Source organism: Rutilus rutilus (assembly GCF_951802725.1).
Source record: "Rutilus rutilus genome assembly, chromosome: 7".
NCBI classification, from domain to species: Eukaryota; Metazoa; Chordata; class Actinopteri; order Cypriniformes; family Leuciscidae; genus Rutilus; species Rutilus rutilus.
Window position 1 is genome coordinate 20061123 of NC_140221.1, and position 111607 is coordinate 20172729.

At 37.2% G+C, this 111607-nt stretch overlaps 4 protein-coding genes across 5 annotated transcripts; 2 read left to right on the forward strand and 2 right to left on the reverse strand.

Moving 5' to 3' along the window:
- Positions 1 to 6886: 6886 nt before the first annotated feature.
- ssbp2a (single stranded DNA binding protein 2a) lies at positions 6887 to 40459 on the forward strand. Of its 2 annotated transcripts, none has more exons than XM_084413901.1 (17): positions 6887 to 7102; positions 17830 to 17902; positions 20084 to 20145; positions 21096 to 21180; positions 34915 to 34986; positions 36277 to 36336; positions 36429 to 36489; positions 36740 to 36807; positions 36903 to 36970; positions 37097 to 37145; positions 37233 to 37268; positions 37379 to 37433; positions 38991 to 39061; positions 39131 to 39209; positions 39326 to 39354; positions 39467 to 39565; positions 39650 to 40459. In XM_084413901.1, exons 1-17 carry the CDS (start codon positions 7050 to 7052, stop codon positions 39677 to 39679), a joined length of 1050 nt encoding a protein of 349 aa, XP_084270027.1. In that variant the 5' UTR covers positions 6887 to 7049; the 3' UTR covers positions 39680 to 40459. The 2 variants fall into 2 exon arrangements, with proteins under 2 accessions (XP_084270027.1, XP_084270028.1); XM_084413902.1 differs by having other exon boundaries at positions 6894 to 7102; positions 36280 to 36336.
- A 729-nt stretch (positions 40460 to 41188) lies between these two features.
- On the reverse strand, positions 41189 to 46493 carry f2r (coagulation factor II (thrombin) receptor). The gene is made up of 2 exons (XM_084413899.1): positions 46251 to 46493; positions 41189 to 42773 (listed from the first exon to the last, which is right to left on the reverse strand). The coding sequence occupies exons 1-2, from the start codon at positions 46318 to 46320 to the stop codon at positions 41599 to 41601; spliced, it is 1245 nt and encodes a 414-aa protein (XP_084270025.1). The 5' UTR covers positions 46321 to 46493; the 3' UTR covers positions 41189 to 41598.
- Positions 46494 to 46784: 291 nt separating this feature from the next.
- Positions 46785 to 108815, reverse strand: iqgap2 (IQ motif containing GTPase activating protein 2). The gene is made up of 38 exons (XM_084413781.1): positions 108544 to 108815; positions 102599 to 102698; positions 85534 to 85690; positions 84478 to 84555; positions 81181 to 81257; positions 76133 to 76200; positions 74801 to 74914; positions 74491 to 74669; positions 73458 to 73545; positions 72411 to 72574; positions 72232 to 72319; positions 70460 to 70620; positions 70201 to 70367; positions 69966 to 70090; positions 67429 to 67592; positions 64029 to 64119; positions 63019 to 63186; positions 62465 to 62607; positions 62202 to 62372; positions 60717 to 60800; positions 60521 to 60592; positions 60369 to 60438; positions 60066 to 60274; positions 59627 to 59779; positions 59182 to 59345; positions 58772 to 58996; positions 57474 to 57614; positions 57060 to 57144; positions 56603 to 56835; positions 55002 to 55134; positions 52742 to 52844; positions 52382 to 52523; positions 51132 to 51219; positions 50810 to 51022; positions 50348 to 50508; positions 48910 to 49053; positions 48143 to 48251; positions 46785 to 48017 (listed from the first exon to the last, which is right to left on the reverse strand). Exons 1-38 carry the CDS (start codon positions 108623 to 108625, stop codon positions 47904 to 47906), a joined length of 5028 nt encoding a protein of 1675 aa, XP_084269907.1. The 5' UTR covers positions 108626 to 108815; the 3' UTR covers positions 46785 to 47903.
- Positions 65016 to 67845, forward strand: f2rl2 (coagulation factor II (thrombin) receptor-like 2). Its single transcript, XM_084413782.1, has 2 exons — positions 65016 to 65193; positions 66056 to 67845. The coding sequence occupies exons 1-2, from the start codon at positions 65127 to 65129 to the stop codon at positions 67114 to 67116; spliced, it is 1128 nt and encodes a 375-aa protein (XP_084269908.1). The 5' UTR covers positions 65016 to 65126; the 3' UTR covers positions 67117 to 67845.
- Positions 108816 to 111607: the final 2792 nt, after the last annotated feature.

The window sequence follows — 111607 nt, forward strand, 5'->3', positions numbered from 1 at the left end:
TGCATTCAAAAACTAAAATAAAAAATAGCAAAAGATAATGGCATTTTAGGCTTTTATGTTTCAAGAAACACGCTGTCAAGTGTGGTAGTGCAACAGGATTTTCATCATCAGGAGCATCATCTTCATCCAGGGACTCAAAAGAACTGTCACCAGCTACCGGACGGGGTAATAATCCGGATCCTCTATTGGGTCATCAACATCACTTATATCAGCATCAGAATCTTGGGGTTTTCTGGTACAAGGGCCTGAACAGTGCACGTTCTTGTACCATAGAAACTGTTGACATCCATCTAGTAATTGTAAAACAACAACAAACAAATAAATAATAATCTCTTACAATTTTAGTAATGTTAGTACACCAGCATTTGTCATTTAAGAATTGCCTCTGATAATTATGATTTCCACACATTAATTCTATGAATTCATAAAAATATCCAAAAGTGCCAAATAAATACATACTTAAGAAATTATCTCAGTATATTCATGAAGAAATAACAATAGCTGTGTCATATTCGTAGCTATGAATGATCAGAAGTTTATATTTCTCCGCAAATAGTCCATTCAGACTGCAGAAATGGATGATCTGAAAACATTAGCTTAGCTATTCTATGTTTACCATAATGTGACAAATCAACCTTTTGGTTGAGCATGTTTTTGAAAAATTATTAAAAGCATACTAAAGTTTTTCATGGCACCAAGTAACATAATTTTGTAAAGTTATGGCTCTTACAGTGTAATATGTAAAAAAAAAAAAGAAAAAAAAAAAAGCTTACCTTGCAAGATTTCACCAAGAACAGTTCACATGGCAGGAGTGATTTATTTGTTTTTGACATCCATGTTAGAAGAAGTGTTGTGACAAATGCTGTTGATTTACAGTGTGACATCTAGTGGATTTTTTTGGGCATAACATACCTCAACCAGATGGTAGAGATGGTTCAATCAGCTTACTTAAAGGAGCCGTATGTAAGATTGTGGCCAAAACTGGTACTGCAATCACTTTCAAATTACTGTAGAGCGGTGTATCCCCTCCCCCTCCCCCCTGACTTGAGGTTGCCAGATAGGCTGCAGGATCCAGCAGGAACGTAGGCTGCTACGTAGCTGTGGTAACTAGAGCAGAGCTGGCAACCCAGATGCCGAAACACTACTGACTTCGTGATTGGTAGATAGGTGGAGGGTGGCGCTTCAGGCCAAAACACAAGATGACAACACCAACATCAATTGAGGGCTGCAACTTCACTTTTTAAATGACATTATCCTGGCCGGACTACTGTTATCAGTGAAATAAGTATTTGAAATGAACATGATTTCTTAATGTCTAGTGACATATCAGGGCCATTTTATGATTAATTGAAATACATTTCTTACATACAGCTCCTTTAACTTAGGTACTCCTCCCAATAAAATATAGTGACTCAAAATGTGCTCAACCATTTGGTCGAGCAGGCAGTTAAAGGGGTCATATAATGCCATTTTTGTACAAGCTAATATGATTCTTTATGGTCTAAATTAAAAGTTTGCAATATACTTTAATTAAAAATTCTCATTAAGAAAACACTAATTTTACCTGGTCAAAAACAACTCTGTTTTCAGCACGCCGTTTAAGTGCATGTGTCTTTAAATGATAATGAGCTTTGCTCACCCCGCCACTCTATTCTGTGCGTACAGTTTTAATAACACAATAACTATAACGCGTTGTTCATTATAAACGTGGGACATGCCGTAATGTACCCTGAGTGTAAACAGCCACATTCATTGTGAAGCGTGCTAGCAAGCGATTTGCAAAGATTAATATAAATATTTATATAAAGGTTAATAAAACGTTACACTCACTTCTTCTTCTGGAGGTGCAGCAGGAACACGAATAGTCTGTACCGATCCTTTTTTCAGGAGCAGCTTCTAAGCAAAACCAGCTTTATACTGACCCTCGTTTGTAAAGCAGTCTGGTGTGTGAAATGATTCACGCAAACATGAAAGCATTGACGTTGATCATGGGGAATATTCCTTCAAAAACAAACTCAGCCACTGCGTCTTCAGCGGTTCGGATTTAGGAACATTAAAATGACTGCTGTGTTCGTTAATACACCCAAGAACAGAACACCACAATCGCTTAGACGCCATTCTGCTCATAGACAGTGCTCCAGCGTATCAACAATGACCGCGCGGACTATGATGACAGACAGCTGAAAAGAAAATGAACTGGTCTGATATATACTACAGTGTTTGAGAGTAGTTTCAAAGTATACATTGTTCGCAGGCAGCCAAGACCATATGGGGGCATTATGCAAAATTGTTACAAACCAAGGACACTTTGATCTCCACCTCTCGGGACGTCCTGGGTGGTCCAGCTCTACCTCTGTGGATCTAATGGGTGGAGGTATATAGTTATGGGTAGGGTTAGGGCGTGGTTGAACATTCTAGCTTTTGCCCAAATTATGCCCAAATAACATCCAGAGAGGGGGAGCTGGGCTTCACGCTCCACCCATTGGTCTGCAGTGAGCAGCCTCTCTCTTTATTACACACTACATGAAAGGTATCATACATTCAGTCTATGATATTACCTTTAGAAATAAGAAATGTGACTGCTTGGTAAAGTTTGCATTAGAAATCTCAATTCTTATCAATCCTAATTATTCTGAAACTGTATTTAAAATTGTATTTCTGCATAACAATCTTGGTCTGTTTTTTTCTTTCTTTTTAATTGTCCACTAGGTGGCAGCACGCTATGTGAACAAATTTGAATGTCAAATGATACCATTATTTACAAATAAATGTTGCATATAGATTTTTATAACAGTTACTGTAATGGGATCTAAATAAAGAGCCCCTTACATTTACAGAAAAAAAATTAAATGGCAGAATTACTGTGCTCAAAGGAATGAATGTGTGTGTTCCTGCACAAGTTCTTTGACCTGTTAATTTTTTTTTGTCTTTATCTATAAGTTAGTGATTTTAATATGCTATATATGCAGTTTATATAACATTTAGAATGAACATTTTGCCATACAATGAGTAGAGTATACAACAATAAATTTAAAGTGCCTCTATTATGCTATTTTAACGATTCATTTTGTTTCGAATGTCTCCAACAATAGGTTTACATGTAGGACTATCTAAGGTAAAATAAATAAATAAATAAAAAGTACACTTTATTTTTTCTTATTGCTGCATCCCTTCTTTTCTCACAGAAACGGTTCAATCAAGGATCCGCCGGTCTCTCTAAAAGGCTGCGTTCACACTGCAGGGCTTAATGCTCAATTCCGATTTTTTGAAAAAAATCGCTTTTTTTGCAAGGCCGTTCACATTTCCAATTAAATGCGACCTTTTGTGATCTCCTGTGTGACCGTGAAATGACCCAGAAGTTACCCGCATGCGCAAAAGAGTACTCAACGGTCAACGACGTCACTTGTTGTTTGCGGAAGTAGCTAAACTTCAACTAACTGTGATTCACTCACACAACACACGAGCGCGCAGCGACCGTTACAGAAGAGCCAGACAGCAGCCGCTGACCTATCTAATATCAGCACAAATAAGTTAACATAATGTTAGTCTACTCTTATTCACATTGGATATATAATGATGGTGGCCGTGGGCTTTTATTTATTTATTTATTTAATTAACGGGCTCGTCGACGTCGACCCGTTCGGCAGATTTACCTCAGTTTTCAAACCGACGACTACTTCAACGCAGACTGTATCCACTCAGCCCGTACCGCAGCGTCAACGGGGAATGCATGAAAGCTGACTTCTCTGTTATAACGTGACGAAACTGTACATAACGGCACACAACAATGAAGTGCTGAGGCGGTCACCCTCTGAAAGGAAAGTCACCTCTCTTGAATCCTAAAAACACTCATTGTGAAAAATATCGTTGTGGTAATGGAACTCGGTCGCTGTTGTCTCCCGCTCTCGCTGTCATATCAGCGGAAGTACTGGCCCACACACTCAAGTTCGAAACGTCAACGGTCGCCATTTTGTGCACGGAGCGAATAGGGTCGTTTTAGCCTGCAGTGTGAACGTAGCCTAAAACCCTCCTTTTCGTGAGCCTACTCTGCTCTGATTGGTCAGATAGTCCAGTCTGTTGTGATTGGTCTACAGCTTACAGCGCATTTCGGAAACTAAACGACCATTATCATATCTGAATTTCAGCTCCAGGCATACAGTGATGAACAGTCGATGGTGTAATTGTTATTGTAGCAATTCGAGCCAGATTCTTCATCTTTGAGAAGTGCATGCAAAGTGGATTAGCTTTCACAGCACAGAAAACAGCATCTTCTCGACATGTTATATGTTACATATATATATATATATATATATATATATATATATATATATATATAATATGTGTGTGTGTGTGTGTGTGTGTGTGTGTGTGTGTGTGTGTTGCCTGGTAAAGTATCGCACGATTATCATACATTAGCCTACAGTTATTATGCAAAATGTTTAATCTTAATGACTCGGAAACCATATTTAAATGGGTTATATGATGCGATTTCTTGTTTTCCTTTTTCTTTAGTGTGTTATGTAGCTGTTTGTGCATGTATTAGATCTGCAGAGTTACAAAGCTCAAAGTCTCAAACCCAAAGAGATATTCTTTGTAAAAGTTAAGGCTCAGACATGCCTTCCTAAAACGCTTTGTTTAAACGCCCCCACAAATCTACGTCAGTGTGTGGGAACTGTCGGTACACGATCCGTTCCACGCATGCGGGTCTATTTTGATGCTTTTAAATGTAGCTTACGCTATGCATTACGATGTGTTTACCAATCCAAAATAATAAAGGAGTTGTGAGTTGTTACATGAACATACATGATCAGTTTCCTCCATACTCTCCTTTGCGATTCATTGCTGTATGGTATTAGGCTTAACTTACTTAACTTGCCGTGTTTTGGTCTGAGGTCAGTAGTATTGTCAAAGACGGTTTGTGTCGTTTTTTTAATGAAAAGCTGCTAATATTAGTTAACTTTTAAGTTGAGCAATTTTGTATTAGTAGGCCCTATGGGTCTATATAGGCTAATATATATCTATATAATCTAAATGAGGAAAATAATCCCTTCAATGTTGTTTACAGAAGACAATAAGGAACATAATATTCATTTCTGCCTAGAGTAGACGATCTGCATGCGTGAAACGGATCGTGCAGGTGGAACGGATCGTGTACCGAGTCTGACAGTCTATGGTGGGGACAGAGTTTCATAACACCGGCCAAATGTATACGCAAAGAAAGAAGCCTAGGCGTAACTTTTATTCTCGCTGTATTATTATTGTTGCCGCCGGCGCCGCCATGTCATGGAGACACTGTGTTTTTCGTTGCGAAAGCCATGTACTTTGTTTGGCCTTCCAAAAGAGGACACAATTAGAAAACAGCGGTTAAGCTTTATTTACAACATCGTTGCAGAACAGTACAACCAAAATATTCGACTCTGTGCTGCACATTTTTCGGAGGACTGTTTCCAGAACCTGGGAGAGTAACGTTACAAGGCCGGCTGTGCACAAAGGCTGATACTAAAAAGTGGGGCAATTCCATCTTTGCAAGTAACGTAGGCCTACAGTCTGGCGCTTCTGACACAGACACAGCTAGTAAGTATGTTTTCTTTTTTTTAAGAATTGGCCACTGACTATTCAAATGCGAGGTTTCAACAGTATAGAGTAGCGCTTGTTTGTCGTTTCTACGATAACAAATGCAGACATGGTTTTATGTTTACATTGTGCTCTCCCCCATAGCACAGCGCGATGTGAAAAAAGACAGACCCTATAAGTCATTATAATCAGTAATTATGTCCAAAGTTGATCGATCAGCTTGGTCATCTGCATTTTCCGGATCAGATTCGGGCTCGAATTGATAGTACCGAGTACCGACCATAGATATCATATAAAGGCCTTTATATGATATCTATGGTACCGACATTATCACCTGTCATTATTGCTTTAGGAGCTGATGTTCCAAATATGGTAAGGGGAGTGACATTTCCGTCACATGCTTAAGGTGTTCGGGCCAATCAGAATGCACTGGATTGCTGGCCAATCAGAGCACACCGCGCTTTTCAGAAAGATGAGCTGTGTAAAAATCTAGGCGTTTCAGAAAGGCGGGGCATAGAGGAGCAGCAATAATGTACGGTATGTGTAAAATAATCACTTTTTTTAAACCTAAAACCACGTAAACACATTGCATTAAACCAAATAATGTTGTTTTTAGAACCGTCATATGACTCTAGCTTTAAAAGTGTTTCAGCATACTAATCTTGGTCTATATTACTAAAGTGTGGATTGTTTTGTTCACTAGATGGCAGTGTACCATCTAGTTGACTGTCGCTTACAAGTAGTTTGCCCCAAGATCAGTACAGAACCAGTACAGACTGGACAGACAGTCACCAAAACTCAAAAGTCGATGATGATAATGATGATGATGATGATGATGATAATAATAATAATAATATAACTAGTTGCTTATTAGCATGCATATTACTAGGATATTGGCTGTTTATTTGTAGCCTACTTATGAAGCACATTTTAATGCCTTATTCTTCATGACCATTTTCTACATCCTAAATCCAGCCCAGTTCATACCCAAACCTTACTAACTAACTATTAATAAACAGCAATTAGGAGTTAATTGAGGCAAAAGTCGTAGCTACGTAACTACGTACATTGAGGAAGTGTTTAAAAAGCAAAATCACTTGTCACTTAGGAATTAAGACATTTGATGGCTTGTGAGGGGAAATGTCATCAAAATAAATTGGATTGTGTTCAGTCACATACTTTCTTAGTCAGACTTTATGTCATGCTTTGTGGGGTCAGACATCAAATTCACCGGATCACAGGGGGCGTGGCTGCAGTCAGAGCGAAAGAGAGAAAGGTGTTGAGTGGGCGAGGCCATTTAGGTTATTTGCTCAGAAATCGAGAGAGAGAGAGAGAGAGAGAGAGAGAGGGGGCGCCTGTTCTTCACCGCCGTCCATCCAATGGTGAGGAGCAGACTGAGTCGCTATGGTGACGAGATTGTTTCGACGGAGGCTGTGATGGGTTGACAGGTGCGTGACAGTCGCGTCTGTGCAAGCATGTACGCCAAAGGCAAGAACAGCGTGCCATCGGACAGTCAAGCCCGAGAAAAGTAAGTTATATTGAGCAGGCGGTGAAGGAGGAATTCTCGCGGTCACACGAGCAGTCGCACACACACATTTGGACAGAGAAGACATTTAAAAGACAGCAGCTGGCGCATGCACGCTTTGCTCCTCAAGTTACGCGCTTTCTGCATTGTGAAAAAATATTTATATATCATTAAGTGTATCCTGTGGTCATTTATTAGCTTATATGATTGTCAAGAATTATTTAGTTTCCTTCAACGTCCTTGAGCAGTCGATGGCAGAATCTTTCTTATACAGCACGTAACGTTAGTTAACTTACTCGGATAGTTTGCTTCGCTTTTCCTTTGTACTAAAGTGTTTTATGCATTTTGAGTGACCTTTCAGCTGTCCATCTGAATGTCTCTTGGCTGTTTTTCAGTGTTTTAGAAATTTTGACTGATCGTAAACAAATCAGGCTTGGTTGTGTTATGTTATGTTGTTCTTAAAAGGTGCTGTGCAAGGATACTCAAATCATTTCACGTTGACAAATAGCATGGACATTAACTTTTTTATTTTAAACATCAAGATTTTAGGCTTAAATGTTTATACATTTTTACAGGAAATTGTTTTTTTTTTTAGGTGCTTTAACCATTCATTTTGGTTTCAGCATCTGTTTTAAAGGGTTAGTTCACCCAAAAATTATTGGCGGACGCTGGTCATGTGTGTGATGCTGGCCAATAGTGAGCGTTATAGTGTTATACGTACAACCCAGAAGCGCTGCGCTGTTACACTACGTGAACTCACTCAGAGGCCCACACAGAAGAAAGAGTTGAATAAAGTCGTTATTTTTGTTTGTTTTTGCGCACAAAAAGTATTCTTGTCGCTTGATAAACTTACGGTTGAGCCACTGTAGTCACTTGGACCATTTTAAACATTGTCTTCTTTACTAACTTTCTGTGCGGCAAGTTTCAGAAGCCTATGGAGCAGTGAGACAGCTCTCAGATTTAATCAAAAATATCTTAAAAAAAATATTTGTGTTCCGAAAATATGAACAACATGAGGGTGAGTAATTACTGACAGAATTGTCATTTTTTGGGTGAACTAACCCTTTAAGGTTTTCTTATTTTTTGCTGTTCACTTCAATAGTCCAGTGGTGTGATATCCTCCTTTTTTTTTAGTTTTACACATAAAGTGAACATCTCCTCAAATTATGTTCATTCACATGAAGTTATTCTATATAAGTATTAGAAACAGCTTTTTTATATGGACCAACAAGCAGTCCTGACATCACAGTTCCAAACTAAATTCATAGTCAAAGACAACACTAAGGCCTGGTTTCAAAGACATGGCTTAGATTACACCAGGATTAGTTCAATTAGGACATAGCTTTCTAAAATATGCCTTAGAAAACGTTACTGGTGTGCATCTTGAGAAAAACCATGGCACTGACATATTTTAAGATATGTCAATGCAAGTTGCTTTCTGTTAAAACAGCTCAAACATGCATTTTAGAACTATAGGCTTAAGCCTTGTCTGTGAAACCATGGGTTTAGGTGTTATATAAAGTGTGGAAAGTGGTGTCATTGTATTGTATGTTGGGTGTTGTCAATCCCTTAGCAATTTAGGCCGAGGGCCACGCATATATCTGTCAAAACTTTAATTTTAGTTTATCCTCTACATTTGAACAATGACAGTTGAATAACTGGATTAAAACAAATGTATAGTGAAGGTAAAACTTGTAGGCCTAGTCCTATATTGAACAGCAATCTTAAACATCATCTTAACTTAGAAATTGCTCTGATTTTAGACAGCTGTGAAGACCAGCAAATATTTATAAGCTCACCCTGTAGTCAATGGTTTGTAGGCCTATCTCAGTTTGAGGAGTCACATTTGTTCAATCTTCACTATCAGGAACGTGATTAAAACTCCTATAAGTAGCAATTTGACCTAGATAGCCACTGCGGTTAGAGTTAAGTATTCTCAAAACTCTCTATGGTTTTAGGGCTTCACTCTCTATATATAAAAGGTCCCAAATTAACATTTGACAGCTGCTAAAAGTGAGTAAAAATTGGCTTTGGTAAGTAAATAAAATGTCAGCTGGGCTGTATCTTTATTAGAAACTACAACAAAATATGGTTTAAACTCTCACTGATGTAAGTGATCTGAGCCATTCAAATCAAAGACATACAAACCGTCTACTAAAGAAAACGCCTGTCACAACGTGTCTTCCAACAGCTTTTAGCTCAGTGGAAAATGTACCATAGGATGTTTATCTAGAATGCCTGAATTCCTTTCTTCTCAAGAACTCCATTTGTGGAATACACATTTGAGCTGCCACAACAAAAAAGAATGAAACAAAATCAGAATGTGGTTTTTTTTTTTTTTGAGTTTCCATAGATAGGCCTATCCGAAAGGAAAAAGTTTAATAATTCAGCTGTCATTGAGATATAAATGTTTTTTTTTTTTTTTTTTTTTTTTACATTTATGCATCGGCAGATGTTTTTATCCAAAACAATTAACACTGCATTCAAGCATTTTTTTTTTTCATTCATTACCTGGAACTCAAACCCATGACCTTTGTGTTGCATCAGCAGCATCATGCTTTTTGCTGTTTTAGCACCTCAAAAACATTTTTACAGTTTCATTACAGTTGGAGAAATATTTATGACCCATAAATTGTCTTAAACCACTGACCATTGGCAGGTGTGGCCAAAAGTTCATTTTGAATCCTGCATACATATACTTTAAAATTTTGTTTCACTAGTAAATACTTTGATATACTTCTACTATAACGTTCCAGAATGATGCCTTTCAAATATATGGTCTCTTTTTATATTTTCTAATGTGGTGAAAAGTGTAATTTCTCTGTTCTGCAGTTTTGTTCAGTTTGTTAGAGAATGACTGGTTGTCGTTCCTGCTGCTGGAACAGTTTTTCCGCAGAGTGGTTGGCCTCTGATATTTCTCTCCATCATTGATATGCAAGCGGCATCACACCGGCCCTACTGCAAGGTTAAGCAACCGTGACGGCATGGCTTAGAAACCGGCTAGGAGTATTCTCTCTCTGTCTTTAGCCTGTGTGTAATACAGCCTTCCTTTTTTATTCACAAATCACACACAGTCTGTGTGGTCCTATAGTTTTTCCATGCGTCCTTTGACCTATTTGAAATCCAACAGTTTCTCCATTATTGTCGCTTTGGTCCAGTTGTAAACTAGACTAAGATCTTCTGCTAAGATTGTGTTGTAAGTTCTTTTCCAGAGCTGCACATTTTCTCCATGCTTTCATCTGCAAGATAAGCTGGCATTTCCTGTTGTCGTGGAGAAAGGCATTGTTTCTCGAGGTGTTGTACAGCATGCTTTGGTCTAAACCCCTGAACTTCTGGTTTTCATTCAGACTGTACACATTTTTTACCATCTACATGCCTGCTCCAGTCAAACACCATTTAAAAAAAAATATTAAACACATAGGCTACACTTATAAGCTGTGTTGTATTTTATTTTTTATAAAATGATTTCTGTTGACACATTATGATAAAGATGAAAGCAAACCACATTCATATTAACCTAGTAGAGCATCTTAATTAACCCAGAATAGGCTGAGGAATGTAGCATTGTTCTGTCCACACAGGATATGAGTTTCATTCCTTAGACTTACCTAGATGGCCTTTTCCCCTCTGAAATTGTTCTGTTGTTCTTTCATAGCTCCATTTTTTTCCAGCAGTGTTTTTCCAAACAGACAGATTTTTTTTCCAACTGACACCATTTTAAAATTCAGCCACGAACATGATTTGCTTAGAATAAATGTACAAAACTAAATTGAGTTATTAAATTGATCAAATGTGATAGTAAAGACCTTTTCATTGTAACAAAAAAGTTTCTATTTCAAATAAATGCTGTTCTTTTGAACTGGCTGTTCACAAAAATATTAAGCTGCACTATTTTCAACATTTATAATAATAACTGTTTCTTGAGCAGCAAATCAGAATATTAGAATGATTTCTGAAGGATCATGTGACACTGAAGACTGGAGTAATGATGCTGAAACTTTAGCATTGACATTACAGGGTTAAATTACATTTTAAAATAAATCGGTTATAATATAAAATGGTTATAATATATATATCTTTTTTTAAATACTTTTTAACTTTATTTTTGATCAAATAAATGCAGCCTTGGTAAGCATAAGAGACAAAAAAATATTACTGACTAATTTCTTAACGCTGGTGTGTATGTAGCCTATATAATGTATTATACGGTATCTTCTGCAAAAATATGCATCCCTGTATTCCGCCATTGTCTGTTGGCTACACATCAAAGGTCAAAATGACCATAATGTGTAAATGTATAATGTTTCAAATGTTTAGTTAATGACGTCAGATACTGATGTTTCATGCACACTGTTTTGTTAAATAAAAGCGACTTGTAATCTGTCAGCTATTTTACAAACCATGGTTGCGATCATTTTCCACCTTTATCCTCATGTCACTCTCTTTTCTCCTTTTCAGCTCTCACCATTAATCATTTATGAGTTCCTGCTTTCCTGTCTCTCCTCTTCTACCCATCTCTATATTTGTCTTTCTGTGTTCATCCCCTGTTCTCTTTCACTGCAACTACAGTAATGTGTCAATCAAACACATACCCATAGACAGATTTGTCCCAATGATACAAATGCACACAGAGACACCCCGCTCTCTAATGTCTCTTGGGAAATGAATCTGTTTGCATCTAGCGAGTGTATGGCAGTCAATGAAGATGTTGTCAGTTCTGGAGAATGGGAAAGAGCGCTGCGTTGATGGGATGAGGACGCAGCATGAGGTTAATGATGCACTCTTGCCACTGTTCTGTTCTGTCATTATTACCTCTCTTTATATCATTTCTCATATTGATTGTACAGCTAGTGCCTTGAGCTGTGAGGTCATTTTATTTTTTCATTATACATTTATGCATTGTAATTGTATTGCTCTAAATAAGTGCAGATGTAGTGCCCCTATATGCTATTTTAAAGTTTCCTAATGTTGTTTTGGAGTCTCCTACAACAGGTTTACATGCATCAAAGGTAAAAAAACTGTTTCATTTTCTCATAAAATTAATTTGTACATCACTACATTTTCAATGATTCTGAAACGACTCGTCAGATGAATCAATCTCTCTAAAAATCCATCCTTTCCGCGAGCTACTCTGCTCTGATTGGCCAGACAGCTCAGTCTGTTGTAATTTGGTCTACCGCGTACAGCACGCGTCGAAACATAACGTCAGCTCTGCGTGTCCTGAGGCTTCCTACACCGTAAACTAAACACAGTAACGAACAATGACGTCGATTTTACCATATCAATCTGAGAGCGAGTCCGATGATGAAACACTGGAAGAACTATTCATTCAACCCGAACCTCCATCGCAAGATCAACTCGAGCAGGACGTTTCTCAGGGATACGCTACTCAGTTTGAGGCACATTATGAGATGTTGCAACTGTATCAGCATTAAGTGCATGTCCATCAACAAACAGATTATTTTACTTGTACTTATTTATTTACAGAGTCTTTTTCTAATTTATTCCGGTGAACACATGGAAACTGTATCAATAACAGTGCATTAGCTGAGCTCTAGCGTGAATGGCTGATGAAATATAAACGTTGGTAAAACAAGTCTTGCTCCATGCTTAATCTTTCCTCAGTTTTGGGTAATAGTGGCCCACAACTGATTCGCAGAAGTATTTCAGTAAGACAGTAAGAATGTGAGTAACCAGTTAGCAGGAGACCTACAATATAAAACTAAAAACTAAGTATTTTGAACACCATCTTTCAAGCGCAAGCGGTTTGCGATTCCTGCATTGAACTCCGAGATTTGAGAAGTCGTCAGTAAAATAAATGAAACACAGCAAAAGTTTAGGATTATACTGCTGTGGTATCAGGTAAAGATTAACTTTAACCACTGATTCTTCACATGCTCGTCCTTGGGCAGTGGGCATTGTAGAGCACAGCGTCTTCTCGACATGATGCTATCCAGTATCCACAGGAATCAGCTGCAGTGTTTGAGGGCGTTAAAGTTTTCCCTGGTGTCTGCGCGAGCAATAAGTGGGCGGGCAATATGCTAATGTTTCGTCTTGATGTCACAACGAAACGGCTTATGACTCGTTTGAAAAACTATTCATTTCATTGACCCAGAGTCGACTCTTACTTTTGAAAGACAATAACTTTATATACGGTGCACTTTCAGATTTAAAACTTTGCAGGATGTTTTCATTCACGTAGACCTATGTTACACGCTACATGAAAGGTCATTTTCAAAAATCCATGATAGGGGCACTTTAAAGTTATTTATAATTTGATTATGAGTTTGTTAATTAATGTTTTGATCAATGGTCCTTAGTTAGCTATTAAAACTGGCTTAATATCAATCTTGTGCTCATTAATTCTTTTATTTAGGGTTGATTACATGGTTATTTGTATTTTAGTCTTTCTATTGCTTTTCTGTTTTTTTACTCTGTTTTTAATTTTAGATTGTTTGTTGAGTGTTATATTTCTTCGGCCTGTACTAAAAGCTTAAGCAGGGAAAAGTTTATTTATATATATATATATATATATATATATATATATATATATATATACCAGATATATATAGAGCCCCTTGTCTCTGTCAAACAAAAAAATTAAATAAACTAAATTCCTGCTTTTTTATTAATTCAGCTTAAAGCACAACGGAAATTATCTCTGTCTATGTAGGTCAACTCTGTCTAATTGGAGTTTAAGGCAGGCATCATTAATATTGCCCATACTGGAATTAAACTTCATCATGTAACTGACTGCAAGACATGAATAATAGCTCAAATTGTGTGACTTGTGGAGAAGTGCTAATAGTTTCTAAAGCAACTTACATGTGTCTAAAGCTGTGTTTCCACCGAAATTACACGGAATAATTTGTTCCAGGAACTTTTTTTTCCCTGAGACCTGTTGCTTTCCGCGTTTACGCCAAAGTCTAAAGTACAGTGAAGATTAGGCAAATTAGTCCGGTGAAGTAGGACTGCAAGCACCTCAACATATTTTTAAACCAATAAGCATGTTCAGCGCCCAAGTCCCACCCCCGAAAGTTCCTGAACTTTGAGAAAGTACTACCTTGCAAGCAGGGACTTTCTGAGGGGGATTTTTTTCTACCCGGAACTTCATTTAGATCCTGCTCCTGTGGTCGAAACACACCGAGTACCACCCCAAAGTTCCTAGTTCCTGGGGAAAGTTCCTGTGGTGGAAATGCGGGTTAAGTGATATTCACCAGATAATGAAACAAAGTGAAAAAATCTTGTAGACTTTGAGGGAAGATTACTTTTTTACTTTGACCAGTAAGCAACTACTTAGCAACTACTCAGAACCACCAAGCAATGTTCTAGCTACTATTCAGAATACCATAACAACCAATAGCAGTACTGTGGCAATCATACAACACCCAGACCTTATGCTCCAGAGAGGTGCAGCCATATATAAGTTTGTCTTTGAACTTCGGTTATTGCAGTAGTTCTGTATATTTCTATGGCATCGCTGTCGAAGAGTATTTAGCTAGTGAAGTGGATTCACTTGTTGTAGAGTTAACGAAAGTTATCATGAGCATTGTAATGTTTGAAGCAGATGTCATAACAAATGTCTGTAGACCGGGAAGATTTTAAAACTAGCGGTTCGTTCATAAATCCGTAAGATCTTACCTTCCTGCTGTGGAAACACAAACCGGAAAACAGAACACAACCGGCACAGTGCTGAAAAGGTCTAGGCTATTGGAGGAAAATGTTAAAATCTCATCTTAAAGTTGGTGAAGTATGTCTGCGCTCAATATACTTTTATTCTTAAACTCTTGAAGCCTAGTTTCCTTTCTGCTTCAGTTTGAAGATTTTGGATTTTGTTCATTTGGAGAAAGGGGAAGACTGTCGGAAAGATCCTCTCTCTGTCTCTTTTCTATCCTTCGTCATTAGAATATGAAAGTTTGCTGACAGTCTCAGGAGGATTGATTCTCAGGAGCTCAGGACCCCCCGTCATTCCTCCAATCTCCAAATCTCCTCCCTCAATCTCGCTTGTGTGTGATCTTGGTTTGCCAATGTTCCTCTGTCATTATTCCATTAGTACTTTCTTCTCTTGCACAAACACTGTCTTATACATTGTAGTGAATGTTCATCATATTTTTTATTTTTGTTTTGTGTGAGTGTATGCGCATACTCTGAACATTTGGAGGTCGTTCTGTGCATCAAGTGTTGTGTCTGCAGAAACAAGCAGGAGAGAGAATATGTCGTCTGCATACATGTGAAATATTTTTTAATAAGGTGCCACTGGACTCTGCTGACTCAGGTTCCCTCACACATTCATGGAGGATACTAAAAAAAAATCAATATGAAAATCCTCTATACAATGAACTTTCACCAATACAAAAATAACCAATTGTTATCGCAGAGATATGGAACTCTTAAAAATTCCAAATGAGATTGTAAAACTGAAAGTGAAATGGTGAACTGAATAGTAATGAAAGACTGAACTCTCTGTGAACTCAGTGTTTACCGAAAGTTTGTCTTGATTATGATATCCAAACTAGGACTTGAGTTGCCTTATTAAAATCACATATGGGTTGCTTAACCATATGAGATGATACACAGCTAGAAGGTAAAGATATGGGTTCAATTAAAAGCATAGTGTATCCAAAAATATATTCCCTCTTGTTTTCCATATAATGAAAGTGAATCAAAAAGTGGGGCGCCAGAAATAAAAATGACAGATGACAAAAAGAGCACCATAACAACTAGGCTATAGCATTAGTCCGTATGACTACATTCTTCTGAGGTCATATGATAGCTTTGTGTGAGGAACAGAGTGGAATTAAAGTCATTATTCGCTAAAAATCTTTCCCTCTGCTGTAACTCTCAAATCTCGTTTGAGCAATATTGAAAATGGACATTGCCAGGTTCATGGTTTTGTTTAGTGTGGTTTAATTCAGTTCTGTTCTGTCTCCCTGTCATTATTTGATCTGGGCTGCGTTCAGCCCCGACAAAACGTTGCACAACGTTTTTTAAACAGAAACGGTGATGTGTTGAACACACTGTTCTGATGACGCAAGAGTTGCAACTATGGCAGCTGAGAAGGCCATTCTTTGTGTTCTTTGTTTAGAATTTTCGGAGCCTTATAAATATGTGTTTAATACTACAAAATATGCCCAATGTTACAGTTACTGCACTTGCCGCCCAGAACAAAAGAGAACATCCCAATCGAGTGAAGGGATTGCTGAAACTGAAATGGAAGCACACATCTTACCTAATTCAGACTAAAACACATCTATTTAGCCTCACATACTGACTTTATTTGTAGTTCATACTGTTTTAATAGCCTACCCTGTATTTTCTTTCTCATTTTTAGGAAAAGCACTTAATTACCATTGTTTATTTCTATACCAAATGTCATACACTTGCAATGAAGCTAAAAATATAAACAACTACATCATTATGTTGATATCCTATATTTTTACAATAAAACTTACGACAAACATGTCTTCTAATATCCTCAGTTGTTGCGAGCTGCATCGAACACATTTGTAAATTACTTTCCTTGAATCCATTGTGCGAGTTCACTTTAATACCCCGTGTTTTATATACATGTTGCTGCTGATTGGACTGCAGTTCTGACACACCCACCAAACAAGAGAACAACGCTATCTCACGACCAATTCGTACGAATTCGTACGAATGATAAAAAGTTGGCTAATTCGTACGACCTCACTCGTACGAATTTGTACGATTTGTCTAAACCCACGTGATGGGTAGGTTTAGGGGCGGGGTCAGGGGTAGGTCATTCGTATGAATTCATACGAATTGGCCAATTCGTAAAATATGTACGATTTTGCAAAAATCTAATTCGTACGAGTCAGGTCGTATGAATTCGTACGAATAAGCCACCTCGTAGAATTTGTACGTTTTCCCGGAGAAAACGTATCTCAAACCCCGTTGCACACCGGTGCACGCCGTTTCCAGGAAACATGACGTTCAACCCGGAAACCGTAGCAAAACGTTGCGCACCGTTTTGAACTTGAACGTGCCCCTGATTTCCTAGTTTGTCACCTAGGTTACAGTTAATTAATAATTCTGTTCAGCTGGTCTTGATTAGTTCCCTTTGTTTGCTCTTTGTATTTAAAGTTAAACCCCGTGTTTCATTTTGTTCCTGGTCTTTTCTTGCTTAAGTGTAGTTGTCCTGTTTGTTTTTTTCTCCTGGATAATTAAAAAGACTTTCTGCATTCATTTTGAGTCGTGTATTATACTACACGTGACACACATACGATATTGAACATTTTCATATTTGGTGAATTAACACAAATTTCAATCTTTCAGTCTTTTTTCTCACACAGACCTCTCATATGGCTTCAGGGGACTTGAAATGATATTGCATGTGTACTTTTATGTCATTTTTGGAGCTTAATTGCTTTCACTTCCACTGTATGAAAAAGTAGTATTAACACTGCTAAAAATCTCCTTTTGTGTCTCACAAAATAAAGTCAGCCATACGGGTTTGGAACAACATGAAACCGTGTAAATGATGACTGAATTTTCATTTTTGGCTGAACTATCAAGTTAAGTTACTTTGCTATTTCAAAGAGGGCATGATCATTATTTCTAATTATTTTAAGAAACTGAACAATTGAGTTTTATTTAACCATTGGAACAGGACCTAAGATAAAGGCTTCCTGAAGGATCTTATACAGTATATGACATGATGCTTTTAAAGTAGGTTTCCTCAATATCTTCTTAATTTTCTGTCTCGGCAGGTTAGCTCTGTATGTGTACGAATATCTGCTACATGTGGGAGCTCAGAAATCAGCGCAGACCTTTCTGTCAGAGGTAAGTAAACCAGTTATTTGCATTTTTACTAAGACCTTTACCGTGAATAAAGTGGACAATTTAAGATGATGTACTTTTTAGGAGGTAATATTTACATGTAGCCTTACAGCTCCTATGAAACCCTTACTGTTCTCTGATCCCAGCTTAATTTAATTACACTGGATACAAAAGCACACTGGCACTAGAAACTGGGCAGACTGTTTCTGTTTAATGGCACTGTCTCATGGAGATACAGCGGGGGACTGTAAGCTTATTTACACAGATTCTCCTAAGCACTGAGTGTCCACTTGCTCTGCTCTTTAAATGAACATTGTTTATCTTCAACATGAAGTTAATGGCTTGTCATCCTCTGGAACTGCGTTTGGGAAAGAGATGTTTATATCGGTGTCAACGACAGCTCACTTACTGATGACATGATCACTGACAAGATACAATTGATCAGTAAAAGTAAATGCAGATGCAGATGAGTGTTCTAGCTCTGAGTCAAGTAAATATTTGCGAATGACAGCGGATCAGATAAATACTGGAACAGAACAAAGAGAGATGAGGGAAAACGGAATGAGACTGGCACGATGACAGAGGTGAAAACACAAAGGCTGGCCCACCACTCAGACGTGAACATCAACAAGCCAGACAGTGCTGTCGTGACTCAGTCCAGCCTCTGTGACTAAGCCACCCGCCCCGTCCATTGTGGCCGGTTTCCTTTGCGACTCCTGTCTTTTGCCACCCTGCTCATGTAACCAGTTCCCGCTGGACTCGAACCCAAAAATAGCAGTGGCTCTCGCAGCAGTGTATTGAGATAATGTTGGGCACACCCGTGTTGTTTATGGCAGCTGTCGTCAGTGCTTTAATGTCTGTAAACCCGTCTCACATGGTCAGTGACTAAAACTGATGATCTCATCAAGATGGATGGTGTTTTCTGTTCCTGTTTAGTCTTAGAGAAAGAGTTGAGGAGAAAGGAGAAGGATGTGCAGAAGGTCTAAGCCTAAAGTATACTTCAGTTTTTCCCGTATCCGTACAGCCGAACACACAGGCTTTCAAAGTAGGCCTACTTCATTTGAAAGCACTCACAAACACAGGTGTTCGACACATGCACACTAGAAAGTTTCATCCTTGTTCAGTGTCTGCACTATTTCTCTCCAGAAGTTATGAGCTAAAAAGTTTCTTTGTACTTGTTTAAACTAGAGTCAGCATCATGAAATCGCACAGACTCTTTTTAAATTAATTTAATTATAGTTCTGTCATTACAGTTCTCTGAATCTTTGGCATGGTAATGGGTTATGGTAATAATTTTCGAGGCATGCAGTTCAAATCCATTCAAATGACTTTCGAGTCATTGGTCAAAGTCAAGTCATTTTATTCTTTTAGTCATATAGGCCTAAGTCACAAATTTGCTACTCGTGTCAGACGCAAGTCGAGACCCCTACCTCTGGTTGTTGCCGTCTCCAGTAGTTTGTTGTTGTTGCATCTCATTCAGTCTTTTTTTTCAACTGTGAAACAATGGGTGCAAAAAAACCTGTAGGTTCTTTTGTTAGTGGATCGTACATTGTACGTGCCGTTAGAAAAATCTGACTGTGCATGTGCAGTACCTACATACTATGCTGCTGATGAAATTTGGATCACTTGCACTGTGTGCATACCCTTGCATACATGTAAAAACCAAAGTATACTTTAGGCTTTAATGGCTTGATAACTGACCTTCGCCAAATCCAGCCTGTTACTGACCAGTCCTACCTTAGCAACTGTTGTCATTCGCCATGTTTTCAGACAAGTTTTTGCTCTTTTTCTAAATCTGTGGAAGTCCTGTGTGCTTGAATAGTATTATTTAAACAATTAAACACTATTTTCCAGAAATGATACAACAGTATAATAAAAAAACATTGTCACTTCTTTGAAAATGTCCAATTCCTTCCAAGTTAACAACCAAGGAGGATGGAGCTTAGCGAAGTGTCAGTTGGTTAACTGAATTGAATAATGACTGAGTCACACTGAGACTGTTTCAAACAGATGCCAAGCTACAGTTTTATCCCTCAGATTTATTCTAGGCACCATGTTTGACTCCGAGTTCAGCTCTCCATGGCAGAATTTGCCTTTGATTATGTTTAAATCACAAAGGGAGCACAGGTCAACTTGTCACTGAATCTTTATAACTCTTCCTTTGTTCTCTGTTTAACTCGGCAGATCCGATGGGAGAAGAATATAACATTAGGAGAGCCGCCAGGGTTCTTGCACTCATGGTGGTGGTAAGAATATCTGCTATCAGATTTCTTTAGCACTATGTGAATGGGATTAGTGTTCTAAAATACGTTTGAGTTATAATTATTAGAATATGAACGTCTGTAATTTCATGGGATCTCTAGTTGATACTGAGGTGGAGTGTTTATATATGGATGTGGGGATTATGGAGATCATGTTGTCTGGATGTGTGCAACACGAAACCCATTTAAAAAAAAAAAAAAAAATTTAAGTATACAATATATTAATTAAGGGAATTAATTAAGGTAGTGTAGTTTGTGATAAGACTCTCTTTAATGTTTTAATTCTCAGTACTTGACATAAGTTGTATTTTTCATTTTACTTTTACTTACTATGAATGGTGATAGAATGGTTAGATATGGTGATAAAGAAATATTTCTTTCTCAATGTTGAAAATGATAATATTATCAATGTTATTATTATCAATGTTCAGTGTTGTGGTGTGCTTAATTTTTTTCCATGATTCTTTATTGAAAAGAAAGTTCAAAAGAACAGCATTTACTTGAAATCTTTTGTAACGTTATAAATGTCTTTACTGTCAATTTTGATCAATTTAATTCATCCTTACTGAATAAACATACTAATTCCTTTCAAATGCCAAGATGCCAAGTTTCAAATAAAAATCTTACTGATCCCAAAGTTTTGAATGGTAGTGTAAATCACAGACATTCTCACCAATAATCAATTCAATTTCAAATTCGATCCCCAAGTTAGCTGAACAGTATATGCTTTGTAATTTATGCAATGTTGTGCAAGAAAACAGACATATTTAATTCTGACAGGATAAAAAAAATCTCAAAGTACATCTGTGAAACAAACATTTCCTCAGGGAAACCTAGTCCTGTCCAAATAGAGCTTTAATTAACTGAGGATAGTGATTCATTCTCACACTGCAGTATTAGTCTTTTTATATTATATTGTGCATCTTTTGTCGCAGTGTTTTCTGGGACCTCTACTGTGCTGCCTCTGAGAGGAGAGAATCATGTGAACACTCAAGTGAAGCCAAAGCTTTTCATGACTATGTGAGTATAAATGCATTCACCTGCAATGAGGATTAACAGGATGTTGTGCTGTTACCACGGTTTTATTGGCTGCTGCTGCTAACCACTAATAAACCAATTAATACATTTCACTGTTTTGAACTGTAAACAAAACCAGTAGGAATCCACTGACCTATTAGAACAGCACTGAGTGATTTAGAGCTGGTCCCTGAGAAGCCTTGCAGGATAATTGTGAGTGAGTGTACAGCTCATAGAAGGAGAGGTAAGGAGAGCAGGAGGGGAATGAAAAGCGGGAAGGATGATAAATTGGTGGTCCGTGCTGGAGGCATTTGCAATGATGTCATACATTTGCGGTCATCTTGGCTAGAGGGAGGAGGACATCTTGACCTCTGTTCTGAGTGTGAAAGAGAGAAATAGAGATAGCAATAGAGAAAAATATGAAGTGTGATTAGATTAAAGGCTTGTCTATAAGAAATAATGACCCATTTGGGTTATTTCAAAATGAGCATAATAACCTCATTGTTCCTCTAATACCGCTAACACTGACTCCAATTACAAGTCAGGTGCTTGTTTATCTAACACAAATTATATTGACTTCAGGACCAGAATCATCAAGATTAACTACTGACCAGCCACGGCTCATTACAGGAAGAGCCTCCACTTTTAGTTCATGTGTCAATCATGTGAAGTGCCACACTGATCCTCAGTCATGCATGAATTGATAAACACGTCATTAAATCATATAATCCTCTAAAATGAGTCATGGCTACATTAGACATATTTCCAGAAGTGATTTCATCTTAATTAACATATACATATATATATATTAGAGGTGGGAATCTCTAGGCACCGTACGATGCGATTCGATTACGATTCAGAGGGCTGCACTGCTAAAACGATTATCGATGCATCTTTTTTTTTTTTTTGACTACTTGGTACTTTTAAAGCAAAGTATTTATAATGACCCATAAAGAATTTACTTCCAATACTTCCTATATTAATTTTATTAATAAACAAATGGAAGTGATTTGGCAAGTCAACTGTAAGGTTACATTTGCCAGCATATGTCCCAACATAGCAAAGAACCAACAGGAAAATAAATGTGTGCTTGTACTATTAGCATACTTGTAGTAAATGAATACAAACTTCAGCATATTCTGAATCTCTAGCATTTAATAATATAATTTTAACCAACATCTTTCTGTTATGTGCAATGAGCAATATAATCCTTCAGACAAAAAAAAAACAAATAATTATTTTGCTGTAGCAAAATCACAAACAGCTTTCGTTCAAAAATATAGAATTATGTACCAGCAGCTCTCATACAAAAATCATGCTTGTGGACTTACGCATATTCTGAATAATTATTAACATACAAAGCCGCTCTTATAACTTACAACTAAATAATAAAGAGTTATGACTCGAATTTTTTTGCTGTATACCACAATCAAAAACAGCTTACAAAAAAAGTAAATGAACATCTGCAGAGAGTACTGTCAAAATTTAACTTTTTGTGAAATGCACTGATACACACTGTGACTGTGGAGGGCAGTACAGTAAACCTTAGTAACGTATATACTGTATATATATATACATACATATATTAGATAGATGGATGAATGGATGAGAGATAAATAAATTAAATTTTATTTCTTTATTTAATATGAACACACTTTATTTAATTATTTTTTTATTATTATACTTGCATCATTTACATTTATTAATATATTTTAAAAAAAATGTATTATTTTTTTAGCAAAATTGTGGTCTCTATATTTATGTGCTTTTTAGCAATACAACAGTAATGATTTTACATAACACAAATTGTCATATTCTCACTTAATATACAAGTCCAAAATGTAAAGTAACTAAATCCTGATGAACGATCCAGTGACTCAACCCGCATTGATTTCCATTGTTTAACTGCCATTTTTAGCATAGAAATATTACTGCTGTGCTTTAAGTGCTTTTCAGATTATTCTCTCCTGCCTAAACGAGGACATTCCATTTCCCTGGCAATCATAAACGCACTCTATTTTTACCCACTCTCCCACATTGTTTAAAAAAAAGAAAAAAGAAGGCAGACAATGACTGGTACTCTGTTGCCTTTCTGTCGTTTTACACAGATTGAATGAAGCCTGAAACTCTGTTATTTTGACCGAATAGGGCTACACTTTGCATGTGTACACTTTTCCCTCAGTTGCTCAGAGTGGGTCACCTGTCGTAGTGGAATAGTAAACATATTAAATAAATAAATAAATCCAATTCAAATAGTCATACAGATAGTTTTCGAATAGATGAGATGACACACAATTGTATCATTGCATTACATATCGTTAAATATAACATGAAGCTGAATCTTCAGTCTGGTGGTGACTGATCATTGATATTCATTGTTGCCAGTGCTTAAATATATTTTAAAAACCAGCATCCTTTTTTGACTTTAAATGATCTCAATGTTCTTCTCAGTCGAGTAAATCAAATCGTAATACATTTATACAACCGTTAGTGATGAGAGGTCAGACTGTTTAGGCTAAGTACACAAAGTGAAGTAAACTACTAAACCATGTTTTAATACTTACAACATATTCTGGTTAATCACTTATGCAACAGTTGTGTCCATTCATGCCATTCATCTCATAGCCTGAATAGCAGATCATAAGTAACAGATCAGCTACGCTGCTGCTGCATTAATAGACATCAGTGATGCGCGGGTCAATGTATAAACAACCCGCACCCGACCGACGTTTTAAACTAACCCGCCCGCAACTCGGACCGCAAAAAAAAGAAAAAGAAAATATTGTACCCGACCCGCTTCCTGACCCGCATTTTTTAAAAGTAGTAAATGCTCTTCGTTGCGTCGTTGGGAAAAAAAAAAGAATATAGCCTAGGCTATTCTAATTTTGTCAAGAATTATAAAAAATCGTCAATAAGCTCATAATTTGTAAATAGTCTAAATGTTTAGTTTTAACAACAATTTTTAAAAGCTGGCTATGTCTATTTTGATGTTTCTGTGCAAGTTCAGCAGACAGTGAGGTTCGGGTTTGTTCCGAGCTCGTGAGCGGAGAGCTGAACCTATTCCGCTCCGCTCACTCATTCCGCAGGGTCGCTCGCTCAACCCAGAATGGCCTGCTGGTTCGAAAATATGTGGAATAAGGGCTACCTCCGACTTTTTTTTTTTTTTTTTTTTCTAGTCGACTAGTAGTTGTTCATTTAAGCCATTCGTGGACAAATCGCCCCTTTATATTAATTTAATTAGCCTACTTAAATAGGCTATAGCCTATGGATAATAAGCGTTATGACCGCACGCATAAAGCTTGCCACAAAGAACCGGTTAAAGTAATGATTATGAATGTGTCTAAATTATCAAGGAGACATTTAATTTTTTAGTAATAAACTGGTGTTTTCTGTGTCGCTGCAAAGATGAAGTTGACAATTCGGACTCGCCATGAACGCCAGAGAGAAATGCACATTTCATTTGGATTACATAATCAGAGAGTAGCCTATTTATTTTGGTTTGAATATTTTCGTTTAAAAGTAGACAATTGATTGATAAAACATTGATCAAAATTAAGATACAATTTATACAAAACGAAAATCTTTTAAAAAGAGTTTTCAATAAAACAAAACGTCGTCAAAATCATGTTTTACCAAAAACAGCGCCGTTGCTAGGAGGGCGCCAGCGCCTCTGCCTCTCAGCAGCTCTGCCTCGCGAGTGGATGATGAAGACGCCTAGCAATGATAGCCTATACATTAGTGGTAGTCTACCTTTAGTTAAGTTATGCCTTAAGAGTCTTCGTAGCGCGCTAATAGACAATATTTTCGGAAAATGCAGCCCAATGCGTAATGGAGATTCCAAAGCGCTCTTCTTTATTATTATTGGGACATTTTGCCTATGTAATTGCTCTCTTTGATTAATTAGTATGTTTTTATGTTTGGTATGAATTTCTGTACAGCACTTTGTGGCAGTAATGACTGCTTGGAAATGTGCTTTATAAATAAATTTGACCTTGACCTTGACCTTGACCTTCTTTGGTCAGAACCATGGAGAGCGATCAAGGATAGGTCTGTCCTATGCACCGAAACTTTTAACAATGCAACAAAATATTTAAAGAGCATCAAGCTATTCAAATCTATATTATGTATACGCACGCACAGATAATAACAGCTATATTAGTCAATATTTTTTTTATTAAGTTAAGCAGTGATTGGATAACGTTTTTTATTTTTTTATTTAACGTTTTTAATTTAAGGCCCACCCACAATTGGTCTGGCTTATCCAAAACTGAAATCCTGGCGCCGTGCCTGGTTGGTCGTGCCAGTTTTGTGGCTATCAAATGTGTAAATAGCATCGCAAGAAGTACACATGACAAAACCAGCACTTTGGTCATCATCTTTCATTATTTCGGCAAATGTCTCCCACACTCCCACAGCTTCCACTCCCCAGTCTTCACCTTTTCTCTTGCCGCCTCCATCTCTACCTGCAGACTGAGCTCGTGCGTCATCGTACTTCTTGCCAGTTATTCAGCCAATAAAGTGTAGACCTATGTATTTCATTGAAAATAGTGTCTAGTAATATATAAATTACAAAGGTTTAATTGACATCTTTATTTCAAACGACCCGACCGACTGCGACCCGAATATCATAAAAAATATTTTTGGATGACTCGTAACCGCGGGTGACCGCAGGCACCCGCTCATTTCGGATCAACCCGCGCATCACTGATAGACATACATAAATCCCATAGCAGATCTAGGCAGGTGGAGCTGGGGGAGGTGGAGGGTTCTAGAAGAACTCTGTAGTAGGGCTGTGCGATTTTCTTGCAATCTGAGAGATATTGCGATGTTAAGTCAAGCTTCATCTCAATATTCTCAATAGTGTGCAGCACACACTCTAAATTAAAGGAGTACAACATGCCTTTAACTGTAGACTATTCCACTACATTGTAGTCTAGCTAGCAGATGCAGTGTGCCTTTCAATTAGTGTTCATTTTGTCAGCTATGTTTTTTATTTTTATTTAGTCTTAGTCCTGTCAAATGTACTTTTTAGTTTTTATAAGATTTAGTCAACCGTCTCCTGTTTTTGTTTAGTCAAGTTTTAGTCTGAGCACTTTAATCTACTTTTTGTCAGTGCTGCATAATGGTTAAATTGATCATTGTTTTGCTAAAAATTATAATCATAATGATTGTTGTCATTTGAGAAATGTATTTTTATTATTTCATTAGGACAGACTCGCGGCATATTTTTCAAAATTCATCCAGATCGCAGCCTAGTAGAAAGTTTCGAATCGCGGTTGCGATTCGATTTCGATTAATCGTTCAGCCCTACTCTTTAGCATGCTGCAGGACTAGCTTACAGAAAACGATGAACTAGGCTATTTAAATGTTGAGCAAGCAATCTTATTGGCTGCAGGATCAGCAGAGGCCAATCAGCTTGCGCCATGCGGTAATGATGTGATAGCTTGCAGATTGCATGTGAAGGACCTATCAGCCTGCGTTCAGATTCATGACTGAACTAGATATTTTACTGTCAGCCTGGAAACTGAAAATACATGGTGGCATGAGGAACAACTCATTTTGATTGGGATTGAATATAATAAAACATAAATGTAATATGATGCTATAGGGTGTTTTTATTTACTCCCCCCCCCCCCCCCCCCCTTTATTCAGCAAAGCTGTTGTATAGAAATGCAATATTATCCACTACTAAAATCACACTGTGATGTTCCTGACAGTCAGGGGGTGCTCTATTAAATACTGAATATATAAAGAAATTTGTAGATATGTACTGTAGTTTGTAGCTAAAACTACAAGCCGTTTGATTAATCAGCACCATTTAATAAATCAGCAAATCCTGAGCAAATTCTGTGTCAAGTTCTGATAAGCTTTTAACATATTGTCTTTACATTCGCATCCTTCATATTCCCTAGTGATTTTTCTCCTGCCTGGCTTAGGGCTAGTCTCATCTGCACTTTCATTTTCTTTGTGTTCGCACAGAGTAGAACACAAACAGCAGCAAATTAAACATGAGAGGAAAAGGGGAAGCACGACAGCATGAAATAGCTTATAATATTATGCAGCCTATTCAAGCATGTTAATGAAGATTTTCACCCCTGAATGGAGAGGGATATTTCACACAGTGTATCCACGTTCAAGCTTGGATTATTGCTGCTACACTGAATAGTATAGCCTACATGTGCTTTTTTATCTTTGTTTATCTTAAACGGTTATCTCTTGCCAAAGAAAATTGGGGTGCTCTAGATTTAGATTTAGATTTTCACTTTAAAATGTGCAGTTCAATCAATGACTTTCTTAATTCATTGTTCTAATAATATCTGACAAGCATGGCTTAGTGGTCTATTTTTCCTTCCATGTTTTTGAAGCTATTTAACACATTTTAGCTTGACAGAAATGAGAATTATCACTTCTTATGGATGATGATGATGATGATGATAAGGTTATATTTAGAATAATATTGTGAGTAAGTACTCAATAAAAGAATCTAAAAACAAAATATTTATTTAAACAATATTATTCAAGATTACATAATATATCATATCATTATCAAGATATGCTGAGAAATAATAAACGTTCCTAGTCTAAAAAAAAGCATGCCAAGTGCCCTGCTAACAGGACATTGACAATTGACAGGCTATTTTCTCAAAAACAAAACAAAAAAACTTTTACATGTTCTCCATATGTCTCACTGTGTTGTCTGGGCCAGTGTGAAAGGTGATTGGCATGATGGGGTGAATCCTTTTATCATTATTGTGTATTTAATCTCAGTATGTTCTGATGCATAATATGAGCCAGGGTACTTTTACACACAACTGAATTGGTATGCACACACAGATCGCACACACTATTCTCAGACGTTCCTGTAATGTCTGGTTGGCCGTGTTCCAGAGGTAGAGAAGTGGACTCAGGGTGGAGTGAGTTAGCAGCTGGGCAGGGTTGTTCATTGCGGGTTAATTGAAAACACTGTTGTCCTGAAGTAACCCCCTTACACACACAGAAGTAAACACACCGGTTGGTTAAAGTCTGCCATCTGTAAAGCAGAGAATGTTTCCAGCAGAGAGAGAGAGAGAGACAGCAGGAGAGGAGATGTGGTGAGGATGACCTCATCACTGCATTAGATTAGACTGCAGATATTATGGGAAAGGTTGTCTGGTGGGTATAGGACTGCATCATTACCCAGGAGGCTTCTGGCTCCATCCATTATACACACGTTTTCTAAGTAACCATTCTAATGTTGTTCCTTAAGCGGTCGTTTATAAAAATGCAAAACGCAGGGCAGTGGAATGTGAAAACCGTGTTTTTAAAGTCATCATGATACGGAAGTTGGGATCATCTTTTCCTCCCTATCGTGACGTATATCTGAGTGAAACGGCTTCTTGAACAGGAAAAAATATTGAGTGGGGCTTGATTCTGTTTTGGTTCATTGTGGTTTGCTATTGCTCTGATCTCATGTGGGTAACAGGTTGTCCTGCCCTTGCGCCGTAAACGTGTCATCAGAGTAGAGATGTTGTTGCAAGAGGGAGGAGGACTTTGATTAAAGATTATGAGGGCACAGTTGATTTCACGGTGACGTTAAATGCTGAACTTATTTTAACTTGAGCTCCACATTTTTAGAACTCGTATCATGTGCTAGACGTAAGACACAAGGTTTCCAGATACTTTGTTTTTGCTCCAGCATTTAAAATAGTCACAAAGCCACAGCAGAATCAAATGTTGAGCCTCCAAGGAAGCAGTTGCATTCCTGAATGAATCAGTGTTGATGAACGAATTGGTTGAGTGAAAGATTCAATGGCTCACTCATAAAGACAATCGGTGGCTGCGTCATAAATAACATGCTCTCTTGAGTAGGTCCTTATTTTGAATAAGTAATTACTTAAGGTGAAAATCAATTTGTGAAAGTCTATGTTGTGTTTTAATATGCTTTAAGACAAACCATGTGCAAATTGACAAGTCAACACCATTGCTGAGTATGTTTTCCTTAAAACTGCAGTGAACCAAAGACACTCTCAAAAATGAAATCTCTGGTGTTTCTTGCGTCACAAACTACCTTGTAACAAATCACGCCAGTATGCGGGTGGGCTTTAGCATATTATTAACTGCAAGCAGGGGAGTCTCGAGAAGCCAGGTTATCCTGGTATATTTTTCTGTTGATATAAAAAATCAGAGGTGGACAAAGTACACAACTTCCTTACTTGAGTGAAAGTACAGATACTACTGGTCAAATATTACTCCGTTACAAGTAAAAGTTGTAAAGACCGATTTGTACTTAAGTAAAAGTACAGAAGTACTTGTTTTTAAAAGTACTTCAGTATCAAAAGTAAAAAGTAAATGTCAATGCATTATTTTATTGTTGTCGTATGTAATACTTACAGTAGCTTATGCCTCTGAATCTATGCCTGCTTACCTACCCTCATTTCAATATCAAGTTTATTTCTAGAACACAGTTCCAGTAGTGGGATTGAATGTGAGATTGAATAAGTGCACTCAATAACGTCCACAATGGTTTCGGACACCCAAATGGCTGATCTCTCAAATAGTGCCCTATTTAAAGTTGTTTGGCTTTCAGTATGAATATGTTAGCCTCACTGTCATCTATAAGCTAGTGTGCTTCAAAACAATGACAAAATTCGCATTTAGAAGACCAAACCCAATGTTGAAAATGAAAATCAGATTGATGTCAGAATCCAACGCCAGATTGATATAATGTAAATGTACTTTGTTACTGTTAGCAATATAGCAGGTGAATTATGTATATGATGTTTTATTACGATATTATGATGAACTATATGCCTTTCTCCACTGACGTTCTATGATGTTCAAAGCGTTTCTAAGGATGCTGGTTTTTAGAAGGCAGACTGAGATGGTGAACGGAAACATGGTTTGTGTAATATTAGCAACACATTATTAGCTGTTTGATTACATAGTCAAGCTAAAGGCTAATCATATTAATTGCCATTATGTGTGACGTTGTAAAGAGCGATACCATTGTGCAGCGTTTACTACAGTAGCTTGAGTAAAGTTAAGCGAGCGCATCTCTGAGCTGGTAACCTACCAGCGTCAGTTGCGTTGCTTCACTACCATTCACAAATCCTCTTTTGTGTCCTCATGGGATAGTAAAGTGTCCATCGTATGCACACTTCAGAATCTTCCCAGAAGTATTAGGTCATCCGTGTACACTGTTCTATGAGTACTGTGAATTCAGACACCACTTCTTTTGTCACATACTATTTTTCACCTAATATATAGTAGGGAAGTATGCGATTTTGGATGCAGCACCTATTTAGTTAGGCCACTGAATGAATGAGGGTTCTTGATTGAATCGGTTGAATAAATGACTCAATGAGTTGTTTATAAGGACAGTCACTTGTTGCAAACTATAATGGCGCAACAATGTAAATGGAGTCATTGAAAAAACTCACCACTAATCACAACAGACACAGTCAGTAAAATGGCACAAACCGCAAAAGTGCCGAATTCTATTAAGGACATGATGGAAATTATACATTTTATTTTCTACAATAAATCCACATCCAATTTTGGGTTTCAACAGGAAGTGTCGGCATGACAGGGGATGAATGGATGAAGGGGGCGAAAGAGAGATTAATAGAGGACTAGAGACTTTCTTCCTGTCGGTATTATTGAGATATATCCTGTTATTATATTGGTCTGTCTGTATTCTCAGCTGGCTTACTCTTCCCATCCTATACACATGGCTCAGGTCCAACTGTCACTATAATGTATCTCTGTTGTCTCTCAGTGGAGCTTATGTAACAAGTCACATGCTTAAAATAACAGATGTGAGAATTAGAGCAAAAGAGGACAGACACTATAGCGAATAGACATTGTTATTTGATTAAATTTAATTTCCTTATTTATAAATTTTGCTTTATTTAGGATGAATTTCAGTTTGTGAATTTGATGTTTTTGTATTTTGATATATTTCAATATCAATCTCTCTCAAGTTAAAGGTATGGTTCGGAGTAAAATCAACCTAGGGTCCTTTGCACCATGACCTCGAGCCAAACACCCCCCCAGACAGGCTTTTTTTCCCTTGGTCGAACATTATTAAAGTTAGAGCTTATTTAGAGATATCAGCCGAATGGCTTAGTGCAGGCGTTAATGGATCCAAGGATGTATCTAGTAAATTACCCCACTAATAATGCCCAGAATGGAACCAAACTTCTACAGTAGTACAAATAGGTTCTGTACTCATAAAACGAGCCATTGGAAAGTTTGTAAGTGCATCAGGAGTTTATTTAAATAACACTTGCCTGACGGCTTATGCTACCGCTAACCCGGACGTCGAGGTCACTTCCGTGATTTGAGAAAAGCCCGTAAAAGTCCTTTGCAAAACTCACAAGTGTAAATAAAGGCCCTTGCACACTGAAATTCTGAAATTCGCATCCGAAATTTTCGTACTTTAAAAAATAAATACGACCTCACGTTATGTCAATCACGCTTGCAGTGTGCCTCTGAAACTTTCGTCCGTCATAAAATTTTTTGGATCAGGTTCGATTTTCTGCAAGCATTTTGAATGGCGTTTTGACAATTCAGAGCCACCGAATCACGATTACGAAAAAACGCATGTGAAAATTTCGGACTTAGTGTGCAAGGACCTTAAGGGAAAAGCTAGTGAAATTTCGGATGCAAATTTCAGACTCAGTGTGCAAGGGCCTTTATTTACACTTGTGAGTTTTACAAAGGACTTTTACGGGCTTTTCTCAAATCACGGAAGTGATCTTGACGTCCGGGTTAGCGGTAGCATAAGCCGTCAGGCAAGTGTTATTTAAATAAACTCATGATGTACTTACAAACTTTCCAATGCCTCTTTTTATGAGTACGGAACCTATTTGTACTACTGTATAAGTTTGGTACCATTCTGGGCATTATTAGTGGGGTAATTTACTAGATACATCCTTGGATCGGCTGATATCTCTAAATAAGCTCTAACTTTAATAATGTTTGACCAAGGGAATAAAAGCTTCTGGGGGGGTGTTTGGCTCGATGTCATGGTGCAAAGGACCCTTGGTTGAAATTACTCCAAACCATCCCTTTAACTTTGGATTGTTTGGTTAGTTAGTTACATATACAGCCCTCTTTTGTTTGTTTCATTGTAGAATTCTAGTTTTGCTTTATCCCTTTCATCCTCTGTGTAACAGGTCTTATAACCTGGATCAAATGTTTTTTGTTTCTCTAATTTGAGCTGAGTAGATTTATTTCTCTCTCTGAGTGTGAGGACTAGGGATGTTGTCCTGATGCAGCTGATGAGAAAGTCTAGACAAGGGGACTTACAATTCTACCCACGTTTCTCTAATGAGTAGAGAAATGAGTCTCTCTACCCAGCCAGCCACTGAAGGAATCTCTCTCACACACGCACACGCACACGCACGCACACACACACACACACACACACACACACACACACACACACACACACACACACACACACACACACACACACACACACACACACACACACACACACACACACACACACACACACACACACACACACACACACACACACACATGCATGCAGCCTCCTTATTGCAGACAGAAGGAGCAAATCTAATAAATATGGAAATGTACTGCAGGCTTAAACCTTAAGAATCTGGAACATGTCGGCCATGTGTATAGTACAACTGTTTCTTTCACCAAGTAAGAAGTGAGAAAATAAACAAAGAAATTGAATTGCACTTGTATACTAATTGTCACGGTTTAGTCCAGAGGATGATGATGGCATCATCAGATGCAAAAAGATCTTAAATAAAGGAGAACTCCGGTCAATTTTAACATTGAGCTAATTTTTTTGTACATTTGGAGTGCTGTCAGTACAGAGAACAACGACAAAAATCGGTGTTTCCTACACCGAGTTATTCTATTTTTAAAATTTGCACCCTATTGACTTCAATGGGGCAAGTAGTAAGCCTGCTTTTTAGCCTCTTAACATCCTTTAAGTGTCATTACAAGTGCACAGAAAATGTGAGTGATTCCTTCCGAGTGAACACGGGTGGATCTGACTGCAGTAGATGTTAGAGATATTAATAAAAATGAAGTTAATTCAGCCAGCGCTCATACCTTTGTTTACATCCTGTTTTCGGTGGAAGGCCATAGTAATCGATTGTCGAGTTCCTCTGTGTGTTCAACATCTGATTCGGATGAACTATCCATCAGATCTGATATTCTCAGAACACCACACAGCACCGTCATCGGCTGGGCTGACAGTCTGAGTCTCCACTGTTGCTTAGTTACCTATGATCACGCGCGTGAACTCGACAATCGATTACTATGGCCTTCCACCGAAAACAGGATGTAAACAAAGGAATGAGCGCTGGCTGAATTAACTTCATTTTTATTAATATCTCTAACATCTACTGCAGTCAGATCCACTCGTGTTCACTCGGAAGGAATCACTCACATTTTCTGTGCACTTGTAATGACACTTAAAGGATGTTAAGAGGCTAAAAAGCAGGCTTACTACTTGCCCCATTGAAGTCAATAGGGTGCAAATTTTAAAAATAGAATAACTCGGTGTAGGCAACACCGATTTTTGTCGTTGTTCTCTGTATTGACAGCACTCCAAATGTACAAAAAAAATGAGCTCAATGTTAAAATTGACCGGAGTTCTCCTTTAAATAACAAAAAGGGTTTATTTAAAGGGGTGGTTGATTATGATTTCACTTTTTTAACTTTAGTTAGTGTGTAATGTTGCTGTTTGAGCATGAACAACATCTGCAAAGTTACAACGCTCAAAGTTCAAAGCAAAGGGAGATATTTTCTTTTAAAGAAATTGCTTTTTAAGGACTACAACAAACGGCTGGTAGGGACTACACAACATTCCTCTGTTGTAAACATACCTATTATTTTGTATTAAGGCATAAAGCATAAAGGCTTTTTTTTTTTAATACTACCATCATATAAAGATACTTTTCAGTGAATAATATAAATATGAAAATGTGCAGAGTCATAATTTTCCCCCCCAAAAAACGGGATGAAATACAGTAAGACCCAGACACATTCCTGGTCATTTTCATCCTACTGTAATTACTGCTGGGCAGTTGATATGTTGAGGTAACAGCCATCATTGTATTTAGTGGCAAACAGGGAAAAGCAGTTGTTTCTGTTCCATTTCCAGTGAGTAGAAAGTCTAAACTGCCAGTGAAACTGTAGTACACCAACACTAGTGCTTTTAATTATTCAGTGGACAAAATGTGTTTGCCAGGAGGTGCAACTTCTCAGTGTCTATGTCTTCCCACTGTTTCATATTTCCTCCCATTGTTCAACTCTTAGGTTTGTGTGCGTGAGCGTGTCAGTGCTGGAGCACGTGATATCAGATGTGAGGTTTTAAAACTACAGGCTAATAGGGATAGTTCACCCAAAAATAATTTAAAGAAATCTATCATGATTTGCTTATGAATGTTGGTAATTGTAACATTCTTCAAAATATTTTTTATGCTGTGACTTTTGTATCTGATTTTGAAGTGTACAGTAACTTGTCTAATAAGAAAAGAACTGTAAATATTGTACAGCACCAATGCTGAAAAAAAATTTTTTGCTGCTTGTTTATTGCACTGGCTCTTCAAAGAATCCATACATTTTCAGGTTATTTATAGAGTATGTTATTCTCAAAATGATACGTTACATGTGAAATCCTACTCCTCTTCCTCAGTCTTCCTGTGTCATTTATGTGTGGGTATTTCAACTGAGTTTTGTGTTTTGTGTGTGTGTGTCCTGTAGAGTGCAACACAGAGTCCGGTGATTGGAAGTCCTCCTGGGGACGGTATGCCTTTGCCCCCGGGATTTTTCCAGGTACACACATACTGTATTAAAAGTTTTGCACTGAGACACTTCTGATTTGCATCTTTTTGTGCTTACCTTCATTATTTTGAAATATCTTATTAATAAAGGCCATTGGAAGACAGTCTGAAACAGGATTATACCACAATAAACAAACAGCATGTAAAAAAAATTTCATTCAGATAATGGAGGTGTGGAATACTGTATAAAAAGAAATTCATTTCTTCCTCTGTGATTGACAGTTGAGCCGGGGAGACAGTGCTGAGTCAGGAGAGATTATAGTGAATGGGCCATTAAATATTTATTCAGGCCAAGAAAACTATATGTGGATGTCTATAACAGCAGATTATGCAAACATTTCCACACTTTGATTTTTTTAATTGGAAAGAGAAAATGTGTGTCTTTTCAATTATTTGTTTAATTATCTGTTATAATGTGGTATTTCTGAAGGAGGATTTCGAGCGCATAAACACTGGGCTGTGTGTACGTCAGTTAAAATGCACCAGAACGTACATCGATTAACTGTCGGCACGCAGTCTGAGAGCTGCTGTCCTGCCTGATGTGTATTGACAATCGCTCAGATTCCAGAAGAATCCAGCTCTAACAATCCTTTTTTCAGTTCTCCTCTCAAACTCACTCAGTTTGATCTGGTTTTATCTTAACCAACCCTCTGAGATATCTGCTTTGGACATCACAAATATAGCATTGTTTACTACACATCTGTTGAAACAGTACTTTTTCATTTTGAAGTCAATGTGAAATGCTGTTTGCAAGCCATTTGACATCCATTGTTTGATGTATTTACAAGTAAAACAGGATATATGTTCATTGGGATTTGGTGTTATTTTCCAGAATGGCGCCAAACCTGAATGTGAGTTGGGTAAAATAATGCCTAAATAGAATAATGAGCATCAATGAGTCATTCATAATAAGACCAAGAATATGCATTTAAAAAGCAAATAGGCTCGTTTTTGACTTGGAAAGAGATGCTGTACAATCACTCAATTGACTTCTAATTGCATTACTGTTTACATGCTTTTGCTGATTTGCATTGAGGGATAAATTGAAGCCATATATGTTGATGATAAAGTTTAACCCACACAGATTTGACATCAGCATTGAAGTTAAACATCTGTAAGACTAAATAACAGATTTAAAATAGAAATGCAGTGTTGCCATCTGGTGGTGTGATTTATAGTGCCCGTTGCTCTGGTTTGCCTGCAGGGTGAACCATGAAGGATTTGTGTTCAGGTTCTTGAAAATTGAATTGATCAATTGTTCTCTGTCCTTGTGTTTCCTCAGCAGTTTCTGTCTCCTCGATACCCAGGTGGGCCCAGAGGCTCTCTCAGAATACCCAATCAGGTATTTTCACTCATATATTCTGCTTTCGGGAACTAGGTTTTCGTTCCTCGCATTATAATGCCTGACACTTCAATCTGAATGGTTTTGAACAGGCTTTGGGGCCTGGGAACCAGCCTCTCCTTCCCAGTGGGATGGATCCTACCAGACAGCCAGGTATTTAAAATACTAACAACTCTTATGATCAAGTCAACACTTCTACTTTGTGTTTTTATGAAATACTAATTTGAATGTGTGTGCAGCTATCAAATGTTATTATTTAAATCCATTCAACAATTGCCAGATTTCTTTCTATAATTATAGAAATTGTGAAAAAAGTCTGTAGAGTCCCTAAACAGCCATAATAATACATAAAACTATTGGCGTATATGAAGCAACCTCTTTGCGTAATTTGCCCATTTGCAAGGCCATCCCAACATGAGTGGGCCTATGCAGCGGATGACCCCTCGAGGAATGGTTCCTATTGGACCACAGGTGAGTTATCCATGGAAAATTAGGTAAAGGTGTGTAAGCATGTTCACAAACTTGAGTGTATTATAATGCATTATTGGGTATAATTGATGTTCCAGAACTATGGTGGTGGGATGAGACCTCCCCTAAATGCCATATTGGGACCCGGAATGCCTGGGATTAACATGTAATTGTATTCAGATCACAGTTCATCATCATTCCCTAAATACTTCAGCAATCATTAAGTCAGAATCCCTATTGTTGTACTGTATAAATTGTATAAAACTATATATTTGTATGCCGTTGTGTAAAGGGGTCCTGCAGGAGGAAGACCATGGCCCAATCCTCCAAATAACAATTCGGTTAGTTCTCAACATGGCATGATAATTGATCAGAAGTCTTGCATCCTAAACAATATAAATACCAGTACATGTTCTTTCTCCCTGCAGATCCCTTATTCATCTGGGTCTCCAGGCAGTTATTCGGTAGGTAATGTAAAGCTGTCTAAGGATTCTCTGGTACAGTACCTTGTCTGAGATACACTTTGGGTAACACATTCTGGTCATGTGAATAAGCAGAATCAGTGTGTTTGCAGGGTCCCCCAGCAGGAGGCGGACCTCCCGGGACACCCATCATGCCCAGTCCTGCAGGTAATTTTTTTTTATCTTAGGTCTAAGTGTACGTTTACACGACAACGATGTATTTAAAACAGAAAAGTTTTTCCTTTCCTATCCGTGAAAATGATTAAAAACGCCGTATTATTCTTCCAGGCCAGTAGTTGGTGTTGTCACTTTTGTAAAGAAACACTGTCGCGGTGAACGCCCCTTCTCGTCAGCGGTCAGGCGGAACGAATTATCACTCACCTGTGTGCACTCGAGCAGAAAAAGATTTTTGATTGATTCCCGCATTTCCGAATCAATGCGTCAGCTAGAACCGGCAACAACGCCAGTGCAGCGCGACAAAGGAAAGCAGCATTCCCATCAAACTTTCCTGAAGCTGTGCGGAATCTGGTACCAATTCAAAAGACTGAACAGACAGCCGGTTTTTCACTGTCAAGTGTTTTTCTTTTTGATAAGGAGGCACCAATCATGAACATTAAACCTCTTTGTCTGGTCACTAGAAACTGAGGACTGGGTCGCTGGCTCTTGATGATGGACTGAGGCACAGTTGTGGGGGCTCGTCCGGGAAGAAAAACACTTGACAGTGAAAAACCGGCTGTCTGTTTTGTCTTTTGAATTGGTACCAGATTCCGCACAGCTTCAGGAAAGTTTGATGGGAATGCCGCTTTCCTTTGTCGCGCTGCACTGGCGTTGTTGCCGGTTCTAGCTGACGCATTGAATCGGAAATGCGCGCATCTTTTTCTGCTCGAGTGCACACAGGTGAGTGATAATTCGTTTCGCCTGGCCGCTGACGAGAAGGGGCGTTCGCCGGGACAAACACTAAACTAAATATAGACTGAACGCATAATATTTGCACGCATGACATAACAGTTTTCACAAATTCCAGTTTATGTATTTTACATGGAGACGATAACTTGCACTTTGAATCCTGTTGTCGTGTGAATGAACTGCAAAAACACAAAGTTTTCCATTTTTAGTTGAAAACGGTGTCGTGTTCCATCCAGTTGGAGGATATCAAGCATGTTTGATATTTTGAGTTGATTTTAGGACATATTGTTTTCATTCGTCATGCGTCTCCTAGTAATAAGCCACATTTCTGTGGGAGTTTATTTTTGAATGACTTGAAAGTTTGGTAGTGTGTGATCCTCATTAATTTAGTGTATGATGCCCCGTTTTTCTCTGTAACTATTTACAAAGTCAGCAAGTGTGTTTTATACAAAGTGATTTAAAATCTGTTCAGTCTGGTATCCTAAACAATACAATACTGAACAGATTTTAAGATATGACTGTTTAGATTTGAAAAGTCCTGTCATGTATTCCAGCCTTTAGCAACATTTGCTAACAGCATTGCCATCAGCAGTGAGGGTTAATCAGTATTCTTGTGAGTTGCTGCTATGAAGTTACGCAGTGTTTCACATCAGTCAACGTGGTTCTATTTCAGTTAGCATTAGCATAGAAGATAGTAGCAGCCTATGTAGATGCTAGACAGCAGAAAACACACTACATTGTTTACCCATACCAAGTCGGTTCTTTTATCTTTAGCTAATAATGAAAAAACTAATGTGTGATGTACAATATTGATTTTAGAGTCAAACAATTCGAGTGACAACATGTACACCATGATCAGCTCAGTCCCTCCAAATGGAAACAGACCAAATGTGAGTATTTAAAAAAAAAAAGAACATAAGAAGTATACTTTGTTTTCCTTATGGCATTTTTCCTTTCAGTTTCCTTTAGGTTCAGGTGCAGATGGCCCAATAGGCAGCATGGCAGGCATGGAGCCTCATCATATAAATGGTTCATTAGGTGTGACAGATTTACCTGACACAACACAATGCCAAACATAAACATTTTCCATCCATTTGCACATTCTCGCCTTTCATTCAATACTTTAGTCTTTTCCTTTTCCCCCCATTCAACAGGATCTGGTGACATTGAAAGCCTCCCAAAGGTATGGGACATTTCTGTACTGTTTTTCAAAGATATTTAAACTCTGACGTACATTTCTCTGAAATTCAGTGTGGTTGCTGTCCTCAAACTTCTATTTTTTCCACATTCATCAGAGCTCACCAGGAAACCTCAGCATGAATAATCAGCCTGGCACACCAAGAGATGATGGAGAAATGAGTGGCAACTTCCTCAACCCATTTCAAAGTGAAAGTGTATGTATGCAGAAAGATGTTTCCATAGGATCATTAAAGTACAGCAGCAGCTGTCATTTTAAATACCTTCTTGTCTTCTTGCAGTATTCTCCAAACATGACAATGAGTGTGTGAGAGGACAGCACAGGAGTGAAATTACAAGTTTTTACCATGTTAATTGACTAAACAGAATCTTCTCTCCACCGGCTCTTTGGTTTTCTACTCATTTTGTCTTTGGTGAACTATCGTGAATTACAGTGATGTCATCCTACTCCAAATCTAAACAAACTCAAGCAAGCCATGAAAGGAAGCAGAAAGACACCTAGAACAAGCTTTTTTCAACATTTTTTTGTCATTACATGGTTAATGTCTGTGTCTTGTTTGGATTCACACAGACTGTGCATTGACTGTACATGTTTACTTTTTTATATACATTTTTGTTTTCTGTTCTATGCAGTATAGCTGATACCAAGGAAGCCCTCAGTATTCCATACAACAGTTCCCCAATGATAACTTCCACTTTTAGATAAGCATAATTTACAGTTACACACTGTTATGTTTGAACAGCAAATGTTTTTTTTTTTTAGTTGAGCAACTGAGTATGTGGTGGTTTTCCCCAAGATTTTTCAAGGCTTTCATTCAATATATGTTGTTTTCACAAGTTTAAATAAGGTTTTTAGCTTCAATGCAATGAATTTGACCAGACAACCACTACTGGCAAAATCACCTTGTAACAAACACACTGTTTGGGCACAGTTTCGCTTAATTTCTGTTAGGTTGTGGAAAAAGACTAATGTATATCCTGAACTTACATTTTTAGGACTCACCTCAGTTCTTTTCATGTTGGATTTGTTCTTGTAAATACAGCTATCTGTGAAGAATTTGGATATGCTGATATAAAAATCATTTTCACCATTTGTAGTGTTTGTGTATGTGACCTTTCTGGAAAAAAAGAAACTGCACAGGGCACCATGATTATTTATATTGGTCCCACCCTGTTAGTTTATACTGGTGTTGATCTAAAACTACATTTCTCACTGGTCAACTGATGTGCTCTTCCTGGATAAAAAGAAAAAAGAAGTGAGCAGGATTGGTTAAATAGCTTGGAGACAACCCTACAACCAGTTCAAAACACAACATATGTGGTAATTGGTAATTTTAGCAGGGCAAAAATATGTTATGCCTTTATTTACATAATTTGCATTTGCAATTATGTGGATCCGAAAACAGATTGATCGTAATGGTAATATTTATTTATTGGCCAGCGAATCAGTGAAGTGATTGATGTCCTTGTGTTATGTTTGAACTAATATTCCCACCGAGAGACAGCCTAAGTTTTTGCTAAACGTGATATAAGGGGTGAACTGTTTGATTTTTGGGTAACTATTAAACATACTGGAGACGTTAGACATGCTTTTTGCGTAGTTAATTGTACTTATTTTACGGAATTAAGTTTATTCCGTAGCTTAAAGTAGGCCTATTCATTTTCTGACCCCAAACCTAACAGTATAGTGTAGGCCTATATATTGTAACATCTACCTACTCATCAAAGGCAAAAAGAACACACCAGGCAACTTAAGAAAAAAATGTAAAAAACAGCCAGCTGGTCCATTAAGCTAGCATGCAAATTACAGTAATCAGAAATCATGTTAACAAACAATTTTAATCTTTACAAGCATTCGTCTGATTTGTACTGTAAAAATGTTTTCATTAGCTATTTGACATGGTCACAATTCACAAATGATTACAAAAATAAAGCAAGAATATACATTAGCAAAGACGACGTTACAAGAGCACAGAAATGGTTGCCAATAGAGTTATTTGGATACAAAAAAAAAATGCCTTAATAATTAAAGAGTTCCAATGAATGATAATGCAATCAACCCCCACCATTCTACTGAGCTAGACTGGTTAAACGAAATGTGACTGAAAGTCCTTGGAAACCTGCTGCAGCTGGTTTAAGAAAGTCTCTCACTCAGGCCAGCTGCAAAGTTCTCAAACCCCCTCTAGAAGCAGCCATCAGAACAGCCCGGTTTCTTTTTCAGCAGTGCTTTTCATGCCATCAGCTTCCTGTACTGGTTGCTCACGCTGCTTTGAAAAGTCTCGACCTTGCTTGACCTGGTGCTGCTGGTGAACTGTGCGCTCCTCTCCATGCCTGAGACCGCCTGACACTTGAGGAAGGCGAGAACCTGTTTTTGGCACTGAGACGACCCAAAGTAGTAGATGAGGGGGTCCAGACAGCAGCTGACGCTCCCGATGCACGTGGAGACCAGGTACGCGGCGTAGGACGCATCGTTTTGCTTGCGAGCGAACTGCACGTAATGCGCCAACAGGATGACGTTTGTTGGTGTGAAGCATATGACGAAAACGGCAAAAACAGTTACCGCCATAAAAACGGCCCGCGTTTTCTTCGAACGGTTTTCCACGTTGGCTGCGCACAAGGCCTGGATGATGCGCACGTAGCAGACGGTGCTAAAAATGAGCGGAATGAAAAAGAAAAGTGAAGAGATGACGGGGAAGAAGTACAGGTAATACTCGCGGAGATGGTGGATGTCAAGGACGTCGTGACACGTGGTTATGCCCAGGTCAGGTAAGTGAATGGTCTGATTGGAAATCAGCAAAGGCATCGTCCCGCCGATGGACAAAATCCACATGGCGGCGCACACGACGGACGCGGTTTGAGGACTGCGCCAGGTAAGCGAGTCCATCGGGTACACGACAGCCATAAAGCGATCCACACTAATGCACATAATCAGCAGCACTGAGCAGTACATGTTGCAGTAGAAAGCAGCCGTCACGAAACGACACATCCCAGCCCCGTATATCCAGTTATTTCCGTTGTAATTGTAGGCTATTCTAAACGGAAGGACCAGGACGAACAGAAGGTCAGCGCAGGCTAGATTCATCATATAAATCGCAGCCGGTTTCTTTGGTCTCACTTTGCGCACAAACATGACAAGCGCCAGCAGATTTAGAGGAGCGCTGATAAGAAACACTATAATATATATTGTAGGGATGACAGCGGTCACCACGCGGCCTGTGAGGAAGCTGGAGGCCTCTTGAGAGATGTGATAGGTATTTTTAGGCACGTGGTGGTGGTGATCTTTCCTGGGTTTGGATGCTTGGCCCGAACTGGAGCCGCTGCCTTCGTCCTGCACGTCCAGATAATCAAATATTGGCTCATCGGTGACGGTGAGGAAATAACCCGAAAATGTCCGAATTAACGTTCCTGAAAAAACAAACATAAACAAATCGTAACGATTCTCGTTAATGTTGTGCTACACTGTTACACATGGAAGATATGAATAAATAAATTTTAAAACAAATCTTTTTTTGTTTGATGTATTATTCATGTAATCTCCCTTAATTTTATTTATTTAAATATTTTAGATGAATATTTATTTATATATTCAAATATACTAATACTACCCTGCTTAAATAAATAAATAACTATGGTTTGCTGGTTTTAGCTCTCTGCCTGGTCATAGAGCTGCAACAAACGATTAAAATAATAGATTAATCTCGGTTACATAATATATTTACACATTTGGAAGACGCTTTGCGACCTGCATTTCAATGTACACATTTACATTCTTGTCAGTTTTTGCTTTCCCTAGGAATCGAACCCATGACCTTAGCGGTGCAAGCCCCAATGCTCTACTGTTTGAGCTACAGGTTATTAATTTTTATAAATCCGATTAAAAATATAGGCCTATATACATGTAAAATAAAAATTATCTTTTTCAAATTGATAAAAATAAATTGTAATGTACTATTTTAACAATAATATTCCACATCCTGCCCAGTGCTATCCTCCACACAATGTGTAAAATAAAGCCTATGAAACCATATAGTAAATGTAGCCTACATTATAAGCAAAAAATATAAAAAAAATCATTCTAAAAATACATTTTAAAGTAAAAATTAAAACGACAAATTAAAAATAAGAAACAAAATGCTAATGTGTACGAGGTATACCGCAAGAAGAACACACAGATGCACTCCTAAACATAGTAGGCTTTATTTATTACATTAATGGGCTATCTATACCATACCTGTCAACATTTGGGTACCAAAATACGGGAGACCTGGGGGGGGGGTTCAGTTCAACCACATGCGGTTTCATGTCATCTATACATTACACACCCCATCGCCAAATCATAGAAAATTTCAGTTAAGACCGGTGTATTGATCTTAACAATACATAACAAATCCCTGAATTTTTTATTTATTTATTTTTTATATATAAAGCACTTCAATGCTCATTTCTAATGACTTTTGGGAACAGACTGTACTACTTAGTTTGGTTGTGTGTGCAAGGGCCTTTAGAGGGTATATGCAGTGACAGACTGGGTAGATTATAAAAACAGAGAGAAGCAATCTAATATAACTACAACCAGGGGTTCAATTGGGATTTATTATATGGGGGGGAGGGGGCTCTCCCTAGGGGGGTCCCCCCGGAATTTTTTTTTGAAAAATAAACCATTAAATGGCATTTTCTATAGAGAGTTTTGTGCAAAGAAATGGAGAAATTGAGTCTTACATGATATGTGAAAAACTGCAAGGTTAAGAGCATAGCCTATACTTTGCATTGTTGTAGTATCAACAAGTATTAGGACATTTAGCATTTACATTACTGTTAATCAGCAGTGGTGAAATGTAACGAAGTACAAATAGCCTACTTCGTTACTTTACTGAAGTAGGCTACATTTTTCACGTAGTTGTATCTTTACCTGTCTGTAGGTTACTTTACTTAAGTAGAATCAATAATGCATAGGCCTACTTTTGACTTTTACTTCGTTACATTTTGCAGCAATTATTATACTTTCTACTCCACTACATTTCTACAACGTTTCGTTACATTTTCTGATCAGTTTTTCCCCTGCCAAAACAGGGATTGAAAAAAATCTCCTGTTTTCGGTGCTGATGCGGTGACACGTTCATGTAGCCTAACATAAGGGTGGCGCTGCCAATAAAGCACCTAAAAGCTGTCACAAAGAACCGGCAAAAGTAATCATTATGAATATGTAAAATATAGCAAGGAGACATTTTAATTGTTTATTAATAAACAAGTGTTTTCTGTGTCGGTGCCCTGCATAGATGAAGTTGACGATGCTGACTCGCGATCTTCGCAGTAGTGAACGCGCCAGAGAGAAATGCACATTTCATACGGATTACACAAGCAGCGGTCTGCTTTCTTTCGTTTTGAATTGTTCTGTTTAAAAGAAGACATTTCAAGCTTTCTATAGATATTTCTCAGGTCTGTCAGGCAAGTAGGCTACCTTATACGCTGAGTTTGTGAGATGAGCTCCAGTTCACGCGCCGGCGCCTATTATCTGCTATATTTACTTCTTAATTATTAAATCCTAGCAATTGGTTGATGAAACATTGATTAAAATTAAGATATCATTAATACAAAACGAAATTCATTTTAAAGAAAGGCTTTGTGTTTTCTGTTTGAGGTCTCTGTGAAAGTTTTAAACAGAGCGTCCGTAACATTGTTTTTTCCTCATAAATGCGAACGTGAAAAATAAAATAAAATGAATATGTTCTGTTCCGTGGAGAGCCGACCCTTCTTCATCCGGTGGGTAGTACTTTGGTTTGCAGTTTAATTCACAGAATTACCAAAAAAATATTTTGCCACCTAAAAGTTAAAGATTTTTTGTGTCATGTCCACGGCATGTGTAGCCTATTTCCCTCATATTAAATATAAAACGCATGTGTAGACTGATATTTCTTTATTAAGGGAGTATGGATATAGCCTATAAACAGTTTCAATATATTGGTAGGCCTATTAAATGCAATGGCGCGTATAAGTAAATTACTGTTACTACTCTCATAAATATGATTAGTGTTGCATGTATATGTTTAAACCTACACTTCATTTCTAAAAAAAATTATTATTTTTTTTATTACTTTATAACTATAGTCTGTTTGACGCGCATGCGCGCACCTGCGCTCGTCCATTGACGTTTAACAAGACGCCTGTTGTCAGAATATGCAAAAAGGAAATAATACGCTGGTCTTTCTAACATTTACAGATAAGTATAACCATAAAATGTTATGCGCTGAGGAAAAAACTTGTCGAAGGCATTAAACAGCACACGCTGTCAAAACACGAGAAGATACGCAGTAATTATGTTTCGGTTTCCGGGGCATAGCGCGCAGACGCGACTAATCGATAATTCAGTTATTTATTTATTTTTACAGAATGGATTTCATGATTACTCGGATGCATTTAAATAGTAATGTAGTTCATTACCACTCTCACTAGTTTCAATACATTAAAATGTTTATTTTTTATTTTTATTACAGTAAAAGCAACATTTAAGTATTGCTGACGTTTATTGACTCTGATTTTAACTTTATTTTAACATTTAGATTGTTTATTATTTATATTTGAATATGCTAATATCCCTCCCTGCTAAAATAGCACTTTTCAAAGCTGGTTTAAACTTATTTCCCAGAAGAGATTAAACAGTTACTTGGTAACGTATCCTATTTAAATAATAATACCAAAAAAAAAAAAAAATTATTACCATAAACGGAATTGCTCAGGATTTCAACTTTCGACCAATTGGTCTTGCTTTAAGTTCATTTCGAATGAACTAGTAAGCACCTAGTGTAATTAGCTCCGTTTACCAAAGAACTTTAAGTTACTAAAGTTGTTTGTACAGTACAAAGAAAGAGGCTGTAAGTGTCTTACCGTTACTGGGTAGCGCAACCGCAGATCCCTCCACAGCCAGAAGCCCCATCAACACCACAACCCTCAACATCACGACTGAAATAAACAGGGCAGCTCAAAATTCTTTTTTTTTATTTACGCACTTAACATCAAATACTTTTTCCCCGAATGAGCCTTATCGCGCACGCTCTCAAGACATCAGGAAAGAATAGAGGGAGGATGCTGGATTCGCTCCGTCTGGCGCGTGCACGTCAACGCCTACTCGTGCAACACAGGGAAGACCAGGACTAGTTGATACAAATGGTAACTTAATTTGATATTTCTAAGGGTTGTTATTTTACAGTATATTATATTGTTGATTTGTTTCACCTAGTGCTATTACAAACATGTGAAGTTGCAGTTTTTGTCTGGAGGACAGAAATGACAGACAAAATTGCCTTATATGAAACCAACTTAAATCTGAATGTATGCTATTAATATTGAATTTACACTTGGGTTTTTGATTCAAAATACAGACATAAGTCAGATCTGCCCTATATAAATGAATAAACGCAGTTTTGATGCAAGATGTATTTAATTAAAACCAATACATTAATCCTTCTCAGTACACATTTCTTTTAACTGAAAACGTATATGAATGCTCTTTAATAGGCATATTTTAAAAGATGTACAATTGAGCACTTAAAAATGATAGGCACTAGTTATTGTCAGGCCTGTGAAAAGTCTCCTCCAGTTTATATTTTTAACAGCCACACGGCAGTAGTGCATTTTGAGTCATTTGTCTTATTCCCACATTATACATTTTGAACATATTAAAACATTGCAGCTTCCAATACATTATTTGCCATCAAATATATATTTCAATTATATTTGTATTTAAAAAATATAATCCATACACAATTTAAAAAAGAAAAAATTCCAGTCATCATGCAATATTTTGAACATCTGTTTGTTTGATTGTGGTGATTAAAGTAAAATCTTAAGTATGCTATGTATGTACATCTTGGCATGTATCATATCATTCTTAGAGTGGCGAGATCTCATTTTATAGTTAACTAAATACAGAAAACCTGCAAAAACAGTTGCACAAATACCCTGAATGCTCAAAGACATTTCTTTTACAAAAACATCTAAAAACCAAAGGCACGTTCCATTCTTTTTGCACAATTTGCAAAGTGTAAACTAACATTGATAGCTAGTTAATATTTCCAAACACATGTGACCCTGGATCACAAAACCAGTCACAAGTCGCACAGGTATATTTGTGGCAATAGCCAACAATACATTGTATGGGTCAAAATTAACAATTTTTCTTTTATGCCAAATATCATTAGGATATTAATTAAAGATCATGTTCCATGAAGATATTTAGTAAATTTCCAACCGTAAATATATAAAACATTTATTTTTGTGAGTGAATGCAGCACAATCGTCAACATAAATTGACAATTTTAAAGACGATTTTCTCAATGTTTAGATTTTTTTTGCACCCTCAGATTCCAGATTTTGAAATAGTTGTATATCGGCCAAATATTGTCCTATCCTAACAAACCATACATCAGTGGAAAGCGTATTTATTCAGCTTTCAGATGATGTATACATCTCAATTAAAAAAACTGACTGGTTTTGTGGTCCAGGGTCACATATCTGCACTCCATTAACTCCAAGGGATTCTCATTTTCCATAGAACTTTTTGTTCAAAAGGAAGATCAGTAGATTGACGTTGACTTTGGCCTTGCCAAACATTTTCATGACAGCTACTCCCTCATACTGAAGCTGCAACAGGTCCTGACAAATAAAAAAAGACACAAGACATGAAAAATGTCCATAAATACAGTTCTGAATAATAAAAGTAGTATCCTTCATGCATAGGAGAAGAACTTGTGCCAGGCTCTGTGCACCTGGAAACTGACCTGGAAATGCAGTTGCACCTTCTCCATTTCAACACCCATAAACTTGGCCTTTATCTCAAAGTCACCCACTTCCTCACAAGGGCAAATGTCAAACATGACATTTTTTAACCTGAAACGTACAAAACACTTACTGAAGTACTGGAATAGGTGGGGCTTAGAGTGCAAAATGACTGGTAGTGCCTGGTCAAAAAGTACGATAAACATAATACATTCCTGAAACGGACAACAAATTAAACAACTAAATCCCTTAGCACTGAAAGATAACATTATTAATATTCTTTTGATCTGCCTGAAGAGATAGCAAAAATAGTTGGCTTGTCACTCACTAAACTCGCACGAGGAAGAGCAAAACAGGATGGATAACTCCTCATAATGCACTACCCACCCTCTAATGCAACACACAAACTGCTGACTGTACATTAAGCATTCTCTGAAAAGCATCTTGTGCCACTGATCTGGGGTCAGTTCAAATCAGGAGTGTCCAAACCTGCCCCTGGAGGGCCACTGTCCTGCAGAGTTCAGCTCCAATCCCAATTAAACACACCTGAAGCAGCTAATTATGATCTTACAAGGCATACTAGACACTTGCAGGCAGGTGTGTTGTGGGGGAGAAATTGGAGCTAAACTCTGCAGGACAGTGGCCCTCCACGAGCAGGTTTGGACACCGCTGGTTTAGATATTTATGTGCTTTATTATGGCACAATTTAAAGTTACGCATTATCAATGCAAAAGAATTAAAATAAATGGTGTAAAGAGGAAGTACACACTGATTAGTCTGGAGGCCTTCAATCTCCAGAATGACTCCTTTCTCATGCAGTTTGGCAGCTGTGTACTTCAGGGACGAGGCCTTGGACTTCTTAGTGCTCTTCTCTTCTTCCTTTCTGTCCAGTTTAATGGACCTTCGTGAATTCCTGGTGGTGAAACAAACATTAGTGAAATATTATATGTCAGATAGGACACTTCCCAATTTAGACACCACTAAGTGCCCCTCTTAAAGGTCCCGGTTTTCCTGTGTTTTTGAAGCTTTGATTGTGTTTATAGTGTGCAATATAACAAGTGTTCATGTTTCACGTGTAAAAAAACAGTATTTTTCACATAATTTACATAATTTAATTTAATCTGTATACCGCTGTTTTCACTGTCCTAAAAACGGCCTGATAACTTCCTTGTTCTATGAAGTCCCTCCTTCAGAAATACGTAACGAGTTCTGATTGTGCCAGCGGTTCCTGTGTTGTGATTCGACAGCAGCTTAGCGCACGTTGCCCGGAAAGGTCACGCCTCTTACCATAACGTGGAGATGCATGCGCTCAGTGTTATTGGTGATTTGACTCCGGGATGAAAATAACAGCGTCTCGACGACATGGCGACAAACACACTCTACAAACGCAACTCTTCCTCTTCTCCGTGGGAGCGCAACAAGACCACGCCCCCTTTTTGTGTGTATTCCTGTGGGCGGAGGTTAGTCAAAAAACTGTTCTAGTGACGTCATTAAAGCAGGAAGTAGAGGGATGTAGTCCAAACCGGCCGTTCGCTGTATGCTTTGAAAGGGGACTTCTGTTAAATAAAATATCTCGCTTGGCATTGAACTTTGAGCTTTATAATTTTACAGGTATTATTTATGCTCTAACAGCAACATTACACACTAACTAAAGTTTGAAAAATGGGATCACGAAGAACAGGACCTTTAAGCTATTGTGTATCATTGGTTAATTGCATTATGTATTGTGCCAATCAAGAATCATTTGAGATATTAATAAACTTGTGAAAATGTCTCAACATGGGGATAAGATCAAATAAATTAAAATAAGTTAGTCATTGGGACAGATTAAAAATAGGCACAAGTTAATTAATTTCATTTATGAACAAATTGATATTAACAACAGATTTGGTGCTGCACCTCAAATGAGCAGGAAATCAACAAAAAGGCAAAATATAATAAATAAAAGCAATAAATGAACTGAAAATGCAAATAATAAAGTTTTAACATTATTTTCTAAATTACTACATTTAATTAAATATATAATGAATATATCTGTTTAATTACTTGATTAATTATTTGCTAATCAAATTGCAGGCTCTTTTATCTATGTATTAACACAATGAATTGCTTAATTGAGAGTGGTACAAATAGGCCCACATAATTATGAGCATGCTTGTACAAAATATGAAAAGTTGCCAGAGAACATTACATGCATCTCCACTCACTTTCTGTTGAGGTTATCCAGACAGGTTTTGATGTATGTGTCATAGTAGTTGATCTGTTCTTGATAGAAAGCTGCCTTGGAATTGAGCGCAGTCAGAGTCTGCTGCAACTTCACCAATTCGGCTTTCCTCCTCTGCCTATAGCGCCGCTGGTATCGAATGTCCTGCCACATGCAAAAAAAAATTAAAATGAGTCATTACACATTACAAAAAAAACATTACAAATACAGTCAGACTAAAGACATAAACTAACTAGTTGAAGGCTTTTATGGCACCCTGCAGTCCTAAAGGGAGCAAGATAAGGTCATGCCATTGTTTAATAGACGCATAGGGCATAGCAATCATTATATGGCTTAGGAATATCTACATTCATCCCATATGCAAGTATTACTCATCAGTGAGCCATGCTTATATGCGCCAAGCACATAGTTCCTGCACCCCTGAATGAAGTCATAATGGCCTGACCTTGGAGATGTCATTGATGACTTCCTGGTACTTGTGTTTCGAGCTGGCCAGACCAGCCTGCTCTAGAGTTCTCAGGTTCCTGAGGATCTTCCTCTTCTTCTGCTCCAGAGGCAGCTGGCGGTCTTCTAGCATGGCCTGGCTGCTCTTTAACCCTTCTGGAGTCTGAGAGTCCTGCACCACCTGACGCTCCACAAGCTTAGCGTGCTCTGCCTCCTACAACACCAGAGAGAGAGGGTCGAGGTTAATCGTTTGAGCTTCATCTGAATCTGTTGGAAGACTGGCCTCCATTCAATCTTGATCATGGGGGAAAGGCCTACTGTACCTGTGCAGCAGAGGCGGGAGTTTCCAGGATATCGGTGAGTGTCTCCCCTGGTTGAATTTTCACCACATCCACTATCAGTTTCTTTGTTCTGCAAAGTGACAGGCAAACAAAGATGAGGATGCACTTATCAGAGTGTCTCAACATGTTCTGCGTTTTCTCATCTGGTAAGATACGGGCTGACATTGTTCAGCAGATAATGCAATACAAGTCTACTTCTTTGGCACTCACAATTGAGACTTGATAAAGCCTGCAATATGCTGGTGACATAAGGCAAAACACAAAATCTTCTTCTGCTGAGCATAAAAGAGTTTATGTCTTAGTGTTTTTTTGTCTATACATTCTGTCAATGGGGTCCAATGTTGTTTTGACTTTTTTATTAAATGGACAAGAACATTCTTCAAAATATATTTTATGTTCAACAGAAGAAAGAAACAAATTCATGGAGGTTTGGAACGACATAAGGGAGAGTAAATGATAATAACATTTTCATTTTTGATTAAACTATCCCTTTGAGAACAAATTTGTCCAAAGTTTGTCTGGTAGTAAACGCATACCAAAAGTGCTTGCAGTGAAAACACAGACTCATTTGTGATTTGTGACAATGTACATACACAAACTGGCTGGTTACAGTAATTCATGTTTATATGGTCTGTAAACAGAAGATCATACACGTCTGGGTCACAGGGGCCTCACAGATGTTGTGTTTTTTTGGAAATGGAAATGGAGCAGGGTGTAAACATATAGACAATGAGTTATGATGTCACTCTTCCTGCTTCCTCCCTAAGGAAATACTGCCATATGGAAAGATCCCTAGGCTAGAATTCTAGCAGTTAGCATGCAAGTTTAACAGAAGGACAATACTGGCCAGCAAATGATAGAATGAAACAAATGTTTCCTTTGAGTATTATTACACATTTCAAGTATTCAAGGCATTCAAATGTTTGTGTTGTTCTTAACAGACACATTAATATTGAAATGCAAAATGTTTGTTGCACTGAATTTACACACTGAATCATCTTGTGAACAGGCCTTTACTTAATGCTAATTACACAAAGCGAGTCAAGAGGCCCATTTTAGAAGTGAAGATAAAACTGGTCACCAAACCACTTCCTCCCATGGGCAAGGAGAGATATGAAGACAGGAAATGAGGGCAGTGAAGAATAGTTGAGTGTGGCAAGAGAGATATTTATATGTGAGGACATTTCAAATTTTAAGGCAGTTGAAGAAGTGTTGATTACTTGCTCCCTTACTTTGTCATTAGACCCTTCATGTCTTTGTCATCTCCATCCAGCAGCTCAAACTTGTTGGTGAGGGTAAGGGAGATCTCTGTTTTGGCCAGCTGACTCAGTGAGTTCTCCTTGTTGGGGTCATTTGTGTCCACAGTTCCTTCACCTGAGTGTCAGAGTGTGTTTTACTTTCATTATTGTCTAAGTTCTGACGGCAGTTTCTGCTCATTTCTGTCATTTTCTATTAATCAACATTCAGTGAGTGAAAATGTATCTAAACTCACACACTGTGGCAAAAACATCAAATCAGTCTTTATGTCATCTAGGTGGATAATTCTGGTGATGTCTAAAATTCTGGTGATGTTGTATTTGTTATCATAATACCAAGTAGAGACTCGATGTCAGGAACTTCCCCCAGGTCCTTCAGGAGCTCAAGCAGAAGATCACTGTGATCTGGAGCAATGGCTTCCTTGTGTTCCAACACCAACTAGAAAAAAAGTACATTTAACTATCAGCTACAACTAGTCTGCATAGACTACAAAACAACAAAACTTCTTGACAACACATCATCACCATATCAAAATCGACCTTTAATGTATATTGTAATTAAAGTTACTATTATGGTGATATCTACTTAAAGATGATGGTAAAAAAAATCAATAAAAATGTATGCTCTTTATTCTGTAAAATGCAAAGTTGAAAATGTAAAGTCTGGGACTCATTCTTTTTTTTTATATAGAATCCGCAACATGACTATGAGGATGAGTATGTTTCCAATCCATCTCATTGTCCTAAAATATGGAAGAGAAACAGGACAACACCAAACTTTAGGATTCAATACACAGTTCAATTTGAAGGGAATTTCTTCCTTGTATATCTCCTAAATATCCGTTTTGAACTCCACATCACAGAATATCTCTGGTTCAATAAAATATATATTACAGTCATAGAGCTGAAAATGGACATCCCTTCTCTTAATTGATGTGTTGCACTCTTGAAAACATACATAAATGTTAGTTCTCCAATAGAAAGAATGTAGGCGTTTGGCTGAGTTGAGAAAAGTATACAGGCGCTATTTATTATGTCTGCACAGGTTATGATGTCACTTCCTCACACATATGGATCAAGTTAAGCCGCTCCTCACAGTAGATTCCTCTCATGACTCAAAGGTACCTAATGAAACTTAGTCACAATGAGTTGCAGATCTAAAAAAAAGCATTTGACTTCACATTCCAGATCACATGCCTACAGATACATAGCCTGACTACGTCATACTTCTTACTTCCGCTCAATTTCATTTCGCTTCTGTACTTAGTCTGAGACAGCGTAATAGCTTTCCGTTTTCCTCCGGCCTGAAAACAGCCGGCCAATCAACGAACAGGGCGGGCTGAGAGCCGTGATGTAGACACTAATTGTACCGTGGATGCGTAGATTTACTTCACATAATCTGCAAGTCGTTCACAGCCATGTTCACTCCGGTATTTCGCTCGATGGTTTTTTTTTCGCATCATACATGTGTTTACAGTGGAAGTTAGATGCGGCTGAGCATGCGCATAACACACGCCAGAGTAGCAGAGTTTGGTATTACCAGGCTAACAGATACAGTAAGTCTTGAAAATACACGTTTTGACAAGTTGTGTGTCTCTTTTTCATATGAACAGCCCAGCAATAAAAGAGGAGGCCGTCTCTTCCACTGAATGATGGGCTCACAGCTGTAATACAAACCTCTTTGTTAAAGTTGGCTTGAAATGAAAATTCACCTTATCTTTTTTCTAAAAGCAAGGTATAGATCTTATTGTGGATGGTTAGTACACGCATGTTTTATTATTTAATAATGTTTTGACCTTGTGATGTTAAATCTAAATGTCAACTAGATCTTCCAGTGAAAATGACAGACTTCTCTCTATTGATGCATGTAGGATTTCTCCAATCATTCAGTCTGCTTAAACCCCGCCCCTGCAAGCACTCATTTATCTGCCACCACTTTTGAGACATCTCGAAATCCAAATAAAGCAGGGCTATGCAGTTTCGGGAATTTCTTCGCTGTATTCTCGCTTTTTGCTCGCAGGTTTCTCTATAGAGCTCCCCCTACAGCTTCGGAATAGATATTTGACAACACTGTCGAAAAACTCGTTGGCGACTCTCAGATACCAGAGGCTATAGATCAACGACATCAAAGCAGATGGGACATTCTTTAAAACGTCTTCTTCATTCGGGTTCAAACAGCGTGAGGGAGCGCAATAATGACAGAATTTTAGCAGATTTTTTTGCCGTAAAGCAATTCGTTACATCGCGAGACCTGATATCACGCGATACTTCCTGACGCCCAAAGTTGCAAGGGTGGTTTTTCGGCTCACGGGCGCTTGGGGGGTGCGAGACGACCACCATTCAACCTGAAAAAAGTCATATAACTATTCCAATGACTCCGAAGCTGTTCGGTTAAGGTAAAAAAGTTACTTAGTTCACCTTTAACAACTAATGCATAGAACCAAGTCCCGCCCTACATTTTTTTCTTTTCCGACAATCCGTTACACTCGGGTGCATTACAACACGGAATTTTTTATTTTATTTTGCTACTTCCATTTCATTGCAACTTTGAAAAAAAGAGATTTCTATTGAATTGGTTGGTTCTATTGTGGCTTACAGAGTGTGTGTTGATGATCTCCTCAATAGAGATGTAGATGACAGGTTTGCTGAGTGTCACCATGTCAGAGTACTCGTCCACGTTAAACTTCTCCTCAGGAGCTGGAACGTCGCAAGCTGCCTGGAAGAAGCCCCTGAAAAGCAAATAAAAAAAAGCTCACGTTTATTTGCCAGCAAAAGCTCCAAGGCTTTTGTGAAAACTACAGATTGTCCATCCGCATTTTTGTATCCCGGCCCACAGACAGTCGGGTTGACAAGGGGGTTATTTAGAGAACAGTTATTGTAAGAGTAGGTTTATCGCTGAAAATTATACTATGTCTACTCTTTAAACAGCATTATAGTAAACACTGAGGTTTTTTCAGATTTTCTATTGCGGCATTCTCTCTGTGTTCTTTGCAGCTTTTCGCCACTGCCTACAATGTGCTGGATCCTTCACTGGAAACCCAAAGTAATCCACTAGGCTAAACGTTTACTCTTTAAATTCTTACAGACTTGCACCCAGGAACAATACAAGTCGACACCATTATGACAAAGTTTGCTAAGAAGTGTTTCCTACAAAAGCAAGGTGGTATTTGACTGGTGAGCGTACTACACACAGCAGACTGGTGGGAGTGGACATGCCCAGTGCATTATGGGTGTTTTCCTACCTATTTGACAAAAGGGAAGACAACAGGCCTTTTCTGTTTTTTTCTTCTGTCAGGTAAGCACCTTTTTTTTTTTTTGCCTTTCTACTGTACAGGCAGCCAAGATTTATTGAAAGCCCAAAATCTGTGGATTGCGGTAGAATCATGGTAAAATATGAAAACCCCATCGAATTAGCCAAAATATTTAATACACACATACGCAGGAGACATGGGAGTGTGTATCAGCTGTTCAAATTCTGTGGAAATCAGTTTTGAACCAAAAAAATGCTAAACAAGATGTTTGAACCAAATGCATAATCAATTTACAATGCAAAGTATACTTGAATGAGGAGGTCACATGCTGTCATAAACTGCACTTATTCAGATCATCAGGCAGAAATGCTGAGAATCAGAGAGGAAAAGAAATCAGCAGGGAGTTTCCAGTAAGAATGACTCACCGGCATGGGAATGAGGGGCTTTGGGCAAAAGGTCATTTAGCACTTCCAGCTGCCTCACACAAGCATACACAAAGTAATATGTCTGAAGTGGCAACACACGTCCCTCCTCACTGCTGATGCCTTACTTTCATACAAAAACACTTCCTCACCTTTAACCTCAATTTCCATGCATCTTTAGCCTGTCCTGACTAAAGATTTGTCTGATTGTTTAAAATATTTTGTTCTACTCATCAGTTTCTACATAAAGTATTTTTGTTTCCATGAGAAGAAAACAACATTGGACCCTATTGACTTTCAAAAACACACTGAGATATTCTTCAAAATATCTTCTTTTATGTTCCACAGAAGAAAGTAAGTCATGCATGTTTTGAACAACATGAGGGTGAGTGATGACAGAACTGTCATTTTTAGGTGAACTATCCCTTTAAGTATTTGATTCTTCTCAACAGTAATAGTTTTTTTTTTTTTGTGACCCTAGACAAACTAAACCTTAAACTGATGAAGTGCTCTGTTCTCCTCACCTGAACCTTTGATAGGTCTGGGAGATGTAGCTGTTCATGGGGGTGAGGTGGTCGCTCTCGTCCTCAAAAAGCTTGTTGGCAGCAGCATGCTGTAGCATCTTAGCCACTGACGCCAGGTTTCTCCTCTGCTCTGAATGCACCTGACCTCCGGCCGTCATGTCAATGATGTCAAAGCCATCTGGAGCCACAATGGCAGGATTCATGTAACGGTAATAGAGCAGAGTCCCTACAATCTGTGGGAAGAAGATGCTGCTATTCAAACTGAACATATTTCACGTGAACCATTATTTTTCTGCGTTCTTGAGACGTTGACTCCACAAAATGTGACAAGCAATTATAGCTACATTTCAAGTATGAAAGGAGCTTTGCAGGCAGGACCCATTGAATACATATTTTAAAATAAACATTTGTATGGAATCTGGATACACGAGTACCACTAAAATATTCAACATCTGACCTTTAATAATTCATCCTCTGTGGCGTCAGGGAATTTCTCATGAAGCGTGTCCTTTAGAACTTTAGCAATATATCTCATGCCGTAACTGCATGCAAAAGAAAACAGATATCAAATAATACAAAATAAAAATCTGGCCATACCTTAAATTAATGAGAGGGTAGTAATGAATGCAGTGTGCAAAACAACACACAATGCTGATGATGTATTGAAAATATTTGTTTTTGGCAGACTCTCTCTGTTTTAACAACAGTGCTGCCCCCTGGTGCACAATGACACTGTAAAGTTATATTGTATAAAAGAATCATTCATAATACAAGAGGCATATTTGACAAATATAACAGGCGAAATGAAAATGAACTGCATGAAGCATAACTGAACATCTGTTTGAAAGGCTGCAATGGTCTTTGTTCTTACGGGATGTTGTCCAGCGATGACATGATAGAGCCGAGCACTTTGTCTGTGACGGTACGGAGCACCTGATTGGAGGATTCCAGTTTAACCCTCACTTCCTCGTGTGACAGAGCCTGGTCTGGTGTGACCTCATATGGCAGCTTACTATGAAGAGAAGTTCAACAACAGTAGTAAAAAAAAGAATTAAACAAAAACAAAACTAAAGATAGAAAGAGGGTATAAGGGTCGGTATAAGACATGCAATTTTTTTTATGTATTTGAAAGAAGACTCATCTATACCAAGACTGCATTTATTTGATCAACCATATAGTAGGGCTGCACGATAATGGTTAAAATGATCATCACGATTATTTTGCTCAAAATTATAATCGCGATAATTAATCACGATTATTCTCTTTTTGAGAAACTACAGAGAAAGAGAAGAGACAGTTAACGGTTTTGCACGAGATTTGGTTTACACGAATTTCCCCAGCAAAGTCAACTGTGTAACAATTTAATGCAAACTGAATATCGCTGTGGAGATCAGTGCTTTTTCCGCAGTGTAGCGCGCGCGCGCAGGGTTGCCAGATTGCACCGATTAAGTAAAACACGGGGCATAAAATGTAAGAGAAAAGCTCTGTTTGGGTAATTTGGGAGATTTAAGATGTTCAGATCTGGCAACCACAAACATCAGTGCTAGTGGGGACTTGTTTACAATGCAAGATAATGCAAAAGTCTAATAAAAAAGCGTTTTCAGGATAAAAAACGAGCGGACAAATATCGCGACGATTTTTAAAAATTAATCAAGAGAGGCAGATATCGTTATCGCGATTAAAATACGAGTAATCGTGCAGCCCTACCATATAGTAGAACTGTAAAATAACTGTTTTCATTTGAATATATTTTAAAAAGTAAAGTATTCTTAAATCATAATGCAAAAGCTGAATTTTCAGCATCATTACTCCAGTCTTCAGTCACATGATCCTTCAGAAATCATTCTAATATGCTGATTTGGTGCTCTAGAAACATTTTTAATGTCATCAGTTAAAAACAGTTGTGCTGCTGAATATTTTTGTGGAAACCTATTTATTTCAAATAGAACAATTTAAATTTAATTTAATGCATCTTTGCTGAATAAAAGCATTAATGTCTTGCAAAAGAATCTTACTGACCCCAAACTTTTGGTCATTGTTGTATTGTTATGATTTACAAATAGTATGGAGAAAATTTTTTAAATATGCTAACAAAGTTGGAGGGGAAATGGATGTGAGAAAGTGTGTGCAATATGTGAGATGAGAAAATATGCATATGAAAATATGAACCTGGCTTCTCCTGTAGCGGTCTCTAGCTGATTAACCCAGGCTTTGTAGATGTCTACAGGGTTAGTGTTGATGCCCAGGTTTTTGTCCTCAATGATCTCTTTAACCACTGGTCCAAGCAGCTGCCTGAGGGCGTTCTGTCCGCGAGCACCACGGTAAAAGCTCAGAACCATCTTAATGACTGTAGGGTTTCCTGTCACTATTTCCTGGATATGATCCACCTTAGATCTGCCAGAGATGACAGCAAAGTTAAAATGATATTTGCCATACTGTATATTATGAAGCAAAACTATACACATTGTATCAGAGACATTTGATTCACGTTTGATGCAATAATTATGAATTGAAATATATTAGTCTCTCAGAAACAATGTTGTATTTGCATGCTCAAAATCTCTGTCTCTATATCTTACTTGATCTCCTCTCGCAGCGCTGACTCAAAAAGCTTGAGCAGCAAGTACTCTTCCCGCTGGTTAGAGGCATAGTTATACAACGTGAAGATCACAGTATCCATGAACTTGGTGGATTTGTTCTGGGGCATCTGGAAGATTAGCTTGGCCAGGTATGAAGGATTAGTCTGTTAAATTAAGAAAACTCATTGATTAAAACATTTTTACTGAAAGGATTTACAGTATTTATAACAGTTTGTGCATTTTTTTTAAAGTATGTTTATATATATATATATATATATTTGTTTTACAAATACATTTTTAAATGCTGTTTTTTACATTTATATATCATATTTATAAATTATATATAATGTCCCTTTAATGCCTTTGGTTAGCCACCAGTTGCAATTCAGCATTCCAGTCTGTCTTAAATTATTTAAAATGACTGAATTTGGGCCAAAGGTCTCACTTGTAGAAGGTAAAAGAGATGCTGATAGGCCTCCAGTTTCTTCCTCTTGTCTTTGCTCAGGGCTTTGATGCCCTGCTTTTCCCCCATGGCCAGATCTTCTTTACTCATTTTGTTCTTTTTGCTTTTCATCTTTTTGCTGTGTGACACCACATCCTGCCAAAGGAGAAAACATTGAAGTGGTTTGAAAAATTAGTATGGGTCAAAGGTTAAACTCAACTGGTTTGAACATCTGTAACTGCTTCTACTCTTATGAGACTCAAGAAAACATAAATGTGTTTTGGTTTTTTTTTTTTGTCTTTTTGGGAAAACTCAAACCTATGTACATCAAAGGATATTGTAACATTTGTCTCATTAATCCATAGTATATACAACAAACAATCCACATAGTATAACAATCTCAGTCTTTAAATTATTTAAAGCCACCGCATAAAAATAGCACCTGTAGTGTGATCCTGTTCTTTACTAACAGGCCAATCTTAATATCCATTAAATTCAGATCCTTTTCCATTTGCTGATTAGCACGAATATTGGTGACCACTTCCTCTCTGAGCCGTGTCACTTCCTGTTCCTCCTGTAAATCGAGGCTACTTTGCTCCAGCAAATGTACAAATTTACGGACCACTGAGAGAGGGGGGTGCTGAGAACCGGCTGTTTGAAAAATAAATGGAAAAACAACTAACAATACAAGTATATGTAAATTAAATTACATAATACATTCAATATGATAATGTAATCGACTTACTCAAAGTTCTGTAGTCAACTCTTGCTTTATTAGCCTTAAGGTAAGCTTGAATCGTCACTATTTCTTTCTCCTGAACACGACACAGAATATTTCAGCATCATGAGTATGCAGATGTAGAAGCTGCTCGTTCACTTGTGAGTGAGATGACTTACATGGTCTTTGAAGAACTGCATTCTCTTAATGTAGCTTCGTTTAGCTTTCCACATCTTCACCAGTGACTGTAACTAAAGTGTAGAGGAAACATGTTTTCATGCTAAGAATAATTCAAGTTCTGCAATTCAAAACAACAAGGTGGATATGGTATGATGAAAAACTGTAATAAAAGAGCATCAATGATATAAGCGTTACCTTAATCACAGTGCTCACGCTGTCTTGGAAGGTCTTTAGTCTGTCTTTATAGACCCTTCTCTGTTTGTAGCCCTTCCAGGATGCCTGCAATGGTAAACCAAACCCAATGTAAAAAACTACCCGATGGCTGCATCCGAAATCGGATACTTTTCTACTATATAGTAGGCGAAAAAAAGTATGTGACAAAATAAGTATGTCCGAATTCACAGTACTCATAAAAGAGTGAACCCGGATGAGATTCTGAAGTGTGCATGGATACGATGGACACTTTACTATCCCATGAGGCCACGGGAGATGATCTGTGAATGACAGTGAAGCGACGCAACTAATGCTGGTAGTTCACACGATAATGACAATATGGCGAATGTAGTACACATTCATACTATATATATAGAACCTACTTTCTTTAGCAGTTGCAAAGTAATTACTTATTCAAAATAAGTACCAACTCAAGGGAGTATGCGACGAAGCCCCACACACCTTTTTTTCAACTATACTTTCACAGTATAGTGTGTTTTTCAGTGTTTTTATAGTGTTCATTTTCAGTGTCTTGTTATTGGTGCAAGCAAAAAGCCCTATGACAATTTTTCGAAGTGTTAACATGAAATAATTTAGATTTACCTTCTTTTGATTTGTAAATTAAGTACACGAAAGTGCCAATTATAAAACTATGCACTTAAGTAGTATATTGTTTTCTTTAATAAACAATAATTTAAACAAATAATAAAAAGTAATTCAAAATAAGTTTTTTTTTTTTTTTTTTTTTAAACAGTGGTCAATATTAAAATTTGAGTCTTTAAATTTTCTAATTATATAGAGCTGGTAAGTCCAGCCCCTTCCGCTAACCCCACTGGACCTCTAGGTTGAAAAATCGTAAATTTTTACAATTTAGCGGGTAGAAGTGTGATACGGTTAGACTTTGTGTGAGAGCACTTTGTGGACTACAACTCTTCGCTGCTTTCGATTACATCAGACGGGAATCTGAAGAAAGAACAGCCCATTTTGTTTGAATGGTGACATTTGGGTACAAAACACACAGGCATATCGATCTGTCTCCATAGATTAGCGCAGCATTAGAACCGTGATTTGACAAGTGGAGGGAAGATGTGTTATGGGGTGACGTCACATAGGCGACATGTAGTCTTTCTCGTTATGTCTTTTCCCACAACTGCTAGCCAAAGAATCATACAATATACTGTCAAACTCGTAACATGAAAAATTATATAAAAAATTCACAGACAACATATGTTCACATTCATGGCACAATTCAAACGGGACTAGAAAATAATTATTTTCTCACATTCACTTACGGATGGGCGGGACTTACCAGCTCTATATACTTTGACATAAATAAGAGTTGTATAGTAACATGCAGTTACGTGTAAACAACAACAAACAAACAAAAAAAATTCACAAGGCTGTTGGAGGTCTGGTATACCAGTAATCAGGTTAAGTATCTATCAATAATTTAACACAGTTAAGCACCTGTAGTTTGATGACGCTCGGCTCTTGTTTTTGCAGGTACTCCAGTCTGTCAGTATGTGTCCGCCTCACCAGGTATCCACGAATCAGGGCCTGCAGTTTGATGATCAGCGGCTCATTGGCCAACCACAGCTGCTCTCTGCTATACTCAGCTGTTACACTGCTCAAAACACTCTAGTTAGGGGGAAAGAAAATATTAAATGAACTGCAGAGCTGTCACAAACAACACAAAAAACTGCAAATGTATGTTTGTGCTAAAGACATACCTGAATATCTTCTTTGGTGAGCTGTGAACTGTCATGGAAAAAATGATCTGGCTCAACCCATGTCCCTTCTTTGCTTTCGATGTTATAGAAGTAATCATATTTATCCTTGATCTTGTGTTTTACCCATGAACTGCCACTGGTCCCTACAGATAACACAATTAAAATGAAAGCACTGTGATAGCCGTGTATTTGCACATATATTTGCCTCTGTCTGAAATCAAATAAACCAGTAAATGTTTTAGATGATACTTGAAATGTCTGTGGAATATTTACAACTAATATCTAACAATTTATCATATTAAACTGGCAAAAAATGCACAAATTTGACACAATTAGGTTTGTTAATTCTAATGATAAACATATACAAGAATAGGCTTGATAATACCATACACAATATTCTGTATAATTCTATAATAAATTATATTTAATATGCATGACAGTACATTCTCCAGCCTCAAAGAGGGTGATAAAAAAGGCAGATAACAAGAGCTAAGTTAATGTTCAAATTTTAACTAGACCTTCTAGACCCCAGTCATTAGGGGTGTGATAGTTACCTTGTTCTGTTTGAGTGCTCTGTAACTGAGAGAGCTGGCTGTGGTAGATATGAGCACATTCAGACAGCACTGCTCGAAGACCTGCATCAGGACACTGCAGAGCACCCAGTGTGGCCGTAGCATCGCCCTCAGATACTGACCTGTTTATGTCTGCGATGGCCTCAGCCACTGAAATCAGACACGCAATATACAGAACAATCACTTTCAATAGTTGGCGATGTCGCTTAGCAAGGAAACACTATGCGCCTATAGACGCATACGCACGACGTCACCATTTTCACAAATTCGTGTTTTTTTGTTGTTGGTTTTTTACATGGGGACAATAACGGTATCGTTTTCAAAGACTTGCACTTTGAAACGCATTTTAAAAAGCTTGCGTTTGCAGGCCCCCAAAACGGCGTTGTTGTGTATATCAACGGCCAAAACGCATAAAAAGTTTTCCATTTTTAGTTGAAAATGGTGTCGTGTAAATGGCACCTTAGTTTGGTTTGCCCTGTCTGCCTGCCTGTCTGTATTCTCTAGTTAGTTTCCTTGGTTACTGATTATGTTACATGCCTGTTTCTATTCTGTTGATTATCTAGTATTTAAGCTCTTAGTTCCCTCAGTTAATTGTGTCGTCTTTGTATGATGTGGTTGCGTTCTAGTGGTTTCCTGATATAGCCTGGGTATCTCCGAGTTATGCTGTTAATAAAGTGTTTTTCTGTTAGATTCTCCATAATCATGCTTTTATTGCAGCCAAACGTGACAATTTTATTTTTTTATTTTATATAGATTATTATTAATAGCTTATATATAAAATATATATTATATACGTTATAAAATATATTGTGCTTTGTTAGTATAACATTTCATTTTAAACGTCAAACCCAATTTAAAAGGTTATATGCCATTATGTGAATCATATATAATACTATACATCCTTCACAGGGATGTGCATAGGATATTAACAGAATTAACACAGAAGTTAATCATACATCTTTCATGCAACTTATATTTGGTTAAAAACTTACATTTGAGTGCATCCTCCTGGTCCTGGTTGGCAGTGTGTACGGCCTCCTGGATCTGGTCCAGCCACAGCACAGCAGACTCATCTCCGGAGCTCTATTACAGCGCAACACACAGTCAGCGCAGGCTCAATACAATACATGTGTACTGTTCACACACTGACACAGTGCAAACCAAATCATCTGCTACTACACACCAATTTATTCTGAATGTGAGCAACTATAGTAAATCAAGTATTAGAGGCTGTATTATACATTCTGTACAACTATCACTGTTAAACAGGAAGTGTCTCTTTGGTAAATATCTTGTTTATGCTGGTGTTTTCACAGCAGTCATATAATATTATAGCATCTCAGTGCATGATGTCAAATGTTAAGAGCAAAGTTAACCCAAACATTTCCATAATTTATTTTGGAATTTTGAAAACACAGTGAACTGTATGAAAACTGGCCTAAAGTGTCATCAAATAATTCATGGAAAGTTGTTTGGTAAATAGTGTGGCCAGATTGCAAAGCTGCACTGTCTTTTACACATTTTTAACAGAAGAAAAAGAAAAAGGTAAGAACCTGCAACCTGATGATGTCGACTGCTGTGAAAAACTAAAGATTTATCATTCTACCTATCATTTGCTGACACTGAGATCCTGAAAAACAAAACAAAAAGTACTGTTTCCTTTCTTTGAAGGGATAGGACCTGAATGAAGTCAGAAAGAAAGAAAGAAAGAAAGAAAGAAATCCATTAAAGAACTTAAGTTACTCAAGTGGTCAGAACACCAAAACATCATATAAACATTCCTGCATGTTATTTAGGAACTATTTGTGGACGGATATTTGTAAATAGTTTGGTCCACGAATTGGAACTAAATTGGGGGAAGCCTCACATCATGTAGCATTTCCTGACATGCCTGAGAAATGAGCACTGAGCAATTCTGATTACAAATTCCCAAAACCCTTACAGGAAACCGTCACGCCCTTCGACGCAGACGTCTAGCTTTGTGGTTATCTCACACAGATGACTGATTCTCAGACCAGAAACTTGTAGGTCATGTTTAGTTGTTTGACAAACAATACTTTGAAAAAATTAACTGGAAAAACATTTCAAGCATGTGGAGAGTATTTGTGCTGCTGCTGCTATTACCATTCATGTTTGAGGATTCACTTCAAGATTCAGGTAAGACCACTTTTCTCTAACAGTTAAAGATAGTTAGAGATCAACAGCAGATTGCTATTGGACATGGGCTGAAGTCATGATTTTGTGACAAAAAAAAAACTTTAAGGGTAGTTGACTGACTCTCAGCTACTGTAGCAGTCTATGATGACAATGAAAACGTAAGTAGATCTAGAGAATTTGAATAATTCTCAAAATACAATGTGCCGCAATTATAACAACAAAGATGACGAGTTTGTGAGAATTTTGGAAGGTTGTACATTGCTGAAAGAACAACAAGAGTCAGAGAAGGAAAACAACAACACGCAAAACTACATAACCCCGACAAATGAAATAAATGAAAAGTAAATGTCACACAGTTAAAATGTAACACTTCAATGAATTCAAATAAAAAAAATACAAAATGCTTGATGTTGGCAGTTTGTACGGTCTTACTCTTACAGTTAACATTTGTCATGTGTGATTAATCTGGATCATCTGTGCCTATAATATCAAAACTGAAACCAAAGCATATTCAGCATAGTCAGAGCTGACATCATATTTAATGTCAAATACAGTCTGTTCAATTGATAAGACTTAATGATTTATAGTCACGTCAAATTTCCACAACCAATGTTTTCCAGATTATTCCAGCTAAAACAATGACTAAAATATGTATTTAGAATTTAATGTGCAATGCTATTATTATTACAGTTAAAAATAATGACTTGAAGCCATGTCTGCTCATCTAATAATTTGTTGAATTACATTCAATTCAGTTTAAATGTAACTACATATTTCAGTATCAAGCTGTGTGAAACTATATAGAGAATAAAGAATACACTTTATTTCAGTATTTTAACATTGTTTTCTAACATTTTTTCAGCATCAATATATACCAGCATCAATATGCCAAAACGGTCAATTCAGCCAAAAACATTTCCTGGAACAATAGTGTTCAATAGTTCCCTGTTCTCCAACACATCTATCCAGCAGCCTGTGATAAACGCCTCTGATGAAGTCATCGATTACACCACTGGAATAGTCAGCACTAGGATCATTCCGTCCGCGTACATGCTAACCATCCTCATCGGGATCCCCTCTAACGTCTTTGTGTTGGCTTGCCTCAGTGGAAGAAAGAATCTTTCCAGTGGTATCCTATATTTTAGCCTAGCAGTTTCAAACCTACTCCTGCTACTTTCTCTCACACTCAGAATCCACTATCACTTCAATAACAACAACTGGATCTTCGGAGAGCTGGCCTGCAAGGTGGTGACTGCCTGCTTTTATGGTAACACCTACTGCTCGATCCATGCCCACATGTGTATTAGTGTGATGCGCTACCTTGCGGTGGTCCACCCATTCCTCTACAGGACAATGTCGAAAAGGTACTGTGCGATCTGGGCGAGCTTAACCATTTGGGTGGTTTTTGCTATTGCGATGGCACCAGAGTTTCTGGTTCAGCAAAGCTACCATGTTTTCGGGCAAGAGTTGGTGACTTGTCATGATATCCAGCCCTATAAGGAATTACATATTCACCAGCACCAGCTCACACCAGCCTCTTTGATTACATACAGATTGAGTCTGATCTGCCTGGGGTTCATCCTTCCATCGCTGGTCATTGCATTTGTTTACGGATCCATCATCTACCACCTAAATTGTTCAAGTCATGACTGGAAACACTATATGAAGGCCAGCACATTAGTGTTTGGAATCTTTTTAGTGTGTTTTACTCCATGTAGTGCACTTCTTTTTGCACACTATGTGAAGTTGTCCACTGAGAAGCATTATGACCTGTATTATTACTACAGAGCAGCCGTGTGTCTGTGTTCTTTCCACAGCTGTCTGGACCCTTTCCTCTCTTATCTGCTCACAAAGACTTCAACTTCCCAAGTCAAGTTTAGATCCTTTAACTCTAGACCTTTGACAGCTCTGACCATTGTCTAAGGCCTTTTAAATAGCAGGATGTTTTATGTTGCGGACCCTGCAAGGGTGGGCTTCCTTATCTAAAATGGCTTAACAGTGGATTGAGGATGTTATGATTGGACTTCGCACTTTGTACTATAGTAGAGGCTCATTACTTTGTACAGAAATGAAAGAAGTTGGATACACAGAAGTCAAGCTGAATACAAAGTATTTGAGACCATGAAAGAAGTGTTTAAGTAATTTGAAAAAGAGAAGAATAATTCAAGAGTAATTCAAATATGAGATGTAACCTCTTAAACATTTCATTGGTTCAGTGCTGTTATTCTATTTCACCTTGCAGATGAGGTCTTTGGTGGTCAGCAGTAGATCATGATAGTGTTTGGCGGTGGCTGGATTGACTCCCTGTAGTTTAGCTGTAGGGAGTAGGAGGGCGGCGAGTGTCTTCTCTGGATCTCCAGAATTTAGAGCTTCGTTGATCTCAGCGATAGCAATGACTCCTACACACAGAACATGGGAATTTTATGTGATCAACAACTCGTGATGCAATGGAAGAGTCATTGATATGTGTACATTTCCATTAAGACAAAAATGTCTTAAATTCATTATGTTTATACAATAACAAATATGTTGTTTTAAGATATTTAACTTCTATATATTCCACCTTTATATATTCCACCTTTTATATAAGTCCACCTGTTTACTTGTGAGATTCATTAAATGTTCAATAAAACTGTTCTGTGTGATTCATACAGACTGGATCAATCGTTCTTAATTCATACACACACATCCACACAACCATATAGCGACACCAGCTTATCAGAACATTATGGAGTAATTTTCTCAAAAAAGACATTCTTTGTATGGTTTTTAATTTTAAATATGTATGGTTTTTATTTTATCAAGGTTCAATGTATTTGAAAGACCACATATGAGTTAAACACATCATTAATGAGAAGGCCTTTTGCTACACCTTATTTGGATATTATATCATATTATATTATATTATTCAGCTCATCTGAAAGTAATGTAAAGAAATAGATCAAAAAGCTATATTTATAAGAAAATATATTAATGTCTTTCTTTTCTTTCTTTTTTTATAGTGAAATGCACTAAAATTGGATACACTACATTTTGAAAAGAAAAAGCTATTTAAATACCTCCCTTTCAAACTTTGGTAAGCTTTTTAAAAAGTTTTTGAAAGAAGTCTCTTATGCTCACCAAGGCTGTATTTATTTAGGGTGCTTTCACACTTGGTTCGATAGCCCGTTCCGAACCCGAGTTCGAATGCTCCCTCCTCCCCCTGCCCCCGATGGACTGTGTTCACATTACATTATTTGTATCCGAACCGCGGTACGCTTGCGTCATCAAGTTGCAGCTGGTGCGTAATCGTGTTGCTTGGTAACCGCTATGAATGAAAAGGCGTCAAAATGGATAGAATTGCTCGCTTCACATTTGTTCTTCTTTTTTTTTACCTTTGGTTTTGTTTTCAAAGAAAAGATACAGAAAGAGAAACACATTTGTGTCTGTCTGCCGCAAAAGTACTAAAATCGTTCCAAAGACAGCGGGCTGTCCGCTGAAGACAATTTTTGCGGAGGCAGCCAGAAATCATCTCTCTGCTTGCAGTGCGTCAATCCCGCTTTTCGTCAAGGTAAGTGTATACACACACGCACGCACGCACCACATTATACGTCATCAATAGCGGTTCACTTCCGCGATTTGGTACGATTGCGTTCATATCAGCAGCAAACCGTACTGGAGTTCACATGAACCGTAACCCAGACCACCCTTTTTAAGCGGACTCGAGTACGGTTTGCGGGTGCGCACCCGAGTTCGGAAGACAGCGTTCACATCATCCAAACAAACCGAACTCTGACGTCATTCGAACCCGGGTGCGCACCAAAAGTGCTAGTGTGAAAGCGCTTAATCAAATCCTGATTTGGTGCTCAAGAAACATTTATAATTATCAATATTGAAAATGTTGTGCTGCTTAATATTTTTTGTGGAAAATGTGATACATTTATTCAGGATTTTTTGATGAAAAGAAAGTTCAATAGAACAGTATTTGAACTTTTGTAAAGTAAGTAATCTTTTATAGCATTATGAATATCTGAAGAGTTTGGTTCCAAAACGCGATAAATCCATTTTGATTAATTTGAGTAAAAATGTGTTTTCTTTACCAAGAAAGTGGCAAGATGAACTCGGTCAATACTAATTTTATAACATATACAGGCACGTACTGGACTAAAAATACATTCAATCAGCCATCGCTAAGAAATACCTCCAACTTTTTTGACGGCGATCAGCTGTAAAATGGCTTTGAGTGAAACAATTGAATGTTTTTCAAAAGATCCCCTAGATCTAGTGCATGACAGAAGTTTGATGCTGTTGTGTGAGAACAAGCAACAGCCGGCATTTTTCCTCCTCCCGAGTGCCTCATCTTCTTAATCTCCTCACGTAAATGATTAGATTTCGATGGCTTACGTTTCTTCCCTACCGCAGAAACCACCACAGGTTCATCAATGCCATCAAATTTATTCATTTTTTTGTTTGTTTGTTGATCAAAAAGTACAAAGTAGATAAGGAAAACTAGGATGCCAGGTGTATTCAAAGTGCTGCCGTTACTGTTTACAATGCGTGGAACGGTGCGCTGTGATTGGTTGAGTGGATTTATCGCATTCTGCAGAGAAAGGAGACTGGCGTTTGTTGCAGTTCGGAAAGAAAGGGAGAAAACATGACACACGGCGGATATCGCATTTTACGTAAAATTAAAAATGGACTTTTCAATACAGACCCTATACAATACAGATTTTTGCTGATATATATATATATATATATAGTTTAGTTTATAATTTATTTCGAAGTTTGCTTACTCTCATGTTCCTCATGCACCTGGATATTGACAGTGTCGATGCACTTCTGAACATCATTCCAGGTGAGGAACTCTTGACCCTGGGCGAGGGACTCTGCTCTAAGACGGAGCAGTGTGTCTGCATATCTAACAAAGCAAAACAACCACATGATCAAGTAAATTATTAAATTGTTTCTCAGAGTGGCATATAGTATTCTTGGCATCTCTCTCTTTTTCAATCAGTAGTGTCACTGTACCTCTGTAAATTGTCAGCATCCAGACCACTGAAGCCCAGTGGAGAGTCACTGAGCTGCTCAATGATGGCCACTGAGTCTTTGGTGTCCAGAACCTCATTTAACACAGACACAGCAGACAGCATCTCCACAGCTACACACAGCTCCTCATGAGTAAGTCCGGCCTTGTTCTGAGATGATAGAAAATTTAAACTTGTTTTGTAAGGAAGGAAAAGAAAGAGCTTAACATTGGGGGGGTGGAATAGAGAGTAAGAGAGCTGACCTGAGAGCCGAGCTGCAGGCTGAAGAGCTCAGCCTGGTACAGGCTGGCAGCAGTGTGGTAGACGATGGGTAACTGGGCCTCTGGGTTCAGGAGCTCCTCCACGGTCTCTTCTGGAACGCCTCGACGAATAGCTGCATTGATCGCAACAATCGCCTCCTGCTCTGTGTCCATCAAGAGCACAATAAGCAGTAGTATCAGAAAAACACAGAACAATCACATGAATAGAGAAACACAGTATGTCCTGGTAACAAATCAGTAATCAGCTGCTTTTATATATATATATAAAATCTGTATCGGTCAACACAGAATATAGATCGGCTGATATTGTATATTTAATTGTGAATACTAATTTCCCCTATTTTTACATTTAGATTACTTCAGTCAGCCATCATCTGATGCTCACTTAAAGATAATATTTTAAAACACTAATCATTTAATAACACTGTTAAATGTTATCTTTATCGGATCTCAAAATTAATTTTTCACATTGTACATTATAATTTTAAATATTTAATTTAATAAATTCACTTGTATCGATTGAATATCAGTTTTTAGCGTTTAAGCAAAAATGTTATATAAATTATGTTTTTTTTTATTCAATTACCTATTTATTTTGATAGTATAGCTGGAGAGAGGACAGGAAGCGAAGTGGGAGAGATAGAGAAAGGACTACGAGCTGGCACTCGAACTCGGGTTGCCCGAAGCGCAACTGCGCCACATGTCGGCATGCTGCCCATGAGGCTATTGGCTCAGAATTATTTGTTCTTAGGCACTCAAAATGAATGAATGAACTCGAAACTAAATGTTGATCCATTAAGAATGCCATTCACGTTATTGTTAATTTAACTTTTATTGTAAAACCTATTATCTAAACCGACAATGGTGACATAGGGTGCTTTCACACCTGCCTCATTTAGTTCAGTTGAATCGCACTAGAGTTCGTTTTCCCCATTGGTGCGGTTCGTTTGGGCAGGTGTGAATGCGGCAATCGCACTTGTGTGCGCACCAAAAGCGGACCAAACAAGCGTAACGGTACGCTTTGAAACGAACTCTGGAGCGGTTCGTTTGTGGTGAGAACGTGATCCGACCTCGAACAGAACCAACTGCCAAAGAACTGCGCATTTTTGGACTAAACCAGTTGCCGTAGTCAGCTGCGCTGTGCATTATGGGATGAGGAGAAATGTTTGTTGACAGTTTGCACTTTAAGCATGGCAGCTCGCGGACAAACAGAGTTGTGAGGAGGTGCGGAGCCTGATAGAAAATATTAACATTATTTTCGAGCCGCATCCTCGCTTCATTCTCAAATACTATTGTTTGTCTAAAGTGGTGTAGACAAACTATATAATAAAATATGACCAAGGATACAATCAGCCCACGTAGTCGCCTCTCTATAGTAAACAGCGGCGTGTTGTCTGCCGGATTTCCCACCTCTTTGTTTACTTCCAGGAGTTCTGTTGGAATTTTCCCGCACGTTAATTCTGACCAATCGAAGTGCAGTTATGGAAATGCGTTCAAGACACATCTGGCCAACGAGTGACGTGAATGTTGTCATAAACTGATTCGGACCAGAGCGATCAGTGTGGTGTGAAAAGGAACCAAAATGCCTGAAAAATGCTACAAAGTATAATTTTTCACCCTTGGTCCGGACCAAATAAACTGAACAACAGATGTGAAAGCACCCATAGAGAGCTTAATATCTACAGAGGATCTACACTACACTCGAGTCTATACGTTATCAGCCAGTCAAGGGCATATGTATGTGTGCAACATACTTCGTTTCTCGGCCTCTGCAAACTCATTACAGGAAGTGATGACCCTCTGAATCTCTTCTCTCTCCAGCTGAGTACCCGCACCAGCATCCTACATACAGATGTCATAAACATGCTCATCAAATTCATTTGACCCAAAATCAAGAGTAATTTCAACTACTATAGATAATCTGCTTCAGTACCTTAATTTTATGCTTCCTGTAGGACGTGAAGTGCTCCAGGTAAAAGCAGGAGTTGTCATCAAGGACTCCTACAAGACCAAGTGCAGGCAACCGAAGGGTGGCTAATAGGGCTTTCTGATCCTCAGCATCAAGAGCCTGGTTTACTTGCTGAATAGCTGCTGATACTAGAGAGAGAAAATCATTATTACTGTACATAACATTTACATTATATTCACTTCAGAGAATCTCAAGAATATTTTCAAAGCAGCCTACTATGCCATACAGTAAAAATTCATTGCTATATTTTCATGGATGATGTATGGATTTCCCTGAAAGTGTCAAAGTGCTCTCTTAGGCTCCCCTAAATTTAAAATCATGAGAAGCAAACAATAAAAAGCTACAAAATGAGCAATATACTGTATCATGAGTTCCAAGAGGTCTGAGGCTACTAATAAACAGTGTTGTTATTGTTAACTAAAACTAAAACGTTTAAAAACGTTTTTGGTAATTGAAAGCTGAAATAAAATAAATTATAAAAATTAGATGAAAAACGTAAAAAATGTTACTAACTTAATGAGAAACACTGCCTTGGCAACAAACCAAAACAAATACATTTAAGTTGAAGAACTAAAAATACTAAAACTAAAATAAAAATCTTTAATTTATTTGTATTTTAGCTTTAGTATTTTTAGTTCTTCAACTTACATTTATTATATGGATAAAAAGTAAAAATAAAAATAAAAGCTAATTTAAAATACAAATAATTGTATATAAATAATACTAAAATAACACTGCTAATGAAAATGCAATTTTTTTTATTGCAAATCATACTGTTAGCATAACAATTTGAATGAAACGCTGCAGACAAATAGTGTTGAATTTTAAATATTTCACCTAGCTTTTAAGTCATAACTTTGCATTGTTTTTTTTTGTTTTTTTTTGCAATTTAAAAACTAAACTAAAATATTTATTTCCAGTATTAATCTTAACAACAACAACAACAAAAACGATAAACATTATTTTATATGTGGTCTCGGCCCACTTTCCTGATTAATGTCCCACACTTACTGTTCACGAGGTCTACACTGCTCTGGATCTCTTGCTGGGTCAGTAATTCTTCATACACATCTCTCTCTTCAGTTGCAACAGACGAGCGCTAAACACACATACAATATGTCACAACAAGACTTTTTTTAAAAGAGAGAAAAAACAACAAACAAAAAACAGGATAATCAGGGGCCTTGTGCCCTTGAGCAAAGATTTTAACAGCAGGTTGAAAATTAAATGAAAAAAAAAAAAGCCTAATACAACATTTACCCACTTAGATGTGGACACACAACAAAATTACTATTCAATTAAGTCGCCATCAGGGGATCAGATGATACTGGAGTCAGCAGAGTGTGTGAGGAGTGTTAGAAGACATCAGCATTTAACAAGCGAGGCTGATTCTCTGTTATCTTTTAATCAGAATCCTGCTGATTATGCAACTAAAGGAATGCTAGAGCTTGTTTGAAAGGAGGTTGCAAAAAGAAACACAAACCAATTTGCTTTGCATGTAAAAATCTGATATTTGCATACACGTGTCTAAAGTTTTCTGTAAATTATGAATAGTCCTCCTTGTAAATTATTGCTTAATCTTTAAGTTAAAAAGATTCTGATATTTACTTGTGTGCACAGTTTTTACAGTTTGCCTTTGTATGACTAAGGTTTTGTTTATACAACACATAATTTCAAAAATCCTATTTAAACCAGGTTGTAATTGTTTCACAACTTTTTTCAACATTGTTAATAATAATAACTGTTTCTTGAGCAGCAAATCAGCATATTAGAATGATTTCTGAAGGATCATGTGACACTGAAGACTGGAGTAATGATGCTGAAAATTCAGCTTTGCCATCACAAGAATAAATTACATTTTAAAATATAATATAAAATAACAGTTATTTTAACTTGCAATAATATTTCACAATATTACAGTTCTTACTGTATTTTGATCAAATAAATGCAGCCTTGGTGAGCATAAGAAATCATTAAAAATATGACTGACACCAAACTTTTGAACTGAAGTGTGTTTCTAAACTTATATGAATATCTAGTTTACCCGTCCCGAGGCCTGATCCTCTTTCCTCCTCTTGGCGTTGCTGAGTGTGTCCTGGTAGGCCTGGGCCAGTGGTTTCTTTGTGTTTCTCAGTAAGGCGTTAGGGTTCTGCAGAGCCGCCATTGTGTTCTCAGCGTGCCCTTTGTCTATGGCCTCATTAATGGCAAAGACAGCAGCGTGTACTGCAGATATAAATCAGAAAGAGGACACAAAAACATGCGATCATGAGAATGAGGATAATAGGTATGTAATTTAAACAGATGTATACTTACACAAACATATGACTAGATAAAAAACAGATGAAGTCACTCACATGCAGCTTCATCTACTGAAAGTTCATTGGCCAGGATGCCACCGATCTTGCTGAAGGTGGGCATCTGGATGCCATATTTCTCCAGTTCTTTCCTCATGTTACTGATCTCTTCCTCTGTGGAATGAGAATATGAAATGTCATCATTTAGGTTACGTATCTTACATATATCTTTTAATTCTAGCCTATTTACTATCACTGACACATTATCTTATAATCTGTGGCATTTTATACATGCATATTCACAGGACCTGCACCTGTAATGCATTTGAAAAACAACAATGGCTGTCTTGCCAACATACAGGTCGAACAAATCAAGGTCCTTGTTACTTTAAATCATTCCACAATGAGTGTGTCAACATCAAACCATTACAGCAAAAACAACTAGCTATAATCTTAAAAGTATTTTCATCTCCATCATTAATTCATTACAGACCACATTATTATGACTTGAACTCAATTTCCTGATGAGGTGTCATTATAGCTATTAACAAAACACAATGAATGAGATGAAGAGTTACACTCTGAACCGAGCTAAAGTGGTAATTACCTGTCATAACATTCCCTTCATTAATCAAACGCAGTCAGCCACGTTTCTGCAGAGCATTCGCTATCATTGAAACCTGAGGCACTTTTCTGCCTTGTCCTGTAAACTGAGCTGACAGAGGATCTACTCTTCAGTTATGGATATAATTGTGTGGCTGTGCTTTGAACTCTGTTATTGTAAGGGAACACCACTATATGCTTCAAAACTCAAATGTAAGATTGCAGGAAACCACATATTTTCGACTGAGGTAGTTTAAGTATTATCCTTTGTTAGAATAACAATGGCAACTATTGTATGTATAATTAAGGGTGCACGACCATCGTACTGTGGTTCCAGCCCTGTACTGTAGAAGAAGAAAAAAAAGGTTCAATGGGGTTCTATATAGAACCCTAGGGTTCTTGATTTTAAAGAACTATTTAAGGGAAAATGGTTCTATATAAGGGGAAATGTCTTAAATGATTGCATAATACTTTCATGTTAAACAAGTTGTTTCAGTTGTTTCTAGTGATAAAGTGTGTTTACAAGCGGTTTAATTCATAAAGTTAAATTAAAATTAAAAATTAATTAATTAATTAAACTAAATCCATAAAATGATCCCATGACGGGAAGCCCAAAAAGGTTCTATGTATGAGGCATCTGACAGAACCTTTTAAGGTTCAAAATAGAACCTTTTCTTCTAAAAGTGTGGTTAGCTGAGGTAGAAAATATGAATTTCAGCAGTAAATAAAAAAATTATTGACATTTTCTGGCAAAAATGGCATTAATCTATGAGAATGACTGTGGTTTACCTGTGAAGTCAACTTTCCCCAACAGGTCCTGGATCTGAGGGGCAATTCCCAATTTGTAGAGGTACAAGCTGCACAAAGAAGAACAAACAAATACACAAACAAATAAATGCACTATATCATAGCGAGGGAATGACAGAAAATCAGAGATAGAACAGCAATTTCTGCATGAGAGCAGGGTTAAGGATTACACAGTTTATTTCCATTTCTCTCCAAAATGGTAGAAGAAAAAGACAATTGGAAATATTTAAAACCTTTCTACTGCTTTGAGTAAGAAACATATCTCAGCTTTTAGCCAGGGTGAAACCATCATTAACGACTAAGCATCTAGACTTTTTTTAAGTGTTGGAGTACAGCTACATGTTCACAGGCGAGACCCAACTTCAATTATCTTGGTTTTACTGTAATATGAGGGAGCAACATCTCTAACTGAACTACTAAGTCAGGAAAGAAAAGTTCTCGCAACTAAATTTAAAATGCAGGATTCCATCCCATAGTTGAAAATGAAGTTAAAATTGTTTATAAAAAAAAAAAAAAGATTTATTCCAAACAAACTTCTATCCTTGGATGTAATGCCCATAACAACCATGCATTATAGCAAAGTAAATAGGTTGATCAACTTTTACAAATGAGGAGAAATCAACATTGACATTTTCTTAATCCTTGAGTGCCTTGGCCATATATGTTTCTAAACAAATTAAACTATCCCTTATCCAAAGAGCACCGAGATATGAAGATTTTTACCCCAGTAGCACTCTTTGCATTTCTTGAATTCCCATACGGTTTGTTGTTGATGTCAAAGGTCATGTGTACAATTAAACGTGATATTTTGAAGAAAATTATTATGTTACTTGGTAAAAGCAGCGAAATTAGAACAAAATAATTACATATAGGTTCACAAACAGCCTTTTTCCACCTTAGAACCATTGCTAAGCTACGTAATATGCTATCAGTTTCTGATGCAGAAAAGTTAGTTCATGCATTCATGACCTCGAGACTAGATTACTGTAATGCTTTATTAGTCGGTTGTCCTGCATCCTCAATAAACAAGCTACAGTTAGTCCAAAATGCCGCCGCTAGAGTTCTTACTAGATCAAGAAAATATGATCATATAACACCGATTTTATCATCACTGCATTGGTTACCTATAAAGTTCCGTATTAATTACAAGGTATTGCTACTGACTTATAAAGCCCTAAACGGCTTAGCTCCAGTCTATTTAACGGATCTTCTATCGCCCTATAATCCATCGCGCTCTTTAAGATCACTTAATTTAAGGCTTCTGGTCATACCTAGGATATCCAGATCCACCAAAGGAGGGAGAGCATTTTCACATTTAGCCCCAAAACTCTGGAATAGTCTTCCTGATACTGTTCGTTGCTCAGACTCGCTCTCCCAGTTTAAAACTAGATTAAAGTCGCATCTCTTCAGCCAGGCATTCATATAATATTTTTAATCTTACAGTTCAAACTACAATCTGGCCTCTAGTTCATAAATGCCAGAGGAGAACTGGCCCCCGACTGAGCCTGGGTTCTCCCAAGGTTTTTTTTTTTCTCCATTGGGTCACCTGATGGAGTTTTAGGACACCATTAGGTCACTTGATGGAGTTTTTCGGTTCCTTGCCACTGTTGCCTTTGGCTTGCTCAGTTGGGGATATTCTGGGGATATTTAATTTGATTTTATCAATCAATAAATTCCACTAGAAACAAACCTTGTTGTATTATTTTAATTTAATACTGTGAAGCTGCTTTGATACAATCTGTATTGTGAAAAGCGCAATACAAATATACTTGACTTGACTTGACTTGACTTGACATACAATGAGGAAAAACATGGTATGTCAAAACAACCGCATCTTGAATTATTGTAATTAATATATAAAGAAAGAAAGAGGGAAAGAAAGCAAGACAGAAAGAAAGAAAGAAATACATTTTCAGTTTGATACTGTGTTGTGCCCTGAAGCCAAAACCAGTTGGGAAACACTGTTTTAAATATTTCACTAGCTTTCTCTGCAATACCGTCCATTACAAATCAGAAATGTAGCTACAATTCTCTTCCACTAGATGGCAGTATACAGTTGTGTTAAGTCTGACACTATGCTAATTCTGGAACAGGAAAATAGCCTGCAGTAAGTGTAGAACACATGCTGGAAACTGCATTAATCTTTTATCTATCCACTGACTGAGGACAAATAGAGGAGTAATGAATTATTAAAGGTGGTGTGCAACTGAACGTTTATGCATGAGAGAGAAACTTAACGTGCTTTCCTTAACCTTTGACCCCAACATCAATAGCCAGAGAGATAGACACAGTCTGGTATGAATTTTTCCTCCTAACTACAGAAGGGCCAAAGGTTAAGTGGCTTAACTGGTGTAAGAGATGCAGGCCACTATACCTCATGAGTCACAAGCTTGATTATATTCTTCAGAGCCAACTGATACAAACATTTCCTTTAATGGATATCAAAGTATAAATGCATAATGCAAAAATATTTGATATAAATATACTATATATAAAATAATTGTGGCAAGCAGTGCAAGGCCGAGAGCCATGGGAACGGAGCCGTGCCTCGAGTGACGAGAGAGGACTAGGCCTGGGACTTTATGTTTTTGTTCTGTTTTAATTTAGGGGCAGCCACTTTACTTTCGTTTTGTTGTTTGTTTATTTTTTGGGATTCAAGTTTTATGTTAAACGTTCGCCGGTTCCCACCTCCTTCTTCCCTGAACACAAACCTTGTTACAATAATATATAAACATCATTGTATCATATATACTATTATATTAGGTATTTTGACCCTAAAATACTGATTATCTAGGGGGAAAAAAATTATACATGTCAACTATCTAATGCGAAGTATATGCCGATGGTGATATAATGATGTCTGAGGCATCTCTGGGCACAGTCTCAGTGATATCTAGTCTTACTGAGCAACTTAACAACAGGGTCAGGAAGGAAGAGTGTGTGCAAGGCAAAGGGAGGAAGCCAGGCAACCCACACACAAGACAAGTGAGAGAACGAGAGCAGGAAGCACTATAAATCATTTACTATAAAAGAAGCCTTCCTGTGGTCATTCATTAGACACATTCCCCTGTGCACACTAGCTGCCAAATAACTAAAAGTTATGATTTGCATACATTAAGACACCAATGAATTACCTGGCTTTCTATTTAAAATGGCTCACCATGAATGGCTTTCTACGCTTTCAGTCACTCAATGGTTTTCTGATAAATCACTTAGCATAAAATAAAACGTTAACAACTGAATGCTATATGAAATTTTCGGAGAAAATGTAAGTAGTGTTTCCCATGCAAACTCATCTTTACGATTATAGGGTTTTGTGGGTGTTTGTCAGGGTGTTGCTGTGTGGTCACTAATGTTCTGAATTGCGGTTTGGCAGAAGAGCCCACCCTGTCTGCATGATACAACTCAAGTCCCTTCTTTCATGTACACTAGTTTCAAAAGTCTGTATTTTTTTATGATTGTGAATCTTATGCTCACCAATGCTCAAAAATACAATAAAAACTGTACAATTGTGAAATATTATTAAAAAAATATTTCATTTGAATAGCTTTTAATATGTAATTTATTCCTGTGATGGCAAAGCTGTATTTTCAGCATCATTACTCCAGTCTTCAGTGTCACATGATCCTTCAGAAATCATTCTAATATGCTGATTTGGGATTTAAGAAAAAAATATTAGCAATGTTGAAAACAGTTGTGCTGCATGATACAAGTAAAATTTACAGGAATCTTTGATAAATAGCATTTATTTTAAACAGAATTATTTTGTATCATTATAAGTGTCTTTACTGACACTTTTGATCAATTTAATGTGTAATAAATTAACTTTGGTTAGTGTATAATGAATGAAAAAATAAGCAATGAACAATAGTATATTTATAAATTAGCATTAACCTAAGAGTCGGAAATACCTAATAGAGAGCAATAACCTTACATACCTTAAATAGAAACCTTTTGTTACATTATAAATGCATTAACTGTCATTTTTGATCACTTTAATGCATTCTTGCTGAATAAAAATATTAATGTCTTACAAAAAAATCTTACTGACCCCAAACTTTTTAACGGTAATTTAAGTTAATGGTATTTATTTGCCCATTTCTGATTGTTTAGAAAAGTGAAAGCACACTTCTCCTCAGCAATAACTATTCATATTCATGTGTGTAGAACAAACAGTGTGGAACAAGTTGCATGCCAAAGTTCTTCAAAACAAATCTCTATATAATGCCTGGATGACCCACAGAGTGGATTTCTAATCAATATTCCCATGAGCTTTGATTATAAAGGCAGACATTTACAGTAGGACAGACGAAATATTGCTTTCAGATTGTACGTTGCACATTTTCAGTAGTGGCAGACAAACAGGAAACAGAAACCTCTGCTAATCTCTGAGTGTACACTTCCTGCAAGGGAGGGCGGGAATCTGATAGCATAACAGTGCAGGATCATACCTCAGAGTTCATACTTCAGAGAATTCAATCCTTGGCAGGCCATAAAAACTTAAATGTGGATTATCCATGAAGCAGATAAAAACATAAAACATTAACTTGACGGATGTGTTTACGTCCTAAAGCACTACTCTCAGGAAGTCAATGATCTGAGGATGCTCAGCACAACAGAAGAGGTGAGAAAATGAGTTTTATCTCTGAAGCATAGTGACAGGAATTGTCAGGAAACAGTGACAGGAAAAAATGACTTAAGACAGACAGGAAGTTAACCAGCAGGACGGATGGTTAGATTCACTATAGGCACCCCCCAGTCACACCATTACTCCAAAAACGGCTGCTTTTCTCAGTGGTGAGATTGCCATGACAATGGCTGCCAAAAGGAAGCAGCAGTCATACATGCTGATGCTCAACAAACCTGCTGTCATAACTGAGAGATCAAGAGACCATGACCACAAAGTAACCGCCATTTTTAGAATTTCAGGTTATGAAACCTGATGAAGCAAGCAAACCTTATTAGTCCACAGCTTGTAAGCATGAAAGAACTGAATGAGGAGTAGAGAAACATCAGAAGGTCTGTAGTACCTCAGTGCATGAATGCAGTAGATCACCTTGGGCATATTCTTGCGATCATATACATCAGTGGTCTCAGGATAGAATATCTGAAAGAGAAATGGCAAAAAAAAATGTTTTAATAAATAATACACTACAAGTACTGTACACTACCGTTCAAAAGTCTGGGGTTGGTAAGATTTTTTAATTTTTTTTCACCAAATAATTTTTTTAGCTCACCAAAGCTCCATTTATTTGGTATAGTAGAACAGAAATATTGATAATATTACATTTTAACACATATATATATATATATATATATATATATATATATATATTAGGGCCGTGACATTAACGCGTTAATTTCGATTAATTAATCTGAGACAAAATAACGCGTTAAAAAAAATAACGCAGATTAATCCATTCCGTATTGACCTTTGAACCTGGAGCCGTTCTAGCCACAATTCGACTGTAAAATGAAGGAGGGAAACGAGAACGCGCTGGCGCTGCCTGGATCATTGATTGGAACATTGATTGGAACATTTACTTATAAAAAACAGCCGGCATTTCAACGTTGATTCACCGGTGAACGTAAGGGACCAAGGTCGAATTAATGTTGGATTATGTTTCGATTGTACAAAACGAATCAACGTTGAAATCGTGACGTTGTTTCATTGTTGATTTCATGACGTTGTTTCACCGTCTCTTCTTTCAATATGGGTGAATAAAGATTGTATGTCGACGTTGTTGAACCAATGATGAATTATGCTTCGGTTTTGCAAATTGAATCAACGTTGATATCGTGACGTTGTTTCACCGTATTACCTTTCATCATGGGATAATGAGTCATGACAATGCTGACTGAATTTGTGATTAACTGTACACTAAAATATTGTTAACTGTCAAATTACTTGCAGCAATGGCTTAATTAAACACATTTAATAAAAATATAACACATGCTCAAGATTGTAAAACAAGTTTTATTCTGAAAAAAACAAAAGTCTAAAAATACTTTCTAAAACAGATGAAAAACATCTCAAACTTTAAATTTCAGCATTTTCGAAGTAATGTTAAAAACCTGTAAAGCAAGTGTAAATAATGTTTTTAATTTAATGTTTAATATCAAATGTATAATTTAATAATGTTCAATAATTTAATAATGTTCAATTGTATTGTATTGATTATTTGCTAGGCACAATTATTTCAATGCTCACCCTTTGAACATTTGAACATTATTTCAATAACATGTTCAACACAATTATTTTTAATTGATTGACAGCCCTAATTTATATGCAATTAAAATGCGATTAATTTCGATTAATTAATTACAAAGCCTCTAATTAATTAGATTAATTTTTTTAATCGAGTCCCGGCCCTAATATATATATATATATATATATATATATATATTATATTTTATATTTAAGCTGAATTTTCAGCATCATTACTCCAGTCTTCAGTCTCACACGATCTTTCAGAAATCATTCTAATATTATGATTTGCGGCTCAAGAAACATTTCTTATTATTATCAATGTTGAAAACAGTTGTGCTGCTTAATATTTTTGTGGAAACATTGATAAAAAAAAAGTTTAGGATTCTTTGATAAATAGAAACATTTATTTTTTACTTTCAGGGTGAACACTACTGTTATTTATGTATTGTATTTATACAACAAAACATCATAGAATAGTGTGCATTCATCATGTCATCATGGCCTTTTGCTTGATTCCAAACATTCTTCAAAATATCTTCTTTTGTGTTCCGCAGAATAAAGAAATGCATTCAGGTTTGGAACGACATGAGGGTGAGTAAATTATTACAGAATGTAAATTTTTGGGTGAACTAATCCTTTCTTCTTCTTTTTTTCAAATGAAGGCAAATCATAATGCTACAGCACGAAGACATTATAAAGAATTGTGTGCAGCCAACTTTATTGCAACAGTTTGGGAAGGGCTTTTTTTGTCCCAACACAACAATGGCCATGTGCACAAAGCAAGATCCATATAGAAATGATTTAAAGAGTCTGTGAACTGGCCAGGACAAAGTCCAGACTGGAACCCCACTGAACACCTTTGGGTGAACTGAATAGCAACCGTGAATCAGACCCCCAAAAACCCAACAGCAATGCCAGACCTCACTTACGCTCGAGTCTGAACGGTAGCAACCTATTACAGCCATGTTCAACATGTTCAAATCTTCCTTGTAGCAGCACAGGGAGGTCAACTCCCAATTAATGCCAATGGTTTTGAAATAAAATGTTCAACAAGCAGGTACACTATAATTTTGCCCATATAGTATATGTAAACATGATGCCTGTTTACTTCTGTGGCTTTGTGTAATGTACTGCACATTGCACTGAGTTTTTATACTTGGATGAAACGTACTGTTTTCCTGCCCTTGAGTGAAACAGAGGGCCAATGCTAATTTAAGTCAACAAGTCAAACCATGAGTAAATATACAATAATAACAATGGTAACTGTAAACGGTCCAAACTGACAGAGTGGGCACACATTGTGTACAGGACACAGTTTTGTATCACAGTATCAGAGGCATCATGCACGTGCCCCCTTTGAATGCAGCTTCCAAACGACTAAAAAATAGTTTTTTTAACATTTGATAATTAACCCTTTGAACAGTAAGATCACACCGAAACGTTCAGTGTGTTACATTATCAACTGATTAATTAATCTGTGAATTTTCGTGGTTGGGAGAATCCGTCAAAATTTTACAAAATATACATTTTTAGCCTTCTGTTAAAATTATTTTTACAGATCGACCAAACTTTTAGGTACCGTGTACGCTATAGGTAACAAAGGACGCTAGGTTTGAAGAACTTTGATTCACAAAATGGGCTGTCAAACACTGAGATAAGGTGCAGTTTTGCCTTGCAGTGTCAGTGCTTGTATGCTTCAAATTAGTTTGTTTCTATAAGCTACAGGATACGTGGAAGACTGAATTGATGCAGTACTAACAGGCCTAATGTTCTTAGTATTCTGGAATAGCGACAGAAAATGCATTAATAATGTGTGCTTGCTTAGATAATTCAAAAGTATAATCGGATATGATGATATTGCAGTAATTATTACAGTGAAAGCTTAAGCAAAGCTGTATTATAAATAGTAGTAGCTAGTAAATATTTTCATATCATTGGTTTTCCCAATGAAACATAACTTCTCAAAAATGCCAAGGTCACAGTTTGATTCCAACTTGTCGCTCCTTTGAATGCAAGTCTAATAAAATGCACTGTTATCTTCAAAGAGGGAGGACGGCAAAGATATGTGTCAGTGTGTGTGTGTGTATTTCTTTAAAAGCGTGTACTTGTGCCTCACCTTGGGCAAACCAACCGACTCCATGGCTCTGAGCCACTGCACAGTGTTGTCTGTGTGTCTGAAATGTAGTCCTGAGTGCTGGGAAAAAAAGTGCAAATAAATACATAAATACAACAGTAACACATTATTGCACATATTGTGTAAACTGAATTATATATAAAGCTTTGTTCCTTCTGTTTTCTATGTGCAACAGAAATGAGGTAATGAGCAACCATTTAAAAATTTGTGGTCAGTAAGATTTGTTTTAATACTTTTATTCAGCAAGTAATGCATTAAAAGTTTCTTGAGCAGTAAATCACCATATTAGAATGATTTCTGAAGGATCATGTGATACTGATGACTAGAATAATGATGCTGAAAATTCAGCTTTGTCATCACAGGAATAAACTGCATTTTTAAATTTATTAAAATAGAAAACACTTGTTTTAAATTGTAATAATATTTCACAAAATGTACTGTTTTTACTGTATTTTTGATCAAATAAATGCAGCCTTGGTGAGCATAAAATAAGTTACAACTTCTTAAAAACTTACCAACACCAAACTTTTGTCTGGTATGTACACACAATTCAGTTTAACCAGGTGCTAAATGCTCTAAAATAGTGCTAAACAAAGTGTCATTAGTTTTAGCACAAACATGCCACCTTTATATGCTGTGCCATGTAAATTGAATTCAGCACAACATTTTGGGGTGTGTTTGCATCATTACCTGATTTTGCATAATTTCTTTGAAAACAATATGTGCAAATAAACAACACTATCAGTGGACACAATTCAATCTGAATCTGCTATTTCTCCTCTCTTGGGAATGAGACATTCAGGATGTGAGGATGTCTGTGTTGCATTAAGGAAAAGGCACATCCTGACAAAGCACTGTGACATAGTGGCTCCGTTCACACAGACACAGTCAATGTTTGGGTCTGACATCTGTATTTACCAACAAGTGTGACTTTTTAGGAGTGTCTGTGTGAACCTAGGGTAACATACAGCATTTGTGTGCTGAGCTAAAGAGTTGCTAAAAACTATTTAAAAAAGTGAAACATCAGAAAATCAGTACCTTATAACGAGATTGGTCCCTGTCATAAATCTTCTTCTCTGTCACCAGCTGCGGGGCAAAGAACTTGGCCAGTTTGCCAAGGTAGACACCATTCCTCAAGCCGTTCTCCAGTTCTGTGGTAGGAGGCAGCTGCTCCTCCAGACAGGCCTCCATCCATCTGAAAACAAAAGCTTAATGTTTCAGCTGCTTACTCAAAGACGACATACTGAAACTTAATAGACTGATAGACTAATAGACGTTAAATGTTTTAAACTAGCAGGTTTTTCACTACAGTATAAAATCAATACTTTCAAATGACAGCAACATGCTTTAACATGCATTATATACTGAATGTACTTCCAAGACAGAGATTCCTTCTGGGAAAAAAAAGTGTGCTGCTTTAGAAATGACAGGTTAAACCTTTAAATGAATTACAGAAAATTAAACTTAGGCACATGATCAATTAATAAACACTTTGCACCATGTAAGGAAAAGTTCAAATGCATCATCATGCCTACGGGCATCAACAATTATTTTTCTCAGCATCATAAAACCTGAGTCAATGGTATTGTTAAACTTGTTAAAGAAGCAAAAATGTAGCAATCAGGACATGCTTATATTAATGTATTCACTAGTTCTTCTGTTTAATAGATGACTGAGATCTCACAATGCTTCCTTTCTAACAGCAAAATCAATTAGTTTGTCTTCCTGATATACTGCACTTTTTAATTATTAATATTCATTTCATATGTAAAGTCCCTAAAGCACACCCAAAATACAAAATCTCAGTTCCCCCCAAAAGTGAAACCAAGATGACCACAAACTGTTGGTATGATATTCTCTCATTTCTTTACAAAACCCAAGGTCTATAAGGTATGGAAGCTTGTTTCCGCCACAAAATAAAACATTTTAAAAGATAATTGCGACTTTTATCTCACAACTGCGAGTTTACATCTCGCAATTATGACTTTATTTCTCAGAATTGCGAGATATAAAGTCAGAATTGTGTGAAATAAAGTCGCAATTGCGTGTTATAAAGTCAGAATTGCGAGATATAAAGTCAGAATTGCGTGAAATAAAGTCGCAATTGTGTGTTATAAAGTCAGAATTGCGTGTTATAAAGTCAGAATTCTGACTTTTTTTCTCGCAATTGCGACTTTATATCACACAATTCTGACTTTATAACACATAATTGCGAGTTTATATCTCGCACTTCTGACATCTTTTCTCAGAATTGTGAGATATCTCACAATTGTATATAAAGTTTTTTTAAAGTTTTTTTTACCTCAGAATAGTTTATATCTCACAATTCTGACTTTATATCTCACAATTCTGACTTTATATCTCGCAATTGCGACTTTATTATTTATAATAATAAATAAATAATAATAATTGCGACTTTTTATCTCACAATTCTGACTTTTTTTTTCTCACAATTGCGATATATCAAGTCGCAATTCTGAGAGAAAAAGTCACAATTCTGACTTGATATATCGCAATTGTGAGAAAAAAAAAGTCAGAATTGTGAGATAAAAAGTCGCAATTATTATTATTTATTTATTATTCAGTGGCGGAAACAAGCTTCCCTATGGAAGGTCTGTAATGCCTGGATAAAGTAATTTGTCAGTATTTCCATTCCTCTCAATGGCAGTTATTTGCCTTGTGTAAAACTCCCTATACTCAGCTCAGCTTTTTGGGCAAATGTTAAATACTAGCTTTTCTGGCATGAACAGTTAATACGTTACTACAAGTCACACTTACTGTTTTTACTGCATTTTTTATTAAATAAATTAAGCCTTGATGAGCATAAGATGCCTTATCTATGTGTATTTATTTTATCATTTGAATTAAACATTGGGTTTTTTTTATTGTTTTTTTTTATGTGCAATAACAACTGAAAATCATACAGTTATATTAATTGCATTACTGTATTATGGACTAGTTTATTAGCCTGCAGTCTCAATAAGCATGCAGCCACTTCAGTTCACAGTTTTCCAGATCACTGAATCACTGAAATTCACCTGGATCATTCAGCACAAGAAACTACATTTCAAACTGGTTGCTAGTCAGTGACCAGATGACACAAGTGACCTTTGACATTTTCAGAGAAAGCTATACTGTCATGGCACCTACATTGGCATATCTTTTCTCTTTCCAGAGTGGGAATTTGGCGCTGGGCCCTGTAGAGCTGCCCAACAAACTGTCAGTTAAAGCCTGGTTCACACGGCAGGATAATTAGGCCGATTTTAGCCCCGATTCACCCCTTCCGACAATCTTAAGGATGCTCCGATTATCGTAAAATAATCTGATCAGATATTCCTGCCGTGTGTGGTGTGTTAAGACTGCTCTCGTCTGCTCGGAAGGACGTCGGGACCGCTCCGATCTCAAATCGGGGATATCCAACATGTTGGATTTATTTGGCCCGATTTCTTCTCGTGTGTGGTGTCCCCAGGGGACAAACGAGCACGCAGCCTGTGGACTGTGGAGTGTAGCCAATCAGAAAGCGAGGTGACGAGGCGGCGAGAAAGCACCGGGAAACATAATCAAAACAGCCGGCGGCATGGCGCACCAGAAAGTCCGGTGGACGTCGGAGATCATCGCCTTTTCTTTTGATACCGTTTTTTTTTTTTTCGTTAAAAACAAACTACAAACTATTGCCACTGCATCCTCTTCGTCCGCCATGATTGTTTAGCTACTCTGAAGTCACGTTTGATCTCGAGGTATTTTGCGAGATTTCCCGTCTGACCTGGGAATGCTCGGGAGTCAAATCGGTTCGTGTGTGATGTGTTGATTTTGCCGTGTGGCTGCGCACCACACACTGTACGACCAAAACTGTTAGACCCGTGATTCTTTATCCCCGTGTGTGGGGTCTCTCAGGTTTGGAAAATCGGCCGACAATTTTAAAATCGTCCCGTGTGAACCAGGCTTAAGTGTCTTGCTTTCAGCTCACAAACATGGAGCAGACTACATTTAAAGTGCACCGATTATCCTATATTTAGGTCCCATTTTGAACGAGGGCTCTGTTACAATAGGATTACATGCATCCAAGGTCAAAACACACTTTAATTTTCTCATAATGTACATTGCAGCATCACCTCTTTTTTCACAGTGTCTGAAACGGTTTGATAAAGGATTCGCTCTCTCTAAACCCCTCCTTTCCGAGAGCCTACTCTGCTCTGATTGGTCAGAAGGCCCAGTCTGTTGTGATTGGTCTACAGCTTTACTATATCTGAATTTCAGCTCCAGAGGCTTCCTTGTACACACATTGCGGACAGTGACTATCGCGTCGGTTTTACAGTATCAATTCAAGCCTGAGTCATTGTCCTTTGGAAGTGTGTGCAAAGTGTATTTGCTTTTGCAGAGCAGAAAGCTTCTTGCCATGTAGGCAACACAAACTCTTCCAGGCCTCAGTTACAACTACATACAGTGTTTGTGTGCGGTTCAAAGTAGACGTTGTTCACGGGAAGCTGCAAATTTGTTTCAATTCTACATAGGTGCATGCAGGAAATAAAACTTGAATTACTGACGACTCGTTTTAGGCAGTTCAGAATCGGGTTTTTCTTTTTTAGACATAACTCCATTTATCGACCGTTTTAATCTCAGAAGCAGTGCAGACATTTTACATTGACGAACAGCTATGCAACACATGGCATGAAAGATAATATCCGAAAAAGCATGATGGGGCACTTTTAAAAAATCCATTATCTGTAAATCAGAGCTACTCTCTTTTAATGATTTATGGGTTATCTATGCTTAAATATAAGGGACTATAATCAGTGTTAGAACTAACAGATCTGGTTAGGTAAGAAACCTTCCACTAATACACTGAGGAGAGTCAATCAGTAAAAATGCCAAAAATTTCCAGTTATTTGCAAACCTTTGGTTAATCATCTATTAAGTCACTCTGGAGTTGGGTGGCTTAGCTGAGATCATTAGCAATTTAGCATAGTCAAGAGTTAAGTCAGTTGTGGGGTCATAGGTGGGGTCACGGGCACACTCTGTTCATTTTGAGGTACAACACAATCAAGGAGGAGGTACTTGCTTTTATAATGCCCGTAGTGGGTTACATCATATTTTTGATCAAAGAAACCCTCTCTGATATTCAATGCTTCCTTTAAATGGGCCAAAAGATGACATTCCTTGCATGTCCATCCAGCTCTTTAGGTTGATTTAATTAAAGACAACATGACAATGGCAAAGAAAACATTCTGCCCAGACATGTGTCAGCAATTCCCCAGCCTCCCACAAAACCTGCTCTGTTTCAACACAGCCCATCTGCTAGAGTGCCTCTAAAATCACACTTGCACATGAGATTGCATCAGTGATATCGAACCACGATTGTGACATACAGTTTCAGTACAATATATCATGAATATGTAAGGAGAATAACAGTAAAATGTCAAACAATCATTGTGTATATGACAGCTTGCTATAGAAGAGGCTAAAACTGAGCAGGCTATTTGCCAATGTAAACTGTGCCTTTCAAAGCAGAAAACATGTTTATATTATATCACCTGATGGAGTTTGGGTTCCTTGGCACTGTCACCACTGGCTTGCTTAAATGGGGACACTTAATATTCATCAATATTATTAATTTCTCTACACTGACACTATTGGATGAGAACTAAACTGAGTTGGACGATGACATCACTGTTTTCTGCAGAACTGAAATTAACTAATTTAATAATTGATAGTCTTTACAACGGAACTGAATTAAAACTAAACTGACTTCAGCTGAACAGTAGCTATATTTCCATCCACATTTTCATCATTCACATAAAAAAAATACACTGGATGGAAACGCCAAAATGCGCATAAATTCTAAAAATATGCATAAAAAAAAACATATGCGCTCAATTGAGTCAGATAAACTTTTCATGTAAGAAAACATGCACAATAAACTCTAGGGCTGGGTAAAAAATATCAATTTCTCGATTTTAATCGATTCTCATTTTTACGAAACGATATCGATTCTTAAATCCCAAGAATCTATTAGTCATTCTGTTTTAGTTGATGAATGAATGGAACATTGTTGCGCGCATCCCATCCAATAAATCGCAAGTCTCAGATTTCAAATTACGTCCATTTTCTTACGAAATTCAAAAACATAAATACCGTTTTGGCGCTGTGGCGTGAGATCGCTCTGGCGCAGCTCAAGAGAAGCGCATGATCTTCTCTTCCGCCTTAATAATACCAGTTACAGCGCGAAATAAACATGAATGAGCATCTGAAAGTGTGTTAAAAGATAGAGTACAACTTATCGAAGTCTGTATCATGTGACATGGAGTCGCTCAATCCGTGTTTCAACCGTGGAAAGATGTCAGTAAATCAGCTTGTAAACAATGTCATGTAACGTCACATTTACCTCAGAAAAACCATATCCAGTGACCATAAACTCGTTAGTCAGCTAGAAAAATTAACTCTAGAGAGGAGCATTTTGTTAAATATATGCACAATATTACATATTCATTATAATTTTTAATGTTCAATCTTAATTTTGTAATCTTAAATATTTAGTGCATGTTTTATGACAGCCACCATTTAAATTTGTATATAATTTCATATAACTTTATTATTATAAAAATAAATAAAAGTGTATTTTAAGTGTTTGTATACAAATCAGTAAATTTTTACCTTCAATATTATAGTAGGCTAAGCCTATAGGCTACAACTGACTCCCATTGTTTACAATAATAGTTAAGAGATTTGTTTTCCTTGAGAAAATGTGCAATGTTTTGTACCTGATATCCAAAATAATCAATACTGAATCGAATCGAATCGTAATCGAATCGAATGGTGAAATTTGTGTCAATACCCAGCCCTAATAAACTCCTCTATGCGCATCAAAAAAAACATGTGACTTTTGAGATGGGACGGTATAACTGGACCAACCAGTAGACCGAACTTGCTGAACAGCATCTGACATGCCGGTTTGGTCATTCTGGTCATTGCTCAGGTCCGTCGTCAAAGTAGTTTGGTATAATTCTCTTCCAGAACTGTTTTACACGACTACGTTCTCAAACAGCAGGCATCCGAAGCATCTCAAGCAAGATAACTTTATTTTGTTTCGCCTGGGCGCTCTGAGACGCAAGTCATTTATTATTGTTATACGAAATTAGTTTATACAGTGGCTTCTCCTACTGCAGCAACTTCCATTTTTCTTAGTGATATTTAGCACCACTTTATCAGGAACTGACGATTTTGTTCTCTTCGACTTAATGGATGGAAATGGTGCTTTATTCGCAAATGTTTTAATGCGATATTCCAATTTTGCACATCAGTTACTTTCGCAACTTTGGATGGAAACATAGCTAATGACATTTTATTTTACAGCTGAATTGAACACTGTTTGTATCACTGTATTATTTAGCTGTTATCACTGTAAAGCTGCATTGAAACAAACTGTATTCTATAAAGCGCTATATAAAAAGGTGACTTGACTTGACTTTATATTTCACTTGTTAATATGACAGCAGTCTTTAACTTTAAATGAACAGCAGATAAAGAATCAGTGAAACAGTTCAGTTACCATACCATTGTTTAAATGCCCTACTTGCAGATCAATTTGTCACCCATGATTAATGAACTCATTATTAAGCTGTGTCATAAAATAAGTAATGTCAAGCTTTTAAAGCCCCTCCAGCCATTCTGACAGTGGTAAAACATCTACTACACTACAGAGCAGTGGTTCTTAAATGGATTTGTTTCAGTTCACCAAACTCAGCAAACCACGTTTAATGTACAAAAGTAAACAACAAAAAAATTTCGGTCCCTAAATACAAACATTAAAAGGTTTAGTTTATAATTCACATTTAATAGTTTTTTTCCCTCTGCCATCAGACCCTATAAGAAAGGACAACACTATTCTAGGTCGTGACCACTATTATTTATTTTTTTTTAAATGATGTGTTCAAAAATATGTTCTGAATGGCCATCAGTGAAGAAAGATGTTTATTAGACTACAGTACCAGAAAAGGCTAACTAGCCTATGCTAACCAACCAAATCATGACCCCTTGGAAGTATAAAAAGTGGTCATGCGACCTCATCATTTCCTGTGAACAAGCATCATTTAAAACTTATTTGTCAAAACAAGTATTTATTTATTTAGGCGCAAAACTTTGTCACTAAATTAGATATTTAGAAAAATGTTGGTAACCAAACAGTTTCAGTTTCCATTGACTTTCATTATATTTTCATTATATTTTTCTTTCCTTTTACAATGAAAATGAATGAGTGTTGTTGCTGTATCAGGATATGTGGCAGCCCAGATCAGAAGAGGAGTATCCGGCCGTTGTGCACACCTCTCCCTGTCCCCGCTGCTCTCTACCAAACAATGCAGCCGTCTGTTACACTGTCTAAAAGAGATCTGACTGTGTACAGCATTCAGGAGACACTTTCCTGTGATTGTTAGGCTGCAGGGGTTCACAATGAAAGAAACATTCAAAGCTCTGCTCCAATCTGGCAATGACTCCTAATAAACAGCTTTGACTAATATGTTGCTTGAACAGTTTAACAAACTGTGCATAAAAATAAAAAAACACACTCTTGAGGTGAGTGCTCTGACAGCGAATCTAGAACACACTGTGGGATAATATTGCTTCAGCTGGGGAAGGAACAAAGCAATGGACCAAAAAATATCTATTTGGTCTGGTAGTTTACTGTCAGATAAATAACTGGACTGAGGCACAGAGGTTAACATTATCTTAACTTTTCACCTATTTTTCTGATTGTATGTGCCTGAAATGCTACTGAACTGAAACCCATTACCTGTACAAAACATAGGGTCTGTGTGCTGTTTCTACTTAATTTAAAGTGTTTTGTTTTTTGTTTTTATATATTTTAAAATGTAATTTATTCCTGTGATGGCAAAGCTGAATTTCCAGCATCATTACTCAAGTCTTCAGTATCACATGATCTTTCAGAAATCATTCTAATATTCTGGTTTGCTGAAAAAAAAAAAAAAAAAGAAATGAAAAAAAAAACTTTTTTTATTATTATCAATGTTGAAACCAGTTCTTATTAAAGCTTCTTAATATTTTTGTGATTTTTTGATGATATTTTTGTATTCTTTGATGAATGTAAAGTTCAAAAGAACATGAAAATCTTTTTTGACAATATAAATGTCTTTGCTGTCACTTTTGATCATTGTTGCTAAATAAAAGTATTAACTTTAAAAAAAAAAAAACAACCCTAACTGACTCCAAACTTATGAACGCTACTGTATATTACTGAAAAGTAATCTTGATAAACCAGTTTTGGAGGGTTCCATTAAAGTACGCCTGTTAGCAACACAGAAAATAGCTGGCCAGAGGCATTAAGACGGCCACCGAGTGGATTGACTTGTCTTAAAATTACGTTGTATAGTGAATTAAAATAACTTTGTCAGTTAATGGAATTATGACAACAACACTTAATTTGCCCTATTTTTCATGTGACCCTGGATCACAAACCCAGTCACAAGTCACACAGGTATATTTGTGGCAATAGCGAACAATACATTGTATGGGTCAAATTATAAATTTTTCTTTTATGCCAAAAATCATTAGGATATTAAGTGAAGATCATGTTTCTAAATTAACATATTTTGTCAATTTTCTGCCGTTAATGTATAAAACATTTATTTTTGTAGAGTAAATGCAACACAATCACGAACATAAATGGACAACTTTAAAGGCGATTTTCTCAATGTTTCGATTTTTTTGCACCCTCAGATTCCAGGTTTTCAAAAGGTTGTATCTCGGCCAAATCCTAAAAAAATGTCCTATCCTAACAAACCATACATCAATGGGAAGCTTATTTATTCAGCTTTTTGGTGATTTCAAAATTCAATTTAAAAAAATTGACCCATGTGACTGGTTTTGTGGTCCAGGGTCACATATAAAGAGTTATGATTTCCAATTTTCCAGACTTGGCAGACAAAGCAGACAAGTAGTGACAGACAGTATAACCTGTAAAGATGGGAATGGAAAATGTTTTACTGCAGCAAAAAAGTAAACTCTAAAAGATTTCTAATCTTGACTCAGGGAACGAGAATTATAAGCTGCTAAAAAGGAGACAATGGCATGAAGTCTAATTAACATTTAGAAAAAAAAACAGTCTCAGATGTATGATAGACATGTTACTCACATAAATCTGTTGTGACTAATGCGGTTTAGGGGATTACACAATGACAAAATTAGAAATGGAAAAAGTCTCACAACTAGGTCCCCCTATCTAAAATAACACATGCTCTGTTTGCTTAAGTCAGCGGGTACAAAGTTTCCTAGTCACAGTGCTGGAAAGGGCTTGGGATTGTGTAAGAAGGTATGTTTGTCAGCTGCAATAACAGTCCAATAGAAATAGAATTGAATTAATATACAATTATATAAATTATGCAGATCAGTTCAGGGGTTTTCAATTTGGGGTCCCGGGAGGTCACAAAGGCATGCTGAGGGGTTTGAAGACAAGTTCAGAGAAAACTACTGTAAAAATGTAAAATAAATAAATAAACAAAAATGTATTTATGTAAAATGTTATACATATATATATATATATATATATATTTTATATTGGTCAAAAATGTTTGGGGTTAGTAAGATTTTTCATGTTTTTAATAGAAATTTTAATAGAAAAAATTGTATTATTGTGAAATATTATTACAATCAATTATTTAAATAAAACACCCTTTGAATGGTAGCATATGAATTAACATTTCATTAAAAAATATGATAAATCTTTAGGAGAAATGAATTAGAAATGAATGTGCTATATTATTATTATTATTATTATTATTATTATTATTATTATTATTATTATTATTATATTTAATTGAAATGAAATAGACAAAAGCAAACATGTGGTTATAAAAAATTATGAAAACATCTTACTGTGTTTCAAAAGCTAACTTGCCAGGTGTAATGAAGTCTGAGAATATTAAGGCTAGTAACATCTCTTTACAGCTCTATACTGAACTTCAAAAACCACCACACTAATTGGTTGTTTTGACTGTTAAAAATCTGCACAGCAGGCATCAGATATTTAGTGAAACCTGTGGGCCTCCAAGGGTGACTCATGACGTCTCAGTGGAACACAGGGATGACATGTTACTCCCTTACTAACAAGCAGATTAGTGACCAGCCTTAAAAACCTGATCCAACACGACAGGATTCCCAGAACAGAGGCTTTGCATTAAAGTCATGGCCAAAACTGCGTTGCCAGGAAAGTCAGGATGTGTAACAACTGATTCATTAATTCATTAACTTGCACACTTTCCTCTGATTGTCCAATTGTATCATCCTGTCATCAGACAAACTGTGCAGAATTTGGAACTATTATATTGAGAAGTGAAAAAAATGTCCTCATCTCTGAACAATGCACATTGCAATACTCCCTCACATTCTTTCATGCTTTCATCAGATTTGGGTCAAGTTCCCAGTGATACAAATGACCACTGATGCATTTAACTGCTCTCTGTGTCTTAACAGCAAAACGAGTCTCAACCCTCACAACTGGAAATGTGCTAGCCATGCACACAATATGCCTGGTTCATAACCTAAAAATACTGTACACCTCTATTAAAGAGTCTGGGATCAATAAGATTCTCTCTCTTTTTTTTAAAGAAATTAATACTTTTATTCAACAAGGATACATTACATAGATCAAAGTGACAGTACAGACATTTAAAATGTTGCAAAAGATTTCTATTTCAAATAAAAGCTGTTAAATTATAGAAAATGTTAGAAAATAGTTATTTTAAACTGTAAGAATATTTCACAATATGACTGTTATTACTGTGTTTTTGATCATATAAATGTAGCCTTGGTGAGAATAAGAGACTTCTTTCAAAAACATTTAAAAATCGTACTGACTCCAAACTTTTGAATGGTAGTGGACACACATTGAAGTAAATCATAGGTTTAATTTCTCAAAAGCATATTACAAGAATTTAAGTGATTGCTAGTGATGTTTTGACCCAAAAAGGGCCGTGACGCATACGGACACATAATGGCCCTAAAATACACTTAAGAGTGGAACAGAATTGCTATGGCCCAACAAATGATATGCTTCTAACCCTCCTGTAAAAAGGTATTCAAAAATATATATATATATATTTTTGCCATCCTGTTCAAAATAATATTGACTAATCAGAAATAGACTACAATATCATACTGATAAGTTATCACACTGTGAGCACAACCACATGCTACAAAACACCCCCTCTGAATAGGGCTGCACGATTTTGAAGTAAAAATGGGATATGCGATAACTCGTTAAATATTGTGTTATTAGATATGCGATACAATAAAGTGTGTAAAATAAATTTGAATTATATTTAGGCTGAATATATTTAAAAACTGAAAATGATATAACCAACATATGTTTTTGTGAGAAGAAAGCATCCCTACAACTTGAACTGAAAGTGAACAGCAGTTTTACTGTAGCATTACATGATCAGACGGAAGCTACTCGCATCTCAGCCTGCCTAACAGACACTTCTGGCTGGATGAAGGACCACCACCTTCAACTAAACCTTGCTAAGACAGAATTGCTTGTGGTCCCGGCCAACCCAACACTACACCACAACTTCTCCATTCAGCTAGGGTCACCATCCATAACTCCATCAAGGTCAGCCAGGAACCTTGGAGTTGTGATTGATGATCAATTGAACTTTACAGACCGCAATGCTAAAACTGCCTGGTCCTGCAGATTTGCCTTTTACAACATTAGGAGGATCAGGCCCTTCCTATCAGAGCATGCTACACAACTCCTTGTCCAAGCTCTTGTTCTATCCAGACTTGGCTATGCTCTCCTGGCTGGTCTTCCAGCTTGCACTGTCAAACCTCTGCAACTGATCCAGAATTCTGCAGCTAGAGTGGTCTCAGAGACTATTTATTATGAGACATGCCACTTCCTCAATCCTCAATACAACTATATAAGGAAAACCCGTAACGGCAAAGATGGCGGTTGTGTGCACATGTCCCGCCCCTCCCGCTGGTAAGCCAATCATCTGCTTTTAAAAGTCAAGCCAGGAAACATTTAAGCCTATCGTCTGGTTCCACTGGTGCATGCGCACAGTTGAGGTTTTGCGACAGCGGAGAGAGAGAGAGCGCCCCGGTCGCGCGCGCGCTCTCTCTCTCTCTCAGAGCACGCGTATTAATCAAAATAAAACAACATTATGGTAAAAGGTCGGAAGACCAAAGTTTCATGTGAAGCATTCTGAGATTTTTTTTTTCCTGAATTACCGCTGGGTGTGATTGTGCTAAAATACGTTGCCTTATCTTCTCTGAAATGCATTCCGCACATTCAGCTGACATAAAATTACTCTCTAAATAAACGAAAAAACCTATCCAGTGATGTAATGTTTTCTGTGTTGACACTAACCTTGTGGGATGTCCATGTCCTAACTGCTGGGATAATCACACAACCGTATGACACGTCCAATTCGCGAACTAATGACTCTTTTGAACCGATTCATGTAAATGAATAGTTAAAACAACTTATCTATATAATACATTGTTATTACTGATAAAGTGCAAACCTGCTTATATTTAAATAACGGAGAACAATATTGACATTGATTATTGCACCACACCGGCATTCTGGATAGAGACGTAAATGAAGTTGGTGTCGTAAACTCTTGCGCATGCGTAGTAAAGTATAACCTGTGGGGAAAAAGGCATTTTAAACCTTATTTTGGGGCAAAGTCATCAAACTTTTTCAGCGATTTTTATCATATTTTACTACTGTTTCTATACATGCAGTTTTTATGTCCCGGTGACCAGTTAAAGTGCAGTTCTGACTCTCTGCCCATTCATTTAGATAGGAGCCTGGTCTTGTTAGTCCGAAATAGCTGCCCGGAGGCGTTGTCAAGATGGCGGCCGAGTGGCACGACTTGCCTAAAAGGACTTTGGTGGTCTTTAACGAGCCGAAGAGAGCACACGTCACTCCTCTCCTCACAAAATTGCACTGGTTGCCAGTTGCCGCTCGCATCAAATTCAAGTCACTGACTTTTGCCTACAGAACGACTGGTTCTGCTACCTTTTACCTAAACGTATTACTTCAGACTTGCGTGCCATTCAGAAACTTGTGCTCTGCAAGTGAACGTCGTCTTGTGGTGCCATCTCAAAGAGGCACAAAATCTCTTTCTCTGACCTTTACCTTGACAGTTCCCTGGAATGACCTGCCTAACTCAACCAGAGCTGCTGAATCCGTGGCCATTTTCAAGAAAGGCTGAAGACGCATCTTTTTCAGCAACACTTGATCCATTAATACTAACACTTTCTCTTCTCTTCTATATCTATTTATAAAAAAATAAAAAAAAGTGCATGTACTGCATGTGTAAGATTAAACTGGGAAGGGTCGTAGCACTTTTGCATATTGTTGTCCTATTGGTAGTTTAACTGCTTCTATTCTCATTTGTAAGTCGCTTTGGATAAAAGCGTCTGCTAAATGAATAAATGTAAATGTACATAAAAAGTAAATGCCATTTTAGGTTTCAGGTAGTCCTATATATTTTGTTTATTTAACAACAGAAATTGAATAATCAAAAATAAAAATAAAACACAGCTTAGTCTTCACTGTATGAATTAAATATATACTGATTCTTATTAAAGCTACAAAAGTTATTCAGTCAAGAGCAGTGAGTGATTTTCTCTTTGTCTTTTGTTGTTTGATTAACACATATTAGGCTGCTGTCACTTTAAGAGCTGAACGAATCCAATATTGTTACATGCGCGCTTTCTTTCTCAACTGTTTAGTCCACTTAAGACATAAATGTGTTTACATGAATACTCAACAAGATGGACATTTTGAAATAATTTTGTGTGTAATTGGCCATTTAAGCTGCAGAAGAGAACAGAATTGGGGATTGCGCGCTGTCCGAGAGGTGACTTTCTGAGCACGTGAGTACTTCGCTTAATGGGCCCTATAATACACACGGCACAATGCAGTGCTAGGTGCGACGCAAGTTTTGTTTTTGCTAGTTTCAGCCCCACGCAGTTATCATTTTCACATCCTGCACCACATTGTTTAAATAGCGAATGCATTTGCGCCCATTTGTGCGCCCATGGGCGTACTGGTCTGAAAACAAGGTGGGTTCTGGCGCATTGTTGGCGAAATAGACTACACCCATTGACCAACTGAAACCTGGTCTAAAGTCAATGGCGCAGTATTTCTTCTTGTTATTTAAAGAGCGCGTTAGTAATGTGCGCCTATAGGCGGGTCCACAACGTGCGTACACTCTGCTTATTACACACCAGGGATGGAAATTAGCACCCGCCACCAGCCAAATGCGGGTGATTTTGTGTTGTGGCGGGTAAACTCGCTTCACCTACCGGCCACCGTGGCGGGTAAATAAAAATAGCATACTGTTTCACACGGACGGCGGACACTTTTAGAGGAGGCACACCCTCTCCGTGGTTCTGACCAAAGAAGAGTGCTTTGTAATCTCCATTACGCATCATACCTGGCGTTGTCTCTTAGTGCGCTCCGAAAACTCTTGAGGTATAACTAAAGGTATACCATTGCTAGGCGTCTTCAGGGCTATCATCCACGCGAGGCAGAGGTGCTGGCGCCCTCCTAGTAACGGCGCTGGTGATGTGATACATCATGAGATGCTCAAATATGTCTGGAGACATGACATGTAAGACATGATTTTGACCACTTCATTGAGTTTTGTTTTGTAGAAAGACTCTTTTTAAAAGATTTTCGTTTTGTATAAATTGTATCTTAATTTTGATCAATGTTTTATCAACCAATTGCCTGTATTTAATAAATAATAAGAAAATATATAGCAGACAATAATAAGACGCCGGCATGATCACTTGCATTGCACGTGAACTGAAGGGCGCCGAAACTCAGCTTGTGCCTCACAGATTTGAGAAATATAGGCTATCTATTATAGAAAGCTTGAAATGTCTACTTTTAAACGAAAATATTCAAAACCAAAAGGAATAGGCTCTTTGATTGTGAAATCCATAGGAAATGTGCATTTCTCTCTGGCATTCATGGCGAATCCGCATCGTCAACTTCATCTTTGCAGCGACAAAGAAAACACCAGTTTATTAATAAATAATTTTTAATAAATAATTAAATGTCTCCTTTCTATTTTAGACACATTCATAATCATTACTTTTACCGGTTATTTGTGGCAAGCTTTATGCGTGCGGTCGTGCGCTTGAGTGCGGCTATATTACGTAAACGCTCATTATCCTGTGTAGGCTATATAGCCTATTTAAGTAGCATAATTAAAATAATATACAGGGGCGATTTGTCCACGAATGGCTTAAATGAACAACTACTAGTCGACTAGAATTTTTTTTTTTAAGTCGGAGGCAGCCCTATTCCACATATTTTCGAACCAGGCTCAGGCCATTCTGGGTTGAGCGAGCGGAGCGGAATATTCAGAAATGCGCTCTCCACTCACATGTTCTGATCGGAACAAACCCGTCTACGCCGTGCCTGGTGTGTGTATAAGAAAGAAAGAGAAAATGTCAGTATTTCATTGAGACTTGAGATTAAATAAACTGCTGTAGATCTTGTAGTATTAATTTTCACATGCAGTTACACATTGTATGTTAAAAACAAGAAAGTGGCTGGTAAAAACATTGAGTGGCTGGTAGATTTTGAAATCCACCAGCCACAGTGGCCTGTGGACAAAAAAGTTAATTTCCATCCCTGTTACACACGCAGCAGCAAACAAACTAGCCAAATATAAAAAAATAAAAGGATTACAATGTAAAAGATTAATATTGTGTACAAGGCGTACAACGTTACGCCTAATACACACCCATTACTCATTAAGAGTAATAGGGACAACCCATTTTTCCCGTCATTAAACTAGCAAAAGTGGATTCGGACACGCCCTAACTGCACTTGAGCCGTGCGCTTTAGACCGTGCGCTTAGATCGGTAAAATAGGGCCCATTGCATTTAATAACATTAAAGGAATAGTTCACCCAAAAATGAAAATTTTGTAATCACTTACTCAGCCTCCTGTTGTTCCCAACCTGTATGAGTTTATTTCTTCTGTTGAACACAAAAGAAGATATTTTGAAGAATGTTAGTAATCAAACAGCCATTGACTTCCATAGTAGGAAAAAAATACTATGGAAGTCAATGGTTACTGTCAACTGTCTGGTTAGACTAAAGATTCTTTAAAATATCTTCTTTTGTGTTCAACAGAAAAAAGAAACTCATTCAGGTTTAGAACAACATGAGGGTGAGTAAATGATGACAACAACATTTTAATTTTTGGGTGAACTATCCCTTTAAGCATGCCACACGTACTGTATGTAACAGTCATGTGTCCAGTCTACTCTCTGCTGTCTGCGTCGACCTAAAACTTAAAACGTATTATTAAAATAATGCAGTTATCGCAAGCCGTTGCGATATGCATCTCGTGATATGCACATTTGCGATATTCCAATAATTCTGATACATCATGCAGCCTTACCTCTGAATAATACCTCACTCAAGTTCATGTCCATAATAAATCATCACCCTTTTACAGTAGAAGGACCCTGAGTATCATAAAGTTACTGTAATCCATATGACTCATTTGAGGGAACCATATTATAAAGTACCTTTAATGTCCCTTCACTTCCCTTTAGCTTTTTTAAGTTTATCCAAAGTCCCTTTAAGGCAAGTGACTCAGCAACCATCTCTGAAACTCCTCTCTGGCAGTTATTTTAGTCATGCAAGTATAGCTCCCATCTCTGTGAATGAGGAAACATCAAATTCTCCAAAGCTGTTCACTAAGCTTACGATTAAATTTCATATTTGAAATCACCAATGAAATCTGACAAAACCTGTCTCATAAATTGTTTCTAAAAACTCAAATCACGACAACAGGCTGGACCAGCAAATGCACGTGTGCAGTCAGAAGCGCACATCTCAGAGCACTGACTGATTCTGTATCGACCGGAGCTTCTAAAGGCAGCTGCAGTGATGCAATAACTGTACCAATAGGCGATTGGCTCTTTTATTTAGAAGGCGGGACTTATTCTGTCATAAAGTATTTGGTTTACCCAATATTGTATTTTTATCTGGTCCCATGACAATGGCTCAATATGTAGGCCTATCTGTGGCGTGACAAACTTCTACTCACTGTTTGGCTTCCTCTAGGTGACAAAGGTATTCATATGCAATATTCTGCCTCCTCCTCTCGTCCATTTCTTCCGCCGACAGCCTCTCATCGTCCACAATGGCTGTAGGATAAACAAAGGAAAATAACAGTTGGAGAATGCAAGAATAGCTTTTTCCATACTGGTGGAATAACACATCAGAACGCTGAGAGTGACATTTTCCTCTCCAGTTTAATCAGCCAACTTTAGCACAGCCAACACAACAACCACTAGACACACTATGACAAAAGGTATTGAATGAATCTGATGGTGTGTAGCCAAGTTCCATTCTGCTGATTATATTTTATTCAGACTTTGTGTGTTTCAGACAGCTGTTGATTTAAGTCACACTGGAATTAGATTTTAGCAGCGTGAACTGGAAAAGGTTTCTCAAGCAATTTATGAAGGAGAGAAGTGAATCAGAAACACACCACACTTAAACCCCTATAAGAACAACTAGACAAAACACTGAATGTGTGTGCAAGGTTGAGTAATTTTATACAATATACACATCTCTTTCATCACTGTCAGCAGTACATGAAAGCATTAGGAAGTGACACTCTTATGACAAGCGGCTGTCAGCCGTCAGTACTGTTTTTGGCATTACGAAACCATTTGTGGCCGACATTTACGTGATTGCTACTACGTTTCCTTTCCGCCACCTTCATCTTCAGCTCACAACACTGCCGAGTTCAATGCAATCGCTTTATTTCTGCTTAAGCAGAGCTGACATCTTTTACACATGACTTAAGCTGGTCACACGAAGAGGTTGATCAATCCTCACTGTCCTTGCTCTCAACTTGTAGTGACTCCAAAAAGTAATTCAAGACACTTAAGTCACATGAACATAATTGCATTAGATACAAAATATCAAAATCAAGTGGCATCTGAAAACAAATGATGCAAGGTCATTCCGTGTCAACTCAACCAGAGGTCCCCGGCTAATTTTTTTTATTTTTGATAATTTCTTTTCTGGTGAAAGACATACATAAATGAAGAAGAAAGCCAAAATATGAAATGTCATGAATGAATATTTACTGAGTAATCCACTATTTTGTAGAGGGGACTAAAAATGACAATTTTCACCTGAGATTTGGAGCCAAATTACAGGGGGGTAAAAATTACTTTAAAAGCCTCATTATTTTATTTTTAGGTCTATTACTTAACTTTTGATAGAGCAATCTTTGTTGCATTATATGTCAACTATGAAAATTGGGATAAAAAAATGGGAAGGACCCTGGGAAAAAGCACTTCCGTTTTTTTTTTTTTTCAAAGTGTGCATGCCTGTAACTCAAGAAGTATTAAAGATATTTGAATATCCTTTTAGATTTTGGTTCTTAACAAACTTTCATCTTGATATGTCAATTCTTAAGGCCCTACATGGTTAATTTCCAGATATATAGGGATTTCAATGTGGCTCTTTGAGTAAATTGTTATGTTCAGTGGTCAAAAAACAAATGTGGGCCATATTTGTACAACCGATACTTTTTTATTTTAAAGAGGAATGTCTGAATAACAAATTCTGTTAAAACTAGAAATGTTTCTTGTTTACCTTTATCAAAACAAATGCACAGAAAATTCCTGTCCGAGTACCATGAATACTATTTTTCCATAGTTTGCATGCCTGTAACTCTAGAAGTATTAAACATATCGTATATCCTTTTTTTAAATCTGGTTCTTCATAAACTTCTCTTTTGGAATCTTCATTTTAAGGCCTTATATAGTTCAATCCCACAGATATGGAGATCCCAATGTGACTATGTTCAACTATTTCACTGGTTGAAAACCAAATGTGGGTCACTATGCATGCATACAGCTAATACTTAAGGTATTTAAAGAATAATCTCTGAAAAACGTTTATATGTATATTGTTTCCCTATAACATTTACTTGTTATTTAATCATTTATTTTAATGGCATGGAGCTGCCATTTAAACACTCACCAACCACATGATGTAACCAACACAATCATGTCAAAAATCATGTTAAAATCAGGACTGAATTTCAAATATGGATTCTATTTTGAATTTAAACTGCTAAAAACGTTTGTGAAGCCCTTGTTTGACATGCTGTGACCCAACACATTATCATGACACACTTAGGCTACAGATCAACTGTCAACCACATCTCACCATCACAAGACCATGCAGCACAGCATTTCACAATCTGTTGCATTTACCACAGAGCTCATGATTGATTCTGTGAACCCTAGCAGATGTAGTGGCACTCACGTCAATTGGTTTAATAAGTTATTTGATTATACAATCGCCCATCCCATGACTGAAATATACGGAGTATCTCTATAGCCTGGTGGAGCCCAGGTGAAACATCAATAAAATAGTAAAATATGACACTTATTATGACTCTTAGTGAAGTAGGCCACATTCTTTCTCAAAAGCAAAAGACAAAGACCAGTTGAGTTCAGTCAAACATAAACCTAAAGGCACCTAAAGAGAACTTGTGATGATCTGACATGCAACAAGAAGCTTCAATTTTACCTCTGATAAGATCAGACTGAGCACAAGACTGTCCAACTACTAAGTGTTTTCACAATCCTCACTCATCTAGTAATAATTAAGCTTGCTGACACACGGTCACATGCTGGCCTTTGTTCGAGTAAATGAGATTCAATCCTGTTATAGCAAACAACACTGCAAATTTCTCACCCTGTCGCACAGGCTCAGGCTTGCCAGTTAACCTCTGTGGGGATTCATTACGTAGGTCAGCATTATCACCTTAAATCTGTCCCATAGACAATAACTCAATATTTTGAAAACATGGCAACAAAAGTGGGTTCTCATAAAGCATCTGTGCATTTCAAATATTAAAGAAAGAACAATCCAACGGCCACTTGAGGAAACATCAGAGATGTTCAGGAGCCGGTTGACTAAGATCTGATGTTGCACTTGCAATATTATAGTAATAGATGCTACTATTCTAAAGTTGTGGTGTCAATAAGATTTTTATTAAGAAATTAAAAATTGTATTCAGCAAGGATGCTTTCAAATGATCAAAAGTGACAGATAAGACAGTTATAATTTTAGAAGATATTTATAAATGCTGTCCTTTATGAAATTCATCAAATAATTTTGAACTGTTTTCAACACTGATAATAATAATAAGAAATATTTCTTGAGCAGCGAATCGGCATATTATAATAATTTCTTAAGGCTTATCTCAAAATCATTCAAACATGTAAACACTTTTGAACAGTAATGCACACTGTGCCAGCAACCGCACCACGCGTATAGTGGTTGTGAGGGGAACATCTGCTAGTAAACTGTGGCCATCCAATCTCTCATATCAATATGTGTCACAGCTACCTCACATGATAATGAGATGCACTGTATGGCATTTCAGTTTTCATTGCTCAATATGATGTCATTCCATGTATATATCCTGCACAGTCCTCAACCAAAGGATGCCATCCCTTGTGATGCACACTTTGACCCAACCATTTCTCTTCAAACAAACAGCATAAGACACAGGGAATAGTTGTACAACAGCTTTTTGAGTCAAATGCAATATGAGAATGTGTTGTCATATCTAAAAATCTGCTTTTTTTAATGAATAAAAAAAGCAATTAATAACAAAAATGCTAACGTAAACAGCCTAGATAAATCAGCAGAATGAAACCAGCGGCCTTGTCAGCAGTTTAGCTGGAATGTGATCTCGGTCACGGTGCCAGTGTTGACATGAGTTAAGTAAACTTCATTTAAAGAGCCGACAATAGTGCTCAAGTACATCTCTCAACCTTGATTTGATATGGTGGAGTTAATCTCAAACTAGCAGGTTCTGATACACAACCAGCTAGTAGTTCACACCAGAATCAAATGCGTGCTACGCAAACAGCATCTTGAACATTCTTCATCATTCACTGTAAAAAAATTCTAACCCTCCCAAATCAAAAATTTCAAGTGACCGATAACATCTAAATTTTTCAATTGGCCCAAGTGAAAATCTGTAAATTTAATTTTATAATTTACAGAATTTCACTTGGGCCAATTGAAAAATTTAGATGTTATCGGTCACTTGAAATTTTTGATTTGGGAGGGTTAGACATTTTTACAGTGTTCTAGATATGCACAATATAGACATGATGTCTCGTCAGCATGGCGCAATGTGTGTGTGTTTAATAAAATCTGCACAGATAAACTCCTCAAACCGAATTCCTCAAATATCTGAACTGTACAGACTGTCAGGTGCTTTTACAAAGGGCAGAGGTAATGTTTAACTGGAGAAAACTATCATGGAGCTTCTCTTTGCTCAGGCCACAGCATGAGATCTAATGCCAAAAATACACAAGCACCTTTCTGAGGCAACATACCATCAGGATATGTCAGGAAAAGATCTGGGCTCTAGCTCAGGACAAAGGACAAAATAGTTGCATATAGGGATGCACAATATATTGAAATTATCGAAAAATCGCAAATGTATACATATCGCAACAGCTTGCAATAACTGGGGTCATGAACAAAAGACAAAGAGAAAATCACTCACTGCTCTTGGCTGAATAACTTTTGTAGTTTTAATAAGAATCAGTATATATTTAATTCATACAGTGGAAACTAAGCAGAGTTTTATTTTTACATTTGATTATTCAGTTTCTGTTGTTAAATAATCCTAATATAGGCCTTCCTGAAACGCTAAACCCAGTGGTTTACACTGATGTTAAAATAGGCTTAACACTTCTTATGCTACAGTAAAACATGATGTTCACTTTCAGAAGTTGAAGTTATTTTTCTTAATAACTCTTAAAATGTCTAAAAGACATTTTTAATGTTTCAGAGAAGTTCTGTCATCATTTACTCACCCTAAATTTGTTCCAAACCTCTATGAGTTTCTTTTTTTCTATGGATATAGACTGATAATCATATCATTTTAAACTTTTCACACTTTTCTACTTCCCAAAAATGAACATTTTGTCATCATTTACTCACCCTCAAGTTGTTTCAAACCTGTATGAGTTTATTTCTTCTATTGAACACAAAATAAGATAATTTGAAGAATGTTGGTAACCAGACAGTTGATGGGCCCCATTGACTTCCATAGTATTTTTTTTTTTTCCTACTATGGAAGTCAATGGGGTCCAACAACTGTTTGATTACCAACATTCTTCAAATTATCTTATTTTGTGTTCATCAGAAGACAGAAACTCATACAGGTCTGAAATAAGTTGAGGGCAAGTAAATGATGACAGAATTGATTTGGATGAACTATCCCTTTAAACTTTTAAGGAATAAGTAACACTTATTTAATGTAGCCTATTGCTTCCCAAAAAATTACTCAAGTCTTTACCAACCACCAGATCTGCATATCAGTTATTGAACACAGAAATAATCAGTATTGTTCGTATATCAATCTTTCATCTCTAGATAAAACTTGCCTTTGTGTTAAATACAACTAGTGAGAGGCCTTCAGGGGTAACTTCAAATACACATTTCTAGCACTCTTAAAAAAAAAGCATGTTCATGTAACCTAATAAACGTTAACTGGCTTTATTCAAGTCCAAAATACGATTTAATATCAGCAATGCATTAAGGTTACACCATTGAAAATCATATTTTAAACATCAGGTAAGTTAAGGTAGAAATATATCCTAAGGCAAAAACGCAACCACATTTTATAGTGTGCTTCCAAATAATTCTGAATAATTACTGAGAAAATATTGTGAAAATGTATGTATATCAAAAACCATATAGGCTATATTTCATAAAAATAAAAATAAAAATCCAGGGGAATCACCCAAACTAACCATCCACTGCAGTGATAATGGATGTCAGATTGCTGTTGCAGATACTCTTGCTGGCCAACTGTCATGGACATTGGGCACTACAGTAAATTCACATTCAATTTATACTCATTTCGTTTAATAACATTAATAGAATAGTTTCATATAACTGACATGAAGTGAAGTGGCTCTTACTTACATCCATATCGTGGTCTGAGAGAGCTTGCACCGTCTTCATGGTACATCCTGCTTCCTCTGAAACTCTGCTGAGCCTCTACCATAAACTGCGCGAGGACTTTCTCACACTTACTTCGGACTTCTTTCTCAAGAGAGCAAAACAAAATCTACTCCTTTTGTCAGCATTGGTGCCGAGAAAAGCGCCGTACCCCTAGCATTGAGAAGCTTTCGCTTACTGCGTCTCTTCCTTTGCCTGTCAACCTGACGAAACCCCCCGTGAGCCCGCGCTGAAGCTCTGAAACTGACACTGAATGGCGGCTCCACCTGCTGGCGCGTGACGCTTCTGGACTCACACTTATTTGCCTCAAAAAGTGTTTGGACACTTAAGCTATACTTAAAAGTATGAATGAAACTGGATTATAAAACAAAATGTGATCAGTTTCTATAAATAAAGATAGAGCACACAAACAAAAGCAAAAACAAAACAGTTCTCTATAAATAAACAAACAAACAAATAATTTCAAGGTTTTGAATGATAAAAATGATACATAAAACAACAGAAACGCCTGTTGTTACTCTGTGTGAAGTAAACTTACTAGGGGATTGACTTAGCCTAATATGAAGAAAAAAAAACGAAAAAAAAAACATGGGATATGATTAAAAGTTGTTGCAAAAATGCTATTCTGAGGGAAATCTCAAGCATTATTTGTGCAGATGCCTCCTGGTTTTATATTATGTATCTAATGCAATGATATAGAGACATATTTAAGTGTGACTTTTCCGGTTCATATTCATTTTGGCCTGATACAATGTATTTGAATGGTATCTAATTTCATAGATGCTTTATTTTAATACTTTACACACAAAGATATGTTTCTAAACAGAGATAAAGGCCTGGTTTCACAGACAGGGCTTAGATTAAACCAAGGTTAGGCCTTACTTCAATTAAGACATTTATGTAGCTTTTATAAACATAGAAAAAAACATTAAGTGTGCATTTTGAGACAAAACAATGGCACTGATATATTTTAAGATCCAAATGCAAGATGTAAGACTGCTCAAACGTGCATTTTAGTCTGGGACTAGGCTTAAGCCTTGTCTGTGAAACCGGGGGTAAATGTGACAGATGGGCTTCTCCTTTTAGAGTAAAAATTCTACAATATTTTCATGAACTAGCTAGTTCCAGAAACCACACCTCCAGCAGATGTCAGTGTCGTACTGCATTTAAGGATCCAATCCAGAACACAACATAAAATAGGGTGAAAGTAAGGGAAATTTGGCATATTTGAACAATTTATCTATGCAAGTAAGAAAATGTTGTCCTGCTACAGTATGTGATGACGAGTAGAGCCCACTAGGGTCCTTCACTAAGTGTCCAGAGGAGAGGGGGCCAATACATGCATTCACAGCAATAGCAAACAACTATCCACTCGGATATGTCACAAGGAAGAAAAGACAATCACAACTTCCAATTCATGCTTAACTAGCTAGCCTAGCAGACCTGACTAGCCATACAGTATATAAACCCCAGTTGCACAGGTGGGGTGTAACCCATTATGCGATTCGTGATATAATTGTAATTAGCCTACTTTTATAACTTCTATTTACTGCAACCTTCATCTGTTCATATATTTATCATTCTGGGAGAGATGAAAGAGATGTGTGGAAAGAAATGTGTGTCTGCTGTGTTGAATGTGTGTTTATATTGTCTTTATCTCATCATTACTTGAGTTTTCGTCCTATTGTTGCATGGGTGCACATTGTCAGGCACCACAATTAGTTAGTTTTAAATTCATAAAAATAATTTCACTATATAATTTATTTTTATTGCCATTTTGTTGAAAATATTTAAATTTATTACAGCGCTCTGGAATACTTGATTCTGATTGGTCAGTCGCAGTATTTAGCAGTCAAGGCTAAATATGTGTTCATACTATATTGTAATTACCGTAATTACGAGATTCCGACCTGTAAAAAGCATCTTCTTAGAACTCATAATTACAACTTGTAAACTTGGAATTTTCTGAAAGCTCCGACTTAACCTCTGTGCCATCTGACCGCTGCAGATTCATATTGGTCTTGATAGTGTTGCCATAGAAACAAATAATTCTTCACAGTCATCTCATAATTACGGTAATTACAACATGGCGTGAACGCAGCCTTAGTTTGCAAGAGAGTGATTATAAACAAAATGTAAAAGCGGACTAGTGTGTAGATGAGTTTTCCTGTTCGGTGTGATAACGTCTAATCTTCCCAATAACCTCTTTAGTCCCATTTAGCAACTTATCAACCGCCTTTTTCAAGACATGTAAAAGCTTGAAAAAAACACTGAGGTATTACTGATGTATTTATGTCATAGAGTAAAATGTAAAATATTTTGAGCTTTTGTTCACCACAGACCTCAGGGGCGGTTTTCTCATTAGGGCGATTGGGCGATGCACCACCAAAGTGCAAGAAGGACGTATTTTTTCAATCCCATTCAAATAATATTGGAAGAAGTTGCGCTAGCCGTCACTCTTGTTCTGCCTCGGGATAAAGTCCAATCAGCTTCAAGTCACGTTCTGTGGAGTACCGCCCCTTTTAGAAGCGATTTCATGGCCGATTCTCTACCAGAGTGTTCCACAGAAAGCATTTTTATTTTATTTTATTTCAAACTGCAGGCAATCAATGCAATGCATGGGTTCCGGGGAGGGCTAGCACTAACGTGCTTTTGTCATCATACATGTTACAAAGGGTTTGTATTTAGCACTTCAGGTAATAGATTTATATTAGTAGGGTTTTCATATTGAGAGTTGACAGATTCAATGACTATGGACTGTGAACGCCCCCCTGTGGAATAACGGAGTAATTGGAATATGCTGGAAAGGAAGTGCGTTAGTTGTTGTTATGAATCCGTAGAGTGTGGACTGCGGAGCTTACGAGAGATCGCCTCACATCAGAAAGTGGTGTTATTAATCGTGTGCGTGCATCTAAAAACCACACACATACAAGTACACCCAATAAATACTCAACGAAACCTAAGTGCATCTTCATTGCGTCCTGACCAGACGTACCACAGTGATTCATTTAACCCGAGCCACATCGGT

What these genes read in the sequence shown, in the direction of transcription:
- ssbp2a (XM_084413901.1), top strand. Translation starts at nt 7,050, where the DNA reads ATGTACGCCAAAGGCAAGAACAGCGTGCCATCGGACAGTCAAGCCCGA. An exon ending in GGTCTCCAGGCAGTTATTCG is followed by an intron (nt 37,269 to 37,378) that starts GTAGGTAATGTA and finishes GTGTGTTTGCAG; the next exon opens with GGTCCCCCAGCAGGAGGCGG. An exon ending in ACATTGAAAGCCTCCCAAAG is followed by an intron (nt 39,355 to 39,466) that starts GTATGGGACATT and finishes CACATTCATCAG; the next exon opens with AGCTCACCAGGAAACCTCAG.
- f2r (XM_084413899.1), bottom strand. Translation starts at nt 46,320, where the DNA reads ATGTTGAGGGTTGTGGTGTTGATGGGGCTTCTGGCTGTGGAGGGATCT. An exon ending in GGTTGCGCTACCCAGTAACG is followed by an intron (nt 42,774 to 46,250) that starts GTAAGACACTTA and finishes TTGTTTTTTCAG; the next exon opens with GAACGTTAATTCGGACATTT.
- f2rl2 (XM_084413782.1), top strand. Translation starts at nt 65,127, where the DNA reads ATGTGGAGAGTATTTGTGCTGCTGCTGCTATTACCATTCATGTTTGAG. An exon ending in GGATTCACTTCAAGATTCAG is followed by an intron (nt 65,194 to 66,055) that starts GTAAGACCACTT and finishes ACATTTTTTCAG; the next exon opens with CATCAATATATACCAGCATC.
- iqgap2 (XM_084413781.1), bottom strand. Translation starts at nt 108,625, where the DNA reads ATGGTAGAGGCTCAGCAGAGTTTCAGAGGAAGCAGGATGTACCATGAA. An exon ending in ACCGCTACAGGAGAAGCCAG is followed by an intron (nt 57,615 to 58,771) that starts GTTCATATTTTC and finishes TTCTCTTCATAG; the next exon opens with TAAGCTGCCATATGAGGTCA. An exon ending in CTGGATAACCTCAACAGAAA is followed by an intron (nt 49,054 to 50,347) that starts GTGAGTGGAGAT and finishes TTTCACCACCAG; the next exon opens with GAATTCACGAAGGTCCATTA.